The 144179-nt window shown below is 38.3% G+C and overlaps 1 pseudogene; it reads right to left on the bottom strand.

Annotated features, from left to right (window-relative positions):
- Positions 1 to 38438: 38438 nt before the first annotated feature.
- On the bottom strand, positions 38439 to 96636 carry LOC150005153 (importin subunit alpha-1 pseudogene; annotated as a pseudogene).
- Between the last annotated feature and the right edge of the window lie 47543 nt (positions 96637 to 144179).

Here is a 144179-nt window from a genome sequence, read left to right as displayed (position 1 = left end):
GAGATATCCCCACTTCCCTTGCCAGAGCAGTTTCAGAGAAAGTCAGTTAAAACAGAGGTTTTAAATAAGATCTAGGGTCTCATAACATAATGACCAAAATATCCAGATTTCAATGAAAAAAACACACAAAACAACTGAAACAAAACAAATACAAATTCTGAATCATACCCCAAACCAGGAAAATCTCAAACTGGATGTAAAAAAAGACAATCACTAGATATACACACTGAGATTACACACATGTTAGAATTATCCAAAAAAAGATTTAAAAGCAGTCATAAAATGCTTCATTCAATAAGCAACTCCAAACATGTTTGGAACAAATGAAGAAATAGAAAGTTTAAGCAAAGGCATAGAAAATATAAACAAGAGCCACATAGAATGTTAGAACTAAAAAGAACAAAACTAAAATTTTTTAAAAAGCAAAAAATGAATGGAGGAGAAAGAAGGCAAGGCTGGAAAAATAACTGAAAACTTCCCAAATTTAGCAAAAGACATAAATCTACAGACACAATAAGGAGAGAAACCCCCAAATATGATAAACACAAGGAATTCTACACCAAGACACACTGTAACTGACTTCTGAAAATTAAAGACAAATTATCTTGAAAACAGCAAGAAAGAAACACCACCTGACATATAGGGAGAAAACATTTTGAAAAACAGCAGCCTTCTCATCAGAAACCCTGAAGACTGAAAGGCTGTGGCACAATGTTTTTTTAAATACTTTCATGCATCACTTAACAATGGGTATGTGTTTTAAGAAATATCATTAGGCAATTTTGTCATTGTGTGAACATCATAGAGTGTACTTACAGAAACCTAGATGGTATAGCCTACTACACACCTAGGCTATGGTGTAGCCTACTGATCCTAGGTTATAAACCCATACAGCATGGTACAGCTAGGATACTGTAAGCAATTGTGACACAGTGGTAAGTATTTGTATATCTTCACCTTTAACCATAGAAAAGGTACAATAAAATAAAACGGTATAAAAGATAAAAATTGGTACAGCTGTACAAGGCAATTACCAAGAATGGAGCTTGCAGGACTGGAAATTGCTCTGGGTAAGTCAGTGAGTGAGAGCTGAGCGAATATGAAAGCCTAAGACATTATAGTACACTAACGTAGACTTTACAAACCTCGTACACTTAGGCAACACTAAGCTTATTTAAAAAATATTTTTCTTTCTTCAATAAATTAACCTTAGCTTACCATCACATTTTTACTTTATAAACTTTAACAATTTTTAAAATTTCTAACTGTTTTGTAATAACACATAGTTTTAAAAAAACACATTTTACACCTGTACAAAACATTTATTTCTTTATATCCTCATTCTATAAGCTGTTTTTATTTTTAACATTTCTATTGTTTTCTACCTTTTACATTTTTTTTTGCTTTAACACCCAAACATATTAGCCTAGGCCTACGCCTAGGCTAAAGAGGGGATCTAAAGGAAGCTGTCATGTCTATAAAGGGTACCATGGGGGCTCTTTGTGGTGATGGAAATGTTCCGTACCTTGATGGTATCAATGGCAAAGTCCTCTTCTCAATACTGTGTTTGAGTTTTCAAGATGTTGCACTGGGAAAAACTGGGTAAAGCTTACATAGATCTCACTGTATTGTTTCTTACCACTGAATAAGAATCTGCAATTTTACCTCAAAATAATAAGCTTAGTTAAAAATAAATTACTGAATTAAAAAACAACTACCGTATGATCTAGTAATTCCACTCTGGGTATAAATCCAAAAGAATTAAAAGCAAGGTCTTGAAGAAATGTTTGCATGCTTATGTTTGTAGCAACACTATTCACAATAGTCAAGAGGTTACAGCAACCCAAATGTCTACTGATGGATGAATGGCTAAACAAAATGTGGTCTATACATACAATGGAGTATTATATTCAGCCTTAAAAAGTAAGGAAATCCTGTAGCATGCTAGAGCATGAATGAACCTGGAAAACATTATGCAAAGTGAAATAAACCAGTCACAGAAAGACAAATACTATATGATTCCACTTATGTGATGCATCTTAAGGAGTCAAATTCATAGAAACAGAAAACAAAATGGTGGTTGGAGGAGGGGTGAAAACGGAGAGGTGTTTGGTATAGAATTTCAAATATGCAAATGAAAAGAGTTCTGGAGATTTATGATAATGGTCACATAGACTTGAATCATGGGCATTGATAAGACATATTTTCCAAACCTGTTTGATTGCAGGCCGCTTTTGAAAAGGAGCATCTCGTAGAATTTGTGTTTCACATAATTTGTTTTTTACAAGACATTATTTAAATCAATTTCCCTATCAGAAAACTGAGGCCCATAAAACCAGAGGCATGTAAACAAGGAACAGACTGACAGTGACTGGGGGGAGGGAGGATGGGGAGAAAAGGAGGAAGAAAGGAAAGGATCTAGTCGAGGACCTAGTATGAATGACCCTTGGACATGGACAACGGGGAAAGGATTGAATGTGGGAGGAGGGGCTAGGCAGGGTGGGAGGGAGCAATGTGGGAAAAAGTGGGACAACTGTAATAGAAAAACAATAAAAAAATAAATAAGTAAATAAAATAAAAGCTTACACAACAGTAAAAAAGAAAAGAAAACTGAGGCCCAGCGACATTAATTAACACTCAACTTTACGTTTTTAATTTGTGAAAGAATCCTGACCAGTATTTATAAATAAATTTCCAGAAATACAACTTCTACTACAATCTCTTTTACTACGTTGGCTGAAATACTCTCACACTGCCACCCAAAATCCTCAGTTAATGATAATTCCATGAATATGTTCTGCAACATAATACCTTTTCATTGAGTCAATGGTACAAATGGAAGCTCACCTTTTTACCTTAGAGAAAAATGAGATGCCAAAGACTGAGTGACAATCCTCGGGATGTATATTGAGCAAGTGATGGCTGGAGATTTGGAATCCAGTGCAGATATTAGCAAAAGCAATGCCTAAATAAACGTAGATGCATACAAACTGTTAATAGTTCTGTACATTGGGAAAACAATTTAAAAATGTCATTGAGAAGCTACACAGAAAAATTAAGGAACAATTCCCATTGTTTTTTGCTGTTATTTCTAAATGTCCTAAAATACAATTATTAAAGATCTCTGCAATAGACCATAACTCACAAGGAAAATAACTCTGTGAAACAATGGGTTTTACTTAGTCCTATAGCACCTTAATTTTGATTCTGAACCTCTACAAATACCTGGTCTGCTTGCCAGAATTTGTCGATGAAATCCCACTACATTATAAAGGAATGTATTCTTGGCATCACATAGAGTTCTTTATTAAACATTCTACTAGCTCACATACTAAAGTTATCGAAGGGCTACTCTATTAGCAATGTCTTAGTTCAAACCACTGCATGCCATACTTTGTCACCTAGAACATGAAACAACCTTGCTTCTGCCCAGAGCTTCACAAAGTCCCTCATGAAAGTCCCTCAGACATTTCACAGACAAACCCAGTCTCAGCTCCAAGAGCTGGGAAGTCAGGGATGCTTCATCACCTCTGCCTGAGTGTTCATCTCTACTCTGTTTTCTGGACTCACCCTCAACCAAATTCTTCCCTTCTAAATTAGTCACAGAATGAAAGTCCCCATGAAGATCAGTGAAAGCCATCTGATACTCATGCTGGCTTGGGAGTGAGTGTTGTTTTCACAAGTTGCCACCTGATCCTGAGTCAAGTCAGAAAAATAACTCTTTACATTTATTAGAAAGCATCAGCCCTTGGAAGGATATATATACATATATATATATATATATATATATATATATATATATATATATATATATATATATATTTGCATAAGTATCAAGGGAGAGTGCAGAGGGGTGGGAAAGCTGGGATGAAACCATCTGGAACATTTATATTGAAATAGCTGTTTCTTGGCTATTTACTGAAAGCATCGCCTGTTGACACATAGACTCTTCTATTGCTACTGAGAAATCACTTCCTTCTTAATTCCACATACAAAAAAAAAGCCTCAGCATCTTTTAATTTTGTTTGAACTAGAAGAATTTTAAGCTATAGATTCATACCTTCAGACTTAAGGCTGCAATTAAAATCTGACCTTTGATGTTTCCAGTTTTAAACCATGGATTCTGTAAAAGAATGGAAATACTGATGGTTGGGCAGCCATGGTCAGTTGAAAGATTTAATAACATTGGTTAAATTTAATGCCAAGAAAGTTCCTTTAAACAATCATATATGATGCAGTTTTTCAAATAAAATATGAAGCCCCAATCAGTGGGGCTGGAATATTTCCAAGATTATGAACTAGTAATAACCCAAAACTTATTTCATATATTAAATCAATGTATTAACATAACTTAGTGTCTAATATGACTTTTTGCTCTGCTTCTTTGAAGGTACTGCACTAAAAGAAATACACAAAAAGTGAAAACATGACCATGTAATACAGTAAATGATTTTACTTTTCTTCGATATAAACTTATATTGTGATTGCAGCTCCAAAGTAGCAACCAGGGTCAGTTTCTCTGGTTTGATTTCGATACCAACTCCAGTAACCCTTATAAAGATGACAAGGGTTTTGTCAATGTAGATAAACAGCAAGTGAGGGTGCAGGAAGTATCTCAGAGGCACAATCCACAGAGATGGTGACTGGGTGTTGTGCATAATGAAGAAGAGAGGTAATTCCTCTTTTGTGTATTTGCTGGGCTTGTTTTTGCCTTGGAGGCCAGGTGGAGTGTAATCCCACTCACCAAGGTAAACAACAACACAAAACAGGGGTAAACTATGGCAAAAGAGGAATGTGGTTCTGGGCATCACAAAGGAAGATGTCCTAGGTCTAGTTCAGGTGGACTGGAAGAGAAGTCAGACAGGTGACAGAAATATGGGACCAAGAACAGAAACTGGAGTCAAAATTTTGAGCAAGGATGTGGGAGTATACTGATAAAGAGGGGTCATCAAAGAATACCCTTAAAGAACTCAAAAATTTCAGAATCAGGAAGAGAAAGCAAAGTCTCAGACATTGAAGAATGGTACTCAGGAGATAAACTAGGAGAAAGTGGTATGATGGAAGCTGACAGAGAAGATCATTTCAAGAAAAGAGAAAAAGTGGGTATTATTGTTTTGACTGGCAGGCCTTGGATTCTCCTTGTGCCTGTCCCGCATTGTGAGTACTGTTAGTGACAGGTATTGCCTATTTTCCATAATCAAACCAAAGTGCTCAGATCTATCTTTTTCCTGCCCTGGGCATACATGGAATCTAGGCCAGGCTAGTGAGGAATGCTCTCCAGAACTTAACAACTTTTAGTGTAAACAGTAAAATAGGCAGGGAACGGTTGGAGTTAACGTACCGCAGTGGTAGTGTGGACAAGGCTGGACCTGGTATATGAATATAGTGATGGTAGCTCTTTCACTCAGTTTACTTGGGCGATTTCCTATTCATTTTCCCAAAAGATTCACTTTTATTAAAAATAAATAGCTAACACATAGGTAAATGAGTTATCCCTATATAAAAAAAAAAATGTAATCTATAATGCTTTCACTGTAGATAGATGAGTAAGCTCAGGTTCAATAAAGTTAAAATCGCCAATGTTCATAGATGGGACTAGAACTCATGTCTCTTAACTTCTAGGCTAAGGCACTTTTCTCCCCTAAATTTTGTATAGAGATGAAATACACATAACTTAAAATTTACCATCTTGAGTATTTTCTAAGTGTACAGCTCATTCGTCGTCGTCGGCAGCCGTCCGTCTCGAGAGACGATGGTGTAGCTTCTTAAGAGTCTATCTGCACCGCCGAGAATGGCTGTGCAGTCCGACTCGGGAGTGACACGGTATCTGTCTCCTCCCGTGTTGAATCGACATCTTGCGATGACGCTGGAGTGTCCTCTCCAGTGAAGCTGAAGCTACAGAGCCTGGGCAGGGTGATATGGAGGGTCTGCTGTTGCCCATGCAGCAGACCCCCCCCTCTCTTCGCAGCTGAAGGGTCCAAGGGAAAGACGGAGTCAATACAGCTTGGCTTCAGGTGCGCTGCAGGAGTTGCCGGTGTTGACAGCTCAGTAATGTTAAGTATATTCACAATGTTAAGCAACAAATCTCCAGAACTCTTTTCATCTTAGGCTAAGGTGCTTTTCATTGTACAATTGGTGGCAAATGGCCATCAAAACAAATCTACCTTCCCCACCTTCCTTGCAGCTAGGCCTGGCCCATGGGATGTGTGTGGATGTGACTTGTACAGCCTCCAGGTTGTATCCTTGATAGGAAAGAACATGTCCTTCTTTTCCTGTGCCGCACTTGAAATAAATGAGGCTAAGGGCCATGCTGATGAAGGCACTATGTGGGGTTGAAGGCAGACAAACCTGAAGGGCCCGCCTGACAGCTTCATAAAATGAAGCAGAGCTGCTAAGAGATCTCTGACTATTACACCACTATTAAGCCACAGTTATTTGGGGAGGTTGTGTTACAATAGCTGAACCAATTACACCTGATACAACCATGCTGAACCTTATTTCCTTTTCTCAAGTATTGCAAGAAAAATATAAGGCCTTTACATTCTTTTCGTCTGAAATGTTGCACAGGCCAAGACTCACATTTAATATCCTTGGACCCCAAAATCCAAGAACTATATTCCGTTTGTCCTGTTAGCAAGGTCAAGGTGATGGAGACACACATGCATATAAAGCTACAGTTTAGTGCATAAGGGAAGCTGGGAGAAACTCTCTTTTGGGCAATGTGTTCGAAGTGAGACCTTTTTACTAAAATAGCTTACCAGGTAAATAAAAGGTGAATATAACCATCTTTTTTATTCAAATTTATTTCTGGAAGTCAAGTGTGTGCAGGTGGGCAGGGGAAGAGCAACAAGAATACTGTACAAATATTTTAACGTGTTCTTTAATGTGAAAACTAGGAATGTTCACTCAAGAGTGGGTGGTTCCACCAAGTGGTAAAATGCTGGATAAGAAATTCAGGAAAGAATTTGCAGGCCAGCACTCAATCCACTGAGCCACAGCAGCCAGGGCAGGATGAATTTTCTTATAAGAAGAGTGAGAGAGTGAGAAAGAGAGAGAAAATCTAGCTCATATAGAAAAATGCAGAAAATAAAGGAGTAAAAAAATCATAAATAACAGACTGCATAGAAATTAGATGCATATTACTAGTGTGAAGTGTTATTATTAAAAGACATTACATAACATAGAGCAAACACTTTTAGAAATACAAAAAATAATATACTAAACACTATTTTATCAAATTACTTAACATACCAAGTCTTAAACAGATAATACAGGTAAAAAGCAAATAATAATATATGCCATCTAATATAGTTTTTATAATTGAATAAAGTTAATGTTATATTTGCATTAATCTTTAGATTTTTTCAAAAATACATTTTAGGAAACTATAGAATATTTATAAAAATGATGTGTCAAAAGAAGATCTTTACTACTTCTGAAAAGCTAAATTTATATAGGTTCTGAATTTCAGTACAAAGAAAACAGAAATTAGTACTTCAAGTTAAAATATAAAGGCCAAACTACTAAAAAAGAAAAAATTAAAAATTCAACTTTTGTGCCAAAGGGAAAATGAAAAGTAGAGTTACAAAAATATTTAGAAAACAGGGATGACAACACCATGCATTGTAGTCAAAGGTACAGTCTGAGGAAAATTCATATGCTTTCTTTGTAATTAAAAAAAAGGAATTTAAGAACACAAAGTAGATGTTTAACCCAGGGGAAAGGGAGATTTGTTGAAACCCTGAATAACTTTAATCAGATAATATTTACTTGAGTAAGATCATGTGTATCCTGCATCTCATTTTAGGTTAAGATATGTCAGGGTAACCAAAGCCTCAAAAGTCTTATTGGTTTAAATGATAAAGATTTATTTTGAACTTATTTTCTGTGCCCCTCATGAGTTGGCTGCAGGTCTGTGCCCTGACTGCCATCTCCAGGGTGATGGTGCAGACCTTAGAGAGGAGCATGCATGGCATGGGGGGAAGGGCACAGCAGAGCCACACAATGTTCCATAGAAGTTCTGTGCAGTAGTGGCACCTGTCTTCTCACATATCATGATAAAAACTTACTTCAATAGAATATGAATGTGTCATTCAACCACAGGGAAGAAAAACAACTATTAAGAACAATAATACCATCTTAGCATCGTCCTCGGTTTTGGTCACAGATATTTTCTTCCTTCCCTGCTGCCTACAAAATACACTCAGTGCCTCCCTAAAGGAGAAACACAAAAGTGTCCTCCAATCATTGTATCGGACTCAAAGAACGAGCATCCTTGTGATACTTTCCACACCAGATCTACATGGTGCTCCTTTTGATCTGGAGATGTAGGAACAAAAAAGGAATCAGTGACAGGATAGCCACCAAAAACACAGACTTCTGGAAAGGGAGCAAGTGGGAGGTCCAGAGCAGTCACTGACCCATAACAATGCTGATTGCCTGCTAGGTGTGAGCACCCAGGACCCTGAGCCAGGCCCTGGAAAACTTTCCTTGAGAGGGTCCTGGTTCTGCCCCCGTCATAGCCGTGCAGTCCGTTATTCTCCATAGTTATTGTTCTACCTCTGGGAGGTCCTTTCTTTTCCATCTTTCCCCTTGTTCACATATGAATACCTTGAAAACACATCCTCCCTGGGGGCTGAGCAGCTCTCTTGACCTGCTTCTTGGCCACAGAAACATGAGGGTCTGAGTATAATCTTCCTGAGAGGGGGTTGAGGAGGAGGGAGAAGAACATACTTTGTACAAGAATACAATATACCACACATACTTCATATTTGTTGAAAGCATCCATAGAAAAACAGTTCCACTGGCTTGGGGCCAAATTGATTCCTTTCAGAACATGTGTTTCAGGTTCTTGGTCTTGCCTTTTTAAGCTGTAACTTGCCTTAGAAAGAAGCTCTTTGGGTTAATCAGTTTATTCTCAGGTATGCCCACATAGTTATATTGACTTGGACTAGAGCTCACCTGCATCAGTAGCTTCTAGAAATTTATTCTCCATTTCTGTACCTGTCCATCAGGTCAGAAAGAAATTAACTATATCAAGCAAGGGAAGGGTTTAGTCAAGGAACATGTATAAATGACTCATGGACATGGACAACGGGAAGGGATATGATTGTGGGAGAAGGGGTGGGCTGGAGGGGGAGCAATGGGGGAAAAATGGGACAACTGTAATTGAAAAACCAAAAAATAAAATTAAAAAAATATATATGATGGCTCCTCTTGACTTGTTGTAATGGCCCTGGAATATTCTACCTGCAGTTGAGGCACTGCGATCTTTTCCTTAAATTACTCTCAGTCCTAAATCCTATCCCTCAAAATTAGGAAGTATGAGTGATGGTTTTAGAATTTTTAAAAGCATTTCCATTACATTATGGTTTTTCTTGGAGGTCATTGTGAGTTGCTTTGTGGTTTCATGCTTCAAAATTTACATTTTTTCAAAAAAGAACTATATGTATTATCTTTTTTATTACAAAAGCAATATAAGCCCCTTATAAAAAAAATTATAAACCCTTATCAGGTCACTTCACCTAATGAGAAGTAAGAATTTCCATGTGAACACCTCACATACATATGTATAATATTTAGTATGTCTTTAGTATAATTAATATTTCATTATGTCATATGTCTGCATGCCTGGTCTCACTAGATTAGATATTTTGGAGGGGCATGGATTATATTGTATATCTCTACTATGCAAAAATCTGAGGAATACATATACTAAAAGTGTATCTGTTTATCTAAAATTCAAATTTAACTGGGTGTTTTCTGTTTTATCTGCCAGCCCTACTAGATAAACTTAGCTAGCTAGGAGACTTCTTTAGGACGTAGGACAAATGCATTTAAAAAAAAGTAGGATGCTGCCTGAATATCCATCATCTTTCTTGAACCTGACTGGGGAACAAATGACTGGCTGTGAATTGGGTGTCTGGCATTCCTGTATCCCACCAATCCTGACACCATCTCAGTAGGACTCACAAAGAGCAGTTATACACCAGACTAGCTATATATTTAAGTCATTGGGGGAGGGGGGAATAATTTCCAAAATTTTCAAAAATGTTATAAAGGGATAAGGGACCAGCTTGGCTCTTTGCACAAATGAGAATTAATTTCTTTAAAAAAATAAATTTCCTGCAGAAAACAAAATTACGTTTCCTTTGCATACAATTTCCAATTCCCAAATAAAAGTAACAACATTACTGATGAGTGGGTCCATCTCTGGGACTAGCAGGCAAATTCAGCCAGAAGCTCAGAAAAACAGTTGTGATTTATATGAGATTTTTACAGTTCTGCCTCAATGGCAGTTTAGTGAATCATTTTTGTTACCCTCCAGAAAACATTTTTTAATAAGTGAAAAGCCATTTTATTTTTTAAAAAATTGAGTCTGAAGCTCATGAAAGAAGGTTAAAGAAATGTATTTCATGTTCTTCAGCTTGACCTATTTGTCAGTCTGGGAGCAGGTTCTATGCAAAGGCTTTGTGCGCTGCTGGTTTTCAGCTGGGAGGCTGTGTATGAGCTATTGCTCCTCTCCCAGGTGAGAACAGGTGTACACCACTTTAAATTTCCCGTGGATCTGATTGCATCATTTGTTATATTATCCAACATAATGACATGAAATACGTAAATAATAAAATGCCAGTTGCCTGCTGAAAATTTAAAGTAGCAGATCCTTTCTCCTCCGTTGGAAAGGCTGCTCTCTTTCCCTGCTGAAAAATGACGACCTCGCTGAAGGGAGCCTCAGGGGAAAACTTACTCCTCTGGCTGATAAAGTGAATACAAAAGGGAACAGCAGGACCTCACCCTTTCTGCACTTCGCACAACTGCATATCTTCCTGCACTTACCACAAGCTTGACAACCTAGCTTAACTTTAAAGTATGCATTTAAATTGTAAGACTAGGGAAGGGAGTATGTACAAAGGTCAAACGCTCTGCTGTAAGGAGAGTAAAAGGAGTTGCAACATTTTCTACTTTAAAAAAACACTTATTTTTGCTTGTGTGTTTAACCAAGTGTCCACTTGGTGGGTCAGTGTTTGCATGGGGTGGAAGGCACGGCACAGGGAGAGGGAAGCACAGCAGAACAGGTTGCTCGAAGGCTTGCTTTCCCCTGAATTGGGGAACTCAGGGCAAAACTATTCCAATCAATGCAAATCCTGCTTGTCTTGCTACCTACGCTCTTTAAAAACCCAAGAATTTCCCCCTGGACTTTGATAACATTATCAGCAGATTTCTAACTGCAATATAAACAAAATGAACCACATTTTTTTTTTAATTCCGTTGGATCAACATAGATGCACTGAACACCCATTCTGGAAGCTCTGTATGAGGTGCAAGGAATAAACACAGTTTCTGCTCGCAAGGGCCTTATGGTCTTGTGGATGATTTTAATATGAATTCAGTTTCAAACTTATAATATAATTTACAGTGAAGAGCTGAAACATAAATAAACCCTTATCAAATTACAGTTTGTTACCTCTAAATTCTGTGTTTAAGAAATCAAAGGTGTCATGTTCAGCCAGTGTTCTTTGACCACTGGTGCAGAAGGCACAACTGAAGACTACCTACCAAATCTCTCGAGATGGAAATGCTAGGATAAGGATTGTAAGGGATAAGTTAAGTATATGGAATATGAGAAGAAACAACCCATTCACAAACTAACATTTGTCCTACCTAAGGCTGTTGGGCTTCTCGTTCTGGGCTGACAAAGATGAGACACACAGAAATCATTCCGGGACCCTGCAGGAGCCATACACAGTGCGGCAAAGGACTTAACTGGGGATTTGGCTACAGAGCAGTTGCTGGTGTGCTGGATAAGGAATGGGTGCCAGCCCTGTACACAGCTATGGGGCTTGCCAGCTCCAAGTATTATCTGCTTATGAATTAAGAATGCATGTTGATGGAGCTCTGTCTGCTAATTTGCCCAAAGGAACAAGAGTAAGAGCTAGAGGAACAGAAAAACCTCCCAGACTGCCGAGACACAGATGACCTCAACTATAGGTAAGTTGTAGTTACATCTGTATGTGAAAAGAGGAAATACATATTTATGTTGTATTGTTTCGGGCAATGCACCAACTGACTATATCTATTCAGAGTTAACACTTATCCTTTGCAACAAAAGTGGAAGTGAGTTTTTGAGATATTTTTCAAAACTCTCATGGTGTCTTACGTCTGTTTTTCCTTTGGATACATTAGCGTCCCCTGTATGCTTTGTTGCTTCCCTTCCCTACATTTTCAACTTACTTCTTCTTAGACATGAGAGTGGAAATGTATTGCAAACCAATGATGGATTAAAAGTGTGAATCTGGATTAATGAAATGTAAATAGTATTTCCCTTAAAATTGAATAGTTATACAAAGTTACATTATAGTTATGTGTGTACATGTCTTATCTCATTTATGTGTATTTTTGAAGGCATAGATTTTACCTTATACCTCTATGAACCCTCTATATATAGTGACTTGAACATAATAGATGCTCACTAAACAATAATTGAATAAATAACTAATTCTAGAAAAATGGGAGAGAATCATTCACAGACCTGTTGCCTTCTGTGGGTCCTCTATGGATTACAGATAGAAAAACTAAGGAACAAAAGTATCAAAATTTGTGTGTTCGTAACAAATAGTGATTTCTAGTACCAAACCTGCCCAAATAACACTTTTTTATTATAACAGATCTCAATTATGCTACCAACATGGTAGAATGTAACTCAAGTTTGTAGAATGAGCTGTTCTTTTTTCTTTACACCCTAGCTTTACTTGATCTTGGCCTTTTGATTCAAAGAGTTCACATTCCATAGTATGAGGAGAGATCGATAAACCTGGTTCTGATATGCTTGGCTGCTAGAGGCAAGATAGCTAAAAGGTAAAATAGTTAAACCACGGTGTCTGGGATCAAATGTTTCTAGGTTTGAATTTCAGCTTTACTGATTGCTAGCAACTTGACCTTGGCTCACATTCCATTCTTTATAAACTAGAGAAAATCACTGTGAGAATTAAATTAGATAACTCATATAAAGTATATGGCACATAGTTAGATGTTGTGCATAATATAAAGTTACAGAATACTGGGGAAGATGTGATCATTTTTCCTGATGAAAGTTGGAAGTAAATTTTGAGCTAAGCCTTAAATGTTGAGCAAGAGATTTGTTTTATTTTTTAGTTTGTTTTATTTTTTTAAGGCACAGAAACAAGAGAATGAGATTCCAGACAGAAGAAATAGTATGAGCAAAGGCACTGGTGTTAGAAAGTATATATGTTCAGGGATCAGACGACCATTCATATATGGTCCATAGGTGACCCTAGCATATAGCAAAGAGTATATAGGGGATGGATGGAAGGACATTTAAAGCCACAGACTTGCTCACAGCACAGGGAATGTTAGAACCTATCTCTTGACTACTGATGAATGATTTCTTTAACAAATAACCATCTTCCTGAAACTAGAATTTAAATTTCCAGCAGTTTTCAGTATCTCTAAGGAAGTTTAAATGCAGTCTACATAAATTGCTGGGTAGAGGATCTTTATTGAACCTCCTGAAAGCCAAGAGCCTACCTGTTCTGGGTGAATATTAAAGCCTTCTCAGCATGTGTTGACAATGAGGGCAGATGTTGCTGCCAATATTTTTAGACAGAATTCAGAGACCTGCTAAGAATTCTGAGCAGCTGAGCATTTCACTCTCCGTATAGGCTATTAGTCATCTCACAGACACATCTTTAAATGCCCTAGGATGAAGTTTGCTCATCTAGATCATGCAATTCCAACATCAGCTGTTTGTGGAGGGTTACTTAGTAATTGTGACACAGAGAAGTGCAGTGGGGTCCATTTAGAGCGGACCAACCTATTTATAGACAGGAAGCCCAGAATTACTGTCAGCTTTGGGGAAAATCATGGTTCTACTTATAATGACTTCTCACTTTCCATTACGTTCAGCTATGGGGCAATAACAATTAATTGTACACTTTTAACTTTATTTTTTTGATTCTCTGTTAGGAGTACAATGATTAGCTTAAAATGCACAATAGCATGTAGGTGTTCAATAGCATATGACAGGCATATTTTCAATAAATATTTGTTGAGTGAATAAATAAAATCAGCTGAACCATACTTTTAAATTGTGTTTCAGAAATGGAGAGCATTAGTTGAATGCTCTAACACCTATGACCACATTATTATTATATGTTTTAAAAAAAAGAAGTAAGGGTATAGTTTTAGAAAGATTCATGGACAGGTATCAGTTGACTGACCTCAAACTAGTAATTTAACCTCCCCTATTTCCTCTTTAGAAAAATAAAGGGTTTGGACTCAATGTTCCTTCTAGCTCCAAAACTCTATGATCCAAATCCTGGTTTGGATCAAACGGTCCCTTGTAACATTTGCCCAAAGTTGAATTATTTGTCTCAAATTTAAAACATTAAAATCCATCTTAGATTTAAGAAAATAACATTTTTATTTTAATGGTTTGCTGCCTTATTTGAATGTTTTTCTTCTATGCAACCATTTTACTTTGCGTCTTTCTTGTCTTGAGTCATTTTTGATTCTGGTGTCTCCTCGTCTAGCTGGGCATCCTGAGAGGCAGGAACTCTGCTATATTCATATTTGTGTCCTTTAAGCACCTGGCACCAGCCATGCAGAACAGAATCCCTTCTTTACAACCCAGTGCTATCTGTTTAACAGTCATCCTGGAATAATGGTTCCACCCTAATTTGTGGGTTTAATAAAATGCAGCTGCTGCAGCAGCCAGCCCATTTTATCTCACCCTCCCTCCCTGCGTTCTGGCCATGTGGCTGCCTTCTGAGTCTTCAGAAATGCCAAGTTCATTGTGGCTCTAGGACCATGTCCTGTCTGCAGTGCTGCTTCCTGAGGTCCTCATTCAGCTCTCAGTACCAAGGCCACCACCTCAGAGAGGACTTTCCTGGCCACCTCCTCCAAGTTACCCATTCAGCAAAGACTGCTTCCTCCTTACAACACCACTACCTGGATTAATCATAGATTTTAAACTTGTTTTTCTTTGCCCCTAGAACATAAGAGCTGCAGAAGCATACAGGGTGTTTCGCCTTTTTTCTTTTCCTCTGTTGCCAGCCTCTGGGACCATGTCCAGCATATGGTAGTTCTTGTTGAATATGTGTGGGGTAACCTAAGAGCCCTGTCCGTCTGCCTTCACTGCCAGCTCCCTAGCACATGATGCCCCTTTCCAGTAGGTCTCCACCTTTTCCTCCACTTTGCTGTTGACACACCTTGGTCAGTGAGCATCACTTGGCACTTCCAGGAAATATCCTTTACCACACTTCCTTTTTGCTACCTGCAGCATCATCAACCAAAAGGTCCTTGCATCTGCCCCAATTTTATAACTAAATATAGAATTGTAATCTGTAAACAAGTAAAGATTTCATTTTACCAGGGAACAGAGAAAACTTCTTTAAAATTTTAATGTGATGTTATTGCATTACATGATTATAATAATAATGGGAATGGAGTTGAAGGCATACCGGAAACTTGCCACTTTATGGAATACAAGTATGCTAATAATAATTGTTATTATAAGACTTCATTAGCACTGATACTATCTTGGTTCTATATATAGAAGACAGAGAAAATAAACAGCTCATCATAAGGCAAGGCAAATAAACTAATATTTAAAAAGTAACTATAATCTGATGACATAAGAGAATGTTTTGTGTGTATTAGCACAATAGCTTCATACAATGAGAGCACTCACAGAGCAGTTGCCTCCAGAAAGCCCCATTGAATAACTTACAGGCAGAAGAATAAGTGGCAGCAATTCTGGACAGAATCCTGCTCTAGTTTCAAACTTTTTCTTCGGCTGCTGTGGTAGTCATTAGACTGTTAGTATTTCAATCAATTCCCTACCCTTACCCTGTTCTGCTACGTGTCATAGAGGACCGAAGCATGTATTTCCCAGGTTCCTTGCCAATTAGATTGCTGTTAGACTCCATCCATGGAGTCCTGGGAGGTCCTAGCGGGAAAGCGGATGTGGTAGAAAGGGAAAACCCTGTGTATTCCTCCCCATGTGTTTGTGCTTCAGCGGTGTCTCCAGCAGTGGCTGCATGTGTCTCTGGCCCAGCTCCCTGGAGGGAAGCCCTGGCATCTGGCCTCTGGCCTCTGGTTACACCGCCTCTTCCATTTTTCCTTCCAGCCCCGGAGATGAGAGCAACTTTCCTTTGCAGTTAATACCTGGGCTAGCTCACCATCTCCTCTTTTTCTTCCTGTTCTTACAATATCTTTCTAAGTATTTCCCAATACAGATGCTCCTCAACTTATAACGGGGTCATAAATTGAAAATATCCGAAGTTGAAAATGCATTTACTAACCTAGTGAACATCATGGCTTAGCCTAGCCTGCCTTACACATGCTCAGAACATTTCCATTAGCCTAGAGCTGGGCCAAATTATCAAACACAAAGCCTATTTTATAAGAAAGTGGATTATTATGTATCACTTTCATACCATTGTAAAGTCAAAAGATTGTAAGTTGAACCATTATAAATCAGGGACAATCTGTATAAACATCCCTCTATTAAAAGATCTGAAGTGAGTCCTCTTGTCCTGAGTAGATTCTGATTGTTACAATAACCGATTAGTCATCACTTTGAAAATCTTTTGTTTAAATTCTGAACCTGTGATCTTTTGAGATGCTTTAAGGAAAAGAAAACCCATCTCCACCAAATTGGACCTCATTCATTTCAGGCACTTCATGTTTAATAACCATTGGAAAAAAGGAACTGAAGTTTAAGAATGATGGATAATTCATACGTAGTAATAATGAGAGCATGATTTAAATATAATAATGGAAACTGTAGTTTTTAAAAGACACATTTAAGCATCTAATTAGTAAAGAAACAAGGAAGGGCAATAGGAGGTTCACAACACAAAGCAATTCACCGAGAGCACAAACAAAATTAGCTTTCTTAAAAACCAAGAATGTTTGCCTATTCACAGCACATAGACATCTTGAAACTCATTTTACTGAACCTTGAATCTAAGCCAAATTCAAAGTCCAATGACACTGAACAAAACATTTCTAGAGAGTTATATAACTACAAACAATATGGGGAGAAGATAAGCAAGAAGGAATTCAGAAGTCTTTTCTGATGATGCAAACCAAAAGAGTCCCTTATAATACAGAAAAATAGGGCTGTGTACCAATAGTCAATATAAGCTACAAGAGTGGGCTGGGGGGGGGAGGTAAGATGGGACAATATTATTTAAAAATTCAAAACAATTAAACAACACATACTTTGAAAAGTTCATTTTATCTGAACTGAATACCATAGGACATAGACCATCATCTCTTTCATGAAGACACAGTAGCTTAAAGAGTTTTGATATCATTTACTATTGTATTCTCTGATTTTCAGATGGTTTTGCAAAAGATGTGACCAGAATAAATATGCCTCAAATGGAAGTTTCTATGAAAAAGAGTTTAACCCACCAAATTTTGCTTTGCACGTATATCCCCCCCATCCCAAACTACCCCAGATCTTCTTTTTCTTCTCCGGCTTTGGCAGTGTGACTCTTGAGACCATGAAATACTTTCTATTTTATTACATCTTTCTTCTTCTCATAACACACTATCTTCTCAGGTTTAAAAACTTGTCATTAAAAAGGAATCAGGCACAAATACATCTTGAAGAATATATGATTGTTATATAGTCAGAATGCTGCCTATTCTGGGGAGAAATTTAAAGGTATGAAGTGCTAAAGAGCCACTGATTTCAATTCTGGATCTAACACTTATTTATTCTTTGAGTGGTATTAAACAAATTACTTAGCTTCCATGAACCTCAATTTATTTCATGCTTAAAAGAAAGATAATACTAAAGTACTGTACTGCTCAGGTTTCTTAGTTGCAAGTAGCAGAACCTCTTTTGGTTATTTTAAGATGAAATTGATTTTAAGAATATTAGGCAGCTCATAGAATCAGTAGGAACAATGAAGTAGCAGGCTCACTTCTAAAATTTCAGAACAATAAATACCCTAAGCCATGAGGAAGAACCAGATAAATGAGGAAGCTACCACTAAACTACTTCCTGAGCCCAAATTGAAAAGAAGTCTTCTGATGCCACCCATTTCTGCTTTCACCATGTCAAAAAAATGAATGCCTCTCCTCATGCATGTAGAGTCTCTTATCTTAGTGTTGATGAAGTCTTGCATGGGTGGATCAGTTAGGTTTAATTTATGACACATATCCACCCTAGCTGCAAAGGAGCCAGGGGGAAGCAATCGTCTGTGCACGCCTTGGGAAGATGGGGCTCATATAAGGAAGTATCAAAACAACAGATGTCCACTGTGGTTCTACCAGATATAATTGGAGTAAGGAACACTTGAGGTGATGTACATAAAATGTTTAGTAGGTATTCAGTGCATAATACACCCTAAAAAAGACGGGTTTTATTAATAGTGGTTATATAAAGCAGGGTATGACCTGGATTACCCCAACTAAAGTACCAACTAATGGTTTGTGAAGGAAAACTAGCTCAACCACATATCACTGACCACATAATTACTTTTAGAATATCAAGAGCAAGATCTTAACCAGTGAATATGAAGACCGCAAGCCCAGGCATGGGGCTAAAGACTTGAAAAGCCGATACAGATTCTGTAAATTCATGTGAAGAGACACACACGGGAAGTCTGGAGAGCAGACATTTGATTGAACAGACATGAGAGAAATCATGAGAGATCTGATTGTAAATAAAATCCTGCTTATCAAAAAACTCTTGGCCTTTTGTGGCTGTTTTTGTCCTCTTATTCTAGATGAAAGATATTTATGATTGTTTCTACTTTGGATTAATGGTACTTATGAAGAAAATATATTATTTTTAATGGTATTTGTTGAAATATAAAACATAGAATATGAACTAAAGAAACTTAGGACCTTTAGATTACCCTCCCTCTTTGTTCAAACTCTATTTAGAATTATATATCATTGTGTAATACAAAAGATGTTTTTCCACCATCAAACAAGGCAAGTGGTGGTTTGCACGAAAGCTTGGATGCTGCATAACCATATTCCTTAGCTCCTAGAGAGGTGCTTACATCCCGCACCTTCGGTTTAAAATGCAGATGTTCTTGGTTACAGTTGCTATGTGAAATGTTATGAGATAGAAATTACTGTCATAATTAATAATAGGTAAAGGTTTTACCTTTGATGTGCTGCATTTTACATTTGACTGAGTCTTTTTGATTGTATTTATTGTATGTCTCTATCATCCCATTGGCTTTCTGGCTGTTTGTGTGCTTAGCTGGATGTCTGTTTCTATTTAGTCAAGGCCATTAATGCCTTTCAGACATTTTCAACTGCTCTCTAAACCCATATGGTTTAAGTTTAGAGAGAGATTTACACTATTACATTCTTGGATATTAAAACCCACTCTTGTCCTTCTTCATTTTGCTGTCCTTAAAAGAGATCGTAATGTATTAAGAAGGTACATATAACTTTGCACTCACAGTAGCCAAAATAAAAACAAAGACAGTCTAGAAACTAGTCTCTCCCAAAGCCAAAAATTTTACCCCCCTCCAAAAACAGATCCCAAACATACGTAAAATTGTTACTACTTACAAAGCCCATTCACATATATGAGGGAGATATTTAATGTAACCAGCCACCGGGTAGACAATGCATGTTTTTACTAGTCCAGCATCTTTACCTCTTTCTTCTGGGAATAGCATCTTATTCTTGCCTTGGGAAATGCCTCCTTCTTAACTGAATACAATATTGGTGAGCCTTAATCAAGGTGACATGCGTCTCTTGGCAAAAGGATGGGCACACAATTAAGGAAACATTAGTCTCCTTCCTCCTGGAATATGAATATTGAGCACAATACCTCCAAGATTAAAAAATAGTTGCAGGTCATTCATTTTGACCATGCACCCTTAATGATCCTGCCCATTAATTTCTCTTACTGAGCTATCTAGAGCTGCCCTAGTTATAGTACTTCCCAAAGCCTGAGCTTGAGCTTTTCCTCTAATTCTAAGGGCTCTCTGATATTCAGTTAGTAAGACTGTATATTCTTTTTATTTAGTATGTTTAAAATTTTTTTTTATTTTTCAATTACAGTTTACATTCAATATTTTTTTGTATTCATTTCAGGTGTGCAGCATAGTAGTTAGGCATCATATACTTTAAAAAGTGACTCCCCCCCCGAATATTTCAAGTACCCACCTGGCACCACACAGTTATTACAATATTATTGACTATATTACCTATGTTGTACTTTATAATTCTGGGACTATTTTGTGACTATCTATTTGTAGTTCTTAATCCCTTCACATTTTTTCACCCAGCCCTCCAATCCTTCTCCCCTCTGGAAACCATTAGTCTGTTCTCTGTATCTATGAGTTTTTTTCTATTTTGTTTGTTAATTTATTTTGCTCTTTTGATTCCATATATAAGTGAAATCATATGAGATTTGTCTTTCTCTGTCTGACATATTTCACTGAGCATGATACCCTGTAGGTCCATCCATGCTGTTGCACATGGTAAGATTTTATTTTTTATGACCAAGTAATATTCCATTGTATATATATAGCACAGCTTTTTTATCCACTCATCTATTGATGGGCACTTGGGTTGCTTCGTCTTTTTCCTTAGAATCTTCTGTTTGCAACTAAAGAACCCTGATAGGAAAATAGGAACATGGAGTGGGAGATGGCGAACAGCATCAGGAAATTGTGTAATATTTGAAACTGGTAATTAGGCAAGAGACACTGGGGCATGATGGCAACATAACAAGTCATCAACTCTGAGTACTCAGAATCACATGCTCATTAGAAACAAAAACCTAGGGTACACATTTCAGTTCCATGAAACAACTTAAAGGCACAAGAAGTTCTGGGACTGCAGTAAAGTTAGCCTTGGCTATCTTTAAGGTGAGAGGATGACAAATGGAAATACATAAGCTCTTGCCTGCAAAGCACCAAATAAAATTCAGAGACTATCCTAACCATGCTGAAAGAAATCTCTTGCCTCATATAAATAAGGGCTAAGATCACCAAAATACAAAGCCCAGGTAAGATTCACAAGATTGTTAAATTATAGTGACAGTGGAACTTACAGCCACATAAAGCATTTATATGAAGGGTTAGTGAGTGGCCTGACTCCTGACAATAGGAATGGTGATGTCTGGAGAGAATTCAGAGTGCTTTGCAAGACCCTGAACCCATCAACACCCTCTGAAAAGGTCCCATTGCCCGAGGAAGCAGAGAGGAGACTGATAATAGCTGCCTCCTCCCTACCCCACGCACCCCAGCAGTTGTTACAGGCCAGTGTTCCGAATCCTGATCTCAGCATGGACCGGGTGAAAAACGTAGAGTCAGAGTAAAGAAAAGAGTTGCGCATCTTGCTAACATATGTGATAAAATTTGTGGCTTATTTATGGGGACGGATTTTGAAGGTTCCTGATCTGGATTGGTCTGAAATCTTTGATATGAGTGTGCCTGCAGAACGTTTGCCCTCAGTGTGTTAGCTCAGACAGCTGGCTGTGGTTCCAAAGGCTCTCTAGGTTGGTTACTGCATCCATAGACCTAAGGCGCTCCTCAGCAAATTACACTGAAAGGCCAGAACCCCCAGGAATCCTACGACATAATGCAGAACAATGGTTCTCAAAGTGTGGTTCCCAGACCAGTAGCATCAGCATCGCTTGGGAATTTGTTAGCAATGCAAACTCTTTGGCTCCACCCCAGACCTCCTGAATCAGGAGCTCAAGGGTTAGGGACCTAACACACTGTGTTTTAGCAAGCCCTCCTGGAGATGCTGATGCATGTTCAGGTTTAAGAACCATGAATGCAGGGGAGGCTGAAATGCTGGTTTGTTTCTATCACGTATTTTCTGCCCACTCACTTTTTAACCCTGCTCTGCTAGAGGGCCCAGGGGACTTCCTCACTCAGGAAGACCTTGAGCACAAAATCATAGCAAGAACTATCTTGGCCCTTCACTTGAAGATGGCAACACTTTTAGAAACAAATACAGGAGAAACTCCCCCTAACTTTAGTGGGCAGATGCCAGTTGTATATAGGCATCAAGGCCAGAGAGATAGTCAGACATTTTGAGGCTATTCTGACCCACAGATATTTCTAGGTGTGCTTAATTAAACATGAGCAGCAAGGATTAAAATTAGTAACTGAACACTTTTAAGTCTTTATTGATTTACTTAATAAATAATCCAAGACAGTTCAAGTCTAGTGACTAGAAATCCAATTGGAGCCATCACCCTGGAGACCAAGAGCCCCTCACCATGTCCTAGACCTGAGTCATTTAAAGACCCCGAGTCCCAAGGACAAAAGAAAGTTAGAGACTCTGAAAGACAAAGTCTCCTGGTGCCTACCACATACTGTTCACATTGCCATCCAGAAAGGGGCCTGAGCATATGTATTCAACCTAACTGCAGTGGGAAAATGGAAACTTCATGGGGAGTTTGTCTCAACTCTTCCTCCTAGTAGATCCAGTAAGATCTTGAATATATCCAAGAGTTAATTCCCCAGATTTTAATAAAGGATTAGAATCGATGTTGTTAGCAACCTCCAAAATTCTTTCTGTAGATCTTTGAGTATGTCATGGCTAGTACAGAAAGGGACTGGTTGAACTGATGCTGTTCCTGCTCCATATCAAAGAAGCAAATCAAAAGGCATCAAGCACTCCTATAAGAGACAGTGGTAATCAGAGTCTCTGTAACAGACTCACGAGTGTAGGGGAAGTATAACATTCATGTACCAGCCACTAAAACTCAAGGTGGGGTTCAGCATTGATAATGAATGATGTCCATCTTCAGGTACCTCGGCATGGCACAATGGTCAAGAGCATGGACTCCAGCACTGGGCTATATACCTGGGCTTGATCCCAGCTCTGCCACTTAGTAGCTCTGTGACCATGATAGTCACTTAACCTCTACATGTGTAAATTTTCCTGTGTATAAAATGGAGGTGGTAGTACTGATTTCTAATGAACAGGATTATTATGAGGAAAGAGTGAGTTAATATTTACAAAGTAGTTAGTACAGTTATCCTGGCTGGTTTGGCTCAGTGAATTGAGCGTCGGCCTGCAAGCTAAGTGTCGCTGGTTCGATCTTCCAGTCAGGGCACATCAGAGAAGGAAAACTCTGACTCCAAAAAACCTCCGCTGCCTTGCGGCATACCTCTTCAGGGAAAGGCTAAGGGAGTAAACCCCGACAGAAAACCCGGAGCCGGAGTCCCTAAGGCGGTTTGACGTTGTAGTCAACACCGGCAACTCCTGCGGCGCACCTGAAGCCAAGCTGTATTGACTCCGTCTTTCCCTTGGACCCTTCAGCTGCGAAGAGAGGAGGGGTCTGCTGCTTGGGTAACAGCAGACCCTCCATATCACCCTGCCCAGGCTCTGTAGCTTCAGCTTCACTGGAGAGGACACTCCAGCGTCATCACAAGATGTCGATTCAACACGGGAGGAGACAGATACCGTGTCACTCCCGAGTCAGACTGCACAGCCATTCTCGGCGATGCAGATAGACTCTTAAGAAGCTACACCATCATCTCTCGAGACGGACGGCTGCCACCACCGCCGACGAGTTAGTACAGTATATAGCACATACTAAATGTTCTGTGTTCTATGAAATCAGAGAAGTTCAGAGCTATGCCTTAGTTGCTTTTATTTGTTCATGACCCATGGATATATTTGTCCTGTATCTCATTGTATCAAGGGTTTAAGTTGGTTCAAATCAACTGTACTCAATGTGCTCATGTAGACGCTAGACGGTCCTTTCAGTGCACCTGTGTTCTTTTCCTAGGGCTGTTGTAACAAAGTATCTCAGACGGGGTGGCATAAAACAGGAATTTATTTTCTCATAGTTCTGGAGGCTACAAGTACAAAATTTAAGGTGTTAGGCCACACTCCCTCTGAAATTTTTAGGGGATATTTCCTTGCCTCTTTCTAGCTCTTAGGGGTTTGCCAGTAATATTTGGTATTTCTTGGCTTGTACATGCATCACTGCAATCCTCTGTCTTCACATGACATTCTCTCTGTATTCCTATCTGTGTCACTTCTTCTCCTATGTGTACATCACTCATATTCAGTTAGGGGCCCACCATACTTCCCTTACATCCTCTCATGACTTATTATATCTGCAGTGACTCTATTTCCCAATAAAGTCATATCTTAAGGTGTTAGGACTTCCAATATCTTTTTTGAGGGAGATTCAGTTCAACCCATAACAGCCTCTTAAAGTGCATTTTAGTGCATTTGGAGAGGCATACGTTTCTATTTTGCCACAGGCCCCACCATTCCATATTGTCTCATATCTAACTTATTTATGAATTACATGACTTGCTTTCCCTTTGCTCTAGGTTCTGAGTAGTAATTAACAATTGGGTCACAAAAAGAAATAACTTTATAAAAATGTCATATTCAAAACTGGTTCATATTCCATACACTTAGAAACTGTCATGTGTCTGTATTTGAATGCCACAGAAGATATCAAATTTTTAACTTTTTACTTTTTAAGAGCTCAAGGTTTGGACTCAGATTTATTTGGGGCCAGACTGCAGCTCCACCAATCACAAACTATGAGTCTAAACTGAGCTTGCTTTATCTTCTATAAAATGGGAAAATGAATATTCAACGATATAATTGATCTGATTCCTTATTAGAACCATGTATGTGAAGTGTTTAGTAGTTTCTGGCACATTGTAGACTCTCAAAAACTGGTAGCATAGCAGTTACAATAGTAATACTAATAGTAGTAGTAATAGTGAACCCTGGCTGGTTTGGCTCAGTGGATTGAGCGTCGGCCTGCAAGCTAAGTGTCGCTGGTTCGATCTTCCAGTCAGGGCACATCAGAGAATGAAAACTCTGACTCCAAAAAACCTCCGCTGCCTTATGGCATATCTCTTCAGGGGAAAGGCTAAGGGAGTAAACCCCAACAGAAAACCCGGAGCCGGAGTCCCTAAGGCGGTTTGACGTTGTAGTCAACACCGGCAACTCCTGCGGCGCACCTGAAGCCAAGCTGTATTGACTCCGTCTTTCCCTTGGACCCTTCAGCTGCGAAGAGAGGGGGGGTCTGCTGCATGGACAACAGCAGACCCTCCATATCACCCTGCCCAGGCTCTGTAGCTTCAGCTTCACTGGAGAGGACACTCCAGCGCCATCGCAAGATGTCGGTTCAACACGGGAGGAGACAGATACCGTGTCACTCCCGAGTCGGACTGCACAGCCATTCTCGGCGGTGCAGATAGACTCTTAAGAAGCTACACCATCGTCTCTCGAGATGTACGGCTGCCGACGAGTAGTAATAGTGGTAGCTATTCTTATATTGGTATTAATATCAAAATGGCAAAGTTGTGCTTAAGCCACGCATTCTTTTTTTTTATTGTATTTATTATTTGCATGTTCTCATTCTTTTTTACAGATTACATATTTTACTTAGCATATTTTTCCCAAGAAAGCAAGGCCTTGATACTTATTTGTCCTTGTGCCACAGGGTCTTGCTTGTTCTTGGCACAGACTGACCCTGTCTGTGCCCAGTGACATTAGTATACCTCTTGAAAGTTAATTCCATATATTTTTCATATTTAGTTACATTATTAACATGCTCTTAGCATTCATACTTTATTTATCCTTGGGTCTACATTTGCACTATTTGTTCACCCCTAGAGAAGAAAGCCAAAGAAAGATTAATTCATAAAAAATGAATGGTTGTTGAAACTCTTCAAAGCCTTGATTTACTGTATAATTAGTAGACAACACTAGAAAACAGAGTATCTTTCTGCCTGTGAATTAAGTAAATTGATTATTTCATTAATTACGTATGATAACTCCAGAGATAGCATAATTGCATCACTGGTTAACAAAACACAGCAAAAGAATCAAGTGTGTTTTCAACATGGTCAAACAGTTAATTTACAATATTGGGTTTCTCTCTCAGAATCCTAATTAAAGACCTCAGGAAAGCCATATATAGTCCAAACACAGTTCTAGAAGGAAACTTGTATCACTTACAAAGCATGTCACAATTAGAACGATTCTATTTTTCTCCCAGATTTTCAACCCAATCAGAAATCACTCATTTATGTATGTATCATTATCCAAATATTATTGAGCATTGTCTGTGTTTCAGGTACTTTTGTAAGCATTCAGGATAACAGTAATGAACAAATTAAACAAAGATCCCTGTCTTCATGGAATATACATTTGAGAGCCATTCTGTTCATTATGGTAGCCACTAGCCACATGTAGCTATTTACATCTAAATTTACATTAATTAAGGTTAAAACTTCAGTTCCTCAGTCCCACTAGTCAAATTTCAAGTGACCGATGACCACACATGGCTAGTAGTTACCATATAGGACAGCACAGAATATTTTCAACACTGCAGAAAAGTCTCTTAGACAGTGCTATTCTAGAGGGTGGAGACATAAAACAAGCAATAAATAATTAGATTAAAAAAATACAGTTTTAGACTGTGATAAAAACCCTGAAGGCAATAAAAAGGAGGATGTCACAGTGACAACTTGGAGATGGGGATGGTCACTTTTTATAAGAAGATTGGGACAGACATCTCTCAAATGCAAATATCTGCATTTTACTGAAACTTAAAGAATTCAGCTTTGTGAAAAGCTGTCAAACCAGTGGGATCAGCATGTGCAAAGGCTCCGAGGTACAAAAGAGCTGGATGTACATAAGGGGGAAAAAAAGAGGTAAACATGGCTGTGATGGAGGGAGGGAAGGGCACAGGATGGACTAGGGGAGGAAGCCACAATAGAGAGTAGGGTTTTATGCTAAGTTCCACAGGAAATCACTAAAAAAATTCCAAAGAAGTGGTCTGTTGTGATTAATATTTTAAAATATGTCTGTGTAAGGGATGTGTTGGATGGGGGCAAGAATAGAAGGTGAGATACCAGTTAAAATGTAAGGTATTCAAGTAAATGAGGTAAATGGAACCAGAAATGTGGCACTGCAATTGGTAATTAAAATGGAACTGAAATACAAGTGGGAGGAGAAATAACTGGGATGTTCATAGATTAGATGTTAGGAGTGAGGAAAGGGGAAAAATCAAAGATGACGCTTGAATTCTACATTGAGGAGCTAAGGGGCATTGATATTACCATCTCCTGAGACTAGGAAGTTTACCAAAGGGCAAGCTTGAGGTAAATTAACATGATTTATTTAGCTGTGTTTAAGCTTAAAATGCCAGCTAATGTTTGAATCAGAGTGTGAAACAATAGATAAATCTGGAGCCAGCAAAACCAAACCAAACCAAACAACAACAAGAAAAACTAAGGTCAGATATAGGAATTTGAAATCATCATCAAAGAGGTGGTATTGAAATCCACAAGTTGGGAAGAAATCATCAAGGATGAATGGTGGTAAAGAGGAAATAAAAAACCAAGCCCTGGGGCATTCCAGCATTTAATAGCGGAGTAGAGGGAGAGGAGCCTGCACAAGGGACAGGGAAGGAGTGGCTGGCGGGGGTGGGGGTGGGGGTGCTGAGTGTGGTGGCATGGAAGCAAAGTCACAAGGAGGAAAAGTGCTGAGCATCAGAGCAGTAGGAGGGCAGCAAGGTGTCACTGAAACTACTGACAGCAGTCTGTGGGCACTAGCTTCAGGTGAGGAGTGGGACATTATGCCAGAACGGAATAGACTGAAACATAAATGAGATGTTAAGAAACGGAGACAGTTGAGTGCAGAATAGTTTGAGAAATGGGGCAGAAGCTACATTGGGCCATGGTCACAAAAAAGGACCTCTTTTAGAAAGAGAAAGAGAGCCGCAGCCTTCCATGCCTACAGGACTGATGCAATAGCAAGGGGGAAATGATGGAATGTGTGTGGAGAAAGAAGAGAAGACCTTAAGAAAGCAACGTAAGAGGGATGCAGAGCACAAATGGGTTTTGTTCTTCTACTGTGCCAGGAGGAAAAGCAAACAATGTGGGTCCAGATGCAGACAGATTTGTAGATTACATGGCTGGCTTGGAAGATGAAAGCTGTTTATGGCTTTGCAAGTTGACAAATTAAAAGAAAACCTCAAAGCCACAGTTATAAGATGCAATAAAGCAAATGAGTCCCCTCCACCCCTACTCTCTCTCTCTCTCTCTCTCTCTTTGTCTTTCTACCTTAGGCTCTGAGAATAAAACATCTGGGAATCCTCTGAAATTATTGGCTGAAGGACAGGACTCTGACAGTAAATTCTGACTCCATCTGTGAGAGGGCATTGACTTTGAGCACGTTATTTAAATTCTTTAAGCCTCTACCTCTTCATCTGTAAAATGGCAATTATCACATACTTAGCCCATTAAAGTTCTGGATAATATATACAAAGCATATATACATATCAAGCACTTTTGAAAAAGACAAGCAAAGAAAACATAAAAACAGCAATCAGAGATTGCAGTCAGAGACTGAGGAAGAAGAGTCAGTGTCAGGGAAGGAGAGAATTTCCAGACTGGGAAGCAGGACATAGACTCACATGATAAAGGAGAGTCAGGCTGAAGGAGGCACTGGATTTGCTCATGGAAATGTCACCGGCAACCTTTGACATTATGGTTTCTGTGAAACAGCAGGCCCCCAAATCAGAATATATGGGATTTGGATAGAAGCAGGCTGTGAGAAAACAAAGGCATATACTGTGAAGTACTTTCCAAGAGTTTCAGTGGTTAAGGAAAATAGATACAAGTAACATAAGAGTAGAGTTGGAATAAGAGAAGGCCCAAGAGAAGAACATAGGAAGGAAATGGGGCTATGCTTTAAGCAAATAGGAAGTAATCACCCCAAGAGAGAGAAGGTGCCGAGGAGAGTGCCCAGGAAAGTAGGAGCAAAGTGTCACAGGCTACACGAAGCTTGAACTTTGGAAGAACAGGTTCATTTTTGTTCTTATAGACAGAAGGCAAGGGGGGCATGGGAACTAAAGGGGCAGGGTGTGGGGTGATATGGCCACTCCATAGAAGAGAAGCAGAGGAGTGAATGCTAAATGCAAATCAAAGTTACTAAAAAAATGTGAGAAATTTACAAATTGAATGTTCAGGTTTAATAGCATCAAACTTGGTAGACTGAACAGTCTTCAAAATTAGGATTTATCTGTCCAAAAGACAAATATTTCCAATAGCCTGATGGGAGTCCCTCTTCCTGACTTCCAAGAAACCGAAATGCCAATTTATTGTCCTTTGGTTGTTCTTTATATATTACAATTCTCAAACAGGAGACAGAACACAGGTCAGGTCTCTCCCTCCCAGATTTCCATGGAGCTTCTGATCCAGAATTCTAACATGTTTCCCAGGTCACTCTATCACACCGAGATTTCCTTAGGTATTCCTAAACCCTTGTGTCACAAACTTGTGGATTTTCCTACAGTTCGCTAATAAAATCTACTTTGTGGAATGTAGTCATTCAATTCTTAGTAGAAAACCTTAGGCTGTTGCTTCTATGAAAACCATTAACGGGATGAAGCTAAAATCAACTAATTCACAGACTAATTCCCAGATTGATGTAACAGGTGCTCATATTGGATTCAACTGTCCATCATAGCCTCTCATCATATTCTCTGTCTCTCTCTCTTTCTCTCTTTCCCTCCCCCTCTCCATTGTCTGCACTCCAGAAGGCCTGAGCTGTACAATGGAAATATATAAGACGAGTTTTCTACATCACGGCCTCCAAGCCCATACACCACTCCATTAATCAGCTGGCATTCCCAAACCTCCAGGTTCCAAAGGAGTCTATTTATGAAATATCTGGCTACGGTGAACCATAAACAATGCCAGAGTGAACTAAAAACAGACTAATTTAATAAGCAATTTCTTTCCCCTTCACTGTTTAAATTTGCATAATCAACTGGCTATAATATTTAGCATACTTTTAATGTTTCTCATTTGTTTACACTACAATTCTACTACGATTCTGTGTTTCAACCTTCTCCAGTCACCAAAATATTGTTTGGCAAAAAAAAAAGATACAAAACAACAAGTATTCCATTGGAAGCCATTACATGGATGTGAAGGAAGTGAGAGGTGGATCTACTGTATTTTCCTTGTTAATTACAAACTTAATATTCTATTAAAAGGTATGAGATGACAAAAATCTCGACAAACTCTTAAAAGCTATCCCTAGCAGATAAAGTATTCTACTGAAGCATTAATGTTAGCATCATGAAAGCAGTTTTACCAAGTGCACATTTATCTCCAGACTGAAAACAATAGCAACCCGGAGGAGAGAAAGGCCCCGTGGACTTCGGTACGGAAACCAACAGCAGTTGAACCACCTAGTCTTCTTGTGGCTTCACAATGCAAATGAAACAAACAAAATTCTTGAAGCCACAGTTATAAGATGTAATAGAGTCTATGAGCCTATTTTTCATCACCTTGGGCTCTGCAAAGAAAACAGTGAGGAGTTATCTTGACAAGGAAAGAGCTCAGATATTAAAATACATTAACTTTACTTTAATTGATTTAAACTGATCCAGAGCTTTTGAAATGGATATGATGTTATTTCTCCATTAGTGTACAAAATAGATCTGTTTTAAATTGCCGAGCTTCATCCCTGTATCTCTCGTCTGGTAGGGAGAGGAGAAAACACCTCTCAATTTCTTAGTCTCTTACAAAACCGAAAACAACAGGGAAACCCTATACATTTCTTTGCTGTAGCTAAGTAATTTTGTTCTTTTTTTTTTTTTCCCTCAAAATGTCTTTGAGTCGCTGCAATACATTGCTTTCCTACAGCTCAGGACACTATAGTCAGGGAACAGTAACATATCAATAACAATAGATAACACAAGTTGAGTTTTGACCCTGTCCAGGCACTGTGCTCCATGTATATTATTTTGTTTAATCCTCAAATGACCTTTTGAGGTAGATCTTATTACTTATCATCTCCACTGATACACATGAGGGAACTGAGGCACAGAGAAGTTGAGTAACTTGCCTGAATAGTTAGCAGGTGAAACAGATTATGGAGTCAGCAGCAGGGCTCTGGGGCCACTGCTCTTTACCAAAATTTCATGATGTGGCTTCTTGAGGAAAAACAGTTAAATATCAATGGTCAAGGTCAAAGTTTCTGCTATACACCATGAAAATAAGAAATTTACATCAACCCCTCCATCTCCTATTGAATTGGTTTCTTGCATCACTTTCTTCCTCTCTGTTACACTCTTTGTTTCTGCAGCATGATTTTTAAATTATTGAAAGATAAAACCATCAAGAAAGGCTCACAAGGGATCACATCCAACCTTCCATTCAAGATGAGGAAACCCAACCTGAAAGAGGGAAAGAGGGGAAGTAGCTAATCACAGAACTTGCTTATGGCAGGGTTCACTTTGAACTCTAGATACCATTTATGATGTTTTTTCAACCTGTTTAGAGAAGTGTAAGACTACCTCCTCTTAAATGAGTATTTCAATTTTTGGTCAAAAACCAGTAATAATTCCATATTCTGATATGAGAAACTTGGGAATATCGTTTGGTGTTTCTTTGGCAGTTGAATCGAATGATGACACCTCTTCTGTGTCCCTTGGTTCAGACAAGATATTTTCGTCTAGAGTCTCTGCAGTTTGGCATCCTTCTTTTAATCTTGGGTTCACTAAGCACCAGTCAGGGCCATAAACAGAGTGTTAGAGACATATGCTGATTCTCAGAAAGGTAGTGTCCAAGCTGGTGAAGAAATCTGCCTGCCGCCACTACCTCCACATTCAGTGCACCACTCCATGGGCAAGGATCAGCAAGGGAAGAAGCCATGTTCACACACAGTGTGAGAGCCAAAACTCTGTATGTCTCTAATAATATGAAAACAAATGCCATTGAATGGACTGCTTTAAGTGCTTTGTTTATTTTAAGGAAATATTTCCAAAGGAAACCTTCCTATGTGCAGCCATGAAAAGCCTTTTATAAAAGGATATTAATTACATGCTCAAAGTTAAAAGTATCATGACCAACAGTACTGCTGGGTAAAATATCAATATACCATCTCACAGATCTACTCATTTAGGTTAGTCCTGATCCTGGATTTCCAGCTGAGAACTGGAATTATTTAGCAATTATTTAGCTGAGCATAAATATGTAGAGACAGTTTTTGCTAACAAATCTTGCCTCTAGGAGCCAGACCCCTAACAATATTCTTGGTGCTAGCTTTCCACACATAAATCAAGCACCCAACTTCACACCTTCTCTATTTCATTTTTACTATTTTGTGGGTGCACCACTGCTCTTTTCTATTCCAGGCCTCTTTTTGCACAAACCCGTGGAATGAAAACCTGGTCGACAGCACGTGGCCTGTACTGAGCCTGAAAAACTGCTCACAAAAAACCGGTTGGGTTCTTTTTGAGTATTCCATTTTGGATTTGTAATGTTTATGTGGGTTGGGCACGTTCCAGGTCTGGGGTCTTCCTTTATAAAACGTGCTTGCTGTCAGACATTCTACCTTCTCCTGATGTGTGTTTGTGCATGCCCCCTAATTTATGACATTAAAGACTGTGTCTCAACCTACAAGAGATCTTTATTTTAAATGACCCACCGAATTGCCAATAAGAAATCAAGGGTTCAAAGCCATTGTACCCTTTGGGGGTGGGGAGCAGACTTTCCTGCACCTTGTGGTTTTTAAGCGCTGTGATTCCTGTTCACTTTTATCCTTTGGAAATGTACGGTCTCTTAGGAGAGTTCACTGATTTTCCAACTCTGCTACAATTTCACTGGGAGCCCCTCCAGCTGAGTTCTCTCCCTGTGGTAAATAAATCATGTGAACAACAGTCCCCAATTTCACATTAATTGTTTGGAAATCTCCACAACATCAAACATTTTGTTAAAATTCTGGAAAAAAATAAGTGTAGCTCTTTTGTTGTCATCGTCATTGTTTTGCTTCAGAGTGATTTGTTCTAAATACAGCTTAACAGGCAGATGACTGGTTTGTGACTAGAGTATCTTTTCTGAGATGAAAAAGCAATACAAACGCTCTCCGAAAGGATGCCAACCAGGCACAGAGCAACAGGGGGACTGTGGAATGGGGGCACCTGGGGAAACACTTATCACAAGTTGGATTGACAGGGGAGGACTTCGTTGTTTCCTCAGCACACGTGCTTCTGAGAAGCTGAAAGGGAATCACACAACTCTTTAGGAATGAGGACTGGGAATTGTCTATATATGAGAGTTTCACATTGCTCAGGCATTAAGAGAATAAGAACATGAAACACAAATATTGCAGGAATGAAGGGGGAGAAGATATGGCAGAAGACTCATAATCACTGAGAAATGGAAGCAGAATCTGGAGCCATTCGCTGCGAATGGATTTAGGGAGATGGTTTGTTACTCTTGGAAGATAACTCACTCTCATCCCTCCATCTCTGAGGCTACTTCTGTACAGATGAACAGAAAGGAAAATGGGGCTTCCTTCAGAATTCAGTGGAGCATGAAAGCGGAAAATCCATTTAGGCCCTTGTTGGTCAAGAGCTTTCTCACATTTAAAAAAAATTACCAGACTGAAAAGATAAGTAAAAGCAAGCTCTATTTGTCTGTAAGCATCACTGTAAGGATAAAAAATTAAAGGTTTTGATTTTTCATGCAATGGTCCCTTGGCTCTTCTAAGAATTCAAGATGTCAATGCTTCTATTACCTCGAAGGCTTAAGTAGCATGAAGATAAAACAATGAACTTCATTTCACAAAACTCATAGAGGAATGTGGTCAGATTTCTTAAGGGTTAACTTATGTTAACTTTCCATTGCAGGGTCTACCTTTCAGGTAAGACTATGACAAATTATATACATGTTTTTATTTTTACAAAAAGGATTTGAAAATCTCTGTTTTAATTTGTTTGTACTCAATCAATCGTGCCCCCTCCTAAATAATAATTTCATTATTATTCTGAAGAATCCACTCTTCTAACATATGGGCATATGCATAAGTCACTGATTTTCAAAGTTATATGAATCCCTAGATAGATTTCACACACAGACTTTCTGAGATCAGAACACTAAGTGCCACTGAAGACTGACTAAAAGTCACAAAAGCAATTTTATGGCTGAGCTGAGGGGCAGAAACAGCATCCTGGATTCTTCCTACAATACTTTCTCCTCTCCAAGCTCTCAGGGAAGAAGCAAAATTGGGATATTTGCATGGACTGGTGTCAATGAAGCTGGAACTTTGGGGTATCAGGCTTGAAGAAATCAGTCCTATTGACTCTCCTCAACAGAAAGCAAGAGCTTGTCTATAAAATGAACACTGAGATCATGGAATTTCCGCCTAAAGTGTCAGCTCCTGTATTTTATCTTTCTTTCCAGTTTGTAGAGCATATTAAATATTTTTAAGAGGAAACAAAGTGTCCTTTTCACAGAGCAATGACTGGTACACTAATTAGCCCATTGGGGCAGGAGGCCGGAGAACTGGATCAGGAGGTTAAATGCTGCCTGTGGCTGAGAAGAACCATGGGCGACCTCGTTGCCATTCATCTAGGCCCAGATCATTGCTTTCTAGAATGAAAGCAACCCTGACCCACTATTTCATTGACTTGGCTTCCCCCTCTGCACTGCTGTTAGCTACAGATCCCACAGAATTCCTCCCGAGGGGCTCCTTATGCCTCGCGGCCACTGTTTCTTCTGGTCTGCCATGCTCCAGAGAAAAGAGGAAGCAGACTGTTCTTACTCAGAGCAAGGGCTCTGCTCCTCGTTAGCCCTGAGATGGCTCTTGAGCAAGTGGCTGACGTTCTCCTAGCCTCAGATGACAGTCCTGTCATCCCCGAGAGTGATTAGGGATACTGAATGAAAGAGTGTATATAACATAATCCAAAAAAATGCCTGGCTGACAATAAGCTTGCAATAATGGTTGCTATTGGTGTCATTATTCTTAAAATATGTCCAGTAATAGTTTTGGAATCTTTACATGACCAAACAGGGAACAACTAGGCAAAGGCCTCTGTCCTCAAAGATGCAAGTGCTTTTCCTTAAAAGGTTGACCCACTTTTCCCCTTGTGGCTCTGAAAACATTTGAGTATCCCCTAAGGTGGTAATGTTCTACACACAGCTGGCCCTGAAGTGAGATGGGCTTCTACCCTGGAATCCTTTGTCTTTTTACCGGAAGCTAAAAATGAAAACCTCAGATATGCTAGTGATCTCAGGAAGAGCAAAGCAAAAACAGTAATACTAATTAGTAGCTACCAGAGCTGTTCAGCATGGCAATAAGCTGTAAATTTATGGTTTTGTTAAGAGTCAGGATACATTTGAAATCTTTTATATAATATTAGATATGAAAATACACACCATCTGGACCTCTTGCTGGTAGCCTTGAAATGTCTACATCTCACAGGAATCAAACCCATTTTACCTGCTAGGGAATAAAACACCTGTTTCACATATTACTTCACACTGGGTGATGAACATTTCCACCATCTCCAGCCAGAAAGAAAAAAATGAAACTGTGGCTTCACATGGTTTAGTAGATTTTAAAAAGCTAGCAGGGTTGGGCCATTTTACTGTCTGTTAGGAGGAAGGCTCTGTAAATTGCCCGTGTATTAGTGGTAGCTCCCTAATAATTTGGGGGAGTTCTCTGCAGCCCTACTTAGTATGGATAAAAATGCATTTCCCTCTCATTATAAATCTGTTTGTGAAAACACTTAGTGAAATGAGCCAACTGCATCTTGGCTGCTAGTTGCATCTTGTAATAGATGGTCCTAAAGTGGATAGAAGGTTGTAATTCACTGGAGGAACTCTGCTGATGACATAAAATAGTTGAACAGTTTATGAATAGCCCTAGAATCTTGAGTGAGAATAAGGCTTTGCATTCTTTCCTAGGACATCTGCTGTTATTCTATAGATATCCTCCTGCAAACTTAAAAGATAAAAGCATCCTTAGCATATCTCTCTTTTGCACTTCCCATAAATCCTTTTGTTCTTCAGCTCAAATCCAGCTGCCTGATAGAGAAATAGGTTGTGTGTGTTTTTTTAAAGTTATCACAATACCACTATTTCTCTTAAAATATCTGCAAAGATCCCATCATTGTTAATGTTTCTAATTGTCTCATGATGTTTTCAAGTTTGTTTGAACCAGAATTCGAACATGATTCATATATAGCTATTTCCTTTCCATTTATTCCTCGCATGGTTATTTGTTGTACAGAAGTTCCCACGGTCGGAATTTTGCTGATTGCCTCCCTGTGGTGTCCATTAACATTTTCTTATGTCCTCTGTATTTTTTGTATACTGGTATATAGTATTTACAGTATATTCTGTGTGTTAGAGCCTCAATCCAATTCAGGCTTGATTTCTTTGGTAAGACAATTTCACTGGTAGTCAGATGGTGACAAAAGAAAAACAAAACAACCCTTCTTCTGGTACTTAGCAATAGGACACCTGTATTTGAAAATTCTTGATGGAATATGGCATAGTATACTCACATAAAGAAAAGCCAATGCTACATTATAACAATTTTTGTTACAGAGCTAGGAAAAAAAGATACTGGCCTGTGAAGAGAGAAGAATCTGCAATGCTCTATGTATAGCTAATCAGAACTTGGATAACATTATAATCAGTCAAGTTGGGGTAGGAAAACATCAGCACAATGTTGAAGAGGAAGGAAGAAAAACCCTGAATAAGTTAAAAATACACACAGAAGAAAAACCAAATGCAATGACATTGTAGGTACTTGGAAGAACTCATCATGATCATGATGAAGTCCTGTTAATGCTACCAGATAGAGACCCATTAAAAAGGCAAGTAAACAGAATTTAAAACAGACATTGACTTCCAAACCCAACCTCATTACACAGGATTGAAATTCCAGAGGAATATAACGTGACCAGACACAGAGAACGCCCCCCCCCCCCCAATTCTGGTACTCAACAGGACAAGAGAATTCTTATTTACACAGTCTATGACAATATTATATATTTAAGTGCCGGTACCACATTATTCAGAGATGGCTCCTTCAGAATGGCACCAGCACAGTTTACTCAGTTATTTACTGTCCATGGTGTAGTATTGGTTTAGACTATGCCACTGATTTATGCATTAACAATGGAAGATAAGGAGACACTTACAGATACATATCTCAGAAAGTACTTGCATTTGCATGGGAAAGAAATCTAGACATTAACCCTTCACTATGCATTATGGATTTTGAGATTGAAAATATGAATGCAATTTGACTACTCCTACCATCTGCACAAGTAAAGAATGCTTGTTTCACTTTTCACAATCACTGTGGTGAAAAAAACCTTTGTTGGGTCTAATGTGCAGGTATATGACAACAAAAGGTAACATTCATAAGCGTGCACGCATGTTGTTAGTACTTCCATTTGTACCTTTGGAAGATGTAAATAAGATTTTGAGTCCACTGTACAGAATGTAGAAGAAAATGTAGATGATCTAATGGATTATGTTAGATCATGTCTGTGGAAAGTACAGAAGAAGCAGAAGGCCAGAAGCTCCAAGGATTCTACCAGAAACTTGGAGTGTTTATAGATCAGTACTGAAAGGCAATAACAGGATGAACAATGTCATGGAAGGCTAGCAGAGGAAATTTCAAGCTGATAGTAATACATCATCCTTCAATTTGGAGATTTATTGAAGTGTAAAAAGATGAATAGCAAAGAACAAGTTATCACCTGGTTCTTAGTGGTCACTTAAACATGACCACCAACTTTACGGCAATAGCAACAAAATCAAATTCATATAACCAATATTGTTAACAGGTATAATAAAAAGCCAATAATCACACAGATATATACTTGAGAGCATTTGCTCATTGACTTAGGAGTAACCCTACTGAACTTCATGATGGGGATGAACAGGAATAAATGTGAAATCCAAAATTCATCATGGATTACAATAAAAATAAAGTAGATAAAATTTTTAAAAAATTAAAATTTTTTTCATCATTAAATATAAGATTTTTATTCCATCTCCCTGGCCACTGAGACTTGAGGAGGCTGGTTGAGGACTTCTGGGAAATTTTATTCATTCTGTGAAAACCCTGAAAATGTTCTGCCTGGTGTGAAATGTATGTGAGGTCTGGAAATGCCAACTGCCATTATTACCAAGAGGAGAAGCAGCGTAGAGCAAAACCAGAACTCAGAAGCAGGCAGGAAAGGTTATCAGCCCTCCATCCTTGATGACATCATGAACCTTACATCAAATGATGTCTATAATCAGAGCTATACCTCTAATTAGTCACATCATTTTGGTTCTGTTACCCTTCTTTTGCAACCTAAGAACTCCCCAAACTGATAAGCGAAACATAGGCGTGGTGAAGTAACGCAAATGGTGGAACTTAGTCTTTGTTTACAGGACATTGTAAGATGTGAAATTCCACATAGAAATAAGAAATCCATTGAGAGAAGTTTCATACAGTATGTACAGTTTGGAGATGCTCAAATATAGTTTCATTGTAAAAAGTGCTACAATAACAAACCACATTTAAAAAGAGTTCTTAGTAGAGAACCAGTAAGACAAACTTATACCATTGTACACAAAAAAACAACACTTTATGACTCAGCTGTACAATCAAAAGTTAAAGGTCCCAGGAGTGCCATCCTGAACTTGGAACATATAGCCATCAGAGGTAGTTTCTGGCACAACATTTTGATCTTCCTCCTTCTCTACAGAGAAGTACTTCCCAATCAAGTTTAATGAAGCTTTGTATACAGATTCATTTTCATGGTTTTATAGAACTTCAGTTTTTTTCAAACCTCCACATTCATCGATCATTATACTAAGTCTCAGTTTCACCTAGTTTCTCAGCAGTCTGGAAGATATTTGAAATGGCATCCAGAGTAACCAAAATAATTTTGGTATCTTTCACAGTTAAGAGGTTCACCAATGGGTCTATTATGCCACAATGAACAAGGAATACAATCTGTTCAACTGTTTCACCACTTGTATAGTTGGTCACAGCCCATACAGCTTCCTTCTGTGTCTTAAAGTCTGCCTTAGAGAGAACAACACCAAGGAGTGGTACTAATCCATGATTCACAACTTGCTGTATCTGGTCCTGGCGGCCAGCTGTGACATTTGACGTTGTCCATGTGGCTTCCTTCTGAATACTGGTCTTAGAGTTCATTAGCAAGCTGGGGAAGACAGCAAGCACTCCTGCATCTATCACAACCTGTTCATCTGTTCATCTGTTCATCTGTCTCAGTGACAATATTTCTTGTGGCTCGTAGCACAGGAGTCACAATTGGCAATTCAGTAGCTCCCAGGAGCTTCACAAGTTGGGGCACCACTCCTGTTTTCACAACCATTTCTATACATTCATTTGGATCATCAGTAAGGTAGGAAATGGCCCAGTAGCTATCTGCTAATACTTCTGGGTCATCATGATGCAGGAGAGGAACCAAAGTGGGAGGAATCTGCTCAACAGCATCTAACGGGGGTGCAGGATTCTTGTTGTGACAAAGGTTTGAAAGTATCCAGGTAAGATGACGTGAGTAACCACATGCTAAAGATGACATATAAGAAACTGCAAGAGCCAACAGTGGGTCAACTGCACCATACTTGATAACCAAGTCTCAGAAAACTGAACCATCACCTGCGATATTTCCTAGAGCCTATACAGCTTCTTCACTGATGTGCGCATGGGAAGATGCCAGCAAAGAAATGAATGCCAGGATAACACTTCCATCTACTAGAGCCTTTGTCTGTCCCGATGTCACAGAAGCAATGTTAGTGAGGGCCCAGGCACATTCAAACTGAATGGGACTTTAATCAGGTCTGCCCAAGAAGGACACAAATTTTGGAATCAGACCAGCCCAGATTATGTTGTCTATGGATGGCTGTTTTCCCTAGAAAACAGTTTCCTTGCAGCCTGAGTAGATTGGAGATGGCTTTCCAAATTGTTGCTATTTATGCCTTTGACAGTGTCCTCAACAGACCAATTTATAGTGCCCTGGTCATTGTGGTTTTCCTGCAGAGAAGTAGCATCAACGGGAGACGAGCTTATGTTTCTCCTCCTCAGCATCTGTTCATTCTTCTTAGCCTTTCTCAGCTCCATGTTACCTTCTATTCGGCGATGCCTCATTTCTGTACTGTCTTTCTTCTTGTTCTTAAATCTGTAAGGCGGGCAGCTGGTGAATTAGCATTCGCGTTGGTGCACGTGCTTATGAGACAAAGGGAGAAAGCTACACAACTGGCTTAGGCTTTTCACAGGAGACGGCTCAGCGGCGGACAGGCTGCGGTTCGGTTGCTCTGAAAACGTCCAACACTGATGAGCACAGAGATCATGTCAAATATTTTTATTTTTTAACAAATCACAAACCAAATGTCCCAGGAGATGTTTTGGATAAGACCAAGTGTCCTGCAAGGCATAGATGTTTCGATATCAGATACATATATATTATACATTATATTATATGACAAATATAATATAGAGCCATATATTGCAAATATCTATTCTCATTATTATATTTCATCTTATGAGAGCAATTTGCAATAATTCTCCTGTACATTAATCTCAATCTCAGACTGTTTCTTGGGTTACTTGAATTAAGGCACCATATTTTAAAAGTATTTGCTTTTATGGGATTTTCTGATTATATATATATTTGCCTATTTTTAATTGATTGTGTTGATGGATTTTTTATTGACTTGTGAATGTTATTTATATATTTTGAAGATCAAATCTTTGTTAATTTTGTTGCAACTATCTTAACTTTGTGGCTTGTCTTTTCATAATCTTTATGGTGACACTTATTCTTATGGTAGTTTAATTTGTCAGTCCTTTCTTACACAGTTAATGCCTTTCTGTTTTGTTTTAAAAAGACTTCTATACTTTGAGGTCATAAATATATTCTTCATATTTACTTTAAAGTGTTATATTTGGTCTTTTGTGTAAATTTTAATTTTAGAGAATTTATTTTTTCTCAGGCTTGTTAAGTAAGGAATTTTATTTATCACTAAAAGGATTTCAAATTTATACAATTTATATGTCATATATATTGCTAAGCTCTCTTATTTCTAATAATTTATAATTTTTGAAACTTTTTCTGTATTGAAATTACATCATTTTTGAAAATTACACTTTTCTTACTCTCTCGCCCTTATATTTTTTATTCCTTCTTGTTTTATCCCAATGGCTAAGAATTAAAATCCAGTCTTAAATAAAATGGGTAATGGGCATTCTTGTTTTGTTCTTGATTTTAAAGAAACATTCTCCACCTTAAAGTAGATATTTGCTTTACCTTTTTGTGACAAACTTTATCAGACTAAAGTACATTTTAGTAAATATTTTGCTAAGGAAATTTATCAGATGCCCATTTTGCATATACCCAGAAGATCACATATATTTTTCTTTAACATTTTAATGTCATAACTGATATTTATAGGTTTTTATAATGTTACACTGACTTTGTATAAGTGTGATAAATTCAAGTTGATTATAATATATTACCTTTTATATATGCTTCCTGAATTAATTTGCCATATATTGTTTTAAAAATTTCTAATCTATGTTCCCATATAAAAATGACTTTTCTTATACTCTCATTTGTTTCGCTTTGATATTTAAGTTTTACTGGACTCATAAATTGAATTGGAAAATATTTGCTCTGTTTTTATATATTGGAAAGTTTAAGTTAGGTTTAAAATGATTGTTTTTGGAAAGTTTTGTAGACTCAAAAAACCCATATGGAACTGGTGTTTTTATTTGTTTGCAAAAATATTTTTAACTTCCAGTTAATTTCTTTAGAGGTTATTGGGTTTATTCAGACTAATTCACCTTGAGAAAGTTTGGTAAGTTAAATTTTTCTAGGAATTCTCACGTTTTGTCAAAGCTTTAAATTTTTTGCTTAGATGTAGTGGTTTCATGTTTGCTTGAAAAGAATGTGTTTTCTTTGGTCTTAATATCCCATGAATGTCCAGATTCACAAAGTTCTTAAGTTGTGCTTTTCAAATAGTCTAGCTTTACTAGTTTTTTGACCATTTGGAAGAGGTGTATTGACACATTCCACCATAATCATGAATACATCATTTCCTCCCTGAATCTACCGAGTGCTGATTAATTTATTCTGAGATATCTTGGTGAACCACATACATTTAGATGTTTACATATGACTGGAAAATTGAACCTTTTAGTCCAGGAGTAGACCCCCTTTCCTGGCATAACCCACATACATCGACCATAGTGCCTTTGGTGGTTGGCAGAATTCTAAAATGTCCCTCAAGATATTCTGCTCTTTTGCTGTACAGACCCAGCATAATTCCTACAGCTGTTAAGTTGATGGCTTTTACCCCGTAATTATGTTATGGCACAGATGACCTTAAGAAAGTGAGATGATCTGAGTGGGCCTAACCTAATCGCCCAAGCCTTCTAAAAGCAGAGGAGTTTCCCTGGCTGGGAGCAGCAGTCGAGAGATTTAAAGCATGAGAGAGACCTGATACAGAGGAAATTCTCTGTTGCTGAGATGGAAGGGAGCAGGAGACAAGGACCTGAGTGTGGTCACTAAGGGCTAAAAATGGTCCCTGCCTAACAGCTAGCAAGACAACACAGACCTCATTCCTAGAGCAACAGAAAGATCAATTCTCCCAAGAACTAGAAGGTGCCTGCAGCAAATCTCTCCCTAGTCAAGACTCCAGGTGGGGATATAACTTGCCAATACCTTAATGTCAATTTTGTGAGACCCTAAACACAGAGCCTGGTCATGCAGTGCCAGACTCTTGACACATGGAAACTGTAAGATAATAAATTGGTGTTTTTAACCCCAATTAAAATAATTCATGACACAGCAACACAAAATTAATACACACTCTTGCTCTCCTAAACAATGTTTTTTGTCTTAACATCTATTTTGCTTGTTAATATTATAGTTATGTCAGTTTCCTCTTGTTAGCATTTTGGATGTATGTTCTCCATCTCTTTATTTTCATTCTTTCCATATTCTTATATTTTGAGTGTTATTTTGTAAGCAGCATATACTAAAATTTTAATATCCCAACTAAAAATCTTTGTCTTTTAAATTGATAATTTTGTCCAAATACATTTATTGTAATTGCTAATGTGTTTGAATTCGGATCTACCATGTTCTTTTTTTTTTTTGTTTTTTTCAAAAGATACCCTTTTTCCTTTCTATCCTTTCAAAAAAATATTTAACACTTGTTTTTTGTTTTATTTGTTTCTTATTGAACATTTCCTCCTGTATTGGTTTGCAAGTTATATACTCCAATTCTATTCTTTTGGTGGTTACCTTTGAAATTTTACCACACATATTTTTAAAAAATATTGGAATTATGAATTTGCATGTCATTTTTATACACAGGACCTTAAAGTTTTTCCTATCTTGTTTAAATTTAGTAAACATGAAACCAAAGTAAGAAGTTTCCTGGGGACTTTGCCTCCTCACTTCACTTTTTCTGCCAAAAGGGAGAGGGATGCATTCTTAGTCCTCCCTCTTTGCTCTGTCCATGCTAATGTCATCTTATGTAAGAGGCGTTGAATTCCAGAATCCCTGCTTGTTACATGCCACTGGGCAAGTTTCTTATTCTCTTTGAGCTTTACTATGCTCATCTATAAAATGGGGATAGCAAAATCTAGTTTACTGGGGGTTTGTGAGAAGTAAATACTATTTGTATATCATTTAGAGGAATGCCTAGCATTCAGTAAAATCATTACTTTTATTCATTATTTCTTTTCTTTTTTGTATCCTAAGTTCCATTGCTTATAGAACTTGTCTTAATAATACAAGAAGGGACCACACCTACAAATTGAATTTATTTATAAAAAATTGTGTATTTATTCTTACATGTTTAAACTTTAGTCACCTACAAAGTACTCTCCGTTTGATGTAATACACCTATCAAGACATTTTTCCACTGCTTAAAGCAATTTTTTGAATTCATCAATTTTGATGCCTTTTAGTGTTTCTGCCATTTTTAGTTTTATCTCTGCCACATCAGCAAAATGTTTCCCTTTGAGGACTTTTTTCATCTAGGGATACAAAAAAAAAAAGTCTCTTGGAGTGAGATCAGGTGAATAGGGAGGGTGAGGCATTGGAGTTCATGCTGTTTTTGGTTAAAAACTGTTGAACAGTCAGCATAGTGTGGGGTAGGTGTGCTCGTAAATCACCCATCATGAAATGGGCAAATGCACTGAAAGAGTCTTCAAAAAAATTCACTGAAGCCAAAAGCTGCCTCTCACAACACCAACTGGTGCATTGATATGGATGGGTTTCTAGAACACTCAGCTAGTGGGGGAAGCCTATATATACTACAAGGCACCCTCCTTCCAAAAGATATCTGGGTTTTATGGAATCCCCTCTCATATGTATATATTTATATATGTCTGTGTTCATTTCCTATTCCATTAAATCTCAATAAATGATACCTCTAATTTAGACAGTTTATTAAAGGCCTTTACATATAGTATTTAGAGTATAAAAGTTATCTCTGTCAAATGGAAATTGCTCCTTAGGGAGCACCATTTTGTATGTCCTCATAATATTTTTGAATATAACATGCCATGGAATGAGTGAGCTGCTGCTATCAAAATATGATAGTCTTATCCCTAGGAAAGTCTTATCCCTATTAACAGCCAGGAAGGACAGGGCAACTTCAGTGAGCTTCTGTAAACTGGTACAATACAATTTTTAACCTATGCTTTGGACTTAAGTAAAAGTCAGTGGAGAGCATTGCTCAAAAACAGGCTTTCAAAAGAGGTTCAGATGATTTTAGAAGCTTTCTAATTTTGACCATGATTGCTTATACCTTTTAATTTAGTGGACTTGAAATGCTTGGCACCCAAGCAGCATGTTGTTAGAAGGTTATTTCTGGACTTTCTCTGCATGTATGTATAAAATTAGCATCCTTTATTGGCAACTGAATCTCCTCATTTCAGAGCTAACCCAACTCATCAGATTGTTGTAAGTGAAGACTCATTAAATGTCCTTCTGCTTTCAGTGTAAACTCTATATTGGCACAGACTCCTAGAGGTCAAGTTTGAGTGCTGTGAGTCAAATAAATGATCAACAGTGTTACAATTACCTTGGAGCCCACAGAATTCTTAAAAACAAACAAACAAACAAATGGAATTATTGCTTTATGATCACATTAAAACCACAATATAATTATAATTGTTGATCCTCAAAGATTCAACCTCCACGTAAAAAGAAGGAAAAAGAAGGAAGTCTGCTGAAAGGATGCCTCAGACCCTCACATTTTTCTTTTCTGAAGTTGAGCAGCTGCAGTGGGAGCAGCCACAAGGTCTGCTTTCCACAAGAACAACGAAAAACATCCCCACCATTGCCAAAATAGCTAGAACCCATGCAGTGGAGAAGCCAGGGCTGTTAAAAAGCGTGCAGAACATCAGTAAACAACAGCATCAAGAGACACGTCCTAGGCTTCGACTGCCAGGGGCAGGCAGGAGAGTTCTTTGAAGACTGAAAGACACACAGAAAACCATGTTGTTTTCATTTTTCAAGGAGCTGGGAACATGACAGGCAGGCAAATGTTGAATGTGGGAATAGACAAGCAATAAAACAAGGTTTCATTGTATTTCTCCTTTCAAAAAAGTTCCACCAAAATGAGAAAATTGAATCATGCTGCAGCAAGAACTCAGAAAAAAAACCATGGCATGCTGGGGAGGAGAGGTGTGTAGAAGCTGGGCTTGTTTTGTTTTTTGGAAATTTATATAGGGTTGGTGCCTTTGCTCCAAGGCACTTAGAATTATTAATTGTATTTAATTAATATTCTCAACAGCCTTGTGAGGCAATACCATTTTATGGATAAGGAAATGAAGGTAAGGCAGATTTAAGAAATAATGCTCAAAATACTTCTATCGCTTGTCAGGTACTAATGCACCAGGTATTGAATCAGTGAATTAGAAAGCATTATCTCACTAAATACTAGGAACAATCACAGGGATAGGTCACATGATCCCAATGTCACAGTTAGAGATAGAAGCAGAGAAATATAATAATTTCTCCCAAGAGTAAGTTGCAAGGGAATAGAAGAGTAAGAATTTGAACTCAAGCCTACTGGATTCCCAAGTCTGATCCTTTCAAAAGAAATCTCTAATAAAAAGTCTCTCACCATGCACTTTATTGTTGATACATCTAGGAAACTCCAAGGGTGACAAGTGCACAAGTGCACAAAAATCAACAGCCCTGTTTGCTCCCATCAACAGAGGAGCTCTTGCTCACATACAGCCCGCTTTGCCTGGAGGACTACATTGCTCACAGAAACTGCTGGTGGCCTGGTGTCCAAGCAAACACTGGGATGGCCCCAACAGATCCTTTCTTTGTGGCTGCTACCAGAGGCGCTGAAGTCCATAGAGTGGCCCATCATCACGAGCATCAGCTTCCGGCCTTGGTTGTTGCTGCGCCAGTGTCAATAGCTACTCAAGCCTCCATCTCTCCCTCAAGGTGTAAGGGAGGTCAATGGGCAGCTTAGAACATGTTCTGGGAACTCTGGTGCTCTTCATAGCCATTCACACTGGTCTTTCCTCAAGGTACAAGTGTGCCCTAGGCTTGGCTGGTAAACATGGTGGGGACCATTCTCCTTAAACCACTTGACTCAGCCCTGGCTCTTCCTCCCCTCATGGAAATTTATCTCAGAGGTCTTCTTGCCTGACTTTAGGCTTTAGAGACACTTGTTTCTCTAACCCAATGATTTTCTGAGTTCAGTATCCTGTGAGGGTGGTGCTTTATTTTATGCTAGTAGCTCATCAGGGAAGAAATGCAGCACCTCCCTTATATGTCTCAGGTGAGAGACACAGCATTGCGCTCCTAAAGGATTGACTTCTTGTGGAGGTGGCTGGTGATGCAGGGAGTTGATAACATATTTTATATTTCAAAGCAAATAGAGAATTTGAATCCTGGCTTCACCACAGTTTGACCTTTTACAGGTTACTGAACCCCTCTGTGCTTAAGTTTCTTTTTTTTTTCATTTGTCAAATGGAGATACGAATAATACTTACTTCATCATACTGTTACAAGAATTATATGGGCAAAAACATTGTAAAGTGCTTAGAACAGGTTTTAACCCACAATAACTATTATGTAGTGTTTGTTCAATAAAATAAAGACACTCTAGCCAAGTTTCTACCATATTGTCATAGGGGGATGGGATGAGGCTGTGTACTTTGAGGACTAATCATGTTAGTTTGACTATGGATGGTTCCAGAAACTGGGAAAGGGAGAAAGAAACATATCAGAACTATAGGAGACAGAGACCGAATTATATATAATAAGAAACATGTATTTGATTTTTTTCCAAGCTCCTGGCACACAGCTCCTAAAACCCTTGGAATCTCTGAAGTGATACTCTCTTTTGTGTGCAATTGAGATGGCTGAGGATGAAGCCAGTCATCAGAAAGACCAAGGTATGATTAAGGGATTGGAACTTAAAGCCCCAACCTCCGACCTACAACCTACAACCTCCAGGGAGGGAAGAGGGGTTGGAGGTTGAGTTAATTACTATTGGCTAATGATTTCATCAGACATTCCTACCTAATGAAACTTGTATCAAAGCTTGGGGACCTCCTGAGTTGGTGAACATCCTGAGATCCTGGGAGTATGGTATACATGGAAAGAACATGGAAAATTCCTATATACCCTCACCCCCATACCTTTCCTTATGCATCTCTTACATATGGCTCTTCCTGAGTTGTATCCTTTACAATAAAACAGTAACTGTAAGTAAAGTGCTTCCCTGAGTTCTATGAGCTGTTCTAACAAGTTTTAGAACCCAAAGACAGGGTTATAGGAATCCCCAGTTTATAGCCTGTTGGTTGCAAGTACAGATGGTAACCCGAGACTTACAACTGGTGTCTGAAATGGGAGCAGCCTTGTGGGACTGTGTCCTTACCCTGTAGGTGTCTGGTCTCATGTGAGGTAGTTAGGGTCAGAATAAGACTGAATGGTAGGACACTCTTTTTGTGTCCAGAGAGCAGGAGAAGTGATTGGTGTGAGGAAAAAGCCCACACATTTGACACAAGAGTTCTGTTGAAAAACCATGCAGGCCATGTGAAGACCCATGGAGGCTGGCTCTAAGGTATTTGTGTAGGCTGGCCTTTCAAGCACCATGGTCTTAAAGGCTCCAGAGTCTGAGACTGGTGATGAAGAAGTGAAATGACACCAGAGCTGGAATTTTAAATAATCCATGCAGGTCTGAGCAAAAATAACAACACCTAACAGGGGCCTACAAGCCTAAATCTTCCCCTGTTACTCTGGATTAGGTTGAATTACCTAAGAATTTGTATGATTAAAGATAGAAGAAGAAGGCCCTTAAAATGGAAATTGACCAATGTTAATTCCTTTTCAATTTTGTTGAGTGGTGGCTAGATCTGGATTTAATTTGACTTCTTTAAAACAAACAGAAAAAGAAAAGCATGACCTTGTTTGCTCTCAAATCTACCCATTATGTTGATCATTCCCATTCTTCTTTAATCTGCCTGCTTTGATAGTATTAGGCACATCTGTAATGCTTGGATAATCTTGCCGAGCACTGTGGAATTTTATCATAAACTGTGGGAAGCAGGAAGCAGCCAAGCAGCATGCCACAGGAAGAGAGTTGCTATTTTACACCAAAATTTACCTTTCTGGTGCTATAAAGGGCAGTGGTATCTCCATTGCCATCCTATCCCCTTTTGAAGACATAAGAGAGAATTCTCATAAAGGTTAAGGACCCTTAAGGAGGGATATATTCCCCTTGTGAAAAGATATTTCTACTGAGCTTGGCTTCTGCCCCCCACATCTGATGTAGCGGCTCCTGGGTGCTGAAACTCAGCACATGCAGCAACTCACTGCGAGATCAAGCTGAGAGAGGGCTCAGAGACCATTGCTTTGTCCTTCTCCTAGGAGCTCACTGAAGGTCTTCGAAAAGGTGGAAATCTCCATTTTTTAGAGTAGATGGACTTAGGTCTAAATGTTTCAGTTATCTGAAGTAAGAAATGTTCATTATTGTCCTCAAAATAACATAAAGGTTAAATGGGCAGGGTCTGGTACTTGAGTACCTGGGTCCAAACCCTGGCTTGGTTGTTTACTGGCTGTAAGACCTTTGTATCTCAGTCCCCCTCTCCCCTTATTCCCCTTATTATAAAGAGAACAATAATAGACCCTCAATTGCTGTGAGGAGTAAACATACAAGGACTTGTGATTCAAAAATTCAATGCACTTGTAATAATGCTGGTACATGATAAGGACTCAAAGGCTGGCTATCATTCTTTCACTAGTACTATTACCCAATATCTACCCTGGAGAATTTCTGATGCAGTCATTTGTGGTCATGCAGATATGCACGCCTGTGGCCCAGGCCGTAGGATTGGGTGATCTCCACTTTGGATATTCACTGGGCTGTCTCAGTTGGAGTTTGGGCTCCATTCACTGCTACAGAGCACACAAGGCCATACATTCTGAGTGGCAATTGGTGTTAACTCCCAGGGTCTACAGAAGAGATTCCTGGAAAGTCAGTGAGGAGTCATCTGCAACACAAACTCACTATGGGGACAGAGTCATCACAAACACAGCATGGCTGATTAACAGGGGCCGAGTTGTTGAGGAAAAATGGAGAGGTGACTCTGAATACCTTCCCACTATCCTACAAAAATTAGGGGATGTGAGAAAAACCAAAAGCACCATATTCGTGAACACCTCTGCTAAACTTTTAGGAATCCTCAGGAAACTCCCTAATGCAATGTAATGGTTTTCTTTTCCCCAAGAAGTAAAGGGTCCTAATGTGTTATGATCAGTTTTGTTCTTTTTAAGTAAAGGAAGCCGGGGAAATAACAGCTGTCCAGGTGGGAATTAGGGTGTTTTTACTGTGGGCAGGAAACTTCTCTTCCTTTCTGTTGGTAATGAAGAGAGTCTGGGAAGTTTGGTGAGAGCGAAAGTGCAATTGATTGCCCTCATCCTGGGTGGTCAAAGTAAATTGCAAAGCCCCTTGCTCCAAAGCTCCCAGGCCTAATGATTTTCAGAAAGACTGGTCTGGCTGATCTACATTCATATTTCAAAATTATAATCAAAGAGTACAAACTTTTAGTCATGCAAGAGAAGTTCTGAACATCTACTACATAGCATAATGCTTCTAGCTAACAATACTGTATTCTATACTCAAAATTTAGTAAGAGGGTAGATCTTGTGTTAAGGGTTCTTATCATACATACAAAAAAAATACAATAATAATAAAAGGCGGTAGGAGGAAACTTTTAGGCGGATGGATATGTTCCTAGCTTTGATGGTGATAGTGGTTTCACAAGAGTATTCTTATCCCAGACTCATCAAATTGTATATGTTAACTATGTACAACTTTCTACATGTTAAATATACCTTAATACAATGGTTTAAAAATTAATAACATGAAGTAAAAAAATCTTTGGTGGAATTTTTTCTCTGTCCTTTTCACATGGACATCTTTGACTCTGGCCCAGGTCCAAGATGATACCTGAGGCCTCTGCCCCTGAAGACAACTGCACATGCCATTGGTTTTTGGCCTGTGTTCCAAATAGATTTTCACCTTCAAGGATGCAGTGATTTGCTCTCCTCCCCAACCACTCAAACTTCTACTCTGTTCCACCCTCACCCTTTTTACTCTCCCTGCAAAAGAGGTAAGGTTTTGTTCAGAAAGCCCTGTTTTAGAGAGAGGCATTTATCTTAAGGATAATACATTCCACCCCTCCAAAAAGAATGAGGCACAGGAACAGTTACTCTTAGAATAAGAATGGCAAGCTGATGGGACACATCACTTCATATCTGCTCCAGGCACAGGATCTGTCTTCCGTTGAACTCCAGCCTGGCTTTGCGTTGTGACCGGCCAGGGGAACCAGAAACCAAAAGCTGTGGCCTGGCCAGGATGAAACCTGAATAGAGTGCAACATAGACCATTTACAGAAGATTAGCTCACAAAACCCTTGGAAATACAGAGCTTGGGATCAAAAAGCCTGAACCCTTGTTACTCTCTAGGGTTTAGGTTTTATCTCAGGCATATTCCTTTTCTTAACTTCAGTTAAATCTCTTTTTTTAGTGACTTCCTGATGAATTTGTCTATCTGTATTGGCCACCTCCCTGGGAGCTTTTGAGCACTTCCACATATCATAGCTGTTGAATTATACATTCTTTAAATAGAATGTTTCAATGTATTATTGAATACCTTGACAGCTGCCCTATTTATCTGATATTGTTAATCTGACTTAACCTAGCTGAACAAAAAAAAACAAAAAACTGGCACCACAGAATGCAAGGGAAACCTCTTCCCTTTCTAACTGCAAAGCCTGTTGCTTAATGGTACAATATGTGTGGGTTTGGCAGAGGTGAGTGCTAAGTTTTTGTTTCAGTATAAAGCTGGAAAGGTTAGGAGAGTGCTAGGAAAATAGGACCTAAGTGTACATGATGTGTTAAATTCTTGGGAGAAGCAGAGGCTCTTGCAGACAGGACTCCACAAGTAGGAACTTGCAGAAAACCTCAAAGGGAACATTTTTGGTGGTTATCAGGTAAACAGAAAAGGCAACAAGAAAAACAGGCAAGAACCAGTTTCTCCATTAGATATGCCTCCATTTGCTCACTCACTGCATTTGATTTTTCACTTTGGAAATTGGTTTAGGGATTATAAGAGACGGGATGATTTAAGGAGTCATAACACTTTAGCCTGGAAATTAGAATGCCCAACAATGAAAAAGTGCAAATTTGCCTTTCTTTATGCATCTTTAAAACATGGATGAACCTGGGGGAATGGGGAAATGTTATTTGATTAGTATAGAGTTTCCACTTTGCAAGATGAAAAGAGTTCTGGAGATGGGGTACATGCCAGTGTGGATGTGCTCAACGTTACTGAACTGTACACTTAGAAATGGTTAAGATGATACACTTTGTTATATGCATTTTACCAATTTCACAAAATTAGCAGTAGAAAAATATTAAGGTGGCTCAATGGTCCTCAGAGTGAGTGGAAGAGGGATGAAAGAAATGCTGGGACCTGGTAAGTTCCAGGTCCGTGAGGAGGGTGTTTTGTGAAAGCATCTAGTATAACACTTGACTATTGAAATGGGAACTTTATACACAGAGTAGTAATTGAGAATGTACTAAGTGTTAAACATTGTACTGATCACTTTATGTTCATTGTTGCCATTTATCTTCATTTTAACTCTATGCATTTGGCTTAAGTACAATTCCATTTTTCTAATGAGGAAACTAAGGCAGAGAGGCAAAGGATTTCTGAGAGAGTAAGAACTGAGATGCAAATCAAAACCAAAACTATGTTCTGAACCACCACACTATCATATACGGAAAACACACTTTGTAAATATTTACTTGTTTTTTTAATCCCAGGGGCCCATATTATGTATTGGTTAGAAAATGAGATAAACTTAAAATCTGTCATGGAGAAATACTAACAGTTAAGTTATTCAGGTATTTTAAAAGATAGAGTACTTTTGTTCAAAAGAAAAGAATGTGTTTGGATTGAAATAAGAATGCATTTAGAAGCACTCTGACCTCATAGAAGTCTGTGCGTTGATGTATTATGTTACTAGAGATATACTGGATATAAAAAATAAGCCCAGGCAATGGCCTTTCTTGGGTGGACTAAATGACTTCTTGAGTTTTGACTTTATACATAGATTTATACTAATTTACAACTAAATGTAAACTCAAGGTTATTTTTTTAATGCTTTGTTTAGAAATAGGAAAAGCAACATTGAATACCTTATGGAATGATATAGGGATAAATAGATATATACAAAGACACACACACACACACACACATAGGAGGGAACCACTGAAATTCTGGGAAAAAAAGAAAACAAAGTCCTATTTTTTGAGAACAGTTTGAGGACATACAACATGAATTCATAGAATTTTTCAAGAGCAAGACTTCATAAGATAATGGATTGCCTCCGTATTCACATCTTACTATGAGATAGATATTGCTGCTCGGTATTTTGTATACCTTATTTCATCTGACCCTCACAGTCATTCTGCAAGCTAAATAGTATGGCCCTCTATATACAGATTAGAAAACTGAGGCCCAGAGAGATTCAATGACTTTCTCAAGGTCATACAGCTACTCAGTGGCAGAGCCAGGTCATAGATCCAGGCCTTTCTGGCTCCTAAACCTGTGAGATACACATCACAGAGAGGGAGACAGTTTAATGGGCAGAATTAAGTGGAAGCTTTCAAAGAATCATGTCAGGGACACTGAATAATGTTCCTATGCACCCCCTTCACCTCCTGCCATGTTTCCCTCCCCCTGCAAGGAATTCTATGTTATTAGTGATCATTGGGCTATTGCATTGTGTCACAGACTGTCCCTTTAAAAATGAGGTCCTGATTCATAATAGGGTTCAAAAGTGTGTATATATCTATTCCATAATATGAACTAGTTTTTCAGGCCATTTAAGTTCCTAAAAGCCCCTGAGATCTGAACATCAAGGAAATAGAAATGTAGATGGTGAAGAGAGGGACAGCTTTGAAGCCCACTTGGAAGAAGCCTCAGTGGGAAACACATAAGCATTGGGCATCGGGTGTCTAAGAAAACAGGTTGAGGAGCATGTGGGATCAAGAACTTACTTCACCCTTTTCAAATCAAGCATTGAGATGACCCTCAAAGAGAACACTAAGAAATAAAAAGAGGGCCTTTCTGACATAAGCCTAGAGGGACAGCACCGAGTGGACAGTAAAGGGGTCGGTTTGATTGGGGAAGGGGATCCATGTCGAGAGAAATGAGACTGGGACCTGTTGGGTGATATGAGATTCATGGCCTGCGTAAGGAATCAATGGGAAGTAATATTAGAGGTGGGAGTGAGCCACTGCATGTTTTAGACTAGAAAAGGGGTGGTTCCAGGACAGCAACAGGAATGACTGAACAGGGGAAAACAAAACAAAAGGTTCTCACAAGCTCAGGTGCTGATGAACTTCATTGGAGTAGTGACCTTTGAAATGGAGCAAAGAAGAGAAACTGGGACAATCTGTCAGAAGGATCTGGGGATGAAGTTTACCATTGGGACTTAAGGAACTCCTTAGACAAATGGGTAAGTTAAAAGTTTGGCAGAGAAGAAAGAGAGTTCAATTCCAGTTTATATTAAATATGGGTTCATTGGTATAATTTTAAATACTGTAGAAACTTTAGATTATAATATCAGCTGATATGCATAGGGGCCTTTATAAAGTCCCACACACTGAGTGGCTGGAGTAGGAATTCAAATCTGTGACTTCTGACTCTGTCTAGATTCCATTCTGACTGATCCAACCTGCTTACTAGGCCTCTCTTCCCAGTGAGGGGAGGGTACAAAATGGCCAAATTGATCTGAAATGATTGTTTTAGCCATGGGTGAGAAGGGAGTATTTGTCTACACAAATGTCAGCAGCACTTATCAAGGCCTCCTTAAGTAGCTATAGGTTGGCAGCTACTTTTTCCTGTAAGTTGAATTTTCTCGTAATTGTAACCACCATAAGATAAAGTAGGCATTTTGTTGTCTGCTCTGCCCTTTACTATCTTGGTACTATGTTTAAAATGATACAGAACACTGGTCAATCCCCAGAGTAAATAATAAACTTCTCTGGGGACAAAAGGTCTTGGCTAATGTGGTCAGCAAATAACTAAGCTAGTACTGGAGTCATCAAATACCCCTGTTCAGGTCAAGTACATATGAATATGCTATTAGTTTTCTTTTTTTAAAAAACAGCATTGTTGAGGTATAATTTACATACCAAACAATTCACTAGTCGTAAATGTATAATTCATTTCTTTTTAGTAAATTTATAGTTTTGCAACCATCACCACATTCTAGTTTTTCACATTTCCATTATCCCAAAAAGTTTCCTCATGCCCATTCCAATAAACCTTTGTACCTACCCCAGCCTTAGGTAACCACTGACCTGCCTTCTGTCTGTAACAATTTGCCTTTTCTAGACATTTCATATAAATAGAATCAAACAATACGGAGTCTTTCACATCTGATTTGTTTTACTTAGCATGTCTTATTATGTCCTTCCATGTTGTAGCAAGTATCAGTACTTAATTTCTTTTTATTGCTAACTAACTTGGCACAGTATACATATATCTTATTTGGTTGTCCACTTTCTAGCTGATGACATTTAGGTTGTTTCTAGTTTGGAGTTATTATGAATAATGCTGCTATGAATATTTGCATACATGTTTGTATGTGAACAATGTTTCCATTTCTCTAGTGTAGATTCCTAGAAGTGGAATTGTTATGAGGTGTGGAAAGATGGTTTAATTTTTTAAGAGTCTGCCAAACTGCTCGTATAATAGCTGTACCATTGTACATGTCCACCAGCAATGCACAGGGTTCCAGTTTCTCCACACACATCCTTCCCAACATTTGGTAATGCCTGTCTTTTTGATTAGGACCTTTCTTGTGGGGTGTATAGTGGTATCTCATTGTGATTTTCATTTTCAGTTTTCTAATGGCTGATAGTGTTGAGTATATTTTATATGCTTATTAATCATTCATATTTCTTTTTAAATTTAAAAAAATTTAAGTGTGTATATATATTTATCTTAAGGCATATGGATGCTTATTTATATAACCACAATGCCACGAACCAACTCAACAGTGTCTAGATGTTATTCAAATTTCCTCTCTGTGATACTCTGAATGTTTGCGTCTCCTTCAAATTACTTTAAAAAAATTTTTTTATTGTTGTTCTATAACAGTTGTCCCATTTTCCCCCTCTGCTCTCTCCTGCCCCCCCCCCCCTCCCATAGTCAATCCTCACCCGGTTGTCCATGTCCATGTGTCATTTATTCTAGTTCCTTTACTAGACCATTCTCCTTCTTTCCTCCTTTTCCCCCCTGCCCCCTCCCCTCTGATTACTGTCAGTCTACTCCTTGTTTTCATGCTTCCGGTTCTATTTTTCTCATTCGTTTGTTTTGTTCATTAGTTTCCTGTATTAGGGGAGATCAGATGGTGTTTGCCTTTCGCTGCCTGGCTTATTTCACTTAGCATAATAAGTTTGTATACAGTACTATATCAGTTACATTAGTTTTAGGTATATAACATAGTGATTTGGCAATTTTATACCTTACTATGTGATCACTCCACTAATTCTGGTAATCATCTGTCACCATGCAAATTTATCACAATGTTATTGACTATTCCCCTTCACCTTTATCACCCATCCACTCATCCTGTATTCTCTGGCAACCATCCTTTTGGTCACTGTTTCTATGATTCCTTTTATTTGATGAAATGTCTAGCAAATCTTTTGCCTATTTTAAAATTGAGCTGTTCGTCTTATTATTAGCGAGTTGTAACAGTTCTTTATAGGTTCTGAATAAAGTCCTTTATTAAGCCTGTCTTTTCATTGTTTTAATGGAATTTTCTGAAGCACAAACATTTTTGAGTTTGATCAAGTCCAACTTATCAGTATTTTCTTTAACAATCATGCTTTTGGCACAGTAGCTAAAAACTCTTTGCCCAATCCAAAATCATAAAGATTTTCTTCTAGAAGTTTTATTTTTTCACGCTTATACCCTGGCTGGTTTGGCTCAGTGGATTGAGCGTCAGCCTGCGAGCTAAGTGTCGCTGGTTCGATCTTCCAGTCAGGGCACATCAGAGAAGGAAAACTCTGACTCCAAAAAACCTCCGCTGCCTTGCGGCATACCTCTTCAGGGGAAAGGCTAAGGGAGTAAACCCCGACAGAAAATCCGGAGCCGGAGTCCCTAAGGCGGTTTGACGTTGTAGTCAACACCGGCAACTCCTGCGGCGCACCTGAAGCCAAGCTGTATTGACTCCGTCTTTCCCTTGGACCCTTCAGCTGCGAAGAGAGGGGGGGTCTGCTGCATGGGCAACAGCAGACCCTCCATATCACCCTGCCCAGGCTCTGTAGCTTCAGCATCATCACAAGATGTCGATTCAACACGGGAGGAGACAGATACCATGTCACTCCCGAGTCGGACTGCACAGCCATTTTCGGCGGTGCAGATAGACTCTTAAGAAGCTACACCATCGTCTCTCGAGACGGATGGCTGCCGCTGCCGCCGCCGCCGCCGACTTAGGTCTGCAATTCATTTTTTGTGGGGTAACTGTTTAAATCAAGTTTTCTTTCTGCATGCACTTTTTTTTTTCCTTTTCAGCACCTGCATTAGGAATTTAGAAGCTAAACTGTGTTTATTGGGGTTACACAGAATCTAATATCTTTTCAACGTATCCCAGAGGTCAAGCATAAGTATCCCTATAACTTGAGTGCTAAAGGGTGAGCATGTGTTTGGTGGGGAAAGTGGTTTCTTTGGGCGACTTTGATACAATTGCAGAGAAGGAGAACGCAGAGCTGGGGTATGCTACAAGCATGGCCCTTTCCAGGTCAGCCAATCAGAACGTGCTAGATGCAACAGCAAGTAGGACTGGCCATCTGGTTTCAGCCTAAAAATGAAAAGCGGCTATTTAAATCTACTGTCTATACACATTAAACATCTCCTAGTATATCTGCTTGGTCAATAAATAAAAATCAAGTATAAATCCCATTTTTTATCACAAATCTATGTGCATTTAATTACAGGGATAGTTTGGGCACTGGCTGCAGGAGTAAGAGGACAAGCTGATAAACTAGGATAAACTGTACTTAAGGAGCAAAGTCATTTTGATTTATAAGGGAAATAGAGGATTTTGTGTTAGGCCTAGGGGAAGACAGACAATTTCAAGAACACAGAATCTTTGAAAATACTCCCCCTTCTTCAGACATAAGTCACTTTAAACAATGCTGCAGCCATTCGATTCTTAGCCTTTCACAAACTAAAGGTTTTATATTCTTCCCAATTATAACAGGAACTTTCATAAACAACCACCACAGGGCTAATAAATAACACCATCATGAGAGATAAACAAATAGTGATGATGGTGAGAAGGGTAAAGGAAAGGTGATTGCTTATAGGGCAGCTCTGTGACGCCTGAGCAGGAAGGGAAGGATGTGCCCATCCAGGTCAGAGGGAGAGGCAGCTGACGCGTCTGTTCTTCTGAGAGAGCAGAGCCAAGTCAGTGCAGGACTAAGAGCTGATATCACCAATTAATGTTCTAAGATTAATTTTAATTGCAACATAATCATTAATGTATAATCTTTCAAAAAAACAAGTATTGCCAATGAAAGTAAAAAATGTTCTTTTTACCACCCTCATAATCTCCACAGCTACCCCTTCCCTCTTTCCAGAAGTAACTGTTGGTTTGTTGTCACACATTCCAGAACTTTTCACTGCATTTACATGCATACACAAGTTGCCATAAAGTATGTGTTTGGAGTTCTCTACATAGATTGTGTTAGATAACCTATGACTCATTTTTTATCTTGCTTTTTCATTCATTAATATTTATAATATTTATATATTTGCATTTATATTACATTATTACATATAATAATATTTCTTAGATATCTTTCTACATCAGGACGTAGAGACCACCCCATTCTAGTGCTCTAGAAGTGTTACTCTGAAATGGTTCAGAGTCTATCCTGTGGAGCTGGACTACATAAACTCAAATCTCACCTCTGTCCGAGCTGGGTAATCTTGAGAAAGTTACCTACCCTTTCTATGCCTTAGTCTCTGCCTCTTTAAAATAGGGAGAAGGATAGTACCTATGTTATATTAAAAAGTTAATACACAAAAAGCACTTATAACAGGATCTGGTAGATTGTAAGTAGACAAGAAATGTTATCTGTTGTTATTCATTTTAACTGCTATGTGGTATTTCTACACAAGTTTATTTCCCTACTGGTATACATTTAGATTGTCAACAATTTATACTAGTATTAATAATGAATAAATACTTCAATGAATGCCTCTAAATATGCTCCCTTATGTATTTGTGTGTTTCTGTAGGGTAGATACCGAAAAGTGGAATTCCATAGACGTAGGAATTACACATTCAGATGTAGCAGTAACACCAAATTGGCCTCCAATTTGTATTTCTGTCCATGAGTGAGAGTACGTACCTATTTCTCCATATTCTTGCCATCACTTAATGTTTCAAATATTTATTCCTCTAAAGAATAAGAAATGATTGTGTTTTAATTGATGTTTTTCAAATTACTAATGGGAACAAAATTATTTGCATATGTTTATTAGTCATTAGAGTTCCTCTTAGGTTAATTCCTTCCTCATAATTTTTGTCCATTTTATGTTGAGTTCTTTGATTTGTAGAGCTCCTTTCTATATACTGCGAACTAATACTTGGTCTGAGATATGCTGCAAATATTTTCCCCTAGTCTAGCTATTAATTTATTCAAGTATTCCAGGGAAACCTTAATCTATCTTCAACTAGTCCTGTACTCAGTGGGATCTCAGGAGAATTCAACCACACAGAAGCCACCACGGCTGTACTCAGACCCCAGCTCTAATACAGGGGGAAAGATGACATGGGAGAGCCAGGGGCTGCAGACACAGTTCAGGAAAAAACTTGTGCACCAGACAACGTTCAGCTTCTGCTGGTTCTGAATGGCGCTGGTGTGATCATGTTTAAGCCCTGAGCAGTGGCTACCCTTGAAATATGGTTCCAGGTGAGCAGGTGGTGACTTACAAGACCTTGGGAAGAAGCACAATAAGCTCTGGCAAAATAGACACGAGAGATGGGAAGTGAGAATAAACTGTCATGAGAGTTTTCTGGGACCTTGCTCCTCAAAGTAGCAGATATGCAGAATCTTGTCCCCTACCCCAGACATACTGAGTCAGAATCTGCATTTCAATAGATTCCTCCGTGAGTCATGTGAATATTAACAGTTTGAGAAGTACCGCTCTGAGCCTGCTTAATTAGGCCAGAACAATCTGTTTGGTGGACTTAGAGTTTCATTTACTATCTGTTAGGAGTTGAACTGTGGCCTCTCAAAATTTGTATGTTGAAGCCCTAAACCCCGGTACACTAGAATGTGATCTTATTTGGAAATAGTAGCATTGTTTCAAATGTAATTAGTCAAGATGAGGTCTTACTGAAGTGGGGTGGCCCTTAATCCGATGTGATTGGAGTCCTCCGTATAAAAGGGACATTTGGCCCCAGACATGCACATAGGAGAACGCCATGTGAAGATGATGGCAGAGCTCGGGGTAATGCAGCAGAAGCCAGAAAACCACCAGAAGCTGGGGAGAGGCAGGGACCAGATTTGTCTTCACAGCCCTCAGCAGGAACCAAGCCTGTGGACACGTTAATCTCACACTTCCAGCCTCAGAATTGGGAGAAGATAAAACTCTGTTGTCTAAGCCACCCCGTTTGTGATGTTAGGGTAGCCCTAGCAAAGTAATATACCAGCCTGCAGGTTTCCCATGCTGGTCTGGGCACACAGTGCCCTAGAAAGACTCCCTTGGGTTTATCTCTTGGATAATAAAAATTTAGGAGGAATAAATAGGACACAAGATGCTACCTCCCTCGCACGCAGTCACAGTGCCTCCCTCAACGTTTTCTGCATGTTCTTTACTTTTCACAGGGTCAAGTGCGCCTCCCAAGGCTTTCAGCATTTGGCACTCTTACCATGCTGATACCGTAGAGCACATTTAGCTTTTCCTGTCTTTAAATAGAAGTGGGAAGCAGTTGGTTCTGGAGAAAGGGTGGCTTATGAAACATACCCCACTATCCTTGCTTCTGTTTTCTACTCAAGTGTCTTAACTAATGGGCTATTTAGAGGCAGTTTGCCCAGGTGAAATTTTTTTTAAAAGGTAGTTGAAAGAGTATCCATTTCTTTCTTTATCACTTACTAGTTGATTCAGAGAAGTTAAGTTCCTGGCTGGCCCAGAGCCTGTTTGAGCAGAGTCTGTGGCCTGTATTGAAATCACAGAGTAGAGGAATTCACCTTCCAGATCAGACTCTCCTGAAATAGACAGTACCTGGGAAACAAAGTATTTTTGCCACCGGCTGTCTTCTCTTATGTCTATCTCTGTACATTAAAATGTAAACTTTTACCTGTCCCAAATACATTTTTTTTTTTTAGAATGAGGCCTGATCCTTTTCAGAAAAGATTTTTCTTCGTAATAAAAATAGGAAATGTTCATCGAGTAGCTATCAAGTGCTAAGCTCAGAGCTCACACTTGACACATGGATCGTCACACTTTATCTTCATGATATCCATTTAAAATATTATTATTCGGCAGCCGTCCATCTCGAGAGACGATGGTGTAGCTTCTTAAGAGTCTATCTGCACCGCCGAGAATGGCTATGCAGTCCGACTCGGGAGTGACACGGTATCTGTCTCCTCCCGTGTTGAACCGACATCTTGCGATGGCGCTGGAGTGTCCTCTCCAGTGAAGCTGAAGCTACAGAGCCTGGGCAGGGTGATATGGAGGGTCTGCTGTTGCCCATGCAGCAGACCCCCCCTCTCTTCGCAGCTGAAGGGTCCAAGGGAAAGACGGAGTCAATACAGCTTGGTTTCAGGTGTGCCGCAGGAGTTGCCGGTGTTGACTACAACGTCAGACCGCCTTAGGGACTCCGGCTCCAGATTTTCTGTCGGGGTTTACTCCCTTAGCCTTTCCCCTGAAGAGGTATGCTGCAAGGCAGCGGAGGTTTTTTGGAGTCAGAGTTTTCCTTCTCTGATGTGCCCTGACTGGAAGATCGAACCAGCGACACTTAGCTCGCAGGCCGACGCTCAATCCACTGAGCCAAACCAGCCAGGGTTGCATTTAAAATAGGTGATGTGATTATCTCCATTATATAGACGAGGAAACTGAGGTACAGAGACTTTGGCTCAATTACCCACACACAGCTAATAAAGGGGGAGGTGTAATCTTGCCTGTCACTTCCAGTGGAAAACACGAAATAACACCTCTGAAAGGAGCAGCTCACCAGCGACATATGTTACTCCTAACGGATCTGTCATTGGCCCCGCATAGCGATGGGTGGCGACGTGAGGAAGACTAGAAGGAATGGGATTACGAGAATTTGCTTTGGAGATAGCCAGATGCAAAGGCTAATCCTATCTGAGTTTGGATCAATTCAAAACAATTCTGTAGATTCTGTTCCCTAAGCCTAAAGGACCTTCATGAAGGTAGGTGGCATGGGCTAGTGCAAGGTTCTCAAACTTGATCTTGCATCAGAATCACCTTGAGAGCTTTAAACATACAGATCACTGGACTCTCCCCCTAAAATTTCAGATTCTGTAAGTCTTGGGTGGGGCCTGAGAATTTGCCTTTGTTACACATTCTCTAGTGATGCTGATGCTACTTCTGGGGTCCACACAGTTTATAAAGTCACAAAGTGCTAAATCCAAGTTCCCACCTGTGGCTGACCAGCCATGACCTTAAGCACGTTTTTAATCTGTTCTTCTCTTCTCTTTAGTATAAAATAGGCTAATGATTATACCTTATAGTTATTGTAAGGCATGAACAAGGTGGTACATATTTTTAAAAAATTAGCACAGAACCTGGTACTTACTAAGCACTCAACAAATGTAGTTGCTACCACCACCAACACCATCTTCATCAGACTTTTTATTCCCTTACAAATGGTTTATTCTTATATCTCTTCTCTTACCACCAACATGCCAGACCTCTGTGTTTCTGTGTGAAAAATGGATCTTCATAATACGTCCTATATCATAGGTTTGTTGTGAAGATTAAATGAGAAATAATTTAGCATCAGAATTCATTGTTATTTCTTGCTGCCAAACATTATTACTTTTACTATCAAACATGCATTATAGTATTTGTTTTATAGACATTATTTCATTTAATCCATACAGTAACCCTGCAAGGTAGAAAATGTTAGGGTAATTTTTATAAAGGACAAAACTGAAGCGCTAGATGTTAAGTGACTGGTTCAGGACCACTCAGTGACTGAGTAGAGACTTAAATGCCTGTCTGTCTAACCTGGCAAATGCTGCTCCTTTATATTTTGCCACACTCCTGCCCAACTTTGTAACTCAACTCGGAATAGATTCAGGTCTCCTGGATTGGGGATTGGGAGAACTAAGAGGAAGCAAAAGGTTTTGATATAGAAATGTAGCTTTAAAAAATAGTTTTCCTTATTGGTGCATGACATCATAGATCAAGGCTGGTTTCACGATGACCTCCTTTACTTTTTAGACAATCGGGTTATTTCCAACTTGTAAAATTCATTCATAAAAAAAACAGAAAAGCCATGAGAGAGGCTCATGCATATTTGCTGCATCACCAGCTGAAAAGCATTCATCTTACTCTTCATTCTACACCTCATTCCCTTGCTGGGTCATTGTCTATCCACACAGCCAGACATGGGGTTGTTGAAATAATAGTTATAATAACTTCAAACCAGCATATGCAATATCACAATGTTAGACTCAGATTTCCCTGAAGGAAGAGGTATGTAAAAATAATCTAGGCACCGGCTTCAAATCCACCTGAGTTAACTATAAGATGAAAATTGTTTTTCTCTCTGCAATGACTGAGGTAGTCCCTAAAGATGCTTAATATGTTAAACTGGTACCAAGTGTCAACGAGTGCTCATAGGTAGCTTTCAAGGTTATAGAGAAGGGAACCACAGGCTTGACCTAGGAGTGGAATGCCTTCCAACTGATGCATGTAGTTAATGTTTGCAGGAGGCAGAAGCCTCCAGCAGAAGATGACATTTCTATTTACCTGGAGGCAAAAAATCATCATAAACAGGTGCTCTCGAATGTTCAGCCATGCTGTCTGACTCCTCAACCACCTCCGCCTTCTGTCAGGAGAAGGCAATTTTAATTCACTTCCCTGTTACCTCTGGCTCCTTTTAAAATAGAAAAATAAAATCTTTTAGGATAACAGAACATGGGGATAGAATGTGGATGGAGCCAGAAGTTATCCCATGGCTCTGGCCTGTGACCAGTTTGCCTGGGAGGATTTATTTTAAGCTATTCTTATCTGGATTCATTTGGCTGTGCCAGTATGGGAGCTAATTCCCTAACAATAAGCCTGCTGGGGTGCGTTCGGGGTCTCTGTTTGTTTTGATGTGTACAGAGACTGCAAAATGGGTAGTGGCATCACACTCCGCCCTGAAGAAGAGGCACAGGCTTGCACAACAGGGAGGCTGACGATATTTGGGAATGGGAGTAGTGAGCACAAAGGCACTTCAGGGAAAATGTAGGTAGGCACATTCTCTCCCTGCAGGGAGACTCAGAAGTGCAGGGTCTCTTGAGATGAATAGGACTACCAGGATCCAAAATGCCAGTCTGTCAAGATTGCTGAAAGGAGATACCCCAAAGTTTCTGTGCGAGTATGGAGGTGAGCGGAAACACTGAGCTCAGAGCTGAAGTTGCTTAAAGGACCCCAACTCAGGGCACCCCACATCAGTCCCACATCCAGCTGAGGGGGTCCTGACTCATGCTCATCTGCTGAACCCCCAATCTCAGTTGTGGTCATTGATGGAATCTCTGGTTTCAGCTTCTTAACCTGCTCGGTTCCAAGCCCCCCAATCTCTGCCTCATTTTACTTTCATCACAGACATTAAACATTATCTCTCAAAACTGTTCCATCATTCAAACACCTCTCAGTGAAATTCTGCCCAGCTCCTGCTACCAGATGTCCACAAGCACACACCTTTTACCTTGTGGCCTCTTCCTACCTCTTAACCATGGTTCTGACACCAGTTCCCTCTCCATCAGCCTGGATCTCTTGCTCCTTTGGAAATACTGTGGAATGTCAAATCCTAGGAGGTCAAGGTACTGCTATTGGGATGATGTGGTCTCCCACACAGGCATGCTGTTTAACCTCAGGCGGGCCTTGAGCCCACACCAACATGTTTTGTATTTCTCTCCAGGTGACCGTCGAATTCCCCACAGTGCTCTTGACTCCTCTGAGACTCCCACTCCCACCCCTGGCTCTTCATTAGAGAGAAATAACCTGACTGCTTAGTTTGTCCAGAAGGCTGAGAGCATTCAATATAAGAATCCTCATTTTTCTCTCCTCTTCACCTCAAAAATCACTGTTTCCCTAAGCACTTATTTTGGAGGAAGACATTTTCCTTTTCTACCAAGTCGCCATCTTATCCTATGACTGAACCCTACCTGTTACAACTTCAGCTGTTATTGATCTCATCTCTCATACCTCTTTCCAGTAAGTCAAGTTCTTCTTGCCAATTCTTAGACGTGCTCAGATCTTCCTTACATTTAAAAAGTAACATCTTCCCTTGACCCTATGACCATCTTAGAGTAGCAACCAAATTCATTGAAAAATATCTTAACGCCTGCTATTCTTTCCCTCTCTCTCTCTCTCTCTCTCTCTCTCTTTTTTTTTTTTTTTTTTTGCGTCTGAATTTGACTTCTCACCCAAGAAAAACTATTTGCTCAGTTATTACCAGTGAAATCAGGGGCCCCACTGGCTGCTGATCCCTGGGTTTCTGTGATCCTCCACCATCTTGGTTCATTCATCTTTTTAACTGGCTTCTCTTCTATTTTCTAAACTTCCAGTGCAGCTTTACTCAAGGTTCTATCCTCAGTACCATTCCCTTCTCTCTCTATGCTCTCTGTCAACAATCATATGCTTTTCTGGTTCCAAATATCATCACCCTTCAGAGAACTCCTTAGACAAGCTCTAACCTCTCTTCCAAGTTCTACCTTATAAATACAACTTTCATCTGGATCTCAGGTGAATAGTACTAGTAATAATAATAGCTATAACTTATTCAGCACCTATTATATTCTAGATACAATACTAGACTATTTATTGAAATTATCTTTTTTCATTTCCTCTATGACTCTACGAGTAAACATTGTGTGCTTTTTACAGATAAGAACAGCAAGGTTCAGGGAGGTTAAATAACTTGCTCTAGATTATATATTTATATTATATATTTATGGCACAGTATTGGTACTTGAACCCTGATCCTGTAAATAGCATTGGGCTAAGAGTTAGAGGATCAGAAATCTAATCCTGGCTTTGATATTAACTGGGTCTGTGTCTCAAATGCATCATTTAGCCTTAGTGGGCCATTGGTATTCTATCTACAAAATGAGGATAAAAGATGACACCAGTGTTACCCAACTTTAAATTTTTAAATATTTATAATTCTAAGAATGTGACATAGCCCTTTGGCATTTCAAATCCAACAAGATTAAAAGTAGTTAAAAACTTGACCTATGTGTTCAAACCTACTGTACTCCATTTGGGCTTAATCATTTCAGAATTACTGACAAATGGCCCTGCAAATGTTTCTTCCCTTGCGTAGTGTAGGATTTGCTGCCCCAAGACTGTTACTGCAATAGAAAAAAAAAAAAAAAAAAGAAAGAAAATCCAGCTGTCACTTTTTAGAGGAGTTTGGAGCATTTTTAAATGAGGTATTTTAAGGGGGTTCATTAGTGTCTTATAAAATGTCATTTAAAAAATGTAGTGGTTATAAAAAATTGCAACTTCAAGTCAGTCTGTGAGATGACCATAAAAATATATATAAAATCATGCGGAACATATCACTTCATTACCAGTCAGGACCTACTAAATCAAGTATTGGTGATTTTTAATAACTTCTACCTTTTCTCTTTACAAAAGTAATACAAACAGTATAAAGAAACATAGAAACTAGAGATTAAAATGTATTTCACCCATAAGCCTATATCTGAGGCATGTCTACTATGAAAATTGTGTGTAATTTTAGTCTTTTGTTTCCATGTATGCTTTTTAAAAAGTAAGAGCCTACCATAAGTAATCTTTGTAATTGGAATTTTAATTTTAAAGTATATATTACATCTTTATATTGTGCCATGTATTTTTTTTTTCTTCATCTTCTCTCTTAAATGGATGTACAATAATCTGGAGTCAGGATATAGCACAATGTATTTAACCAGTCTCCTCATAACATTGGCTACTTAGGTTATTTCCAAGTTTTTATTCTTCTAAACAGCGTTCATTAAATAGCCATGTAACTAAGCCTTTGCACAAACCCCTCAATATTTTAAATAAATTCCTAAATATGGAATTGGAAGGTCAAAGAGCAGACAAGTGTTAAAAATCCTTGATGTCATTATTACCAAGCTGTTTCTGAAAAGGCTGAGCTCATGCCCAGTCCACCAACAGGACAGGGGATTCCCTGCATTCTTTCACTTTTTCCGGTGCTTCATATTATTGTCTCAATTTTTCCAAAATTAGCCATTGTTTCAACTTGTATCAAATAAAATTTATACCAAATGTTGTGTCCAAATTTATACCGTAACACCTTTTTTTTTTTTAGTGTATTCTTCATGCAAGAAGAAACAGCTTAGGAAAAGAGAAAATCAACCCAAAGACTCAGCAGAACTCTTATGGATATGGGGTAAAATTTATTTCTTGAAGCAGTTGATGTAAAAATAATGTGTCAGGGTTTGTACAAAATTGAAGGAGTAAATGAAAACAAACAAAATGAAAAACCCTGATGAAATAACTTTTTTTAAAAAAGGCCAAAACTCAAATGAGAATACATTGATCACTGAGAAATTATTACTATTATTACTTCCTTATGATTCTGTGTGAAATAGGGAGACAATCACTTTATATATGATAATGATCAAAAGAGAGGGGCCTTCCCCATAGCAGGCAAGAACTGGTCCATGTATTCTGCTAGGACAAAGCTTTCCCAAACTGTTACATGGCTTAGGCAAAGAAAGTCTCTGTGTGTCAGAAAAACTGTTGGATTCATCACTGAAAAAATATCCACCAGTTGAGTTAATAGCATGAGCATTTAATCCTAAAGAAACAAAAGGTTTACACCTTGATAATCTCAGCCCTCACTAAAAAGGAGACAGAATAGTGCAATTTAAAAGGTTCCTCAAAGAACCCGTATAAAAGACTCATGGACATGGACAACGGGGAGGGATATGATTGCGGGAGAGGGAGTGGGTTGGGTGGGGGAGAGAAATTGGGGGAAAAGGGGACAACTGTAATTGAAAAACCAAAATAAAATAAATAAATAAATAAATAAATAAATAAAAGGTTTCTAAGATGGGTTTGACGCCTAATGCTGTGTGACCTCTATCGGGTAACTTAAAAGTTCAGGGCCTCAGTTTCCACTCCAGTGAAACAGAGATGGTACTATTATCCTGCTAACCTCACAGAGTTGTTACAAGGCTCAAGTAGGATAATAAATGTGAAAAAGGTCTTTATAAAGAGTTGGCATTGAAGAATATAAAATTTAATGTGGTGGGATATTGAAGTCCGTAAATCTTACATGACTAACTTTAAAAAGATATCCATAAGACTTCCCAAGTCCAGAGTATTGGATACTTGCCTAAGTTAAAAAGTTATCCTTACCATTTCCTAAATCCAAAATATTAGTCACATTCTTAAATTCCAAAGTCTGGAAGGGCTGCAGGGTCCATTTTTGCAAAGTATTTTAATAACTACCAAGATCAAATATGCTTGAATATTTCTGCTGTCTGGGAAGCCTGACATTCATAATCTTGCCTCAGCAAACCCACATTGTAACTAGAAAAATGTGTTATCTCAAACCCACCTGACTTCATCCCTAGAGCAAGCTGTGTCCTACTTTCTGCCAGGTGCTTGGCCTGAAACTCTAGAGTCCCCTGATGTTTGTCACTTCCATCTTCTCTCTATCAAATATACTAAGAAAAAAATCCTTTCAGAAAGATACATATGAATTTCTTAATATGTTTAATCAAAACTATCAAGTTAGCTAATAATCCCTCAACCTCAAAGTTAAAATAAGATTATAATTTAAGTAGTTAAGTAGGTATCTTGATGTGCTATATTTTTATTATGAATGATCATTTGCTATAGGACTTATTTACTATTTTTAAAAACAGAAAATTAGTGTCTGATATGAGTTTTCTCCTTTCACATTCAAATCAAATAATTAATGTTGGACTTAACACATTGTTGATTGCAATTGACTAGCTCTTTCTCATCAGTTGTCAGCTTTTTCTGTCAATTATTAGCTTTCCTGCCCACCTTGAGAACCTGCATAAATACACATCAGCACATCAGAAGGGTTATTTCTATAATTTCTTGGTAGTTGACACTTCTTTGTTGAATAGCTACATTATCAAAATACTGTCTGACTCTGGTCAGAGGAGGTTGTTTCATGTAAGACAAGAAAGAAGGCCAACTTATTCATTTATCTAGTGTTTACCATATGCTAGGTACTATTACAGATACTGGAATATGGTGTTGAACCAAATAGACAAGATTTTCACTTTCATGGCTCTTGCATTCTAGTGAAGATTTATTATAAACAAGTAAATCAATGCCTGAGTAATACCACAAGTGACGAGTGCTGTGTGATTAAATGTTGTGTGCCAATTTGGCTAGGTGATGGTGCCCAACTATTTGGTCACACACAAGTCTAGATGTTGCTGTGAAGGCATTTTATAGATATGATTAACAATTACAATCAGCTGATTTTAAGTAAAAAAGAGTAACTTCCATAATGTGACTGGGCATCATTCAATCCACTGAAGGGCTTATGAGTAAAAACTGAGGTTACTTTGGAGAAAAAGAAATTCTGCCTCAAGGCTGAGACAGAAATCCTGCCTACATTTCCAGCCTGTGGACCTGACATGCAGATCTCAAAGATTTCAAACTCGCCAACACCCCACAATTGCATGAGCAAAATTCCTTGAAATAAACCTAGGTATTTATATGCAGATGAATCCTGTTGGTTCTGTAGTTCTGGAGAAACCTTAGCAAGGCAAGTGTTATGAGGGGTACGGAGTGGGTAAGCTGGGGAGTGATGTGGGAATGGGAGGGGCTCCAGTTTGGAAAGGTTGTCAAGGGAAGGCTCAACAAGGAAATAACATTTCAACAGAAGCCTGAGTCAGTGCAGGAGGGAGCCAGGAAAAGCTACAGAGATAGAACTTTCCAGGCTAAAGAAACAGCAAGGCTATCGTAATAATCTCAGCGTGTTTGGAGACAAACAAGAATGTGAGACAGGTTAGAGCACAGTAAATGAGAAGAGGAGTGACAGGCCATGAGGTGAGGGAAACGGGCAGGGAGATAGCACGTGGGGTCTTGTAGATCATAAGGGTGATTAGAAACCATTGGGGAGTTTTGAGCAGGGAAACAGTGTAATCTGAGAACCTAAAGGAATGATTAGCACTCCAGCTCCTGTGTGGAGAGCTAACTAACAGTGGGCAATGGTAGAGCTGGAAGACCAGCTGGACCTTCCAGGCCAGCTGGGATGGTGGCTTGGTTGAGGGCAGAAGGAGTGGAGATACTGAGAAATGTTCAAATTTGAAATATATTTTGCAAGTAGAGCTCATATAACTGTACGTTTTCCTATCTCTTTAATTAAATAATTGGTAAAATGAGAATCAAGTTTTTAGCCTAACCATCTCAGCAAAAAAATGGTGTCACTGAAGAGCTAGGGAAGCCTAAGATTGAGTGACTTGTGAAGTGCTAAGGAACTCAGAAATTTTGTACAATGTCCCATTTGAAAGATCTATTAGACGTTCAAGTGGATGTCATGTGGACAACTGGCTATCCTGAAGAGTTGCCCAACTCAAAATATTTTTTGTAAGTTTAAATCACAACTGTATTGTGCTCTTAGGACATCAGTTATCCACCAGTGATCAGAAAGTTGATATACTGACTGTCAATTTCTTCAATAGTTTTAGTCTAGCAGTATGTTTATTTAAAGATGGCTTCTTTCCTATTAGCTATAAAATATTGAAACAGGTAGTCTAGGAACAGTGACCAATTATAATCTCACTTTTTCCAAGGCTAATGTTTTAGCGTGTTTCCACATATCCTTTTTATATGATAAAAGCGCTTGATAAGTGCAATGATTAGACAAATCATTATTAGGTTAAAAAGGAGGTAATATCTATTAATTGGTTAATCACTGATACATATAGGTAATATGTATACCTGTCTCTAAGCAGGTGATTTTGCAATTTCCATAAAAAGATACTGGACCCAGATTCTAGGACACTGTGATCATAATTGATTCCAAAGAAGAGATATTACTAAGATGCTATCCAAATGTTAGTCTCAGGCAAATGCTGGAACCAATGTCATGTGAGCAATAAGTTTCTTTATAAATATTGATCCCAAGAAAATTCCCAGTAAAGCAAGCTGCCTAACTAAATGACAGAGCATCAGGATGGAGAAAAACTTGAGCTTTAGTCTAAAAAATCACCACAAACGGCCATTTCCATGTCCTAATGAAGCAGGCCCTGTATCAAGCCTTTCTGCTTCTTTCATGGACAAAGGACCATAATCTGAGCTTGTCACCTGAAACCCAGCCAATTCTATCACACTTTGCAGGAGTCCAGATCCACTCTCACTGCTGACGCCTTTGAAGCCACAGAGTGATAGTCAGCCCGGCTGTTATGAATGCCCAACACATGGCAGACCTGAAAATAAATGTTATGAAAAAGGCCACAGGGCCATAATAGAGTTGTTATTAGAGCCGAGCTGAGTGCTGCAAAATGACTGAACATCCACTATCCAGAGAGGAACAGGAATTTCAGAGACTGTTTGGGGGTAGATGACTGATGAGGCTGGCTGGTTCCAACTTCCATTTCTGCAACAGACACACAGAAGCTGAAAGAGCGGAGTGTCTATGCAAATGCCTTCAAAAAAAACCAAACCATGAGTGGGTCTAGTTTCCAATCAGTGATGGGTGAAGAGGAAATGATTTGAATGTGCTTATGTGTGTCCTCTTTTTCCTACAAGGTATTGAGAGCTTATCCCCAGAAATCTGAGTTCTCGGTACAGCAAGGCTCTTGCCTCAGCTGCTTTGACAAAAAGAGAGAGGAAGGAACAGTGTGTACCCAAATTTTAGGATTCGGATCCTGCAAAAATCAAACACACACACACACACAAAAAAAACACACACACACACACACACACACACACAAAAAAAACACATGACTATTCCTCCATTCAGCTCCCTCTATAAGTGTTTATTTTGAAAGGAATGTGTTGGTTGAAGTTTTTCTTTAAGGTTGACTGTGCTCTGTCAAATGGTGCAAACGTTTAAGATACTCTCCTTAATAGCTTTTGAATTCAGTGTAATTTGCCCTTGGAGCATAGACAGATTCTTTTGCTGAGCCTATTGGCAATTCAAAATAAACTAAAGCCATGTTCATGATCACCACTCAGTTTACTGAATACTTATCCAAATGTCTAACTGACACAAAAGTTTTGAAAAGTTCATTTTTCTGACCATTCCTCTGGTGTCATTCTTAATTCTGCCCCCATGACATCACGCTGATTCCTTCAGGAAGCAGTGTTAAGAAGAGTGGAAATGTGTCAACAGGCAGTGTAGTGGGTGAATGCAGTCCTCAGAGGGCATTAAACTTTCATGGATGTGTTTATGTATTATACATGTCCAAGTCAGCAAGGTTGTATTAGAAATAATCTGCAGAAGCGATATATTAATGCTGCATTGTTAATATTTGTTTACATGTTGAACAAATGGCTTCCAGGTCTATGGCCAACCCCCCACTCATTCCGAGCTACCAAACACTGCTGTGCCTTGGTGTCCAGCCATCTCTAGGATGATGCTGGGATGTGCCCTTTTCAGCTCTGAAAGTCTCAATTTGCATAGAGATTCTCAGCCTTCTAAATTATCTTTGTTTCTGTGTGGAATTATAAAGGTTGAGTGGTGAGGGCTTAAAGAATCCTCTTAAATAATTAATTGAAGTAAACAAAGTAACATCTTGAAGAGTGAGTTTCTTCCCCTCCCCTTAGGGGAAAAATAGCAAAGTCCTTAAGATAGAAAGGGGCAGACATTCTTCGAGGATGGAGTAGGGCAACAGGGTTGAAGGAGTAATACAGGTTTTTGGCTCGCTGCTTCTGGGGCCGAAATGATTTCTTGTGGCTTTCTTTATTAAGTCAGCAACAATGGCTATGGGGTGAAGATGTGAAAAAATACAAACCAGCAAAAAGGAAAAAAAGACTCTTGGACATGGACTGGACAACAGTGTGGTGATTGCTGGGGCAAGGGAGAATAAGGGGACTAAATGGTAATGAAAAAATACAATGAAGTTATAAATAGAGAGATAGATAGATAGATAATAATACAAGCCAAGCTTGCTGCAGGTGATACTAAGGAGATACTACAATGACGTAAGGGTGTGTGTGCTTCTATACATAGGAGACAATGAAGTAATCTTTCTCAAAAGTGTTTAATAAGAGAACAAAGAATCTAAGACATAAGGGATTATCTGAGGTACCAAGCTGTTCTGCCTACCAGCTGATGAAGAAATTACGCATGATTTTCATGAAAGATAAAATTTAACCATAAAAAGTGAAAATGGGAACATTTTCTCATGCCACTGGGAATTCAGTTAGAGTAACTTATATGGAATTGAACTGCATTGCCCAAGGAATGAAGGGGAAATGTGGACTTCCAAAGCATGCCCGTCTTTCCCCTTAGAAATACAACAGAATGAGGCAGCCCCAAACGAAAGCCCAAAGTCTTCTGCACTCCTTCCTGGTATGCCTATCAGGACAGTGGAGAATTGTTGCGGGACAACCTAGCACACATTTGAGCATTCAGCACGCACAGACAGCATGTCCAGATTCTCTGTTTTACCAGAAGCTCCTTAGCATGGCTAAAGTGCTTTGAGGCTGGCTTCAAACTCACTGTCCAGCACGTGCCCTTATTTCTTGTTTCTCTGACAGCCAGACCTTAGCTGAACAACATATATCTCCTTTGAGTCTTCACTTCCCCATGGAAACATATCTTCTTTCTCCAAACATCGCATTCTTAACAATTCTGTTTAAAACTCCTCTCTTCTATAAACCCCATCCAGCTTCTTTTCATTTATCTATCCCTTCAACCTTCATTTATTTACCAAACATTTTGAGCACTTACTATGTACAAGGCAAAAAAAAAAGTTAAGTAGTATTGGGGACCACAGAGATGAAGTTGCAGTCTCTCCTCTGAAGGAACATCCAGGGCAGTGGGACGGATGGACACCTTATGGGGTAGTGTGGCAACTGCAATGAACAGCGGAGTACGCTTAGAGAGCCACCAGGGGGGAACCTAACATGGAAGGTTCCTGAAAGGCACAGTGCCTGAGATAAGTCTTAGAAGATGAGGACAAATCAGCCAGGCTGGGCCTCCGAGGCATGGCAGTGGGTGCGGAGACCGGAAAGAGCAGGACAGGAGCTCCACTTATCACTGCTGCTTCTTTTGCCTAAGTGCTCCTGAGCGTCTGTCTTCGGACTGAGTCGCCCTCAGACCACAGGCATCTGAAGAGAAATTAAATGAGATCATGTGCCTACCACAAAGTAGGAGGAGATGGCTCCTACAATTCTTATCATCATTATTTAAATCTGGCTTACTGTTCATCTTCCTGAAGTAGCATTACAGCACTCTTTAAATGAATATTGGAATCTTGCTACATGTCACTTTGCTCCACACTTGTCCCTCTGGTAGCTAGAGTGAGGATTTGAGGAAGAACTAAGAGAGAGTCATTAAAATCAACCAACGTCTCTGAATTCCCTGTTAGGAGCACTGTTAAGCTCACCAGGGTGTTGATAGTAGCTTCGTGGAGGATGAGGTGGGCGAAGAGATCAGTAGCCTGTAGAAAAGCATGAGGTTGGCTTCATTACACCCCCTCCATAGAGCTTCTCTATAGATCAGACCGGAGGGAAGTGTATGCTGGGCAAGAGGAGGGACATTGGGGATATTCTTTGGTAACTAGCTTGGAACGCCGTAGGGCTTCACAATCTCATGATGGATGATGGATCATTATCTACTGATTTGGGAAATTTGAAGAAAATCTCCTACTTCTTTCTAGGCAGTAAACATGGGTTTTACCTTCTATTTTAATTGTGAAGCAAAAAGACATTTAATATGATTTTATAACTAATATCTTCTTAAAGTCTTTATTTCCTTTTAAGCCACTGGCTCATCACCAAAATCACAATATTAAAATGGGTGGTAAAGTACATGTATATAATTTTTAATATAAATCTCTGCTTCTCCATCAGTTTCCACACTGCCTGCATATTTATATAGGATCTCAGAAGCCCACTGAAAATTAGCAAGAGAAAAAGTGTGAAAAGACAGAAATAGTATCCAACCCTTATACAATGTCTCATTTAGGAGTGGAAGGAAGAGCTGAAGGAAAGAAATAATAGTACTACTTTTTTTTTCTGTGTGGCCTCATTACATATTCAGCTTATAGTCCACCTTTCATTTAGACCTCCCCCAACAGTTTTTGATAGACGAAAAAACAGAGACAGGCAGCAGCCAATCGAGTGACACCCAAGCCACACTTCCTACAGCTGCTGCATCCCAGGCTGGCTGGTTTCCACCAATCCCCCTGCTTCCCATCACCATGAACGAAAGTCAGTGATCATGCCCCCCTGTATAGCCCCCACATTGCTCACTCTGGCTTTGTGACCAAGGTCAAGCACCCAGTAAAGCTCTAGACAGAAGTCATGAGTTCCAGTGCAGGCTGGGGCTTCAGGGGTGGGAAAGAGGGGGAAACTGGCAGAGCGGAGATGCCATGAAGAGGTGGGAACTCGAGAGAGGGCTCGCCTTGCTGAAAGGTGTTGGCTAGAGCTGGCTTGCAGGCAAGCACCAGAGCAATTGCACATGTGTCTTCCTGAATTCCTTTTCAATGTAGTTACCTTGGTAGCTTGAAATCAGCCATTTACACCACAGCATTTACCTGCATGCTACTGCCTAAGAGCATTCAAACTCCATTTTTATGAAGGTGTATGAGACAAACAAAACCCATCTGCTCCAGTATCTGGCCCTGAGGTTGAGACCTCTGCTATAGGGGTGAGGCTGCCATGGGCCCCGTGCCAGATTTGAATCCTTGTTAGTTCCCTATTTTTTCTTTCTTTTCTCTATTTCTTCACTCCTCTCCCCTCACTCTCTGACTTTTAAAGGAAAAGACCAATGAAGTGACCCTACAAAAGTATTACAAAGGAAATAAGGTAGAGGAAAAAGAATACAACCTGCCAACAGGTGTTTGAATAACTCCAGGCTCAGAGTTACCTTCTCTTGGTTGAAACTCTCCAGCCCATCTCTGTTGTTAACACCTGTGAAAATTGTTCAATAAAGCAATCCCACAAGCCCAGTTCTGTTTCTCCAATGTGTAGTCTGTTACAGTTCTTGTCAATGAGACCACAGATAATTCATTTAGAGGGCCATGTGAAGTGTTCGTGAATAACAAATTAAGATTTAGTTCAAACTTCCTGATGGGGTCTTGGTGTACTTACCAGGTTTATGGATCTGTTTCATGGGAATGCACTTTATAAAGTTGCATTTGTGGGTTGTTTATATGCATATTCATTATATTTTTGTCACTGCTGAAGATATGAATGGAAGGGAGGAAAGTAATCACTGGAAAAAACAATTTCATATTTTTGTAAGTTGAAGTACTGTGTTAAAAATAATGGAATAGGATCCAGCACTAGAAACTTTGTTGAATAAAAATAAAATAATCCTAAGTATATTTATATTTTCATGAAATAATATTTAGCCAACACTGGAAAAGCTTGATAAGTAAAACAGGGGACAGTCCAAGAACAGGTTCTTAATCTGATGTTCACAGACCCCAAGAGGGTCATGAATAGAATTCAGGATGTCTGTGAACTTGAATGTGAAAACAATTATAACATTATTTCTAACTGAAATTGAGCATATACTCCAATTATGAATATAGGCAACAACCTATAGTACCATTAGCAGTACCTGTCTCTTAATCACCAAAAGAAATTACAGATATTTTCCTATCTAATTACAGCTGTTGCAGATATCTGAAAACATTATTTATACCCATCACTTCTTCAAAATTACAGTACTTATTAGATCTACTGCTATATTTTATTTTTAAAAGCATATATATTATTACATCACATATTTGACTTTTAAAGATTTTGATAACTATAATTTCATATAATTAGTTTTCTTTGTAATCTCTGTACATTTTATTTTCTGCACTTAAAAAATATTATCTTGAGAAAGAGTCTATAGTATTTACCAGATTGCCAATGGGATCAAATATATGGCACCCAAAATCTAAAGAACGCTTGTTCTTAAAGTGACCCTAAATTTCATTTATTCATTCATTCAACAACAATGAAAAACATTTAAAAGTACCTTCAATATGCCCTGTAGTGTTCTAAGCACCAGGCATAAGAACAAACAACACAAAATTCCTATTCACAAAGGCCTTACATTCTAGAGAGGCACCTTAATTTTTTTTCCAATAAGAGTAATTTCTTAAACATTCAGTCTCAAAGGCAACAACAGAAATTCACAAGAAGCATAGATCCTTCCTAATCAAAGTTTAGTGCATAAAGCAATAATTTTGGTCTCACCTGGGAACTTGTTAGAAATGCAGAAATTTCAGGCCCCATTCTAGAATCTACATTTTAATGACATCCCAGGTAATTATAAAGTTCAAGTGCTGGCTTAGCTTTTAGACCCCAGACTACCATGCTTATTACTTCTTTCTTCCCATTTGGCCTGAACACCTAAAACAGCGATGAAATCCACACTGTCAGGAGGCCACTGGTCAAGTCAGGTTTAGACCAAACTCATTTTTCCAAGGCTCATGAAAGAGAGGGCGGCTCTTAAAAGTTCCATTTCTGGCACCACAGAAGAGTAAAAATCCAAGCTAGAAAAAAAGTCGTGATTGAAAACCTTCACACATTTTCTCATGCTTAATTTGGTCATTCCTCTGTATGAAATAAAACAAGCTCATCTTGTTTAGTGTCACCTTAATGGAGTGAAATTGGCTACACCATTCTTTCACTCAAAGCACTATTCATAGATTTCTATTCTCAACCCTGTTATTTATACTCTGCCTAAAAGTAGGTTTCACATTATTTAGAATCATGCAGTACAAACAGAGTACTACTTTAATTCTGATCTGAGGAGTGACACATTTGAAGTTCCTAATATATAATGTCTGGAGAGAACCCCAAAGTGGGAAGAATGATAGGCAAACAACAATATTTAAGAAAAGATATTAAACCCCAGTGATTGCTTAAGATTAAGTTCTATGTATGGTGGAAGCTTCTGAAATTATATGCAAACTGCAGTTATGTGGCTTGATAATCAAATCCAATTAATGGTCTGGGGGAAGTGTTCTCTGCTCACTGCAATCTCTGATCCTACCTTTATTTAAAATTCTGATTTTTTTCATCATAAATTTTGACATTAATCTTTATTTTTAAGTATTTTGTTAAATAACATTTATCTTGATTACTGAGATTTTGGGCATCCCTTAGAATTTGCACCCAACGTCCTAGTCCCAACTCAGCTGGACATGTATGGTCAGAGGTGAGGAAATAATTACAGTTAGAATGAATTACAGAAATAACCAAAAGTGTTCATTTTCCCCAAGAAATTGTCTTAATCTTTCAATATTATTAGTGACTTACAATAATTTTTAGAATAATCATAATACTTGTGTCATATTGCATTCATCTACCCCTCATAAGTATAACTAGGAAGTATTGTTTCAGCACATTTTATAGTCAAGAAACTCTTCCATTTAATTAATAGGTAAACTGAGGGTTGGACCATTAACTCATAGGCTCATGGTTTCTCTAAACTGCTCTTGAATAAAATATTAAGATAACCCTACTGTAATGTAAGAAACAGTTTTACGTCTGAACATTGTGTGAAATGCTATTGTCATCAAAGTTAATCACCAAGAAAGCTAGGGCTAATAAATGGCTTAGATGAATTGGAAAATTTGATCTCTACTTGGATTTAAATTAATGAAATTATACGGTATCAAAAACAGCACCTTGCTAGGGCAGTTTAATGTTAACAGCTTTCATAATAGTCCCAAAGGGCATTGTTAGGAGGAACTTAAATTGCCTAATGGAAAATTGCATTGTACCAGTATTTTTGCAAACAGAATGTAACATCACAGAGAAAGGGATAGGAACAATAAAGGTAAGCCCTATCATCCCATAAAGTTTATATAATCCCAAACATCTCCAACAGCACATAGTTGAATAAAAATAGTCTGGTGCCATACCAAATAATTCTTTGAAATACAGGAAATAAGTAAATAAGACACTGTGAGCAAACCCTCCTCCACTTGCTGTTGTATTCAGTTTTGTTTGGTTTTGTGAAGCAGAGCCCAATTCAAGCTGGTGTAAGTTAAGGGAGGTTTATTTGAAAGACGAAGAAGAAGACAGGATATATGGAAATGTGGTTGGTTCTAACTGAGATTTGCTTTAAGTGTAAAATACACATTGTATTTCAAAAAGAATAAAAAAGAAGGTAAAATATTTCCTTTTGATCTTGATGACAGATGATATAATATCTTGGATATATTGGCTCAGACAAAATACACCATTCAAATGAGTTTCACCTATTTCTTTTAACTTTTCTTAATGTGGAGACTAGAAAATGTAGACTTACATATGTGGTTGACCTTGCATTTCTACTAGGCAGTCCAGCTTGGGGGACATAGGTGTCAGGTAGAGAGAAGGGGAGGGGATTCTCATCGTACAAAATGGGAAGGCAGTGGGAGCGGGAGCAGTTTCCTTTCAAAGACAGCATGAGCCTGACAAGCTGCAACTCACTGCTGACCTCCCAGAGGGTAGGAGACACCCACAAGGAAGGAAGCCAGCTAGATCCCACAAGTCTAGACTGGAAGGCATCTCCTTCCTCCATTCTTCTACTTTTCCCTTCCTCCCTCCTTTTTCACTCTTCCTGCCCCGCTCTCTCCTCCTACCTTCTTCCTTTCCTATCTTTTTATTTTTACAAATAAGAAGAAATCTTGATCATCCTGAATGGGTCAAACAGAAAGCAAATGATGATTAACCACTTACTGTATAATACTTTCTAGAAAATCTACAAGTGAAACAAGCAACATTTTCCAATTAAACGTTTATTAAGATAAAAACTGAAGAGGATTTCCTAATGGTCTCCTAGTGAAGGCAGTATCTTGCTTGCTCCCAAGAGCCTGTTGCTCAGGCCTCACTGAATTGTTCTCACTGATCAGCTCCACAGCATTAGAGGTGATTCTTAAAGGTGTGTAGAGACCTTCTTTTGTGTGTCTGTCAAACAGATTGCATTTGCAACATTTAATGCCCACAATAACAATAATAAAACATGCTGGCGTGTGCTCTCTGTGTAAACACTTTCTTCTGAAGATAGAGCCAGTGAAATGTTTTAGGAACTTTGACATTTATGGCTGTATTTATAATCTTTTTTGGATCATTTCCTCACAGAGTCACATGTTTGTATATTTAAAATTCTCTGGAGAAATAAAAATGTTTAAACATAATATAATGATGTGATATGCATTTTATGAGCCTTTGCTCACCATCTAGGCATGAGAAAAGAGAATTGTACAGTGAATCCTGAGAAGAGTTTCTGTGTAAATGTCAAATTTTCTAGGTATGTGCCACAATACCAAAGTACTTAGAAAGAGAAGGAGAGGTATGTATTCAACTTGGAAAGGGACATATTTTTTTTGCTTGACACTAGACTACCCTAACAGTTGGAAACTAGACATTTACCCAATTGAGAATAGGCACTGTGGAGAGTTCTTTGGACAGATAAGAGCTTTTTTTCCTAAGAAGATAAAGAAGATCCAGGAATTTTATTGCCACTTGATACCCACATAGCCTGCACATTTACCAACTGCTTATTTTTTTTTTTTTTTTGAAATGTTCTGGTTTCTAGCACAGCAGCCCAAAATACATACATTGTGGACATAGAAAAGGTTAATATGATTATTCAGACAAATAATAAACAAGTTACTTTTAGCTAGAGCAATTAACTTTTACTAAACACTTAATTTGGTATATACCAAGTATCTTACATGTGTTAATTTATTGAACAGTCAGAAATATAAACAGTAAGTGATCACAATGATATTCAAACCAGGGAATGTCTAATAACTAAAGCTGTTCCTGCTCCGGTAGGAGTAATTTGTTCCACAGGAAAGTCTAACTGAGATGCTTTTCATCAACTATACTCCTAGAAGTAAGCATGAGAAATAGTTTCCTGTTATATTTTCAATGCCTTTCCTATACTTTTAAACATATATACATATTCAGTTTTAAACATTAATAAGACCATCACATTTAAATCTCTTATACACTTGGTTTTTTCACACTCATTTACTCAAGAGACTTTTAACAGAACTTTCTACATGTCAAACAATGTTTAGGTGAGGAGGATCCAGGATGAACAAAACGAAGTCCTAAACCACATGAAGCTCATGTTTATGTAATGATGTCTTGCTCTACATGTTCATATATAAAGGTCTATAGATTCCTCTCCTCTGCTCACGTAGTATTCCTTTTTGTTTTCTGCCCATATAGTACTAGAGGCGATTCATAGTGTCAGAAATGAATGATGTGTCCAATATTTGACTATTGAGAACAATGTATAAGTGTACGCATCCATTTTTTCTTAATAGGAAGCCCAAGAAGTACAACTGGGGCAGCTGCAAGTTTTATTCAGATACTCCCAAACCGTCTTCACCAATCTACACTGCCACCAGCAGCACATGAGGATGCCGTTCCCTGATCCTCACTGAGCTGGAGTCAATGTTCTGGGAGCATAATTCTCTTATTTTAATTCATATCACTCCCAATTACTAACAAGGTTAAACATCTTTAAGGGCTAATTATTCTTCTTTTTCAGTGAATTGTTTACTCTTATCTTTTGCCCATTTTAAAAATGGGTTGTTTGTCTTTTAACTATTTAAAGGCTCTTCTACTTAATTCTAATTATGAATCCTTTGTCTGTTAAATATGGTGCAAAAAACAGTTTGAGTCTAAAACTACTTTTAAGCTTCGTATTGCTTTTTATCATACAGAATATTTTGATTTTTATGTGGGCAATCTGTCCATCTGTTACTTCATGTCTTTAGGATTTTATAGCTTGCTTATGAAGGCCTCTATGCCAAAGTTATAAAAACAGTATCTTTGTCCTCTATAGTTAAATTTAAAAAAAAAAAACCACAGTTTTTTAATGCATATGAACTTTTCTTTTAGTGAAAGGGATGTGGTAGGCATCTAGATTTCCTTTTCTTTTTGGCCTATTGATTGATTCTCAGTTCCTGACTAAATCACGCTCTTTTAGTTACTATAGATTATAGTTTAGTTTCATGTTTGGCATGGCAAATTGTCCCTCCTTTTTCTTCTTTTTCAAAAGATATCTAGGCTTTTATTGTTTTCTTCCCAAGTTTTTAGAACTAGCTTATTGAGTTACTTTCAAAAAATTCTTATAGAATTGTTATGATGTAATTGAATGTATAGATATGTTATAGAGAAGAGATATCTTTACAATTCAGGAACATGGTTTCCTTTTCATTTATTGAAGTTTTCCATAAAGACTTATAATATGTTTTCATCTAGGTCTTGGCATATTTCTGTTTCATTTCTAAGAATTTAATTGTTTTGTTGCAATTGTGAAAGAAACAATTATTAAAGTTCTTTTTCATTATTGCTAGGACATGGAAAAGCTATAGATTTCTATATGTGGCTCTTGGAATCGATCACTTTACTTACAAGTTGTCACGTGGTCTTCTTTGGGTTTCTGCATATAAAATGGTATCATCAGCAAATAATAGCTGTTTTGTTTCTTTGTTCCCCCAAATTCATAGTTCTTTTTATTTTTTCTTTATTGATTCATTAACTAAGATTTCCAGTAAATTTAGACAAGTCAAGATGATAGTAAGGACACTTTTCTTGCTCAAATGCTTTCTTGGGGGAATCTATAAAGATGTTATGTGGATTTTTCTCCTTTAATCTGTACCAAAATAAAAGATTACTTTGTGTTCATCCTGCCAACACATTTACTGAGTACCTATTATATACCAAGAACTATGATATATGCCAGGAATATAAATGACAACAAGACAAACCTGTGTTCTGCCCTGAAATTGATCAATCTTTGCATTCTCAGGGCAAACCCTATTTGTTCTAGATGTGTTATTCTTTAATGAGCTACTGAACTTGATTTGGTATTACTTTGCACAGGATTTTTGCATCTATGTTATGAGTAGAACCAGATTATGTAGCTCTGGGCCCCATTCAAAACTGACAGCTTTACAAGTTTTCAGTAAACAAATTGGAGCCAAATACAGTGTTTCTCTCCATTTATTCAAGTCTTCTTTTAAATTCATAATATTGTAGTTTTCTTTCTGTGGTTCTTAAACATTTCTTATTAACTATATGCCTAGATAATGTATTCATTTCATTATGAGTGGGATGTTTAAATTAGATCTTCTAATTAATTAATGCTTGTATATGTAAAATGGACTGATTTTTGCATATTTGGTTTATGATTGATCACTTAGATGAAATCTCTCATTAAGGCTATTAGTTTTTTAATTGCTTTTTTCTTGTTTTTGAGACTTCTGGGTAGACAATAATAACATCAGGAAATAATATTTTCCTGTTCCTCTTAAATAACTAAACTTTTATTTCCCCTGCTTGATCTTATTTCAGGGGTTAGAAATTGCAAAGCAATGTAATTGTTTTCAAAAGTGAATGTTTCTAGAGTTTTAGTATTAGGTATTACATATTGAGAGAAATAATCTGTGCCAACTTGAGAAAGATTTCATTTATATTCTGGTCCTGGTTATCAGTTCTTTTTCTAAAAAGAGATGTTGCATTTTTTCAAAATAATTTTTGGCACACTTTGGGATAATCACTTTGTTTTTCTTCTATGACATATTGGTGTTAAAAATTACATTAATTAATTCATAATATTGAATTGTCTTCGCATTATTGAAACAAAACCTGCTGTTCTCATTATTTCATAAACAGCTGGATAAATTTAATACTACATTTTAGGTTTTGGCATCAAAATGTAAATATTACTTTGAGATTATTTTGTTCTTTTTCTCTTTTGTGTGTATTAGGTTTTTAAGTTTTTGGTGTTAAGAGTTTGGCTGATATTTGAATTGGGATTCCCCCCCAACATATTTTAATGTCTTTGAAGACTTAAAAGTCAGAAAATCATTTGTTCTTGAAATAATTTTTCTTTAAATCCTCTGAACAGGTAGATGTTTACATTGCTTTTCAATTTATTATTAAGGATGTATTCTTCTTCAGTAGTTAATATTCATATTTGATATGAATGAGAATGATCCATTATATCAAGATTTTCAAATGTTTTCTATCTAAGATGATACCTCCTTTCTTATCCCTGATTTTGCCTTGTCTTTTATTTTATTCTTGATTAGAATAAATACAGGTTTGTATGTTTTATCCCTTTTGTTCTATTTAATGTTTGCTTTTTTTCTGAAGAGCCATTCCAAGATTTATTTATCTCTTCTATTCCTTTTTTGTTTACTAAATTTTAATTTCTGCTTTCACCGGCAACAATTTCTTCTCCTTTTTTCCTTAGGCTTGCTTTGTTTCTCAAGTTAATGCCTTAATTCGTTTGTTTCTTTTATCATTTAAAAATTGTAAAAATATGCTTTGTAAATATGCCCAATTATAGCTTTGACTAAGTATCATAGGTTTCAATATGTAGTGTGTTTATAATTATAATTTTTGAAGTATTTTGTAATTGCATTTTTAATTTTCTGTTTGACCCAGAGTCATATATAAGAATATCATTTTGTTTTGTTACCATGAAGAGCTTGAGAATAATTTTTAAAAATTATTGTTATTTAACTATTAATTTTGTTGCATTTGATCTAAGGATGTGGTCTGTATGAGTGTGCTTTTTACAAAATTCTGATGTTTTCTTTGTGATCCAATATATATAAAATTTTAAGGGTTCCCCAAATATTTAAAAAGTGAATATATCTTGTATTTGAGGTTATTAAATTTCCATGTATATTTGCAAACTGACTCAGTTGACTATTATCACATCCTCCTTGTTTATTGCCTATTTTAACTCTCAACAGAAAATAGTTTTATATTCTCACTATACATTCATTTCAGTCAATTCCTCTTTCTAGTTCAAATAGGTTTTGCTTTATGCTTACTATATGCTCTGTTATTTAGCACATGAAAGTTGAATCCTGATACATTTTCATTTGGGGTCTTTTTATCAACAATGAAAAAAGACTATCTATGAGATATTTAATTTTTTTTCTAGAAAATCTACTTTATCTTATATGATTGTGATTCCAACTATTTAGTGGTAAGAGTTGTCCTATTATATTTTAATACAAATGTATACTTTTAATTTTCCTGTGTTACTCTTTTTCAGGTACCTTTGGTAGACAACTATTGCTGATTATGTCCTAATCTTTGCCATTTAATATGGTAACATCATCATGTTTGTCATACATTACATGTTTATGCTTGCTCAAATCGATTCGTGTTTTATTGTGGTCAGTTTCCCTGCTATTTCCTTTGCTATTTATCTTTGACTCTATCATACAAATTTTCCTTTCTCTCTCTTCTAACATAAAAGCATACATCATACCTTTAATTTTGTTAGATGTCACCTTTAAAAAATAAACAACTCTATTTCTCAGTCCATGTTAAGGGTGAAGAATCAGTGTCTACCACACTTCCTTCTTCTGCACAATGAAGCCATTAACTCACCCTTCCTTCCTTCACATCCATCCACTACCTGGGAATTTAGATGCAACTTCTAACTTGCTAAATACTATTATTTATATGCTCTATCTTCTCTTTCAATAATTACTCATGAAGTTTGTATCTGTTGTAGTTACATTATATGTATTTGCAATAATTTAGACTTGACACTACATTAAAATATTCCAGTATTTACTGCCAGTCCTTTTAATAATGTTCATCTTTCTTATACATGAGGTTTTCAAAACAGGGCTCATTTTATGGTTTTCTGGAAAACTTTGAATTATGTTTTCAGGGTGAGAACCTGACATTTAGTATTTGACACCTGTTATCAGAGAATGCTTTTTTATTAACTTCAAATGTCAATTCTTAGAACTTAGTCCTTTCCCCCAAACTAGGGGATGTTGCTCTGTTAACTGCTGCTCCTGATTTTTCTTTCCTTATAGCTAATTTCTTTATTGTTTCTGTTAGTTTTGTTTTTTCCTATCTTCTAGCATTCTTTTTTGAAAAATTAAAATCTTAACTTCTATAGAAACTGGACTCTTTATATTAATTTTTTAACACTCATCAGGCCCATTTGATCTGAATATTTACTTCTCTCTTAAGTTCAGGAAATTATTTTCTATAAACTCTAGAATCATTGCTATTTTTCTATTTGTTCGGCATCTTTTTGGGAGACACTAGTTTTCTTCATGTTGGATTTCCACCCTCTGTTCTCGAATCCATCATCTCTTTTCTTCACATTGCTATCATGTTTTCATTTTCTTTTAATTCTGGAAGAATGCTTCAATGTTGTCCTCTGAGTTACAGATTTCATTATAAGCATTGCCGATTAAGCACTTTATTGCTTCTAATGTATTTTCAATTTTGATATTTCACATTCAGTTTTATACCATTTTTCTTACTTCATCTTGTTCTCTGTATTCTGGTTTCTCAGCCACTTTCCTTCCCACCTCAATATGTTTTCTCTCATTTTTCATCTCCTGCTTCATGGGGTCCTTGAATGTTATTTAGATCACAAAGCATATGCTGTTTAAAATTTATCCCCATTTCCCGTAGTAAATCTTTTTCAAAAGCATGCTCTTCCTCTGCCTCTTGAGTGCTATATGTTCATTTCTTAAAGTTACAAAATTTTTCATATGCCTCATAATGAGGTTTTATTTTGCCTGTTTATTCATCCTTGAATAATGACTATTTTATCTGGCCTGTTATTTCTCTGCAAAACAGAGTGAATAGATTTCTCTTGAATCTCATCATACTTTATTTGGCTTTTGTTCTAATCTTCTCTTAGACTGTATGCTATGTAACATTTACCCATTCAGTTATTAAATATCCTGATGAGAGATTTACTCTAACTTTACATGAGCTGAGGTCATAGCTTTCTATTGTATGGCAAAGCCACTGTGCCAGCGGGTCAGATCTTAAATGTCCTGGCCTCATTCTTTGTACTACTACAAGAAACGTTGGGGGGAAAAAGCCTCCACTCAATAAATAATGGAACTGCTGGCCATATAAGGCAGCCATGACTTCCCTCTGGTTACCTAGGATCTGCAAAGGGGAAATGCCTGGCAAGTCCCCTACCATGGACCCTAAGTGTTAGGGGATTATGAAAATGCTCTCAGGATCTTCTTCACTTTTTTCCTCTAAAGGCTGTATCAACTTCTCTATAAATGAGTCTCAATGTCTTTCACAAATAGGGTTTATTTGCAAAAACTTAACTTCACATTTCTGCATGTGAAAGGTGTTCTTCCCTAGCTCCCAGCACTAAGGCAAGATATCCCACTCCTTGTGCTCCCTTTGATACTTGAATTGGAATTTAGAAGGCTCCTGTGCTTAAGATGGCATCTTTACCTAGAAATAAGATTGGAATACCTTACTGCACAGAATGTGCCTCAGAGGCTGTGGCAGTCTCTCTGTTGGGGCTGAGAATTGGGGTGTTAGTGCGGAAGTGAGGGACTCCCACGTTGCTCTCAGAAGTATTTTACTGCAAAGCCTGGCCAATCTTCTAAGTTACCACTAAATTTCAATGAACTTTCCAGTTTCCAAGTCATCCTGGCCTATATATATATATATATATATATATATATATATATATATAAATTTCTACCTTTGTTTTCACTTATTTTTAGCCCAATTATGAGTAGCCATGAAGTGCTAGCCACTTCACATGTATTATTTCATTTAATCTTAACAAAATGATTCACATAGATGCTATTATAATCCACAGTGTACAAATGAAGAAACTGAAGCCTAGAAAAGGCTTTAAATAATTGAAAGTCACTCAGCTAGTAAGTGTTAGAATCAGTACTCACTGGCCCATCACCCTCTAAAGCCCATGCTCACAACCAGTATTTCAATAGTCTCCCCTAGCTGGAGAATTTCTCCCCCAAAACTAGATAGAGTTCCTACTTTAATCGTGAATGTTGGCAGCCATTTATATTTCCTGCCATCATGTTAGAATTCCTCCCCACAGACTGATGGTCTATTAGATAAATCCATATATCTAACTCATTCTTCCCTCTGATTCCAGAATAAATGCCATCTTTCTTCCAGAGCAGCTACCTCCCAGTGGGCTCAATATTGTCATCCCTTTCCTTTTTCCTATTCTCTCTCTTCCCTTATTCTCCTTCTCTGCTTGTTCTATCATCTCATCACATAAATGTGTTCCAGTCTCTCCCATCTCTTCTCAACGTTGCATTGACCACAAACTAGTCCTCTTTTTCCTTCCCTTCCATTGTCATGGGAAACTAATCTGCGCTAGCTTTTTCCACTTCTTATATCCTTCGATCCACCCAATTTTTACGCATAACAACCCCACCAACACACCTGAGCCAAGATGAGCTGTGGTCTCCCACCTGTGAGCTTACATGAACACACATTGGTCTCCCATTTTCACTTTCTGTTGCATGTGGCAGCACTGACTGCTTCCTTTATAAAATTTTCTTCTACCTCATTTCCATGACTCCACTCTATTCTGTCCTCATCCCGACTCCTTGGCCTTTATATTTCCAATTACTTCCCATTTGTCTGTTCCTCCCTCTATCCAAATGGTTGGGCAGAATGTTCCAACATTCCATTCTTGTGTGTCTTTTTTTCTTTTCTTAAGTCATAAAACAATCTTATCATGTTCAAAGCTTCACAGAACAAACGCCCTAATGCTGATTTCTTCCAAATCTATGCCCAGAGTTAACCCTATCTCTATGCTGTAAAACCACACTTCTAGCTAAGACAAAACAATTGTATTTTATTTTTCTTCCATCCTCTTGGATTCCTTACTGGAGGTACTAGTAATGACATCCACATAATCTTCCTCCTCTCTGCCAAGCCCTGCATCTAACCAGTCACCAAGTTCTGTATTTTCTACTGTTTTGTCACTTTTAAAATGTTTTTCAATTACAGTTGATACTCAATATTATATTAATTTCAGGTGTATAGCATAGTGATAAGATAACCATATAATTTACATAGTGATTCCCCCACTATTTCAAGTACCCACCTGGCACCATAGTTATTACAATATTATTATTTTATATATATATTTTTTAGTTAACAACTTTTCTCTATTCCTGCTCAGTTCAGACCCTCCATCCTCCTTGCTTAAATTAATTTCATGACATCTGATTGGAGTCTCCAACTTGTTCATAATTCTAAAAGAGTGGTTTTGTAATCATGACACTCCCCTCTTGGATCCTATCAATTTCAATATAATACTTACACCCCTTAAAATTTCTATTGAACTTTCTGAAACATGCAAAATGCCCACACATTGTCTCTCACCCGGCTTTTGGACACGCCATGCTTCGTACCTGGCATTGACCCTCTTTCCCTTTCAACCTGGTCTCATCCATTTTGAGTTTTGACTTTGCTTCCTGGAAACACTTAACATAACATTTCTCAATGCTCCCACAGAACCTGGTGCACACATTCCTATACCAGCATCTAGTACATGGCTTAATAGTGGGCTTGTTCAATTCTTGACCCCCCATTTGAGATTGTAAGCTCTTTAAACATTAGAACAACAGATCTGAGTGACACACCTGACTCTCCAGGGTCTGTCACTGCCATAGGGACAAGTATTTCAACTATCTTACCTTGTCCTGCAGATCTTAAGCCACATTCTAACTTCTTCCTCTGCTAGGGCTACTGGAGATAACCCATGATGTTCTATGCCTGTGTCCAAGTAGTTGTAGCTCCCTACTGGAGAAAGAGAAGAGATAACACACTATTTGATAGAACTCATAAAAAGAACGACTCCTTTATCAAAATTGTAGACACTCATATTAAACAGAAGACAGAAAGTAAGTGGTTACTGGAAACTAAAATACATTAATAAGGGCACTTCCAGGGCATAAGTAATTGATTTTTCAATTTGTCCCCATTTATAAGTAAGAGTGTGGGCCACATACAACCCATAAAGGGGTGCTGTCCAAAGAAGTTAAAAAATAAGTTTATCTTATTCCAAAGAGGTGTTGACATTTGATTGAATCTGGAGACTTCTATGAAGAACTTGCTGGGGGATTGGGTTTTCATCAAATTCTAATTCTGCAATGGAAAGCTATCTCCATTTTCAAGGTATTTGTCCTTGTTGTGTATTTATCTTCTTGTTTATATTCACTCTATTTGTATTAACCTCCTTGGTTACCATTTACCTCTCCGGGTTCCAGATTTCAATATTTAATCTTTTCTATGATGTCACATTTTAACATCTCTGAAATTGGAATGTGTCAAATGGTTATTAGTATCTGATAGTCATTGGTTGGCTAGGAATATTCAAGACTCTGTTGCCCTTGGTTGCTATTCCTGGTATCCTGAGTAACTAACTGCAACCCCTCAACTCAGAGGTGAATGTTTGTGGTAGTCCCACCAGCGTGGGGTGTCTTCACTCTGTACTTTCCCGGAGTAATCTGAACTCTATTTTTTTTCACCTGTTGTCAGGAACCTCCTTTGCCAAGGGGCTACCATGGCTATCAGCCCAGAGGAGGTGTGAGCTGAGGAAAATGAGAGGAACTGTCTTGCTCACCACTGTCTCCATGTAAAGAGAGATGTGAGAGGCAGGACAGCAAACCTCCAAGTTCCTGCTCTTTGCAGCATAGAGATTAGGAGCAAACACTTCTGTTTTAATAATACATTGTAAGCATTAGTATTCCCACATCCCAGTGTTACCAGATGTCTTTTGGAGAAATAGAGTGTCACCTCATTGTGGCCCCCCAAACAAACCACTTGGTGGCTTTCATTCTACTGTGCCAGCTCTGTCTATTACCATTAGCTCTACCATAGTTACATCTGTTGGGATTCCGTCAGGATAATGGACACCATACAGGATATTCAAATGGAGGGGATTTATTACAAGCAATTGGTGACACAGGTGTTGAAGACTGAAAGAGCAAAAAGAAGTCCTAAAAATAAATGTGACTGTAGGAAGCAGTTATTACTCTTATGGCTGAGGAAAGCAAAGGGGAAATTTGTGCTCCCCAGAACCTAGGAGTTGAGAGGAAGGGCCCAGGTTGCTAGTGTGCAGGGCCAGGGGAGGGGCACATGACTGGTGATAAAGTCTCTGAGGAAGGCGAGTACAGCTGGCGTTCTCTCACAAAGGAGTGCAGTCACATGGTTAGTGACAATTTCTGTAGGAGAGTGTCACAAGGCTGGGTCTGGAGTGTTTTTAAAAGCTTGGGACCAGAGCACTAGTTGCCCTCTGCTGCTGAAGAGATGAGCTGGAAACAGGAATGAAGTCCTTCCTCCCAACCTCCCACTTTCTAGTCAACTGTCAGCACCTCCAGTTAACACAATGAACTTAATAGAAATCTACTCAGCAAGAGAATCTGGGAAATGTAGTTTATAGGCTCCCAGTACAATATAAAGAAAAGATAAGCTTGAGGATCAGAAAATACAGAAGGAAATGGCACAAGGGGCCATGGAGCTCTCTGAAGCTGGTTAGTTTCCAGAACCGGCGACTTATTTCCTCCCAGATATTCTGCTTTCACCAGCTGGTAGCCCTCAAGGAGGGGCAATGTGAGGAAGACACATTTCCTACCACTGCTCCTCCTGGTCATCCTCCATAGCTCTACATTCATAAGAACACCATGTGCAGAACATGCTCTACAGATGGGCTCTCAATTAAATCATAAAGGAAAGAATTTTAATTAGGGTGCATAGTGTGGCTATTTTTAATCTAAAGTAGGGTTTCTCATCCTTGGCACTATGACATTTGGGAATCTGAATAATCCTTTGTTGTAAGGGACTGTCCTGAGCATTAAAGTGTGCTTAGTCTTCCCCAGCCTCCATCCGCTGGATCCGAGCAGCATCATGCCCCAAGCTGTGACAACAAAAAATGTCTCCAAATGTTGCCAACTGGTCTCTAAGTGGCAAAATTACCTAAGGTTGAGAACTACTGTTGAGATAAAGGGAAAGACTTAAACTCTTCATGGAGTTCCCCAAGGGCAGTCCCCAATTCCTAGATTTGCTACCTCTGAGAGAGAGAGTGTGCGAGCCTTTCTAACATCTTTTTATTGCAACTACTAACCCTTTTCTGAAACTCTTCATATCTTTTGCATGGGGCTTGGTTATAATGACCCCCAAGGAGGGCTTCCTCGGGCCATTCCAGTGTGCACTGTGGCGTTCAGTCCCTGGCCTCCTTCAAGGTCTCTTCGTCCATGTGTGGTGGCAATGTCTCTTTATATTCCATAGTATCCATGTGGCTAAGCCCCCACCCCCAACCCATATTCCATTTAATATAAAAATAATTCTCAGAAACAGTTCATTTCAACTCCATATTACAGAAGAGGAAAAATTCCCATGTATGCTATGTAGTCTTCACATGCCCCCGCAGATATAAAACACCTTACGTCATGGTGTGGGGCATCGTAGGTTTCCCTTTATTTGTTCTCTGGCCTCCAGGCCATAGCTACAGGTTGGCAGGTGCAGAAGGACCTCTTCAAGCAACCAGGCTACTTAGCTCTCTCCAGCTACATACAGACACTTTGAAATGACATCTTTTCTTTACGATGTAAAAAATTCATATTTTTAGGTAGGGTAGCCACTACAACCCTAAGTGGGCTAGCAATAAAGATATATTTGCATTTTATCCAGAACTGGGAACTAGAATGGGAGGATGGAAAACTGTTCTTTCAGTTACACTACGATTAGATTAACTAGATTAATTAGATTATCTCCCTTGTAGAGTAGTTTTCCAGATGCTTAAATAGTTTAAAATAGTTTATTTAAACTGTCTTTTCTCTTTTTTATTCAATTTATTGGGGTGACCCTGGTTAACAGAATTATACAGGTTTCAGGTGCACAACTGTACAACACATCGTCTGTACCCTGTATTGTGTGTTCGCCACTCCAAGTCAGGTCTCCTTCCGTCACCATTAATCCCCCCTTTACTCTCCTCCACCTCCCCCCACTCCCTCCCTCTGCAACACCACACTGTTGTCTGCATCCATAAGGTTTTCATTTTCTTTTCCTTCTTCCTTTTCCTTTTTCCATTTTTATTCTTTGAGAAAGAAGAAATAAAACTGTCGTTACTTTCAGATGTTTAAGTAGACATTCAAGAGCACCAGCCTGTAGTTATACTCATGGTTAACTAAGAAGAGCAAAGGCTTATTTATAAGCATCTTTGGTTCAGTTAATCATTTTCACAATTTGGGTGAGATTGCACATACGAGGGAAATAATTCTTGGTCAAATAAGCCCTATGTGTTACTTATAACTTGAGCACTCCACCATATTTTTAAAAGCCTGTGTCTGTTTCAGTGAGCATGTTACAATGCTTCTTTAGGCTTGAAGAAAGAACTAATTGGTATTATTCTTCATAGCATGGTGAGATAGAAAAAGACACTATATTTGAGATTAGAAGACTTGAGTTCTGGACAATCCTTTGCCATTAGTCCAATGCGTCTCATTTAATCTCTCTGGCCTCAGTTCTCTCATTCATAATAAGAAGGAAATGGATGGGATGATCACTGAGTTTATTTTTCACTTCCATAATTCTGTGAACCAAAGATCACCTTCCGTAAAACATGGGTAAGATTAAAAATGCTTCCTCTAAGGCAGGCACAACATTAGTCACTGTCATTATTCAAAGAGAAGTTGACTTACTGTGGTAAAACCATATAAATCTTTGTCAGTGGCTTTGGTACATGATTTACCCAAATCTACATTCATTTCAGACAATACATTAACATGAATAGCCAGATAGTAAACAGAACCTGAACAATTTAGGCTCATTCATTCATGAAGAGATTTATACAGTACAATATTTTCCTTCACATAAGCTGTTTTTGTTGTGGTGGTAAAAATAAGAGATGATGAGATGAAGCAGTAATCTACCACTTTAGTGGAATACACTTCCTTCCAAATCAGTGGGAAATCTTTATTACAAAGTATTCTCTTCTGGTATGAATACAAGCTGATCAATATGTAAACACTGAGATTTCTTTCCATAAGTCGTGGATTTTGCAGAAATAATTGGTATATGCCTAAGTAGTATTTGTTACTCTAGCTCATAATTACTCCATTTATTTTCCCATTCTCTCTTCATCAGTTTGATCATTTTTTTTTCTCTTTTGAGGCTCCAAAATACAGAAAGAGTTACAAGTTTGTGAAAACAGCTTTACATGAGGGAATAGTTATATTTCAACACCAACAAAGAATTACACAAGGACTTGAGTGGCAGATGAGCCACCACACATGCAATATGGATTTGCCAATCAATTATTTCCTAAAACTGAGATGGCTCTTGTTTAAAGTTTTATCATATCTTTGACTCAGGGAACTCTCCATCTTTATATTTATTTTGAATATAACACAACGTTAATTACAATCAGGCAGTTCTATACCCAATGATAAGATCTTAGAGACTTAGAGAACTCAAAGTTGCTGTCCTTTGTATATGTAATAATATTAAATTGGAACTACATTTAGCTAAAGTCCTAAGACAATCAAGGTCACATTTCAAATCCAAATGTGAGACATTTATGTAGGATGTGTACAGGACATGTCTGATAACAATTTGACAATTCTTAGCTGATCACCCACCTTCATCTTATAGAAAGTTTGGAGGAGATAAGAAAAATAAAGACACAGATCAAATAAAAAATAATATTATGGGGAGAGTTATTGGTGTGCTATGAGTTTTATCTCACCCTCAAAGGAGAGGCTATCAGAGACAGGGGATAATGTGTCCTTTGAGCCTGGACATCAGGGGAGCTTTGTGTCTTCCTCACTCCTGGAATATCTAGTATGTGAGAAGCTGGTAGGTGACAGAAGCAAGGTAAGTCTATTGGAATAAGCCTGCCCAGTTCATTTTTTTTGTTGCTTATGATTTGAGAGTTTTCTTGGAACCAGAAACATACTCCTTTGCAGACAGAGAGCTGAAACAGGGGTCATGTTAGATACTGTCCTAGAGGATTCTGCAAATGGGTCCAAAAAGATCTCAGCAGAATGAACTTGAAAGTATACCACAGGGTGGGTGCAAAGAAGCCCAACAGGCAACTAGGGGTCAACAGGGAGGATGCATTTACTCACTTCAAAGGAACTGTAAATGGGAGTTCCTAGTATCTTACAAAGTATGGGTTACCGCAAGACACAGAGCCTGGCACAAGGGGTTGCATACAAGTAGCTTAGCTTGGAAAGTGAATGAAAAGAAGAGCAGGGAATAGGCAAGGAAGAACAAGAAAGGAGGAAAGCCTATCCAGGCATGTGTTATTGAGCTGAGCTGTGGGCAACTGGGACTCAAGTCCACCATGACCTCCTGGGGGAGAATGTACCTCAGAATTGTCCACACAAGGGACAGAAACAAAGCACATATATCCATAGGTCATAAATACCCTCACAGTTGCATGTGAATTTCAAGTGGGTTCCCAGAGGTGTCTTACAGAGCAGCATCAGAAAATCTTTGGCACAGAAAGCAGGACATGCCTGTTGCACCAAAGGTGAGATGGCACTAGGTGACACTTGCACTTCATGGTTGCCAAAACAATGACTGAAGCAAAAGGACCATGAGGTAAGGCACAGAGGTGTCAGTTACCTGGGGCATCTCCAAAGAATCTGAAACACAAACATCAATCAAAAAAGGGGGTCAACTGTGAACTCGACAAACCCAAAGACTATGGAAACTAGATTATCACAACAGAATTTGTCAAGTTAAAAACTGTCTGCTGTTTCCCTCTTAGTCCTTCCTTCTTCCTATAGTCCTTGACTTTTAAAATTAGTATCATCATTACACTGGTCTGAAGATATTAATTACAAGCCTGAGTCTGTACTCTGTGGCTTGGTGACTAGAAAAGTCTTGGGGCTTGCCCTAGATTTTAAGTAAGGGCGAGGCAAGAGCTGGCCCTACAAATACCTTTAAAGGAACAGTATATACAAAGTAAAGTAGCTTTATGATTACACCCAACACAACATGCTTGTTCAACATAACAGCTGTTTATGTAATAAAGTCTTAGCTTTGGCCCTGCCATCACTTTTAGATTGAAGTACATGCCTCTGTGGAATGTCTGCCTCATGTGGAGGGCAACTAAGAGGTGGGAAAAGAATCCTTCTTGCATTTTATTCCTGTATTGTTTCAGCTTAATGAGCCCCTGGGGATTTTCATACATATGGTCCTATGTGGACACCACCTCTCCATTGTGTGAGAACTGTTCCCATACAGCCTCATCTAGCTCTAGGAAGAACAATCCCAGAAATTGCTCTTCAATAGGGAAAAATATTAGGGATGAAAAGGCTAGGGACATACGCCACTCTTCTCTATGGTTTAACCAACGAGACCTACTATCCCACTTACTGCATTGACCACCAAATTCTGAGCCTCTGTGGTCTTCCATCACCATGTTGCCTCTGCTCCCTGTGTGGTTGCAGACAAGTCTTAACCTGGGTTCCCCCTCTCTCCCAGACCCCCATCCCTCACTGATGCCATCTGAAACTCCAGATAGGGGCTCAGCTAATGCCGAACATGACCTTTTCTTGACAATTCTTGAATCCTCTCCTTCCTTTGTCCTTCACTTCCAATCCTTGAGGACCTTGTGACAATTCTGCCTCAAAAAATACATATAACCTGTATGTATACATATTTCTCTATCTTTTTGTTCATTTCTAAGTCTCTCCACTTTTACATTTGTCTCCAGACACCCACTTATCCTTCTATACCCTCTGAGCTTGCCATTAATGCTTCCATATTATTTCTTCCCTTGCTTACCAAAAAAAAAAAAAAAAAAAAAAAGTTCCTTTGAGGCTCTTACCATTGGACATCATCCTACCCTCTCCCTCCAGGGTCTCTGTTATCTCTCAGTCACTTCCTCTAATTCATGGAACTCACAGAAGTCCCTCACTTAGTGTTTCTCAGCACACCCCCAATGATGGTATTTTTCAGTACATCAATACGTCCTGGAGCCTAGCTTCTTAGTTACTTGACTTCCTCACCATAGCTCCTTCCTGACCAGCATGGCCACAGTCATGTCGTCTATCTTCTCATCACTAAAAATGTCTCTAACTCTGACAGTGAAATATTCTGTTCCGAGACTTGTATTTTTTCCTGCTCACTTAGTCTAAGTTTCTAATCTCTGCAATTCTTCAACCAAACTGAGACTTTCAGTCTATTAACCTACCAATCACTTACCTCTTTTTCCAGAATCTATAATTCCAGTTGAAAATTAATCATCACTCTCTTCCCAAACATTGCTAGAGAAAATGACCAAGCTGACTGATTTCACTTTAAGTTACTGTTCTCAAAAGCCACACGGGCATTTGCAACAGTATTTTATGTTTCCTTTATTAAACTCACTTTACCATTATAGTGGTTCTGCTAGAACTAACATAGCTAAGCTGTAACTATGTTTCTCAGAATGCCCCTCCCTGAACAGTAGCAGATTACACTTGACCACCAAAAATGTGTGTAGGATTTGGAAGGCAGAGGGAAGCAGAAGCCGTTAATTCTAAAGGTCAGTGTAGAGATTCACAGTCACTGCTCACACGCGATGCCACTGAGCTCCTGCCTCACCACGCTGGCTTACCTGGACCTGTGGCTCCTCGGGCACCTGTACCACGCCAGGCCTACCTCTCATCAGATCTCCTCCTTCAGCTTCTGTGAGTGTGGGGCCAGGTGCTTATATGACTCTGTGGTGCAGGGCAGTGTCTCTGCCAGGAGAACACCTTCATCACTGAGGTGGGAGGTGGTGAGAGACAAACATTTCAACCTGTCTCCATGGGTTCCCAATGGGTTCTGGCTTGTTTCCGTGCATTCTACTTTGTTCTTGCTCTCTCCCACTATCTGTTCAGTTTCCTAATTTTCCTTCCCAAGTACTATCCCTGTTGACCTAATAGGATCTCAGGCCTAATACCAGATACAAAATCTACAGCCTCATATAGACTTCTTCATCAGCTCCCACAACTGTGTAAGGTCTAATCACTATTTAAAAAAACCTTATTTTATACCACCCACAGTAATTCTGTTTCTTTAATTAAACCCTAACCGATAAAAGTGTTCTCTCCTTAACACTCTCTCTATTCCCCTGCCATTAGCTGATGAGCATTCTTCACATTTTATTACAAAACATAACCCATCAAACAGGAGAACACCATCTTCTACCACTATACCCACCATCACAGCAGAGGAGTTACCTCTATTCCCCTCAAATGCTGATCCTTCCAGACTCCATCCCCTGTCATCATCTCTCTTATTCTTCCTATATATCCATTTTAAAAAAATGGATCACTTCAATCAGCTCTAGTACCTCTTATCTTTGATAAAACTTTTCTAGACGCACCTCCCCCTCCATACCTCTATTTCCCTGACTCCTTCATAGAAAAACTTCTCAAAAAGCTTTTATAAACCCTCTCTTTGTTTCTTTGGAATACAAAGACAGTCTTGAATCCACTCCAAAGTGGCTTCATTTCCCCTCAAATCCCCCTGAAATTGATCCTCAGAAATCACCAACAATCTCTTTATTGTCAAGTCCAGTGAGTATTTTTTTGTTCCTGCTTAAATGCTGGGTGGGGCAAAGGTAGGTTTATAGTTTTTCATATGGGAAATAATAAATAAAAAAGAATACCAGAATAAACCCTGTTTTGGGTACTCACATCTGTAACCTTACTTTTGCCCTACCCTGTATGGAGCTGCATTCTGCTGAGATGGCCACTCCTTCTAGTTTAGAAAACTCTCCTCTGTGGCCTCTCATTTTCTTGGTTTTTCTTTCACCTCATGGACAGCTCCTCCTCCATTTTTTTGCAGGTTCCTCTGCCTCTATTCTACCAGTAACCATTGGAGTTCTACAGAGCCCAGGACTGAGCACTCTTCCAGCTACACTTCATCCCTAGGTGATCTCAACCACTCTCATGTCATTGAGATGCTGCCAACTCCCCAAATTTCTCACCTTACCAAACTTTACCTCTACATTGAAGATTCATGTATCCTAGGTATCTTCTTGATATTTCCCTTGGATGTCTCATCAGGAACTCTTGATCTGCCCCCATAAATCAGGTTCTCCCCAGGCCTTCCCTATCTCAGTACTGACATTAACTGCCCATTCAATTACTCATGTCAGAAATCTAAAACTCATTATTAAATGTAATAAACTACTTTCGAATGTAAAGCAGATCATATAAGGCCCCTTTTAATATCCTTCACTTGTTCCTCACTGATCCCACAATAAAATCTAAACTCTAATCATGGCCAACAAAGTCCCACATGACCCAGTCTCTGCTTACATCCCCAGCTTCATCTGGGGCTCTTCTCACCCTTCAGGCAGCTCTCCTGTTAGGTCCAAGACATCCTTCCAGCTTCAGTGCACCTACTCAGAGAGATGTCCCTGGTCACCCATTCTTAGTAAGTCCTGACTTTTCTTTATTCCACCACCCTCGTCATTTTCTTCCTAGAATGATAAAATAACCTGTACTTATTTCATTTTAAATTCATGTTTAACTTATTTATTTTCAGTCTCACTCATTAGAATGTAAGCTCTATAAAGACAGGGATTGTGCTATAGCTGTGCACCTTGCATAGTGTTGGGCAACTACTTAAAACACAATAAATATTAAATTCAACAATGAATGAAAGCAGATGTCCTTTTTTGGGGGGTGTCTTTTAAAAAAATACACTTTATAGATTATGCTGTTACAGTTGTCCCAATTTCTTTTTCCTTTGTTCCCCTCCACCCAGTGACACCCCTCCCTCCAGTTGTCCCCCCCTTAGTTCATGCCCATTGGTTGTGCATATAGTTCTTCTCAACATCTTCCTATCTACTCCACTCCCTCCTACTATGCTTCTTAATTCATATACCATCTCCCTCCCTTTCCCTTCTTATTATCTCCCACTGACATCCCCCCAAAATGTTCCCCATACCTATAATTCTTTCCCCACTCTTGTTGCCTACTTAGTTTGCCTTTGTTTCGATCCCCTAGCTTCTGTTGTTGGTTGTTGTGATACAGTTTTCATTTTAATGTTCATAGTTTTGATCTTCTATCTCTTAAACAAGTCCCTTTAACATTTCATATAACAGTGGTTTGGATCTGATTAACTCCTTCAGTTTTACTTTGTCTTGGAAGCACTTTCTCTGCCCTTCTATTCTGAATGACGGCTTCACTGAATAGAGTATTCGTGGCTGTAGGTTTTTGTCTTTCATTACTTTGAATATATCTTGCTAGTCCCTTCTTGCCTGCAGAGTTTCTTTTGAGAAATCAGCTGATAGTCTTATTGGGACCCCTTTGTACATAATTCTCATCTTCTCTCTTGTTGCTTTTAAGATTCTCTCTTTATCTTTAACTTTTGACATTTCGATTATAATGTGTCTTGGTGTGGTTCTCCCCGAGTCCAGTTTTTTTGGAACTCTCTGTGCTTCCTGGACCTGTAAGTCTATTTTCTTCCCCAAGTTAGGGAAGTTCTTCTTCATTATTTTTTCACATAATTTTTCAATTTCTTGTTCTTCTTCTTCACCTTCTGGCAACCCTATGATTAGGATATTGGCTCACTTATAGCTGTCCCATAGGTTTCTGAGCCTCTCGTCAGTTTCCTCACTTTTTGTTTCCTCTCTCTGCACTGGTTGACTGTTTGTTCCTTCCCTATGTTCCTATTTGTTGATTTCATCCCTGGTTTTCCTTCCCTCACCATTTGTTTCATATGTGTTTTTGCTCATTTCAGCAGGACTAGCTTTCATTCCTTCCCTGTCTTGTTTAAGATCTGCTGTCAGGTCTGTAAGCATTCTTATAACCAAAGCTCTGAACTGTGCCTCAGAAAGATTTCCTAGCAGGTGTCTTTTTAAAGAGGCAACTTATCTGAGAATTTAAAACATCTCTTGAATTTTCATGATGGAGATATAGTGAGAATTATAGGCTCAACATAGAATCTGTTCTTATGAGAGACTCTCAGAGGGCTAATGCTTTGTATAACATGCTCATACACTTTTAAAATTTTAAATAAGCTAAGTTTTTTACCATAAATAACCAATAATTAAAAATCATAAATGCATCTAGAGATTTTCCCCAGTACATGTTTTTTGTTTTTTTTTTTTTCCTTAAGAGTTGGAAGGCCTCAATATTATAATCCATTTACCACCATATAAGCTGGGCAGCCATTGAAAAGTAGGTTTGCTTTTTTGATCAGATCATCATTATAAAGTTTTATTTATGTGTTGGTTTTAAATTTGGTGATTCACTTAATCTATAATTTATTAGACAGGGCAAAGTGCAAATCATAGCTCACCAGTTTTGACCCTTGTTCATTAACAGAACAATTGTTATATGCAGTTAAGTTTCTATATAATATACCCCAACAACGTATCCACAAAACATGCCTTCTAACTTTAAGATAATTAAATTCTCTTAAATTTTTTGTAGCTGTCTATAAATCATCATTTACTTCCATGCTGATGGTGAGGAAGGTACAGAGTGAGTAGATCACTCCCTTGGAAATGGTCATTCTGTGGGATTTCTCATGCAGCAAAGACACATTTAAGTATAGGATTATTGTATTTTATCTGTGAAAAATCCAATATCTTTAGATTGTATTATCTTGGTACAGATTATTGTAAACACCAAACTTATCTCGAAAGGGGGCCATAGAAAGCCAACAAAAACATGGAATTAAAACCATCTAACCACAAACATATGTCTTCTGGTATCATAGGTTCAAACTCTGAGTTACTCACTATACCCAGAAATGTTTCTCAGAAGCAGATCCTGCTGGCAACCCACTCCCCTTGACGTGGAGCAATTGGTACCTATCTGTGGAAAAGGGCCTACTGAGGTGACAATATGAAGACCAAAGTCTGTCTATACATCAAAAATTACAAAGAATGTTAGAAAAAGACAGTTTAAATAATAGCTCTGTACCCAAAGGGCCCTGTCTCCCTCTCAGAAGATTACTCTGGTCTTTATGGAAGCCACCTCCAGCAGCTAAATGGGTATTATATTGTGGTGCTTCTGCACTGTGACCTAAAAAGGGGGGAGATGCCAAAACCAAATCAAGTGGCATAAAGAAAGTCCCATCCTGGTCCTGGGGTTGTCTGGCGAGCCATTTCTATACTGTACATACATAAACAGCTCTTCTTGGGTGGCAGTTTAATGTTGCTATACCTTCACTTGCAATTACACTGAATGGAGCGGCAACAAATCTTCGTAATGCCAATCTCATCTTTCCACCTCATTGACAGCTCAGGAAATGCATCTGAAATTCATAGTAGCCTCATAGCCTGTGGCAAGAGAAATCCATGCTGCTAAAATTTTATTTTAGAATTCAAGCTGGTTTTTCTCAGTTTAGGATGCTCCGTTTTTTAATCTTTTGCTGCCTACCACACTGTATCAAAATAACCAGCCAATATTGTTCAACTGTCAGGGGCCTCAGCTGCCTCCAAATTTTATCAGTACAAATAAATACTGGCACATATTAAAAATAATTCCAATAGATGGGAGCTCACATTAATAGAATTAAAAATGGGAAAATATGTATAAACTTTGACTTAACTGCCCTCCTATTTCCTTTACTGAATTAAAAAAAAAAAAAAAAAAGGTTGACTAGATATTCAGACTGATTTAATGTTTAGGCTGATAGGGATGCTAGGCTGGGTCCCAAATTGTGCAATGTTCAAAGGGAGAGAGATTTTAAAATCCCAGAAAAAGATATTTCCAAATTAATGGCATTGCCCGAATGCCTTGGCTCCCTGCACCCCACCAGGAAGGTTTATTATTTTCTGGTAAAATGTTGCTCGGATGGGGAGTGGTAGTCAGCGATGCGTCAGAGCTGCTCTTTGAACACATTAAAAAGCTGAATGCACAACAAAGAACAGATGTTCCAGCATGCCTTATTTATGCACCCATCAGCAATCTTCCAGTGACCACAAAACACAGCCTCCCCCCCCCCCCGTCCTCCTCTCCATATATTATTTTCTGATAAACTCACCCTCTTTATTAATTTATTTATTTTTGACCCCAGCTGAACTCCTGGGTAATTGTCTATGTGTGTGTGCATGTGTGTGCGCGTGTGTTATTTGAAAGTCTGCCTCCATCAAAGCTGAATTCTATTGAACTGTGGAACAGGTGTGGATTCTGCAATTAGATCACATTTCAGAGAGAGAGACACTGAGGGTAATAATGGCGGTAAATTCTTCACAGTCGAATGCAGCGCCATAGCGACCAGCAACAATGAAGGAGAAGAGGTATTAGTATTAGGGGCGATTATTTTTAGTTTATGGGATCGTCTGATTGAATACGGCCATAAGGCACAGTGGACACGAGTCTGGGACTCACCAGCTGTAATGCAAACTTGTTTTTCTGGCACTTATCTGAAATGCCTCGCTTGCCCACCCTCTCTGCTTACAATTGGAAGTAGCGATTAGGAAATGGGATATAATGCAGATTAAATGTTATGATGGACCCAGATCCTGTTGGGTTATTAAAACCCATTTGCTTTCACTGGTTTTAAAGGCATAGCACCTTTGTTTAAATCTCCAGCTCCAAATCTCTGAGCTTTAAATGGTAAGAGGTAGAGGAGTGAGGAGGAGGGTTAGGTGGAGAAAAATAATTTAGAATCTAAAGAGAAGCAAGAATATTTCCTCTTCCTACACAAAAAAGCTGCTTTTTTTTTCAGTGAGTGAATCTAATCTGTGACCTCAATTTGAGCTTCAGAAAAACATGATACATTAATACAGAAAATGTTCGCCACCACAAACTGATTTAATAGACTGAAAATAAATAGTGCAAGCATTCTCACAACAATATTCAGTCAATTTTGGAACTTCCGAGTCTAAGTGGTGTTTCCTTAATTTATTTTCCTTATTTTCCATGAAGTGGGAAATATTTGGTACCAAACTCAGTGGTGTAAAATCAGCCCTTGGGAGAGTTTCAGCTGTTCCCTGAGGCATCTTGAAATGGTGCTGGGGGCTGGCTGGCAGCAGCTGTCCCTGAAAGAATAAAGGAAGCCAGACAACAGAGGGGAGGCATTCGCACAAAATGAAGTCTTGGGCATCCTATGGGCACATCAGGAATCTGGACTCAGCAGAAGAAGATGTGGGTACCTTGATAAAATACAGATTTTCCCACCCCACAGCCATGGCCACTCAATATGAGAACCTCTGCTCTTTCTCCAGTGGTCTTGAACCCTGGATGGCTGAAGTCAGGAATCAGCATCATAGGACACTGGATCAAACACCCAACATATTGCCAAGGGCAGAATTCTCTTTCTGGCACCAAGATGAGTTCTTTGGATAAAACACCTGAGGGAAGGGGAAAGGTTCTGTTGTCCACAATGGCTACCTCATAATGAGAAATCTGTCACCAGGTCAGGAATTTTCTGATTTATATAGGTGGTCTAACTAAGATTCCTGGCAGAAAACCACATTTCCTGGCTAAGAATCGATAAAGCAAGTACATCACTACCAATAAAAAATATGTGGTTTTTCTGTTACTATCCAATTCATTATTTCTCCAGCCACCAAATTGTATCCAACATTTATTATTTCTCTCTTGATTCTGCAAAATAGTCCCCCTGTTATTAACCACCTGAATTTAACCACATGGCCTTGATGTTGGGTAAATCACTTCCCCTCTCTGATCTAGGTTTTTGTGAAATGAAGGGTGAAATTGGAGATGTAGTTTACAAATGTTAGTAGAAGAAGCAATTTTATGAACACAATATTAGCTAAGAACTGAAGTTACTATAATTCAAAAGAGGGAGTGGGGCTTCCACTCAGCTCTCTCTTATTTATGGGACTTGAGCTGCTTTTTACCAAATTTCAAGACTGCTTCAAACAGGGTATAAAATGTATGAACTAACATTATTGAACATCTTCCCCAACAGAAAGTGAGATTGAATAGCTGGGTCTCCCCCAAAGTAACCCTGGGTAGGGAGTGAGGGGTTAATGACACAGGATAACTATGCCAGCAATCTCACACATCAGGGCTGAAGATAATGCTGCAGATTCCACAAGCACCAGTTAATGGTCTCAGCTGGAAGGAGATTTTTGTCTCCCAGAGATCAGCCACCCTGTTTGACAACCCTTTTTCAGTCTATTGTTTGAAAAGACTGACTGTTCTAGTCATCCTAAAGACATATATTCTTGTTTCATTTCTTTCTAACTGGCAGTGGGACAAAAGTTTTCAGTGAAGTGCAACCTTTTCATTTGTCTTGGCTATCACATATCATCAGTCATTTTAATAATATAATGAGAGCCTAAAGATTAGATATAGTTTTGTAGAGTGTTAATTTTATAAGTTTTATCATCCAAGCGCCAGACAACTTATCCAGTTCCATTCAGGTCTTATGCAATCATCATATTGAGTATTTACCTTTAAATATGTGAATATACCTTCTTACACTTTTTTTTTGTTCATTTGCAAATGATCTTTTATGAAAACCAGAATGAAACATAGACAAATCTTTTCCCATATTGGCTCTGTAACAGTTATCTTCCTCAGCTGAAGCAATGGGAGAGAAATGGAGGTATTACTTATTGTTATTGATATGGTGACGACTCCTTTGCAGATGTTACAATGTCAATGTTTTGTGGCAAATTTGCATTGTAGCTTTAACGTGCAATGATGCACCTTGCCATTTAGTCATTTGAGGTAACACTGACAAGAGGCATGGGAGCCCTGTGTTGGCAGATTGTAGGAGATACTGCCTGCAAGCTGTGAAAATGAAGAAGTCAGGCTATAGAATTTTGATTGAAAGCTTGACATCATGGGACCAAGTGATCCAAACAAGATGTAAATCATAGCCTTTGAATCAGAAGAATTCATTAGCTCTCTGGTATTCAGTGTAGCAACAAATCAGTAATGGCATTAGCTGGGAATCATATATCCTTTGCCCAGTAAAGAAAATTGGATTTATAAAAGAGTAAGTGTTTTATTTGAAAAGCAAAGAAACATCTTTAGAATTTTATTTTTTCTCCCGAATTTTACTAAGCCTATCCACTCTTTCAAAAGAGCTATGACATAATGATAAAGTAACATTCAAATTATGCTTCTAATGCCAACTTAACTCATAAAAAAGTAAATGACTGATTATAGACAAACATCTTTCAAATGGATCTAAACTGGAATTTCTTTCTGAATGTTGCTCTTGCCAATATACTTCACTCCCTTCCAGCCTGGGAGAGAGCCTCAACTTCAACCTGTTTTGCATTATGACAAATACAATAAATCCAACCTAAATACAGAGTGTTGATTAAATACAAGGTATCAATAATGTATAATTATACTTTGACTCCAAATTCTTAGGTTTGAATATGCCATTTCATTCCTACAGAGATGAAATCAACAAAACTGATGGTTAAGGCATTTGGTCAAAGGGTAGTTTTTTTCTTTTCCCCCCTCTGGCTTGCAACCTGTTTAATAAATTATATTGGTGACCCTTATAGCAGAATGCTGACCACATGGATCATGTATGCTAACAGCCATCACTCCAAACCTATTTCTAATCACTGGCAACATAGTTGCTAAGGAGCTATTTTATTTTAAAGTATATGTAGAGGAGAAATGGGAAATTTCTATATTAATGACATGATAATGACATTTTGAAAATAAAATGGTGATGACATATCCACTGTGGGAATATTATGCCCTCGGGTTGACAAAAGCAGCTTACCTGTTTAACTTATTAGAGTATTTTATAAACATATTTGAAATGAGCAACTCAGTTCATCCTGAAATAAAACAATGCTGCATTTTCTTTTATGCCCATGAAGAAAGAAGATGCTAATTGCTCACCTACAACCCACCTAAGAAACTGATGAAAATTCATCTACAATAAAATCAGAACAATATCATTTCCAGTACCTGCATGATACTCATTCTGGTGAGTCATCCCCAAAGACTTTTAAAAATAAAACAGAGTTCTGATTCTATGTTTGTCCTTAATTTGCTACAGAGTTGGGCAGACATTTGGTTTCTCAGCTCTTTTCCATCAAAGAGTCAAGACCAATTATTTGAGTGGAGTGTCAAAGTGGATAGGTGTGAGTTAAAGAACTTTGGAAATGCAGAGATAAAAGGTTTTCTCCCATAGAATGCCATTATTATTAATATTATTTCCATCACCATTATTTATGCTCCCAGCACACGTATTGTGAAAATGTGTTATTCGCATAACTGCTATGCCCTCACCATGTCATTTGCAAAATCACCATGTTCTTCTCACAGAAATGTCACTGAAATGTCATTTTTACAATAGCTGCATTATGAATCTGCTATAACTTGAATTGCTTTACAATGAAAATGCAATTTCTTAGCAATTAAAATTATTCCACCCACCCCAGTCAAATAATAGAAAGTCGCCTCCCTATCCAATGTTGCTTACAGTGCAGTGCAGAATACTGCAAATTAAACAGAGTATGTCTTCTCACATGCCCGGGAAGGTCTATGTCTTAGTTCTACTAGTGTTTGCATTAACCACGTGAGATTATCTGCTAAACCTGATCTGAACAACTGTAACATGTTACTAAAGCCCTTATAAGACTGGAAGACTGAACTCAATCATATTCTTTTAAATTAACGCAGGACACTAACTGCATTTAAGTTTGTAGGTATAACAACACTAGATTAAGATATGTAAGATACTAATGTCAGATATTTTTCCTTATGGGAAAAATCCTTCTTATAAATGTGACATATTATCATTAAGTCTACTTAAACCCCCTTCTGATATTCACTCAAAGTTTCTTCTTACCAGCTCCCTTTCAGAAACTGTTAACTTGAAATACATTAGTAGCATCATTAATAAGACTGTAACAAGGTACAAAGCATAGTAAAAGTTATTAGTAGGCTGTTTCTAGAGTGAAATTATTAATGGATATAAGGTCATGTTTGGAGATATTTTTAAAGGCTCATTTGCTAATCTGCTTGTTTTCAAGTGAAATCTTACATGGAAGCCTGAGGTGTACAAGGTTAAAATGTAAATCATGGAGAGTTTTCAAAATGAAAGTCCATGGTTAGGCCACTAGAAATAAGAAAAAAAATGTATTTACAAATATACTTAACCAGACTGAAAGATAAAGGGCAGGAGGGTCATGGGATAAATGTAAATGTAAGTAGACCAGAATTGCATATGGCCTCTTGTCTTCTCTCTTTGACCCTCACTCAAACAAAGCAGTAGGTGTGGTTGGTGTTCGTTTACCTCCAGTCTAAAGCAAGTGGTGTGGTGTCTGGGCCAGGAAACAGGACAAGGCTTCAAATAGCTGAGAACTCAGGAGAAATGGGGAAGCTGCTACACATGAGATATAAGTTATAGGTGTATCCCTTCTGGAAGCACACCCAATCCATTCCCAAAAAACACAAGAAACTGTGCTTTATATCAGGGCCTGAATCTTAACAGAAACAGAGAAGTGACTTTCAAACACAAATATGAACAATCAAAATTTCACAAACCTTTCAGAAAATTTAACACCACAGAAAAGATGAATGAACAGAAGAACTAACTCGTGAGGAAATAAAGCTAATAAAGGAAGCACAAAAAAGGCTTTAAAAGAAACATGTTCAATATCTCTAGAGATTCCAAAAAATGTTACAAACATGAAAAACAAGCAACTCTAAATGCTCAAAGGATAATACCAAAATTAAGACATCAGTATATAAATTGAATAGCAGAATCAATACAGATGAAGAGCAAGTAGGCAAGCAGTAAGATTGGAGCTAAAGTAAAAATAAACACCAGAGTAAAAGAACTCACTGAATACTAAACAGGATAAACAGCAATACATTTTAGAAATACCTTTAAGAGGAGAATAACTTTAGAATACAAAAATAAGGCTTCTAGAAGGGATTTGGAAAGGTAAAAATGGAAACAAAAATTTGACTGGAGTTTAAGTTCTCCATGGCAAAAAGAAATGGGAGAAGAGGTTATAGGGTTAAAGTTATAAGAAATTTTTGTTTTGTACTTAAGTCCTATATAAAGAAACAGTAGCATTCAGTAGTTTTGTCATCCATAGGCCACCTCAGGAAAAAATATTCTAACAAAATGAAAACTAAGTACCAAGTAGAGTAAGCTGTCAGACATAAGAAATGATAATGAGCAAAGAAACCAAACACATTCATTCTTAAATCAAAACATATTTTGATATACATTGGAAAAACTTATTAACAATTTGGAACTAAAGTTGTAAATGATGTCAGCATGGGAGGGATAATAATAAAAGAATATGACTTCATTTTTTGGCATTTGACTACTGACAGTCCACCACTTCCCCTTTTCCTTCTGCTTCACATATGGGCAAGCTGATAAGGAAGCTCGGATGATCCCTCCTTTGGTACCAGCAGGATATTCAAATCACACAAACCCTGCCAGTATGCAAGAATCCTTACTCAAGCTCTGGCCCTACCACAATAAAAGCTGAGCCAGTCTTCTTTCCCTGCTTTCTCAAGCCACGTTTTGACTAGCTTGATAGTCCTCTCTGTTCTTCTCAGAAAGCCTTATTATATGAGTAATTAGCCTTTTCATATCATCTTGGCAGATGTGTGATGTCATCAGTGTCAGCATCCAAACCAAATCTTGGATAGGGGATGCATGCTACCTCTACAGGGTGACCACAATAGGTAGAGAGAGAGTTATAAGAATAAATAAAGTGAAGAAAAAATATAAATACTGCTTAATGCTAGATATTAATTTTTTTAAATAAACACATTTAAATTACAAATATGAAAAGTAAGTCGTAGAAAATAGAATATAGAAATTCAAAACAATTAGAGGAAAAATGTAATGAAAATTTGTTCAATTCAAAAATGAAAGAAATTTAAAAAGAAAAATTAAAAATTAGTAAGAATTTTTATGAAAAAGTTCTTAATGCAATAACTGTGAATTAATCAAAACCTTGACTAACAAACAGTGACTCTTAGGTTGCAAAGGAAGAGAAAGCACAAATACCATATTTTTCACATTATAAAAAGCACCTGACCATAAGAAGCACCTAGGTTAGAGGAGGAAAACAAGAAAAAATTTTTTGTACCAAATGGTGTACTAAAATATTTAATAAAATATAACAGAATAATATTTCAACCATGAAAAGTGAACAGCAGTCAACAGTGGTATTAAGAACCATCATCACTGTCATTAACAGAGGAGAGATTTTAAGGTTCAAGTACTCTTCTAGCTTTCTGGGAACCCCAAGAACTCATCACCGCTAGTGTCAGAATTTATGGGGGACTTTAATAACAAGCAATGAGGGAGTAAGAGGTATCACTAGCTGTAACAGTCACTGAGAGTATCACTGTCCTAGTTACAGGTTCTGGCAGACTACCCCCAGTGCTTGTTACGGCTAGTGATACCCCTTAATCCCTTTAGTGCCTGTGTCACTACTAGAATAGTGACCCCACCATAACTCCCTTTATATACTACAAACTTCAGCATTTATGGCTGCTCACCCAGTTACTGCTGGCCGCATCACACAGAAATCTGGTGGGCCCTGGAAACAGTACGGAGGTAGACGAGACAGCTGTAGCATCTAACGGAGCCAATAGCCAGCCGGAAACATGTTACTTCAGCTCCACCCATCTTCCTCTTGTGATTGGCAGAGCTTAAGACACAGTGATTGGTGATTGAAGGCAGTTCTACTGACACAGACCCAGCGTCAAAGACAATTGGCAATTAGCACTGTGCCTCATACCTGTTATTAGCCTCAGCTGATTCAACAGGTCAGCGTTTAGAGCTGGAAGTGTCTCTGCACTCTCCCAGGTCCCGGGTGATGGGCAGAAGTGGATGGCAACTGACCAGACACCCTGAGATTCAGCAGTAAAGTGGGACATTTAAGAATCCCCAGGGGTTCCTCTTCTAACAGCTGTCTCCACCGCTGACAGGTCAGGTAATACACATCATGGTCTGTGACACAATATTTGCTCCATAAGATGCACAGACATTTCCCCCAACTTCTGGGGGAAGAAAAGTGTGTCTTATGGAGCAAAAAATATGGTAACTAGTTTTAAATTTATTTGAGAGAAAGAGAATAAGTGGGGAGGTCGGGAGAGAGAGAGGAGAGGGGAAGACAGAGAGAGAGAGATGGAAACATTGATTTGTTGTTCCACTTGTTTATGCATTCATTGGTTGATCCTTGTATGTACCCAGACCAGAGATTGAACCCACAATCTAGGTGTATTGGGATAACATTCGAACCAACTCAGCTACCTGGTTAGCACTACAAATAATAATTATTAGTAATAAAAATAATAACCACTGAAGATATTAATTTTGAATAAAAATGTAAAGAAAAATATAAAAATAAATGTAAAATTTAAATGAACTGAATAGATTTCATACACACACACACACCATATCAAAATTGACCTAAATCTTCTTTCTGAACACACTTCTCTGCCCAAGCCTCAAGTTTATTAGGTATATTTCTGCTTTTCAAGTTATTGCAGAGGTGAAATAAAAATGAGAGTCTGGAGATTATAGGAGTTAAAGAGATAAAAGTTACAGTTATTGCTCATCTCCAAATGGCACATTGTTTTCAAATTTTGCTCATAGTCACAGAACTAAGATTGTGACCATCAAAATACAGACTAGGAGAAAACTCCTAAAAAAAAATCCTGGCTGTCACACCTTTGTTAAATCCTCTGATGGCTCCTTGTAAAACCTCTTTAATTGAACAGAATGGTTCAGGGGCCTAACATTAAAGCAAGATTCCTAATAAGCTCAAGGGACCCATAATTATGTTTAGAGTAAGGTCTCACAAAGACAACAGTGTACTTCATTTTGCACAGTGAAGAGAATTTTTTAGTATTTAAGATAATTTTGTTTCCAGAAGTGCCAATAGCTTGGATTTTTTAAAAACTGTGACTTGGTTGTACACATTTTATTGGCAGGAAGTAGACTGAGAAAGTCCCTCTGTAGATGTGACTGAGGAAAATTACAGAACAGGAAGATTGACCCAAAGAGTACAGTTAGGAGCCAAGGAGGACAATGAACTGTGGAACTTCTCCCATGGACCATGACTAGACCATCAAGAAACACTTCCTGTCCCCAGAGTAGAAGCTTCACCACATTTTCCCAGAGAAATTTCAGAATTGCTATGGACTAATAACAATGATGAATGACCCATTCTTCCCCTTTCCAGGTTCTACTAAAACTCTGTTCCACCGTTATAGATCATGTATGTTGTTGGTGGTGGTGGTTAGGTTACACATAAGATTCCTTTATCTGTACTTAGATTCCAGAAGTAAGAGAAGTTGAAATCAGTCATAATGTATTCAATAGATAAGTGAATCCTAGATCCTAATGCCATAACTGAATGAGATTTTTGAATGTCTTCATGAGCAGGTGAATGTATTTTCCCTATAGAAGGAAAATAAATTTTTGTGACCAAAAGGATGACTATAGTAGGCTGTTACTTATTAACAATTACTCATTCACATTTTGTCACTGTCAAGCATCTCTAAGGGACAGAGAGTGATAGCTCATTGACTCATAGCTTATCCATGTGACTTACTTTGGCCAATAAATAATGAGAAAAGGTGATATTTGCTACATTTGGGTTGGTTCATATCTCTTATGTTCTTACCCTCATTCATGAAAAGAACATGTGCCAAATATGAGTTGCTTTTTCAGCCTGGGTTCTAGAACAAAAAGCCAATGAAGCAAAGCCCAGCCAAGTCCAGCCAAGACAATCAGAATTACAGTATAACATGTAATATGAACAAAAAATAAATGATATTGCAAGCCATAGAGACAATGAGTTATTACCACAGCAATGCTGAATAAAATACTCTCTAATTTGTGTTATTAGACTTATATAAACTTATTATCAAAACCAAGAAAGAAAAAAAAAGAAAACAAGAAAATACATAGGCCATCTCTCTCATAAACATATAATTTCTAAACAAACTATTGTCAAACTGAATCTAGCATTGCATGAAAAGGATATCTGATGAATAACCCATTCATGGGTTATCTCATGAATGTAAGGTTGACTCAACAGAAATTGTGTCAATATAACTTATTACATTTAAAAATACAGAAAAATATTATATGATCACCATAAATGGATAAAGAGCATTTAATAAAATTTAACCTTCATTTGTTTTTAAATGCATTTCAAGAAAGAGAACTGTCCTTGATCTGAAAAAAAAACTACCTATGATGAACCTACAGCAAACATCTACTCAAAAGTAATAATTAAAATAATTTCTTTTTATTTCAAGAAAAATGTGTTTATTGGATGATCTAAGAAACTGTACACAAAGGTTTTTAAAAAGAAAAAAATAAGAATTGGAAATGAAGAATAAACAATATCCTATTTCATAGATGATATGACAGACAGCCATTTGAGAAAAGTAAATATTACTGTGTTCCTTTCTAAACCTTACCTTTTTTATATGTTTGTATGCTAAGCATGTACACATTAAAAAAGTAAGGATCTTCAAATAATATATGAGATTTTAGAAAGTATTAAGCAAGGTTGCCAAACATAATATTAACAAACAAATGCGAACTGCATTTTATATACCAGTAACAAAGTGAAAATATAATTTAAAAGATACACAATTTAAAATAGCAGCAGGACTTCCGGCCAAGATGGAGGCTTAGACGGACACGCTAGGTCTCCCTCTACAACTAGAGAGGAATACAACTACTTCAAAACAAAGGATAACTAGAAATTCCAGAAAATAAAACTACACGGAAGCCCAACATATGAAGTTATAAACCAGCGGTGCCATTTGGGCAGGTAAGAGTTAAAGAGGGCAGCACTGTTTGCGATCGCACCTGAGACCGCGGCGGGGCGGCAAGAAATCCCGGCTGCGGTTGGGCCCCTGGCAGTGCGCAACCCCGGCGCTGGGGAGAGCAGCCACCGCATCGCCTTGAACAGTGAGGCCCAGGGGGCGGGAGGACGGATCCTGGTCTCCTAGCTGAATAACTGTGTGAATCCATCTTGGACCCCCGCCCCCAAAGAAAGCACCACAGGGCTGCGAAATAGGTCGCAGACAGGCGCCGGTCGCTGATTTGTGATGCGTACACAGGCACTGCCCCCTACAGCCGGCCCAAGAAAACAAAACGCATCTGTCAAAATGAGGCAGACAACTATATGAAATCCCGGTGACACAACTCACCAGACAACAGATAGAGAACCTGAAAGATGAACAGATAAGAAACCTGTCAGAGGCTCAGTTCTGGGCCATTGTTATCAGGTGGCTTACAGAATTCACAAAAGAGCAGGAAAAAGATAAGAAAGAAGCGAAAAACATTCATAACGAAAGGAACAAAACCACATACGAGACAGATGGTGAGGAAAAAAAATCCAGAGTTCATTTCAACAAACTGGAATATGGAGAAGGAACAAGCAGTCAACCAATGCAGAGAGAGGAAATGGGAAGCAACAATCAGAGGATCAGAAACCTCTGGGACAGCTATAAAAGGCCCAACATAAGAATCATTGGTTTGCCAGAGAGGGAGGAAGATGAACTAGAACTTGAAAAATTGAGTGAAAATATAATAAAGGAGAACTTCCCAGACTTGGGGAAGGGAATAGACTTGCAGGTCCAAGAAGCAAGGAGAGTTCCCAAGAGACTGGACCCAGGGAGAACCACTCCAAGACACATTATAATCAAAATGTCAAAAATTAAAGATAAAGAGAGAATCTTAAAAGCAGCAAGAGAGAAGAAAAGAATTATGTACAAAGGGGTCCCAATTAGACTATCAGCTGACTTCTCAAGGGAGACCCTACAGGCAAGAAGGGACTGGCAAGAAATATTCAAAGTAATGAAAATCCAAAACCTACAACCACAAATACTCTATCCAGCGAAATTGTCATTCAGAATAGAAGGACAGAGAAAGTGTTTCCAGGACAAAATAAAACTGAAAGAGTTCATTAGATCCAAACCACTGTTATATGAGATGTTAAAGGGACTGGTTTAAAAAACAGAAGCTAGGGAGATGAAACAAAGGCAAACTAAACAGGCAACCAGAGTGGAAAAGGAACTGTGGGTACAGGAAGCATATTGGGGGGAGGTCAACAGGGAGGGGGAGTGGGGAGAGGGAGGGAGATGATATAGGAATTGGGGATCATGGTAGGAGGGAATGGAATAGACGGAGAGAGGTTGGGAGGAACTGTATGCGCAACTAATGGACATAATCTAAAAGGGGGGGACAACTGGAGGGAGGGGGGCCACCGGGTGGAGGGGAGCAGAGGGAAGGGAAATTGGCACAAATGTAATATTTTAATCAATAAAACACATTAAATCTGAAAAAAAATAAATAAAATAAAATATCAGCAAAAACATAATATATATAGAAAGAAGTCGAACACACTATGTGCAAAGTCTTATGTGGACATTTTTAAAATTTGAAAGCCATAAAGGAGATCAAATAAATAAAATTCTTTTTTATCTATGAACATGATAAGTTCTATTTTAGAAATGACAATGCTCTCCAAATTAATCTCTAGATAAAGTGCAGTTCAAAATGGAATTCCAAGAGGATTTCTGTGGAACTTGATAAGTAATACCAAAATTTATAAACAATGGCAAATGATCAAGAATAATCAAAACTAAAGACACTAGGCTTACCAGATATCAAGACTTTTAATGAAGTTCTAGTAATGCAGACAAAGTGGTGTTGATGTAGAAATATAAAGTTAAACAAAAGACTAAAAAACCCAGGCAACATATTCTACCAATAAAAAATAGGTATTTCTATTTATTAAGAATATAATAAAGAATGTAAAAAGACAACTTACAAAAGGGGTGAAATATGTGACACAAATAAACTGACAAAGAATTCAATTCTGAAATATACAATGTCCTCACCTGAACATGCTTATACAGAAGAAAGATCATGCTTTTCCCATAAACATGCAAAGAATAAATAAAATCCTTAATACTGGTCATGAAAAAAGAATGGTATCAATGAGATATCATTTCACATCCACCAGATTGTTAATAATAACATAACGATAATAATGAAGTTTCACAATACCAAATTTTATTTGGCACACCACATCATGTTATATCTTGTCCACTACTGGTTGGTTTATAAAATAGTGCTGCTACTCCAGAAAAACCTACCTGGAATTACCTCTAAAGCTGAACATGCTCTTTTTCTGTGACCCAGTTATTATAATCCTAGATAAGTACACCAGAGGAACTTATACATGGGCTACAGGTGACATTGTTTATAATAGAAAAAGATTAAAGACCATCTAACTGTCCAGCAACCGTGGAATGCATAACTAAATTGTTGTATAGTCACAGCATGGTATAGAATGTAACAATGAAAATGAATTTCATGTATACATATCAGTGTAAATGAGTCTCAAAATTCAACTTGAAAAACAAAAGCAAGTTAATAGAAGCATTTATTTTGCATGGGTCTATTTACATAAATGTTAAAAATTGACAAATTAAAAACTATGTTGCTTAGGAATGAATACAGACATAGTAATATTTTAAAGAAAAATGGAAACATGAATAACAAAACTCAGGATAGTGTTTATTTTTGGAGCAGAAGGGAGATGTATATATGGAGGGGCTCAAAGGCACAGGGATTGTTCTAGTTCTTATGCTCTGTAACTGCAAGTTTGCTTGTTTTATTATAATCTATTACTATTCTTTAAATAGTACTTATACATTTTATATGTATGCTGTATATCACAATTTTTTAAAAAGCAGAAAGAAAGTGGCTAGCTTGTAGAGATGACAAATACATTCCAGTTGGACAAATGAGTAAAGCCAACTCTTATAATGTGATATGAATAGGTATTTGTGGTTTTGGAATAAAAAAATAAAAATCCAGTGATAACATTTTACATGGATTTTTAAAAAATGCTTCCCAGTTCCCATGGAGAACCCTGAGTATGCCATGGTTTCTTGAAGTAAAATGACTACTGTATTATTTAGGATTCCTTTAGGTTATAAATGATAGAAACCTAAAAACGTACCCATCCTAAACCAAAGAGTGAAATTTATTGGGAGATTCATGAAACACTCAGAAAGATAGGGGTGCAGTCAGACTCAGAAATGAGGCTTCCACTACAGAACCAAAGAGTTCGTTTTTATTTATTTTATTTAAGGATTTAGGGGGGTTTTTTGTTTGTTTTTTTGTTTGTTTGTTTTTTTATTTGTTTGTTTTTGCTTGTTAGGTTTTTAAATATCTAACACTTTCAATCAAAAGAATCCTAAATAATACAATTAGTAATTTTACTTTGAGCAAAAGATCCTTTTGCTGTCTTTCGTTTCTGTTTAGTTCTCTGTGCCAACTTTTTTCTTTTGTATCAATGTCTTCTACAAGGCAAGAAACATTGATGACTACTCTAGGACTTCACCACAGAGAGGAATGGAAACACTTTCCTTGAAAACCAGGTTGAAAAATCGCAGAGAAGGACTCAGTTGGCTCAGCCTACGTGAGGTGTCCATCCCTGGTGTAATCAACTGCAAGTAGGGGGCTGAGGGGTCGGGGAGACATCGGATCTGTAAGAAGATGGTGACACCAAGTCAAGTCCCATTGATTGATTGAATGAAGGCGGGTTCCTTCTCAACCCTCGGTACTCATCTTAAATACACTTTCTCCAGAATGCCTCTCCTAACTACACTATCTAAAATGGGTGTCCTACTCTTATCCTCTCTCATATCACCCTCTATGATTCTTCTGCAGCACTCTCTACAATATATAATTAATTTATGTTTATTTATTGGTTTACCTGATGGGGTAGGCAGAAAAAGATGTACACACCCTCATTCTCAGAATCAGTAAGTAAACTACCTTCCATGATCAAAAGGAACTTTGCAGATGTAATTAAGGCTAGTGGACCTTGAAATGGGGAGATTGTCCTGGTGGGTCCAATTAATCACATTAATTCTTAAAAGCAAAGAACTCTTCCTGGCTGAAGTGATGAAGAGATGTGATGACAAAAGAAGGGCCAAAGAAATGTGACATGAGAAGGACTTGATTTCACTTTCCTGGCTTTGAGGTTGGAGGAAGAGGTCCCTAAGCCAAGGAATGCAAATTGCCTCTAGAAGCTGGAAAAGGTAAGGAAGATAAATTTTCTCCTAGATCCTCCAGAAAGAAATTCACCTCTAGAAAGGAAAATGTAGCCCGGGGAGACCTGTGTTGGACTTCTGCCCTACAGAATTTTAAGATAATAAGGTGGTACAGTTTTAAGTCATAAAATATGTGGTAATTTGTTACAATAGCAATTGGAAACTAATATCCCGTTATTGTCTTTTACTAGAATGCAGTCTTCAAGAGAGAGGGAATGTATCTATTTTTTTCACTGCCATCCAGTTTGTAGCACAGAGCCTAGCACATGTTGAATTAATAAGTATATGAATAAATGCATGAACTAAGAAATCTGTGACTCATATCCAAAAGTTCATCTTGCAGTTTCTATAAGAAGTGTTTATCTTCCCTCTATGGGAGTCACAAGTGTGGAGAATCAAACAGAAAATGAAGCTGATGATCTCAAGTTTCTCTCTGTGGGTCAGAAGGGAAAACATTGGCTGAGAGAATGTGAAAAATGAACCCTCTTCTGCAAAGAAAGAAGAATTATGCCAAGCCAAGAGAACAATCAAAGATACTAGCAAATCATAGATCTGAGACAGCACTTACTGTCTATTTGAGCCTTCAGATAGGATGTGTTTTCAGTCAGCTGACATTTCCTATTCAGTTTCCAGAAGGATCACACTAGCTTGGTAAAATACTGGGTCACACATATCAACGCCCCGATGGTCTTTTTCCCGGTGCAGTTAGATTTTATGATTTACATCCACTAATGGGAATTAGTAACTTTTCCAGAAGAAAAATGATGGCATGTTCTAAGGGATGTTTTTCAGGCAATTTGTTTTTGAAGAGAAAGTTCAAATTACTCATCAGATAATTCACTCTGTGGGGTCAGCAACAGAATAGCTTTAGTACTCAGAACCAACTAGTTAAACCTGGCAGCTTTCTTCACCTCGAAGAATAAAGTAAGAGCTGTGCCGGAAAAATGAGCAAACCACTGCAAGGAAAGGGTTAAAGCACTGTCACTTGAGATAAACTCAGACTCAGAGCCACTGAAATACTATGATATATATGCAGCGCAAGCTGTTGAAGGGATAAAAGAATGGTCCTTGACTGTTTTCATATAAAACTTTAGCTTCTACACTATATCCTTAACCAAAGCATATATATATAGTAGCTGGCATATAATTTCTTACTCAGAGCATGTGCATATGTAATGTCTTTGCATGGTAGTCCAGCTCTGAGCAGAGAAAACTTGCCTTGCCCCAGAGTCCAGGAGCAACCTAATGGCAGTAAATCATTACTCCCATTTGCAGATGAACTCCACCTCTGAACTAGAGGCCTCACTCTCACTTTCTTCTTTTCTTCCCCGTCCTGCCCCAAACATTCTTAAATCCATGAATCGCTGTCTTTCTGCATGGTAACTGTGGAGGAAATGATTTTGGATGGAATTAAGTGGGCACAGGTGGTATAAAAGTACATATTAGCTTCCAGCATAACATCTGCTTCAGATTCTTCAAAGCTTCTTATTTGTACAACAGTCTTCTTTGTCTATTTTCTCTTTTTTGTTGTTCTGCGGGGTTAGGTTTTTTCTTCCTATTTCAAGTCCCTGGAAGAAAGAGAAAATGGGGGTGGCAGACAAAGGGATTCCCATACACTTCACGGCGTGATAGCATGTGGCTATGCCTGTTGGTACATGATGCCAAAGTGCTCACACTTTCTAGATTAGCACTGTCTACCAGAGCTTTCTTCAACGATGGAAAAGTGCAATATCTGCTGCACTAGGTCTGTCCACTAGCTTCCTGTGTCTTAAGATGTGGTTAGTCTAATGACTACCCAGATTTTTTACTTTGTTTAAATATTAAGCAATTTAAATGGAGCCATCTGTGGCTAGTAGCCACCATCTTGGGTAGCACAGTTCTAAATGCTTGATGAGGACTCCAGTTCACTTTTATCTATACTTTGCATTATCCTCAATTTATTTAAGATAAATTCCTTTAATGTTCAAATTTGCATCTAAAACCATTAATGTTTTCTCAAGAATAAACACTCTCTATTTCTTTTTCTCTCTCAAGTTTATTCCACCTTGCTTCTTCTATAACTCTTACTCTCCTCCCGATCATATACAATCACATCACGCACACACACACACACCAGAATGAAGAAAGTGGTGTCTGTCATACCTGTGTATATTGCTTCTGAAAAAATTATATAAGAGGGAAAAAAGAGGAAAATGTGTGATGGTTACTCTCATAACATTTTCAAATGTAAATATTATGGAGAGTTTATAAATACACATGCAATGTGTACAGGCAGAGCCGTGAGTTGCTGCTCGTTACAGTACTTTCACAATGACAATGCTTTGTCCAAAGTGAAATGTGTGATGGAGTGTTACCATTTAGAAGGAAAGGGAAAGCAAAACAGACTTGGAGGTTTTTGAAAGGTTTAGACCATTAGAAAACTTTGGAGTTTTATGAAACTATTTTTCCCCTCAAGGGATGTTTTCCTTCTCTTAAGCTGTTGTTGGTCAAGAGAATGTTTAATAAATAACTTGCTTTTATTCTTAAGTGGTCGGCCAGACTGTGTAACTAATAAAGCCTCTTGTTTAACAGTCTTGCCGACTGTCTTTCTATCATAGAAATAATGATGGGGACATGCCATTCTGAATCCAACCAGAACTAAACCTCCCATCAGAAAGTTCTGGTTTGGTTTCCAAATTTAGTAGCCATAGTTTCTCAAATGTCACCACTGACAAGAAAAAGCATTTCATTACAACAAAATGTTTCTTAGAAAGTCATGGGAACTCGCATGCCATTCCAGCAGTGCCTTCCTACTGAACGCTGTCTCCACCAGCAAAAATAGACATGTGGGGGCATCCTACAAGGAGGCAGGGCAGGTATTCTCTATGAATACCTGGGCCGTAGCCTCAACATCCTTTTAAATAACATTCTATTTGTCTGTCTGTTTGTTTTTATTAGAAAGCAGATATGAAATAAGGATGGGTGTGCTTGGTTTTATTTGAGAGGTACAGACATACTGGTGTGCCAGTAGGCAGGTGATACAGGGAAGGAAAGACAAGCAATAGGAGAACATCGGTAAGCCAGTGACTGCAGTGAGTGACACAAGGTGAACCCCAGGGAGTGGGATACCATATAAAATACTGGCCCAGGGACAGGGGAATTAGGATATTATACATTGGTTAAGAAACACCTCAGAGGGTATGTTAAGTCCCAGACTTGTCACAAGGGTGAAGCAGGTCCTTTTGACCCAAGAACAGCCCTCTCTCAAGGGTGCATGTGCTGGCTGCTGGAAGCCAGGCTGGCATGGGCTATGAGGGTGAGAGGTTCTAAGAGTGTACGGGCATTGACAGAATATGCCACATAAATATTATACAAAATGAAATGTCTCTCAGGGTGAAGCATGTTAATTTTATAGAGCTCCTTTTAGTTATTCCAAATACTGCACTGACTAGCTGCAAGAGGGAGCAGTTTAGAATTTGGTGAATTCTTCCACACTCAGTTTGGGATTTAATGAATTTCAATAATAGCTTTTCCATATTTCTAAGATAAAGAACGAGTCCCCATTTTGTACAGAAGCCACTCTGTATTCTTGATTCTTTTAGCCACATGATTTTCTCTAACTTGTTTAAATTTTTCTTCACATGGAATAATCTGTTGTTTTTTTTTTAATCCCAAATTTGTATCCACAAATGGATGTGCCCTATATTGAAAAGGCACAGAACTCCACAATTCCAGTTGTGGATCTCCAAAATTGCTAAGAAACATCAGGAAAAACCCATGAAGAGCATGAAGCTTTCACCTAAGTTGTGTGTGTATGTTGGTTTAGTGTATTTAAGAAAAGACAGGTGTTTACAGGCACGGCTGAATGGCAGGTATGTGGCTCAGCTCCTGTGCCCTGAAGGGCAGACTGAAAGTCATCGTAAAGGTTCCTTGTGTAAGTTCCAGCAAAGCAGACATAAAGATCATATGTGACCTGGCTGCTGTGGCTCAGTGGATTGAGCGTTGGCCTGTGAGCCAAGTGTCGCTGCTTCGATTCCCAGTCAGGGCACATGACTAGGTTGCACATCAGGTCCCCAGTTGGGAGCGTGAGTAAGAGGCAACCACACAGTGATGTTTCTCTTCCTCTCTTTCTCCTTTCCCCTCTCCCTAAAAATAATATAAATAAACAAACAAATAAATAAATAAATACTTTTTTAAAAAAAAGATCATATGTGATCATTTTCTGCTCTTGTTGTGTTTATGCAAATGAAAAGGATAAATTAAAACTGCACTTAATGCAGTCTCTTTAATGACAAGGAGGGTAATCTTAAGGAGAAAAATTATGATTCAAGGAAAATCACAATGCTCAGTGGTAGACTATAAAGTAGTACACCTAACCGTCTTTAAAGTTTCTTTCCATTTAAAATATGTTTTCACTTGAAAGTTAAACTATGTCTGTGGTATCATCAAAGATATTTAATTTACAGGCAATAAGAATGTCAAATGCCTTGCAACTGGATGTCTTTCTGATAAGACAGTCCTACAGATTTATAGACTTGTTTGTGGGTTATGTTACATAAATTAACATGTGTTTTCTGTTTTCAAAGGGCATAAGCCTATGATCTCATTACCTGAGTGATTGTCTGTACATATAGGCCTCACCTAATCCTATCTGCATCGCTGTCTCCTGAGACTCAGTAGTTTGGCTGAACTAAGTGGCTGGGTTGGTGAACAATGGGGTGGTCTGTGGGCTTCACTTTAAAACTGGTTTCTCTTTTCTATTCTAAAGGCTTGGACAGAAAGGGCCCAGAGGTCTGAGAAGGGGGAAACCTAAAATATTCCCCTCAGCCCAAACTAAGTATAGTGGGCAAAAGGGTTTTGGATAGGTTGACATGCCTGGCACACCTTCCTCCAAAGAAGCCCTTTTTTTCCCTAATGTGGAACATTGAACTATTAATTCCTGCCTTTTGTCATCTAGTGGTTACAGATTAAATGATGCATTTTAACCCTGTTGCCAAATCTGTTGCCCCCAGAATACAACAAGGATGCCAGCCTGCTAAACCAAGCACACTATTGTCTGGGGACAGGCAACTGACCTGGACTCTGCAAGGTCCTTCCCCATGTGGGAAGGCCATCCTACCCTCCACACCTCCACTCTTATTAGGGATTTCTGGACCCAAGGGTAGGTAGGACAATGACCATACCCAACTTGAAGCAGCTAGAGGAGTATGAAACCTTCACTCACTGTCCTTTATAAGATTATAAAGGGTCCTAAGTCTGAGAGGGGGACTGTTATTTTTTATTCTCATAAAAAATTAATTAATTAATTAATTTTTTAAAAAGAATAATAAAGGGAAGGGTGAAGCCAGAGAACTTGTATGCATTACCCATGGACATTAACTAAGGGAGGGTGAAATTGCTGGGGGGAGGGGGATACTGGGCAGAGGGGAGCAAAAAAGAAGAAGAAGAAAAATACAGTAGAAAAAATAAAATAAAATGATGAAACAGTAAAACTCCACATGGCTTTACTCAGGCATGTGAACAATTAGCATAGAATCCACCTGTCATAGATCATACTCAACAGAGAACTTTCTTTTTCCAAGAAAGTCAGGACTTCAGACTTTATATAATATTGAAGGTAAAGAACATGAATCAGAACCCACCCCCCAAGCCTACCCATGAGGGTGATATAGATTTGTTGGAGGGTAGCCTATGATGGTGGAGTATGGAAGGGGAAGGGCTAGGCCTGAATTCAGAGGAGTTACCATGAAGACCACTCACAGAAACACAGAGCAGAAGAAACAAGTGTAATGAGAGTCAGGAAGCAGAACCAAGATACAGGACTATCAGACAAATCCAAGCATCCAATGGGCACAAGCTTTTCTAGAGGCATCATGGTCAGGAGAGGAAGAGGCTAGAGTGAGAATCTTCCTGAGGAACAAAAGGGCAATGAGAGAGAGAAGAAGGGAAAAGAACTCAGAGGGATGCTGAGGAGAGTGTCACAAAGTGGCCCAGAGTCTCATCTGGGGATGCCAGCAACCATTAAGGGCTCATGTGGCCTTAGAATATTCTTCCATCCAGAAGCATTAAAAAAAATTTTTTAATCCTCACCTGAGGACTTCTTTTTTTCATTGCTTTTAGAGAGAGAGAGACAGAGAAAGAGGAAGGGAGAGAGAGAAATAATGATGCAAGAGAGAAGCATCAATTGGTTGCCTCCTGTACACACCTGGACTGAGGATCTTACATTCCTGGACCAGGGATCAAGCCTGCAACCAGGTAGGTGCCCCGATCAGGATTTGAAACTGCAACTTTCTGTTACTGGGCAGTTACTGGATGATGTTCCATCCAAATGAGCCACACCAGCCAGGGCCAGAACACATGGGCACATGTATAAATAGCATCCTAAATGACAAGGCTCATACAACTTTGTATTTCTTTTAGCTGGCATATAAGACAATATGTTTGAGATTCTGCTCATCTGGTTAATATTTTTAAAATATTTTATTTATAAAAATAGCATATATTTATTATAAAAACTTTGGGATATGCAGGAAAAAATAAAGAAGAAAATTAGTCTCCAACAGTCTACCTTTTTAGAAATGTTTGTATGTGTTTTATAGTCTTAACAAACTATGAATGGAATAGAGTATAATATGCTACAATATAATATAATTTTCTATGGCCTTTTAACATAATACTTCAGGGTACTATTCCATTCCATTGGATTGTACATCGTCCACTTGTGAGAAATTCTTCTAATACAATATTTTTAAAAGTAAAAATGTCACCACTACCACCACATTGTATACAAAACATATGAAAGAACAAAATGTTGGTTTGTGTCTCTTCCTAATATGTCAGGGTTACTACATAGTTCACACTGTTAATACTTCAATGTCCCAGCACGAAACATTGCTCATTCAGATGAGAACAGTCTGAGGAAGGTTTGGGGAAGGTTTGGCAGTTAGGGAAACTGCCAGGACCCAGAAGGTAGAAACAACAGGGATATTATCTATTCTAGATCTGAAGAGCAGAGGAGAGGAAGTAGTTACCAGAACATGGAGACAGTCATGTGCAGATGGCTGCCTTGACAGGAACTGTGACCTAGGTCAAGGGAGACAGCCAACCTGAGAGAACTCTGCTGGAAGGGACCTGGGAAGAAATAGTCACCAACCCTAGACCTCTCTTCCTTTGGCCTTCTGCCAGCATTCCCCTTCCCATTGCAGAACCCTCCTAGACATCAGCTATCAAGGAAGTCTTCTGGTGTAGTCCCAGCAGGCCAGCTTTCTGTGGCAGAAAGCAAGGCAGAGAAAGAAGGCTATGGAGGGAAAGCTCTCAAGCATGAGTGCCTATAAGGGGTTACTTCTCTTGTCTATCCATTCTGAGTAGCAGAACTTGTCTTTCATTCATCCATCTAATTATTCACTTCTTCAATAAAGATATTCAAACGTCATATTAATATTAGCAAAAATAGAGGGAAGCTGATAGCCTAAATATCTAGCAATAGGTAATTGTTAAATGTTGGTACATTGAAGAATAGAGTTCTATGCAGATAGTAAAATATGTATATTATTTAAATAATTATGTCAATTCTTTTTCATTTTAGTATACTGGCAAAGCTACATTTGGAAAAGATTTATAACATAAGGAATTGAACCATGGGTCTAAAGGTGCAAAAAATTTCATTCAATCAAGTGTGGGTAATTTTTCCAAGTGTCGGTGCCAATTTCTTTCTATCTTATGTTTGAAAAAATAAAATTCTCTGAAGTTCAGTTCAGAGTTGTGGTATAATTTTGATTTATTTCTTTTATTCTAGGCAGTCGATATCCAAATTTGATATCAGAGAAAAAATATCTAAGTGCAGACATTAGAAGTAAATTGTCCACAGAAAAAGGCTTAATCCACAACGGAATAAAAAAGAAAAGCCAACTTTCCCCGTTTCCTCTATTTGGCTTTTTAATATGTTACCAAGTTTTCTTTACAGTCAACAGCTGACACAGGTGTTCAACAAGGTATTCAATTATTAGCCATCTTAATACAATAGCACAGTATACACAGCATGTATAAAACAATGACTCTGCAGCTGTACAAGTGAGAATAACTTTGACCCCATGTAACCAGGTGACTTTTCCAGGGAGAACCCAAGATATCTTCTTCTAGTCTAGGTCACAATGACCTTGATAAGTCCCCAAGCCAAAATACCTTCCAAGTGTTCTTTGTACCAACCTGGATTGACCAGCCGTGTTACTTTTCTAAGCATTCCCTGGAAAGGCTACAAAGATTAAACTCCTTATCCAAATTATGAGACTTTCAATTGTTGGTATTTTGTGGCAAGCATCGATTAAAGTCTTAATATTCTGTTGGATTAAATAACCCACATTGCACAAGGACAAAATAAGAGTGAGTATGTTTGGACTGCCACAAATGCCCTTCTATATGTTTTATTTAGGGTCATATAAATGAGAAAAGATAATTTAAATAACAAAAACATGTTATTCACTGTTACTAACAGTCTCAGAAAAATCGCCATTTGCTTTTTATGGCATGTGTTCAATATGCTCTTAAGTGACAGAACGTTTTACTCTCCCAAGAAAAGAAAGAAGTAAAGTCTTCCTGGGTAAAGGTACCTTATTGTGGGCAGGTGCCTCTATTTTTTTAGCACAGTGAAATGCTGTTTCAAATTTCTTTCTGCAAGCAAAAATTGACATTATGTATACAAAACCCAGGTAATTGTGACTGTAAATCATCCTTCCTTAGACAGTAAGTTGCTGTTTGTGGGTTATTCGGAAAGTGAGATTACAGAGTTATTTTTAAGAAACTGATTTTATTACAAGGCAAGGAATCACGATAAGTATTTAAACAACTAATTAATGTTTTTCAAGATGATCCCCTAATCAATTCAAGCATCTCTCTTAGTTTGGGTCAAGCTTTTCTGCTGGTGGTTTTATAAAATAATGACTCCTTAAAAAACACTTACAGACTTCTGTTTATATATGTAGCATCAGAACCACCCAAACACTTGTCCCATTTTGCAGCCCTTTGTATACCTCCTAAAGAGCCCAATACATTGTCAATAAGCTTTTTTGTTTTGGGGTATAATTTTTATGGCACGTACTTTGCGCATAGAGGTGGGGGAGTGGGGGAACACATGTTTAGGACTGCGGCCATTTTAAACTAAAGGGACGCCAAATCACAAACAGTCGTGCAGCTGATCCACTTTGCAATGTTGTCACACATGCCTAACAAAATATTGTACTACCAACACCATCGCTGTATTCTGCACTGGTAATTAACCTTGTAGCGTTATTTTAAACAAGCCTCATGCATATGTCATAAAGCAAATGACAAATTAAATGTTCAGATATGATTATGAAAGCTATTTTCCTTTCGGATTTAATTCCGTTCCAGGCGAAGCTTCTGTTAAGTAGAATTTTATAGATCTGTAAAGCTGGAAAGAACTTTAAGACTCCACTTACCCTCCATGTTTTTGTTTTGCTTTTCTTTGTTTTGCCGCCCAGGGTAGGGATGTGAATCGCTGAAGCTCACACAGCTAGTTTGTGCGGAATCAGTAATAGATTCTTCTGACCTTGAGGTTTGTACTCATTGCCCTGGTTTTTGTCTTGGTGGATTAAGCATATGGCCCAATGCGAGGAGAGGAAATATTTAGCCTTATGGATTAAAAACAAGCATATGTATTTGCCTCTGAAAAATGTCTAAGCTTCATTCTTGTTCTATTTCTTCTTTGTCTTTTCATTTTTCCATGTCAGCCAAACTGTCTAGAAACAGTCTCAAGTTTTACAAATTCATTAAACCTCAAAACTCTTTTTTTATCTGAACTAGCACACTTGCGCTTGATCCATACCCTTCAGTGACATCCCTGTCCTACCTTGATCATTTGGTATCTATCTGACTTGGCTGACATGATTAAAAAGGAATACTTTCCCCTTGGAAAAGGGTACATGCAGATGCAGTCCAGATGGGCAAAATATGGGACACATATAGTATTTTCAGTCAAGGAGCTGAATATCATGTTCTCATATACGTGTAGAGTATTAGCTAAATAAAAGCAAACTGGGAAAATGGAGACTTTGTTTTTATTAAGCTTGCTACCTGTTAAATCTCAGGACCAAGAACCATGTTTATCAGGGCTGACACATTTAGCCACATCATCTTCTCTTTGACCCTAATATTTCCACTCCAGACTGAACATATCTGTGGCAAAGGTGACTTAATGCATCCAAATATTCATCTAACTACTGTCTTTAGCTATCATTTTCACCTTCACATTCTAAAATTCAGGGACCCAGTCCCAAACTACAAAACATTAGTGATAAAATTCATCTATCTGTTCTTTGTTCGAATCTCTTTCACCAACTCCTTCTGATTTTGAAATACCACTTAAAGTGGAAAAGTAAATAATTATAATGACCACATAGTTTTCATGTCATTATGTGTTTAGGGCATAAAGGAAACTGAGAGGTTGCTAAGAAAAACCTGGAGTGATTTTCGCAATGATTCAGGGTTTCTAAATCTTTCTTGAAACAGCTTCAGCGGTGGGCTCTAGGATTTTGTGAAGATGTAGCAGGCAGCTGACATCCCCAGTTCCTTCCAACAGTTTTACTCAGCTGGTTGTAAGTGGATTTGAATATTTAATAAATGAACCGTAAAAAAAAAAAATTGTGTTTTCTCCTGACCACAATTGACCACATCTAATCCATATATCTACACCCCAGCGTTGGTGGGAAGATACACAAATAAGCAGGCAACTGGAAAGAAACCCCCCCCCCCAACAAAAGTAGAGAGACATTCTATTCTTGTCTTCTTTGTCATTCCTGAAGTGGATAGCAGCCTACTACTCCCTTGGCCTTCCTTTGCGAATTCTAAATATATTTGGTTTTACACCAACAGACACATGCATATACATTCACATGTTCCTTCAAATGACAGCACTTTAAGGAAGAAAGAAGCTCTTTTACTTATTTCCACCTTTCCTATAATGTTTCTATTTTATATTAATATCTATGTGGCCAAAGGGAATGTGAGGGTGAGGGCCTTGCAGGCGGATGCTGCCACTTCTCACCTCTCCCGTGTGCCCTCAGCACTCTTGTCTGCCCACGGAGAACTGCCTACTGCAAACACCTGTGACTCTCTGCCTGGGGTCTCTTTCCTGGTCATGGGGCCATACTTGGCCCATTTTCTGGTCAAACCAAAAGTGCCATAGTGTTAAGACCCCCAACCAATCACAGATGAGGATTTAGAGGATGAACAGTCCAGCTTCTTCACCCCCTCAGCTAAATTAACTCTGAAGTATGTTCTACACTGCCTCCCTGGGCTCCCCAGAGGGACTGAGCTCCAGTAATAAAGTGAATAACCCACACTTATTGGTTTCCTTCCCTTCCCTGTTTTACCCCACTTGTCTTTCCTGTCCTCAGCTTCCAAATGAACCAATTTCGCTTGAATTCTAATCTCAGAGCTGGCTTTCAGAAGAATCTAGATAGGTTATAAGTATAGTGATTGGGTGTATAGACTTTGCAGTCACCTGGACTTCAGTTTAAACCCTAGCACCACCATACAACCAGAATAATGTTAGTTAAACTCTCTAAATTTCACCTTCCTTATCTTTAAAACAGGAGTAAGAGTAGTAAAGTTATTGACTATGTTAATTCAGGAAATAAAGATGACGTGTTTATCACAGTAAATGGCACATAGTAAACATTTAATACTTAGTAAGCATTTAGTACTTATTAGCTATCTATTCTGGCTACTTATTACTGTGTAATAAGTTAGCTCAAAACTTAGTGGCTTAAAATAAATTACTCAATGAGAAATTTTCTGTTTGCTGACCCAGTAAGAATTTTATTATCTGCTTAGAGGTCTTGGTTGGAAAAAAATTCTCCAGTGAGAAGTTAAGACCTCAAACATGTGCCAGATGCAGGCTTGAGGTCTAAATTTAGATATACTAAATAGTGAAGAAAGGTCCAAATAAGCAATCAATATAAATATTTGTTCTAAAGTGGTGATGAGTTTGACTCTGAACACCTGGGCCCCTGACAGAAGAAACACAAAGCCACTCCTGGGGAATTTATATAACTTCAAGGCACATGAGACGAGACAAAGAAAAAAGGTCTCTGCTAAAGATGAGCTCACAATATAATATAAAAATTTGAACATTTTGAGGAAACAATTCACCATGAAAAAGATTCGAAGGTACAGCAAACAGATATAATAGAAAAAAAATATTTTAAAATAAAAATATTTTAATAATCAAAGCATTAAAAGAATAAATTTAAATCATAATGAAAGGAGAGTATTCTATTTCATATAAAATAATCAAATAAAACATCTAGAAATAAAAAAATTAGTCATTGAAATTAAAACTCAGTGGAAAACTCAGACAACAGAATAGAAGTAGCTAAACAGAGAATTAGTTTACTGAAGTAAAATGAAGAAATTATTTAGACTAAAACACAGAGAAAGAAACGTAAACTATAAAGTAGAGTTTATAAGACCTGTAGGCTAGAAAGCAATCCAGCATAAATCTAACAGAATTTTCATAAAGAGAAATAAAGAGAATAAAAGAAAGATAATATTTAAAGAAAAAAGTGGATGAAATGTTCTATTATTGAACAAAGACATGAGTAACTATCCCTGGACTAGTCCTCCCACCATAACCAACTATGAAACTAGACAAAATATATAAAACAACTCTTTTCAGACATTGTACAACATTAAGATCATGACTTTGATCATTGAAAAGAAATAAAAATTTATTACCTCAGTTTTCTGTCTGGAAGTACTTTTTGAATGGCAGTATAGGCAAGAGGAGTCCAAGCAGAGAACTGAAGTCTCACTAAACTGAGCCAACAAAGATCAGAGTCAAGGCTACTGAGGCAACTGGAACATGTGGGCAGAGTACCAGAGAGGAATAATTACACAGAGAAATAGCTCTAGGATTTGCATAGCGGTTCCTTGAGTGTTGGGTCAAATATTAAGTTACACTTGTGCAGGGTGAAACTCCGTGACACTGGGCAGAGAAGAACAACTGTGAAAAGAGCAATTACCTAGAAGGTTCTGGAGATCACCCAGGACTCAGCGATGTTTTGGTTCTGACCAGTGAGGGTGGGGAGCTCAAATGAATGCCCTAAAAATTCAGCACAAACCCTATAAAAACCACATCTTAAGAACAGAATTAGTTTAACCCTAGGGGAAAGTCTACTCTAAGTCGTCCCTTACAAAATTTTAAAACAAGCCTTGAATAGATTCAGGTGACCTGCAGTTAAATTACCTGCTTTCCAGAAAAAGCAAACAAACAAATACAAAAAAACAAGATTTTCAAAAGAAAAATGACAAAATCTAGACACTCAAGAGTATTGGATTGAAATATGCATCATAGCACAAAAAAATCACAAGTTTTAGGAATAACAAGTTCATTTGACTCATGATCAAAAGAAAATAAATTAAATTTAGAAGAAGCAGTGGAATACGGAAAGTAATGGAAAGCAAAACAAAACCCCAATTAATTAATTTAATGTGGGTAAATGGAAGTAAGCATTGGCTGTAAGAACAACAATGATAAAATAAAGAATAATTATAGCAATAATAGTTTAAGTGTGGAACAAAAATATTACAGGACAATATTTTGGAAGATGAGAATGTGAGTTAATTTGAATGATTATAAAATTCTTGTAAATGCATTGTTTGAGAGAAGCGTAAAGATATTATTCTCAGACTTTAACAATACATTCTTATTGAAATATAAACTTCAACCTTTTAAAGACAGTTTTCATTTTAAATGTATAAAAGTAGGTTCTTAAAAGTAAAAATAAAATGTTAAAGAAGAGACACCAGATAAACTAAGGTAGGGAAGGTAGTCATGGCAGGAACAAGGGGCAAAAGCAAATATAATACATGGTAAATTTAAAATGCAAAATTCAAGTAGGAATATGTCCAAGCATATGTCAATAACTATAAATATACAAAAAAGACAAATATCCTCATTTGTTTTTTTGAGAGATATACCTACAGTGCAATCAGAATGAAAGGTTGTAAGCATCAAAGAAGGAAGAGATAAGCTAGGAAAACACTGTTAAAATAAACTACTATAACAATATTAATATGAGACAATATAGACCTTAAAACCTAGAACATGATTAAATAAATAGATATTACTTAATTTAAAAAGAAATTCTCCCAGAAATATATGACTATCCTGATTCTAACATACATAAGCAAAAATAGAATTCTAAGAAACTGATAAATCTTCAAACATAAATGGAGATTTTTATACACCTCTTTCAGAAACGGATAGGGCTGCCAGAGAAATTAAGATGCTTTTCAAGTTTACATGAGTGATAAAGATTCAAGCTGAGCTGCCTAAAAACCAAAACCTGTATCCACTTCCATCTGGAGAGGATTTCAAGTTTCAATTCAACCTTGTCCTTTGTGTATATAGAACTTTTATCCTTTCCACAGTCATAAAGCATCCTGCTGGTAAAAATTATGGTTAACTATGTTAAAAGTGCTTTACATATTAATCTTCATAACAACCCTATGAGATAAATATTATTACTATCTTTATTGTACAGATGAGTAGACTTAACATACGATGAAGACAGCTCTTCCCTCAGCTCATCCACAGCTTTTGCCACTACTTTTCCAGGCATGTGCCTTTCCGTTTGGCCTCGCCGTTAGCCATGCCCACGTGTCTTATCCCTCCTGATAGAGGCAAAGCCCTTTATGCATCTTTGTAATTCATATCCCGCAGACCCTGTCCCTCATGTCTAGCAAGGTTTTCCACCCACAATAAGTGCCTCAAAATATATTTTGAATAGATTATTGTTTTGTTTCGTTAGATGTAATTTTCTATGGTTTCCCAAAGAAATATAAATGGAATCATGGGGTTGGCATAAACCTATTTTGGGAGACAGAGTAGATATGGAAAGTAAAGAATCTTTACTTGTTTTTAGCCACCATATAATGTATTAGGCCCCCTGCCAAATATGATGATTCACTGGAAAATCCACACTGCATATAGAGCAAGCATGGCTCCGGCCCTCCAGAAGTTTCTATTTCAGAAACAACATAATGAATAAAACATGGAAGACTTAAATGGCCACACATTACTTTGGGTGAAGATGACTACTGATTTTTTAAGTTAATACATATACTAACTCATTTAATCTTTATAACAACCCTATGAGTTAGGTATTATTGTTTTCCACTTTTATGGACGAGGAAAGCAAAAAACAGAGCAAATAAGTAACTTGCTCAAAATTGCAAAGACAACAATTTTTGGAAGTGGGATTTTAACCCTGTCCATCTGGCACCAGAAACTGCACTATACCATCTCTAACAGGACTATATGGCTCTGTTGATATAACATCATAAATTGGAAAAGGAAAACCATAGCCATGCAAGGTGCCTGCCCCCTCATCACCATACAGAGCTGCAATTGTCACCAGCAGCTTTGCTCCAAGGAGAGTCATAGGGATTTGCAAGAGAAGAAAATACGTTATGGGCCATGTGGTAGACTGCATTATTGTTATTGATGCAGTTCTTCCCATTGGAAACAGAGTAGATTTCCCTTACCCCCATCATTAATGTCGGGTTTGGTCCAATAATTTGTTTGGCTAATGGAATGCAAGTAAATATGATAATGTGACCATTCCTATCTTACATCTTAGATTGTTGCATGTGTTTCAATTCATCTTTCTTCCACATGTACCATTGCCATGAGAACATGCCTTGGGTGGCCACTAATCCAAGGAGCCTAACAGACTCTTGAAATAGAAATGGACCCAAATTGTAACATGGAACCAAGCATAACTGAGCCCAGACTAGATCAGCCAAACTCCAAGTGACCCACATACACTGAAATAAACTATTTTAAGCACCAGGTAGAGTGGCTTGTTACACAGCATTACTGTAGCAATAACTAACCGATACAGGCTGACACGAAGGGTTGTAGCACTTAGTTTGGCATCAATAACTATTGCCTTCCTCTTCCTTTCTTACAATAGAAATGCCTGGAGCAAGTGGGTGTGGGGTCCAACTCAGAAGAATAAATGTCAGAATCAGAAAAGATACATTTGGGAGTTTTCATTTTCTGCCATGTTGGCATTTTACTCACATATTTAAAGTCACTGAAATATCGCTTGTTGGCTGTGCTGTCACGATCCGTTCTATAGACATTTTGATGCACTTTATTACAAACCTTAAAATCATATTAGCAGCTGTTATTTTATATCACAATGGATTAATAAGATGCATTTTCACAAATAAGACACATTTTAGATAGTTTTGAAAAAATTTCAGTGTGAAAATCTTGTGCCAGGATTCCGCATTTTAAATGACACATTTCCAAATAGCCTCAAGTGAAAATGCTCAAGTAATATGCCTATTTGTACTGTATTTGCAACTCTCAGCCCCCAGCCACCAAGGAAACATGTAACCTCCTTACATATTGTGCTGTTTTCTATTGTGGCACATGAAATTCAGGGAAAGTAGGTATCTCATGGTTGTTGTAGCAGGAGTGGTCACTGAGTGGCATTGAAAAAAATAATAAAAGTAAAAGAAATCTTTTTTTCAGGTTTCCGTTGCAATACTTGAATAACATACATGAGAACTATCAGAAAAGCATTGATTCCCCTTCAAATATTGGAATAATGGAATGCTCTATTGCCTTTTCATGTGGAATAATTAGGAAAGATAAGGGTTTCTTTCTTTTTTTTTTTTTTTTCTTGGAGGCAATCCTGCTTCCTATGGTGTTGCTAAGGAATAAGGAATCTTCCTTCCAACTGATCTTAAAAGAGATATCAAGATCTATCTCGCCTGTTTATGGATTACAGCTAACTTTACAGTCGTGCGTAAACTGTACATTTGAGTGCAATAACACATGTCCCCTGTCTCACAATAAAAATGTTATGGAATATTATATTTTCATATAGTAACGGTACTCTTATTTTACTAGTAGAAAGGTACAGTACTAATTTAATTGACTAACATAAAAGTGTCTTGAGTAAGATCAATACTTTATTTTCTCAACAGTTTTCATAAATGAAGATTTAATTCACCTTGTATTCCTTAGCGCCTAAGGCAGAGATACAAGGCATGTCTGCTGACCACCCTGCCCTCTGTGGCACAGACAGGACACTTCTGGAGCAGCTTTGTACTGTGAGCAGCGGCTCTCAACCTGGCTGCACATTAGAATTACCAGGGCAGCTTTTAAGGACAAAAATGCCCATGCATCTCCCCAGGTCCATTAAATCAAAATCTCTGGAGGTAGGTCTGAGGTATTGTTATGTTTTAAAAACTCCCCAGGTGATTCAAGCACCACCATACTTTCCATGCATTGATTCAGGCTCTAAATTTTAGGGGGTCAGGACAGAAGCTAAGATCTCAGGGAAATGGGCTCACTTGTTGCCTGCCCTGCATTCATTCTTGTTCTGGTTGCTAAGGGCAGAAATTCTTTGCTCAGTACCCACATGAGGCAGTTTTCTGGTTGGGGGTGTTTTATTTTTTGGTGGTGGTGGTAATTTTTTCTTCGCACGCTGCCAATCTTTACTTCCGTCGCTTCAGTGCTTTTGAGTGCAGATCTCCCATTGATATCGGTGGGGGTGCCGCTCCCGAAAGGAGTTTGGGATGCACGACCCAGAGCTCCTTGGTGCAGCTGCAGAGGGAATTTTGCCCTGAGCTTTGTATGCACACCAGGGTTTAGGTTTCTGTCTTTCTCTTTTGCTTCTTTCATTTTAACCTTGCAATCTCATATCTGTGCCTCGTGATTGTGAATTTTGACTTTGGAGGCACTCTTTTACTTTCTCTAACCTTTGCAGGTGCTGTCATTTCCTCTTTCCTCCTCAGTGTGGCCTCCCCCTGGGGTGGTTTTTACAGTTCCACTCCTGCCCAGAATCAGATCTTGGATCCACGAAGTTAATCCTTTAGGGCTCCTGGTTCTGCTTAGTGTACTGAGCTTGCTGAATGAGAAAAACTTCTCAGTTCCTTTTGATAAAGAGACTTCATAAATCTGGGTAGGACCCTCAGAGTCTAATGGCATTGGGCACATGCTTGTCTTGTAGGCTATGGGGAAAACAGTGTTTCATGAACTTTATAGAAAGAGAAGGGGAAGTAGGGACATTTCCCTGAGGATTTCTCTAGACTTCCATGCAGGGATGCCCACGCCAGTCCACTCCATGAGAGTCACAGTTCTGCCTTCTCCCAGCCTAACAACAGTGACACTGTCCTCTCAACCACAGTGGCGAAACTGATAGTGGGGCTCTTTCCCCAGAAACACCGCCAGAACTCTATCATGTTTTAATGGACGATATGATAGCTTACGACTTACTTTATTAAGTCCAAATCTAGTAATTATTGGGTGCGCAAGGGGCACCAACTCCAGCTACACAAATGGCTTTGCATGTGTGAGTTTATGTAGTCTCTCACTTGGTCTGTCGAGTATTTACAATGGCATGAGGTGACATAAATAACATGACACTACTCCAGTCATTTTCTCAGGAAAAAATGAAAGACTTTCTTGATGGAGAATATTTGATTTTCATCACCCCCACTTTCCTTAGATAACTATTTCACAAATTCTCTAATCCAGAAAAATCCAGGACTCCATGACAGTTCTTATTATTATAAATCCAAATTGCTGATTTTTCTTTCTTAGAGGGAAAAGGATGTTTTCATTTATAATCGTACTGCCCACTTGATACTTCACTCCAAACTCTTATGATCAAAACTGATGACAGAGCTCTCACCGGTATGGAATCAACTCCATTGATCGGAGCCCAGAAAACCTGCCAGGAGACTCCACTGTGGTAAGTTGTTTCTTTTTCTTTAATTAGTAATATGGGTTTCTTTTTTTTCATTAAGATATTTGAAGATATGGGGAAGGTGGAATTCTGAAATCAATTGAATAGCTATGTCTTCATTATTTTCAATTGGGAATTACGTGTCAAAAATATCTAATGTTTTCCTCCAAAAGAAACATTGGAAAATGTAATCAGCATAAAGAGACAAAGCCTCCATATTTCAATTGTTTTTTTTTTTCCACTTAGAACTAAAGGGGAGCAGGCTGTGATCAATTTGGGTTGATAAATGGGGATTTAGACATAAGATTACTTAAGAATATTACTGACAATAAAAGAAAAGAGAGCCAAATTGCTGGTGTTTTCTTATTTGCTCTTCTTTAGTTCAGTGCTATTCGAAATAGAGAAAGATCTTTGAACAATCATGGATTTTTGCTATGAATTATTTAACACAACAAAGCAAAAAGGACAGGTCCATTTCCTTTCATACATCTAACATACCACTGTTCTCACAGCAAAAATGTTCAAGCATTGCTGGGATCCCAACATGGGAAATTTTCAAATTTATACTTACATTTGGCTATAAGATTTCCTTACTGTCTCATCAGTTTTTGAAAATGAAAAAACTGTGTAACAAACAGCAAGGAGAAAGAACCAACTTAAAGGAAATGTGGGAAGGAATTTACCTCCAGGGTTCCATTTTTAAAAGGGCCCCCAAAGGAGCCTACAAAATGTTGGTGAACCTGCCACTGCATACCCAGAGTCAATTTGATGTGAGAGAAACACAAAGATGTGCACCTCACAAGGCACTCCTCTCTTCAGTACACAGCTTCGCACCACCAGGGAGGAAGACGTAGTCAATGGGGAGAATCCAGAGCAAGGAGGTCACTGGGAAGGATCTAACCTGCAGCAAATTCCCATGATATGCTGAGCTTGGCAGAAGGCTGGGCAGAGGTATCAAGTAAGTAGTGAGTGCTGAAAGTATAAATCCATTTATATTAAATAAATCAGATCCATTGTTCAATTGGAACACTCAGGCAAAAATGAGTCCATAAGAGGCCACCAAAATTCAGATATCCAAACATTGGCTTAAACAGTGGCTTTCTTATAGACAGATCAATGGGTTTAGAAGACACAGGATAGAACAGAGGGAAGAGAAAGGGGGAAAAATTAATGTAAAGGAGGAAAAAATTCAATTATAGATAAGACACAACTGAGATTTAGAAATACTGTATATCTATAAAAAGGTAAATATCTGAGTGGCAGAATAAAGAGGCTAACTGGAACAGTTCATAATTTATGAATGAGTTACGTGCCCAAACAAAGTCTCCAAGTCCTATTCTGCCCCCCCCCTCAGGTTACATATATGAGGACTCCAGGTGGGTACTCTCCCTGGAGGCTTCGGTGGCACAGCTTGAAGCAATCCTAGAATCTGTGTTTTGTCTTTAAAATAAATGAAATTTTTATATACCAATCCCAATTTTACTCACACTTATTCGTATAGGTTTCCTCCAAATCTCAATAGGTTAATGCTCCCCATTAAGAATACAGCTTTGCACAGCCCTTCGTGCATACACACTATAACCCTGGGCATTTATAGTCCAGTTTGCAGAGGCAGTTATAAGGGAAGAGGAAATGAGTTCTCAGCTTCTAATAATGACCTATGCAGAGGACTGAACAAAGGAAGCACCTACTTCTTAGAGGAACAAAGAGCTGTGAGCATCTACAAACATTTCATCACAGGTTCTGGGCCACAGTACCCATGATTCCAATGTGTTAAAGCAAATCACTGACGGGAAAGAAAGAGGAATTATGAGAGTAGATAGAAACACGCAATGATAAGAATAAAATACTGACAGATTACATGAACAGACTGAATTTTAGATCTAATGCTTTCTTCCAGTCTCCACTCTTAACATCACTCATTCTCATCCAAAGCTTACCAAACTCTAGACCACATCAGAATTGAGTGAAGATCTTGTCCAAACACAGATTCCTGGACCCTATCCCCAGGACTTCTGATTCAGTGGGTGTGGGGTGAAGCCTGAGAATCTCCGTTTGTAACCCATTCCCAGGAGTTGCTGATGCTATTGTCCTGTGGTCCACACTCTAAGCAACACTGATCTAAACCATTCTCTGTTCACTGCCTCGGGGAAGAGATGCACAATGAAAGTATGAAGAACAATTCTGAGATTTGAATTTTAAACCCTTGACTTTGGGGGAAATTTTGGGTTGACCAAAATGTCCGTTTAGGTTTTTTTTGTAAAATAAAAGACACATTTTTCATTTTCCCCAGTAACTTCATTGATTTGGATAGTTTGAGTATGTAGGCTATCCCCGCATGGTATAACATTGATTGTTCTCAATTAATGTCTTGATTTGATCGCTGTCAACTTCAACTGTTCTACCCAACCATGGAGCATTGTCCTGCAAGAAATCCCCAGCACGACCTTTGCAAACCACTTTTGACATGTTTGACCAGTCACAGCACCTTCTCCATACACTGCACAAATCTTTTTTTATTGTGTTTCTGTTGCATTTTTACCTTTCTTGAAATAATAAAGCATAATGTGATGAAAATGTTGCATATGTTCTTCCATCTTCAATATTAAAATGGCTATACAAAAATTCACCAATTTTGATAATTTTTTAAAATGCATGCTGATATGACAGCTGTCACAATACAATTCAACAAAATTGTTTCAAATGAAATTAAAGACACCTAAGTACTACTAGAGCCATCTTATGGAAAAACAAACAAACAAACATTTTGGCCAACCCAATAAAAGGACACTTGGCATGGACAAAGATTTGGAACAATACCCAAAGAACTAGAAGCAAATCTTCCTTCCCAGCTCAGATGCTGGTAAGTTTCCTGAGAAATGAGCCTGGATTCTGACACCTCTGCTACTGAGTCTACGGGTGGAGAAAGGGGGAAGGTAACAGGTTATGGGATGTGAAACCATAGGAACCTATGTTCCAGTCCCCAAGTAGAGCCCTAGGAAGGTGGGAAGACCTGAGAAGATACACTTTCATGGTATGTCTGAGCCAGGGGCTGGCAAACTTCTTCTTAAAGGTTCAGAGAGCAAGTATGTCAGTCTTTATATGTCATATGGACTCTGTCACATTGCTTAATTCTGCTATCAGCACAAAGGTACAATATGTAGGTGAATGAACATGGCTATGTTTTAATAAAACTTTGTTTACATAAACAGGCAACAGATTGGGGTTGGCCTCTGGGCTGTAGTTTGCCCACCTCTAAGAGGACAGAGCATCAAATAGCCCATGAGAGCTTCCTACATCCCAGCATATTCCAGGAGACCTGGAATTATACCCTGTGCTTGAGAGCAGCACAGAATTTGGAAAGGACCCTGGACAGCTTCTCTGATATTCCAGTGTCCAGCGTGAACTGAAAGTAGCTGAGGCTACTCCGGCCCTAAGGGGCCTTGCCAAGGTCAAGGGATGCTAGGCCCTTCCCTCTCACAGTATTGAGAGACTCGAGAAGCCTAAATAAAAGTTACAATCCTCAGCAAAGGAGAGATGGAGAGGGGGACTCCAAATTTACTGTTTTCTTACCATTGCAGAATGGAGGTTCAAGATAGAAGTTGATTTATTTTTAGAAGCCAGGCTTATGTCCTATTCCCATGTTTGCAAGAAAGAGCTATTTTGTGTTTTTGTTAATTTGAATTTTTTTGAAATCTGGTTCATATTTTACACTGACAGCACCTCACTAGCCACATGCAATAATCACATGCGCAATAATCACATGCAGCTAGAGGATACTAAACTGGACCACGCAGCTTTAAACACCAAGATTTTACCTTTTTCTCTTTTTCAGAGCAATTGGACCAATCCCACCCACCCTATCTTGCCTGAACTCAGAATGAGTTAAGAAGATGGCTATTGTTGTATAAGGAGAGTGCAGGCCTCCAGCTGCTGTAGGCCAGGGAGGAGGAGGAAGAAGGAAGTTTTTAAAAGCCTCTGTTTATAGGCAGTGGTGAGAGCAAGGAGACAGAAGACCTCATGGGACAACTATTTGTAGGAATTTGAATAATTCAGGTTAATATGAAGGTCTGTGTACATGGCCATTCTAGAAAAAACCTGCACCATGGGTTAATTAAATAATCTAAATGTAGCAACATTTCCCAGCCATTACTCACTTTTAATAATGGCAAGTTGAGGATTAATAGAGTAGTAAATCCATGTTATTAAAATAATTTACAATTCATCAAGAATAATAAAGAAACATAATAACTTGATATTCATATTTCTGAGAGAAACACTATATATGTATATATAATAGTTTATAATTCAATTACCATCTATGGGTAAAAATGTTGAAGGTTGGATGGTTCATCCAGACACTAGTGCTTTAGGTTCAATGATGGGACGTCTCATAATTTAGGGTACATTGAGAGTCCTGCTATATGTTGAATGATTTCACAAGATCTATGTGCTTTATATCCAGTCCAGGGGATTTAGACGTTTAAGTAACAGTCAGATATGGGGTCCCTAGAATCTTGCAAACCAGGCGATATCTGGGAACACAGAGCTGAATGTGGAGTTAAGAGCCTCTTTGGTGAGTCTGTTGGATTTGGGGGGCTGCTGGTACCACGGTACCTATGAAGGTAACAAAACACTGCATTTCCATGCATTAGAACAGCTAATAAGGATCAGTTCCTTTTAAGTTGCACCAAAACAGGGAATAAATTGGCCATGGATTTCTGAATAAACATAAAAATGGCATTTTGAAAGTTGAAAGACAGTATGTTGTTTAATGTTTTAAAAAATGAAATTCATGAGGTTAAACTGGATTTCTGTTTGGGTTACACCCTCCCTGTCTCCCTAGGTCAGCAAAGTCCTATAGAAAAACACTGTGAGCCACACGCACCATTTAAAATTTCCTAGGAGCCACATTTACATCAGGAAAAATGGATCAAAATCATTTAAATAATATGTTACTTTATCCAGCATATCAAAAATATCATTTCAAAATGTAATCAATACAAAACATGATTATTGAGATACTTTACATGTTTTCTACAAAGTCTTTGAAACTTCTTGCGTATTTTAGACTTAGGGCATGTCCTGGGCCACATTTTGAGTGCTCAACAGCCGCAGGTGGCTAGTGGCTACCATGCTGGAAGCACTGCCTCCGACGGTATGTGACCACAGCAAGTGATGAAAAACAAGACCTGCTCTCTGTCCACATGGCCAGAGCACTCCTCCTCTCAACCAGAGCAAAGCTGCTTCACAAATTGAGTTCCGTGCAGTCAGCAAGTTTATCTGAATAGAGACTCTTCCTATCACTGATTTCAGCATGTGACGTGTGTGGAGACTCTGATTATCTCTACCAGTAAAATAGGAATAATGCATAGCTGTTAATAACTGTTGAGCATCAAATAGCAAACACTAGGCATGATACCTCACGCTGATCACTTGTCCTTTATTATTTTTTCTTTTAAAGGAAATTGAACTCTTTAAAAGCTTTCTTGAAACTGCATTCTTTTGATTTCTAGATTTGATAAATAGCGTATGTTTGGGAGGTGTAGAGCGGGGGAGGAAAAATTCATGTTTTTACAGCTGGTGTGTTCCCAGGGAAAAATGGTTGGAGTGGAGGAGAAAAGGCAGAATCTTCCTGTAGCCTCATCTTGCCTGACTAGCTGGAGCCACTTGCTGCATGAATATTCTGGCCAAAGTGGATGGTATCACCTCAGGTCACAAACTGCCAACTAGGAGGATGACACTGATAGACAAGATTGAAATCTGTTATGAAAGATGTAAAATAAAAGACGGATTAGGCATACAGTATGTTAAAGGGTCTGGCCATCCTCTCATCCCAGGGCAAGGGTAGGCTACTTTCCCTGGTCAGCAGGCAGTGAGCTTGGAGATGCCCAGGATTTAAAAGGTGTGATTCTCAGAATCACTCCTGTCAATGCATTCACAGCAAAATTAGTGACTTACTTGCCAGGTAGTCCGGGGATTGAAGGAGGGTCAGTGTGTCTTTCTCTTCTACCACAAAGAGAACATAAGGTGCAGGCCATTTAGGCTAGGGTGTCTGGCTTTGAACCATACTGATTGACAATCTCACAAAACACCCCCAGAAGTAGCCAAGTGCATGGGTGTGTCTATACAACCTCAGCCAAAATGGACCAGGCCGAAAATGTTTTGCCACCTGAAACTAGCTGTTAGACTGGCAAGCTGGCTTGAGAAGGCACAGCCAGGACCCGTGGGCAGAAGGTGCTGGAAGTAATTTCCAATTTATTATTTGAAAAGTGCTGCTAAAAATCAAGAGTCCCACAATGGCACAGACTATGGGAGAAGAGAGCTTCAAATCAATAGGTCTGTCCCAGCAGAGAGCAGTGCCCACTTCTCAGGCAAGCTGCATCAGGAAATCTAACATTCCACAGGGGTCCTTCCTTCAGTTGACAGTCACTGAAAACCTCTATGTAACCAGCACTGGGGTCACAGAAGTGAAAAGGATGTGGCCTCAGCCCTCAGATAACTCTGAGGGTCACGATTCTGTCCATGGTTGGTGTCTAAAATCACAGGGTTAAGTTTTAAATTGGATGGGTTTGAAGTAGTGTGTCCCTTTCGAGGCTCAACATTCATATAAGGCAGACTACTTCAATATGGCAGAGAAATCAATCAAACCACTAGCAATAATATCTCAGATAATGCCAGCCTCCTGCCTAGAATCTTCCTCTCCTTCCACTTGCTTTATTTTTTTTAAAGATTTTATCTATTTATTTTTAGAGAGAGGAGAAGGGAGGGAGAGAAGGAGAGAAACATTGATGTGAGAGAGAAATATCCATCAGTTGTTTGTCGTACATGCCCTGACTGAAGACTGAACCCACAACCCAGGCATGTGCCCTGACTGGGAATCTAACCCACAACCTTTCACTTTGTCCCATGACACCCAACCAACTGAGCCACACTGGTTAGGGCTTCCTCTACTTAATTTATATATTATCTTTCAAGTGGTAGTCAGGGTCTTACCTCTCCTAGAATCCCTTCTTTGACATTCCAAGCTAAGTTGATCTCTCTCTTCTTGGAAATCTTATTATGCATACAATCAACACCATTATGCTCCAGTCATTTCATGCATTTTTGTAAGTAAGTGTATAAAGTTCTTCAAGTTCAGGGCCAACATAGGTTGCACTTTTTGTATCTTTAACTCTGATAGTTCCAGATTTCTGTATGAATAGTGGGAAAATATTTATTAAATGAGTTGAAAATTTAGGAGTATTAGGAATATTGACAAATCAAATATAGTAAAAATCAATGACACCAAACAAGAAAAACAATGAGAAAAGTACTTCCTGGTACTTAGGAAACTGTAGTATTTATATGCACAGATATCGAAAAAAAAACAAACAAACCGGAAATGCAGAGCTACAAGCTAGAGAAATGAAAATATTTGAATTACTAAATTAGTATTTGAAACTCAGTATATATATAAGTGAATTAATATTAGAAATTCTGTACATACCTGCTTTGGGGTTGCATATGTTCAATACAGAAGGCTTTCCTGGATAATTCAATTTTAAAAATATGTCCCTATTGTGTTCTCTTTCCCTAACAGAGAGGACTTTTTTTCCTTTTGTTATTGTTGTTGTTTACTGATTTAGTTATAAAATTAACTCAAATTTCTTTTGACATTGTCTAAATGTTTCTTCAATAACATAGGCCAATCAAACCACTATGCGTAAGTCAACCAAAGCCTTCCCTCTGGAAAAGGCTAACCTCACTCCCAGTCCCAACTGAAAGTTACTTTCAACTCGTATATT

Source organism: Furipterus horrens, unplaced genomic scaffold (genome assembly GCF_987537825.1).
Source record: "Furipterus horrens unplaced genomic scaffold, mFurHor1.1.pri manual_scaffold_7, whole genome shotgun sequence".
Classification (NCBI taxonomy): domain Eukaryota; kingdom Metazoa; phylum Chordata; class Mammalia; order Chiroptera; family Furipteridae; genus Furipterus; species Furipterus horrens.
The sequence above is the reverse complement of the archived record's forward strand: the minus strand, read 5'-3'. Positions and strand labels throughout refer to the sequence as shown.